This window comes from Cricetulus griseus, chromosome 7 (genome assembly GCF_003668045.3).
Source record: "Cricetulus griseus strain 17A/GY chromosome 7, alternate assembly CriGri-PICRH-1.0, whole genome shotgun sequence".
NCBI lineage: Eukaryota > Metazoa > Chordata > Mammalia > Rodentia > Cricetidae > Cricetulus > Cricetulus griseus.
Genome location: NC_048600.1, coordinates 26110978 through 26255156, shown reverse-complemented (window position 1 = coordinate 26255156; position 144179 = coordinate 26110978). Strand labels below are relative to the sequence as shown.

The 144179-nt window shown below is 41.5% G+C and overlaps 3 protein-coding genes across 6 annotated transcripts; 2 read left to right on the top strand and 1 right to left on the bottom strand.

Moving 5' to 3' along the window:
* The first annotated feature begins 25643 nt into the window (after positions 1 to 25643).
* CUNH2orf50 (chromosome unknown C2orf50 homolog) lies at positions 25644 to 29708 on the top strand. The gene is made up of 3 exons (XM_027424672.2): positions 25644 to 26163; positions 27475 to 27514; positions 27616 to 29708. The coding sequence occupies exons 1-3, from the start codon at positions 25949 to 25951 to the stop codon at positions 27805 to 27807; spliced, it is 447 nt and encodes a 148-aa protein (XP_027280473.1). The 5' UTR covers positions 25644 to 25948; the 3' UTR covers positions 27808 to 29708.
* A 2698-nt stretch (positions 29709 to 32406) lies between these two features.
* Slc66a3 (solute carrier family 66 member 3) lies at positions 32407 to 43859 on the top strand. Of its 3 annotated transcripts, none has more exons than XR_004770723.1 (8): positions 32407 to 32671; positions 34827 to 34909; positions 34992 to 35061; positions 37153 to 37210; positions 39340 to 39460; positions 40504 to 40545; positions 42199 to 42304; positions 42557 to 43859. XR_004770723.1 is itself a non-coding variant. In XM_027424670.1 (7 exons), the coding sequence occupies exons 1-7, from the start codon at positions 32529 to 32531 to the stop codon at positions 42646 to 42648; spliced, it is 609 nt and encodes a 202-aa protein (XP_027280471.1). In that variant the 5' UTR covers positions 32412 to 32528; the 3' UTR covers positions 42649 to 43859. The 3 variants fall into 3 exon arrangements, 1 of the variants encoding a protein (XP_027280471.1); XR_003486990.2 differs by having other exon boundaries at positions 42199 to 42390; XM_027424670.1 differs by lacking the exon at positions 42199 to 42304 and having other exon boundaries at positions 32412 to 32671.
* Positions 43860 to 44614: 755 nt separating this feature from the next.
* Positions 44615 to 142701, bottom strand: Rock2 (Rho associated coiled-coil containing protein kinase 2). Of its 2 annotated transcripts, XM_027424668.2 has the most exons (33): positions 142518 to 142701; positions 105189 to 105270; positions 102873 to 102973; positions 90070 to 90207; positions 87654 to 87914; positions 83844 to 83988; positions 81909 to 82047; positions 80622 to 80713; positions 79268 to 79427; positions 77879 to 77939; positions 77101 to 77112; positions 75020 to 75099; positions 74812 to 74860; positions 74029 to 74164; positions 73848 to 73939; positions 73395 to 73641; positions 72513 to 72619; positions 69721 to 69880; positions 65933 to 66093; positions 65432 to 65616; positions 64448 to 64517; positions 63017 to 63120; positions 62615 to 62801; positions 60457 to 60550; positions 60273 to 60367; positions 58790 to 58969; positions 58472 to 58640; positions 56823 to 56893; positions 56131 to 56219; positions 55737 to 55815; positions 54030 to 54291; positions 53726 to 53939; positions 44615 to 47777 (listed from the first exon to the last, which is right to left on the bottom strand). In XM_027424668.2, exons 1-33 carry the CDS (start codon positions 142656 to 142658, stop codon positions 47774 to 47776), a joined length of 4167 nt encoding a protein of 1388 aa, XP_027280469.1. In that variant the 5' UTR covers positions 142659 to 142701; the 3' UTR covers positions 44615 to 47773. The 2 variants fall into 2 exon arrangements, with proteins under 2 accessions (XP_027280469.1, XP_035303353.1); XM_035447462.1 differs by lacking the exons at positions 105189 to 105270; positions 142518 to 142701 and adding an exon at positions 104988 to 105006.
* Between the last annotated feature and the right edge of the window lie 1478 nt (positions 142702 to 144179).

The window sequence follows — 144179 nt, the reverse complement described above, 5'->3', positions numbered from 1 at the left end:
CATCATCACCACCATCACCATCATCCTCATCATCACGTCATCTTCATCACTATCATCATCATCACTATTATCATCATCATCTTCATCACTATTATCATCATCTTCATCATCACTAATATCATCAGCAGCAGCATCATGATTGTTATCATCACTATCATCATCCTCATCATTGCCATCATCCTCATCATCACTATCATCATCACCACCATCATCATCAGGCTTCCTAAACAGCTCCAGCATGCACACATGCTCTGTATCGTCAGTCTTCACCCACTTTAAAACAATCATGAGTAGGGAGTTTGTCTGCATTGTGTGTCTGGGTATCTCATGAGAGCCTGACACATACAAAGGACAGAGAAGGGAATTAGATCATTTGCATCCTCACAAAGCAGTAAGCAGTACACATTTCAAACCATGTGTATGGATGGATACACACTCATGTGTACACACACACACACACACACACACACACACACACACACACATATATATATATATATATATATATGGAAGCCAGAGGTCAATTCCAGGCATTACCCCCACTCATTCTCTATCTTATCCCTTGAAATAGGGTCTCTCACTGATTAAACAAACTGGACAGCAAACCCCCATGAGTTTCCTGTCTTTGCCCAGCTCCCAAGCACTGGTTGTCACATCCATTTTTTATATAGGTGCAGGAGACGAAATGCAGGCCTTCACACTTGCTTAGCAACTGTATTATTGATGAGCCATTTTGTTTTGTTTTGTTTTGTTTTCAAGACAGGGTTTCTCTGTACCCTGGTTGTCTTGGAACTTGCTCTGTAGACCAGGCTGGCATCAAACTCCCAAGTACTAGGATTAAAGGTGTGTGACACTATGCCTGGATAGATGGGGTCATCTTGCCAGCTCATACATCTAGTAAAAATTTTGGCCAATATTTTAATTAATAAGAAAACCGACTCAGAAGTCTGTAAAGTAATTGCCTGAGCATCTACAGCTGGTGACTGGCAATGTTTGCCTACAGACACATGGGACTGTAAAATCAAGCTGCCATCCCCTCAAAATCTCCCATCACCAGACCTTATAGTGCACATCTGCAACTCAAGAGGTTGCGATGAGAAGGTCAACCATAAATTTGAAACCAGCCTAGGCCATGTGATAAAATCCCTTCCATTCTACTTTCATTTTTGATGCTTTGATAAAATACTCTGATAAGAATCAACTTAGATAAATGGTTTATTTTCATTTAGAATTCCAGGGTACAGTTCATCCCTGCAGTGACGTCATAGCAACAGGAGCTCGAAGCGGCTGGTCACATGACATTCACAGTCAAGAACAGATGATGCTAATTCTCTTGCACAGTGCTCAGCCCAATGTCTCTACTCTTACCCAGCCCTGGAACCACTATGGGCTGGCTGGGTCTTTCCACCTCAACTAACTTATTAAACTACAGACACACCCACAGGCCAATCCAACGTGACAATTCCTTGCTAAGACTCTCTTCCCCAGTTCTTGGTTGGGTCAAACCGACAATTAAAACTGAACATCAGTAGCTGGAGAGATGGCTCAATGTTAAAGGCATGCATTGCTCTTACAAAAGACTTGAATTCAATTCCCAGTACCCATGTAAGGGGTTCTGTAACTCCAGCTCCAGAGGATCAAACACCCTCTTCTGGCCTCTATGGGTACACACACACAGAGAGACACACATGCACACACACACACAGATACACATAAGTAAAAATAAATATTAATAAATAAAAATGAAGCTGACTATCACACCTTCTCAAAAAACAAACAAAATTAACCATCATCCTTTCTGCACGGTCTCTGACCCTGTTCACATTTCAAAGGACAAATCTGAGTTTTACAGAAGTACAGAACAGCATCCAAACTAAAATACTGGACTGAATCACTCTCACTAACATTAGCAGTTCCCAGGATCCCTGAGATGCTACATTTCCTGATGGAAAAAGTAGAAGCAGCTTTGGGATTCATCACTCTTCTGCCTGACTCAAACTTTCACTTGACAAGTGGCGCTCTTGTGTACCAGCACGTACAATGCCCGCATACATACTAGTTGCTTTTCTTACTGTTGCAGCCCAGTTCTCCACATAATGCAACTAAAGGGAGGGAGGGTGGGCTTGTTTTGGCTCATAGCTCGAAGGGATTCAGTTCATCATGGTTTGGGAAGTATGAAGGCAGGAGCATGTGGTGGCTGGTCACATTGTATCTGTAGCCAGGAAGCAGAGAAAGGACAGGAAGTGGGGTTAGGCTGAGAAACCTCAAGACCCCAGCATCCCAGTGATTCACTTCCTCCAGCGAGGTCCCACTTTAAGTCACACCATTAGCTGGGGATCAAGTACACCTATGGAACACATTTTACATTCAAACCACAAGAGCATTCAAGTCTGCCTTCCTTCAGACGTGATGTGTGTGCCTGCCGCAGACATCTTTCAAAGTAGAATCAACACTTCTTTAAGAAAAATTGTGGTTCATTATATATACAGGAGTTTAGCGGAAAGACAGTAATACGTGCCCATGGGTAGGTGTGGGCTTTTTACTCTTTTAAACAGGGCCTGCATATGTAGTCATGGCTAGTCTGGAACTTACTATGTAGACCAGGTTGGTGTCCAGCTCACAGAGATCCACCTGCCTCTGCCTCCTGAACGCTGGGCCTAACGTGAGTACCACCATACCCGGCAGTGTGTAGTCTTCTTAGAAAGAGAGTCTATCATTGCTGGGATCTTGGCAAATTTCAGCAGAGGGAGGATTACCTATAAGGTGAGGCAGGGAATTCCAGGGATGAGCTGAGTTACTTATAGGTTTATCCCCTCTTCTGTCTTTACAAGGAGTCTACAGGTGTGTTGTAACTTTGCACATGTGACAGGAGAAAGCCATTCCACACACCACACAGTGTGGCCACAAGAACAGAGCAGAGGACTGGCTCTGGGAGCCCCTGTGAGACAAAGCCAGTACACCGCACCTGGCCACCTTGTGGTTTGCCGGCCTTTTTACTATGTCTGTTCCACCTCCGTTTTGCCCCTAGGAGATTCCCACCTCTTAGTGTTACAAGGCTGACGAGGGACAAAGACCAGTTTCCTGTACCTCTTTCCCACACTGGACTGCTGGCCATGCCCACAAAGAGAAAGAACTCTCTGGCCGTCTGATGGAGGAAAAGCAGAGACACTCAGGTGTCTGTGAGGTTGGGATCAGCCAGGAACCTCACGGCACCATTGTTTTAACAGGAAACTTTTGAAGCCTTAGAATTGGACGTTTACTCCTAGAGGAGAAAGAACTGCTACATGTTATACATGCTAGGGGACAGCACCAGAGAGAATGCAGCCTGAGATGAAGCCACATGTTCTGATGTGACCACAGAACCACAGAAGAGGCACCTTGGTGCCACCTACTTCAGGGACACATGCCAGAGTCTGGCATCCACTTGGTAGACCTTTATAGTTACTGTCGGCAAGAACCCAAAGATACCAACCTGGAGAGAGACAATGGCAAGCCAGTTCACAGGACAGCAGATATACATTGTGGCTGGACTGATGAATGCTCCCCATAGGCTCATGTTTGCACACTTGGACCCCAGTTAGTGGCACTGTTTGGGGAGGTTATGGAGCCCTTAGGGAGTGAAGTAGTCCTGGGGGATTTAAGGTTTTATAGCCTGATGGCCTGACCCCACCTCTCTCTCTCTCTCTCTCTCTCTCTCTCTCTCTCTCTCTCTCTCTCTCTCTCTCTCTCTCTCCTCTTTTTGTTCACAAAACATGATCAGCCAGCTTTCTGACTTCCAGGCTGAAGCCGAAGTAAAACTTTCTCCCCCTCCTAATTTCTTTTTGTCAGGGTCTTTCATTGCATCAGTGGAAAAGTAACCAATGCAGGTGTCCATTGAAATAATATATTGGCTATATGTTAAGAAGAGAGAGGTGTATTTTCAGAAGAGTAAGTGGGTCTGTGAATCCAGATTTTCTGTGGTTGGCAGTTGAGATGTCACAGGTGTGGCTGGAGACTTCTCTATTTTGTTTGCTTATGCCCAGATTTACAATGATCAATGTCAGTGGGCTCTGGATTGTCTTTGCTGAACACACACTCTCAGATGAATGCTGGAGCTTGTTCTAACCCCTAAGCATTTCTCCCCAAGGAATCCCAGCTCTGCTGAGCTACACCTAGCCTGAGAACATTGTCTAAATGTGATTTCAAACTCATTTTCTCAAGATACTCTTCAGATCTCCTAATGAAGTCACAAAAATCTTAACCTTGATTGCAGTTAGCCTGCCCCAAACCCAGAACTTTGGACAGAGAGTGCTCAGTGACTAAGAGGAAGGAAGAGAATATTAAGCGAGATTTAAGGCTACCACCCACTCTGTGCAGCTTCCATAAGGGACTGAAAGAATGGGGAGTGCTAAGTGGAAAGTGTTCTACTTTTCCCGACTGCTCTAAAGAAGTTAGAGATTCTGCCATCACCAGGGTTACATTTATTTAACTTATTTATTTACTTATGTGTGTGTTTGTTTGTACATGTGTGTGGAGGAGCAGGTGTGCCACACTGCAGGTATGGAGGTCACAGGACAACTCTATGGAGTCACTTCTCTACTTCCACATTTATGTGGATGCCGTGGGTTCAGTTCAGGCTGCCAATCTTGCGCAAGGGTCTTTGCCTGTTGAGCCATCTCACCGACCTTTTCTTAGTCTTTTGAAAGGTTCTCACACTGGTACCTAAGGCTAGCCTACAGTTTCCTTATGTAATCCAGGCTAGCCCTGAATTCATTTGTTCCCCCGTGGCCTTAGGCTGCCCAGGGCTGGGATTACAGGCATGATTCACCATGCTAGGCTCCATAATCTTAAAATCTGCACCTGTCTACATCATGTGCCCCCAAACGGGATATGTAGAAGCAGCTGTTAAGCTGATGCTACCACGGGGTCATTTTATTTTCCCCTGTGTTGTCTCTCCAGCTCTTCTCTGGATCATTAAAATTTACTGCCCTCACCCAGCACACCTCTCGTCATCACCCCAGCACAATTTCTGTTTAAACAAACTGTCCAGACAAGGAAGAAACCCTCAGACGGGTAATGAAGGAAATTAAAAACATGTATTTTTTTTTCGTAATAGACTTCCACATCTGCGGGAGAATAAGCAATCACTATAATATGTTCAACATTCCCAGGGCATCATTTCAGCCATTAGCACAAAAATGAATCCAATTTTCAAAACACTCTCTCCGGAGCTGGGCAGGAGAGGAGGGGGAGCTGCTGCCCAACCACCATAGCATCTCTGGCACAGCTGGGCAAGCTGGAGAGAGTGAGATGCTGTTTTTTTAGGGAAGCAAGATAGACTTATTCTGTGGTAACCAGCTTGAAAGTGCCGTCCTTCACTGAGGAAAAAACTGCAACCCTGTCCCTGGTGACTAAGCCACAGAGGCAGGCTCTCATCTTTACAATAGAAATCACAAGAAAGCTTTCAACATGACTCCCTTTCTATCTCTCCCCAAATAAAATTAGTCATCATCCAGCCAAATTAAAACAAAACCATTAATCCTGTAAATTCCATCCAGTTCAATATCACAAGCAAAGATTCGTCTTGCCTGGCTGGTGGAAAGCCTGCTTTTTGTCAGTCTTGTGGTGTGTGTATGTCTGTATGTTTGTATGTCTGTCTGTTTGTAGAATACCTGTGTGTGTACATGTGATTGTAAGTATACATGTACACATGAGTGTTTGTGTGTGTGCGTGCACACATGCAAGTGTGAAGGTCAGAGGTCAATGCCACAGATGCATTTCTCTATCAACCTTCCCCTTATTTTTTGAGACAGGGTCTTGCACTGACTACAGAACTCACCTATTCAGCTAGACTGGTTGGCCAGCAAACCCGGGGCATCTTCCTGTCTCTGTCTCCCCAGTACAGGGCTTATGGGCTGCATCACCACACCCAGCTTTTTATGTGGGTGTTCAGATCTTTATGTTGTCATGCTAAGCATGTTCCTGGCTGAGCCCTTGACAGTCTTTTTGAATTTTAGTTCCCTGACCACAAAGGTCTACATCATGCTAATCCATGTTACATTTATTTGTATTTCATGTGTGTCCTGGTGCATGTTTGACTCTTAAATATCTCTTAGTACATTGGGAAATTAAAATGTGAATTTTCTGCGAGGGAGAGGTTCTGCTTAGCTTGGTTCACGCAAATCAAGCTTATTAGCATGCCCATTGCCTTTTCTGGTATCAGCAATGGTCAGTCTCGATTTTCAACCTGACAGGACTTAAAATCACCTAGGAGACACACCTCTGGCTGTCTGTGAGCATGCTTCCAAAGAGGCTCAAGAGAGGAAGGATGGCCTACCCTAAATGTGGGTGCCACCATCCCACAGGCTAAGGGCCCAGATTGAATAGAACATTAAAAGGTAGAGAGGTCTGGAGAGATAGCTCAGGGGTTAAGAGCACTGGCTCCTCTTCCAGAGGACCTGGGTTTGCTTCCCAGCATCCACATGACAGCTCAGAATCGTCTGTAACAGCAGCCTCCTGAGGCAACAGGCATGCATGTGGTACACAGACATACGTGCAGGCAAAATACCCATATTCATAAAAATGAATGATTTTTTAAAATAGAAAGCCTTGGGAACACTGCCTGTCTTCATTGCTGGCTACTAGTTGATCAGTCAAGAAAGTAGCCTCCCGTTGCTATCCCTTCCCTGGTGTGACAGACTCTATCCTCTCAAGCTCCTCTCAAGTTCTGTCATGTACCACATCCCAGCCATGAGAAAAGTAACTAACATGGGACATTGGTACCAAGAAGTGGGATCGTTGCCATGGGAAACTGCCCATGTGAGTTTAAGCCTTTGGAACTAGTTTGCAAAAGGAATGTGGAAGAGTTCAGTGCTCCAGGCCAGGGAAACCCTAGACATCAGTGTAAGCAGAGCTGGACAAGTCATTCTCAAAACACCAACATTGCATCACCCCCAGGGCCAACAATTCCACCCTCCAAAATTAAACTTAGGTCCGAGAAGGGCAAGGTAGCACATGCCTGTAGTTCCAAGACTTGGGAAGAGGAAGGAGGAGGACCAGAAGTTCAAGGTTATCCTCAACTACACAATGAAGAATTCCTGCTCATGAGTTCAGGGTTTCTTCTGCTCTGAAGTTAAACCATGGTGCCAGTCCCGACTTTACAAATCTCCCACCAGCCACTGAGTCTTGCATTTCAAATTGGTGGCTCTGTGGCTATATATTATGGCTCTTTTTCCCCTAGAAGTTAGTGCCCCCATCAGCTCTGTGCCTATGTGCATAGACTGAGGATCTCCCACAGTGGAGTGTAGCCCCGGAAAATGAAGCACACGGGTGTGATGGACTTCAAGCTGCGAGCACACAAGGACTCCCATCTCTAATCCCTGTCTGGGAGAAAGGATGAAAAGCAGAGAGATGACAGCAAACCATAGCCGCCCCAGCAGGTGACAATGTGTCATAGGAGTTGCAGGTAGGGGGACAGAGCCCACAGCAACCACCCAGCAGCACCCAGGGAAACTGCCAGGCATGTCCAGAGGCCAGTAGGTACCATATACCACTCAACGAAAGATTTCCTGCCCCGCCCCCACAAAGAATCCACAGTTCAACTGCATCCTGCTTAGGATGTCTCAGAAGAGCCCACTCCTAAAAGGAACCCTGCGGTTAAAGGCCATTCCAAAATCAGTCATCCTGTGATTGGTTTTTTTCTGATGGACTGAGCCAAATCATTATCCTAGAGATTTTTAGTTCACTCACTGCTTCCTGGTTTAGTCATCCAAATCAATTAGCAGTTGGTAATTGCGTGCTGAGTGCCAGACACCGAATTTTCTCATCCATCCATTTAATATTCATCCCCCTAGGGTCTAATAAGGAGGCTTCCCACAGGCTAGGGTACACAGGAATCCCAAGCAGACAAACATAGGCCCCAAAGTATGTATGCCACTGTCTAGAACTGACCCTTCCCCTCAGGGATGATATTTAAACTTCCCTCTCTAGTCACAAATCTAGACAGAAAGGACAGGTATATTTTGTCCTTGTCATAGTCAATCTGGCCCCTGAGTGAGGAGAAGTTCTGGCCACCTCCAGAATGCATGAGTGGGTTGGATTAGATGTCAACTCAGGGGTGAATCCAATCCTCAGGGACTCCCACTGAAGACCAATTGGCCTTGCTGGAGTCTGTGGCCAAGCTTCTATGGCTTTGTGCTCTAAGATACAATTCCAAAAGGCCTCCAGATGGCACAGCTGAAGACGTGGTTCCCCAGAGCACACTCACCTTTCTTCCTAAGCAAGGCACACCCCTAGGCATGCCAGGGGACAATGCCAGTCTCGCATACAGATGGGAGAGTTCATTTGGCTCTGGGAAGTAAGCAACACCCTGGGCTATCTAGTGGCATGGCAGCTCCATCTGAACCCTACCTACACCAAGGATCTTAACTCTGCTTGTCCCTCAGGTCCTCACAGGTTAAGTCTTGAGAACCGTTCCCTAGCAGCAACTTAACGTTCAAGCAGAGTTCTAGAATTAAAATGTCTCTCGTTTTCTTTAGCCTCATGGGAACGCTAATTATAGCATTCAGCCTCCAATGCATATTTATTTTGTTCATCGCTAGCCTCAGCTTGTAATGAAGTGTTGGTGCGTCCAAGTTCTTCCAGTATGTTCTGGGGCTGTTGCTGATGAGGGCAGGTGGCTGAGGAAATGAAGGGTGTTCTCCCTTTCTATAATTATGTCATCATGTTACAGTTAATGTGCATCGCCAGGACCGGGGAAGTCACACAGAACACAGCCTGCCGGTCCAGACCCAATGGGGAAGCAGTCCTAGCCAGCTGTTGACCCCAGACAAACCACTTCACTTGTGGCTGGGTTGGGGTGGCTCCTGGTGCCTCTTTTGCAAGCTGTGGTCAGTTGCTCCAGCTTGGCGATACTTGCCAAGTGAATGAAGTGTAGACAGGGTAGACAAGTGAATGAATGACAACACCTTGGTCACCTTCTGAGTTGTTGTTCCTAACAGCCTGTGACTTACAGTGACATCCTCAGGGTGCTCCCATCCCAGGTGGAGAGGCAAAGGACTTGAATCCCCTCTCCACCTTCGTCTGAGGTCCCACTGCATGATGTGAGGAAAGTCAGCCTCTGTCTGCCTCTCTGTCAAATGCCATGTGATAACACTCACTGTGGCCACTGTGGGATTAGAGACATAACTCACAAAGACAGTATATTTGGGGTTTCTCCAACACCGTCCCCTTCTTCATCCAACCATTCTGACAAAGGGTCTTCTCAGAGCTGTGAACACCAACCACGGGTCTGTTTGGCCCTTTCTGCTACCTCAAGACACACAGAGAAGTCTGTTCACCACTGACTTAACACTGGCTTTATTTCTTCTCCATGAACATCTACTGTTCCTCAGCTAATACTTGGGTCAGGAATGGCAGGTGGCAGCTTCATCATGGCAACGCCCCATCACGACAGCCTTGTATTTAGCCTTCTTGCACCCTGTCCCTTCTCCTCACACACTCAGTGACAGCCCTCCATCACAGGGTTCTGAGAGAGAATCCAGAAAAACCTCATCTAAGGTGTAAGAGAACCTCTCTAGGCACCAGGAAATCCCAGAGCCACTCAAAATCACGTGCCTTTCCTTTGCAAGGGACAGATGTCCCCTCTGTGTAGGTTCTAAAGCCAGTGGTCCTCACAAAGCACCTTCCTGCTCTGATACGGTGCTTGGGGTGCTTGGTGTTAGTTGTTCTCTGTTGCCCCCCCTCAGGGCTCAGGGGGTTGGGACAGACCTTCCCATGTACCATTCGGGAAGCTTGAATGGCTGGAGCCTTCACCTTTCCACTTCCTCCCTCTGACTGTAATCTCACTCACCTGTAGGGTTCTTCCCAAAGAGTGCCAGTGCCTCGCCCTGCCCTGCCATCAGCATCTATAGACAAAAATGTCTATCAAAGTGAAGAAGGTTCTCAACCAACCTGAGTTTTACACCCAAATATTCTGGCTTGTCACACTCATAACAGTAACAGCATCAGGGATGTGCTCACCTGCCTTGCCATAACCGTGGCAAAATAACCAAGAGAAACATGTTAAAACAGGAAGAGTTTAGTGTGGCTGTGGCTTCAGTGATTTCAGTCAGTGGTCACTTGGCCCTGTTGCTTCTATGGAGAGGTAGACAGACGGTAGACCATCATGACAGGAATGGGGGATGGAACAAAATCTCAGAAGGCAGAGGGAGGATAGGAAGTGTCCCCAAGGACCCACTTTCTTCAACCCTGCCCCAGGTCTCTCTGTAGCCCATGCAAGATGAACTCATGAATGGATTGATGGCTGGAGTTAGAACACTCTGGATTTGATCACCTCTCAATAGTGCCACCTGCTGGGCAGGAAGCCCTCCACACAAGAGCTTTTGTTAGGGGAGACTTCATCTTTACGGTAAGAAGACTAAAGTCATTTGGAGTGTTTCTCAATATGTTTCCCAAGGCTCCCGTAGGTGCCATGTTGGTGTACACAGAATTCACTAGGAGAGGGAGGGTAAAGTGTGTTTTCATTTAAGGCTGGAAATACCAGATCACACAGACAGCCTCTGGGTTACTGGGTAACCTGAGGGTGGCTTCCATTTTCATGCCTGTGCTTCCTGGATGAACTCCCTGGTACCAAGGGTAGATGAACAGACAGCAGGTGGTGTCCTCAAGGAATTCCTGGCCTTGGGGATGCAGAAATGATGGGGGAAGATCCTAAAGTCATCACTTGTGGTAGGGCTAGGGGAAATCCAGTTTTCAAGAGTGGAAGATTAGGAGGAATAGCAGGAATAGCAGAAGAAAGACTTGAGCCTTCCAACCATATGGGAGGTGAGGAAAGGAGGGGAGAGGCAGGTAGTACATGCAGGGAGCTATGGCAACCACCTTCTTCTAAGTCCACAAAGCTTAGAAAGTTGAAAGCAGAGGCAAGAACCTGTCCTGATTCTTATTTGAGACTATTGGAAAAGGTCACCTGCCCTTCTGTCTCTGGTTCCCCCACCCCATAGCCTGGGTCTCCATTGCCACTCGGGCTATGGCATTCAGAAAACATGGTGGATCAGTGATTGCTCCTTGGAAGAAAATGATGGGCTCCTCAGAACTTGGAGGTACCCATGGATAGAGCCAGGGATGAGGGCCAGTTGGGTACCTATTACAGAAAGCTATTTTCCAAGGATGCCATCCATGGGGCCTTTTGAGCCAGGGCCCTGTCAATAAAAGAACAACCTGGACCTCAGAGCATATACATGGCAGCCAAGACACTAGCCAAAATGGATGACTGCACTCTCCAAAACAACTCCAGATACCCAAGGCAAGAAGAAACAGACCAGCCACCTCAACCACTAGCATCTAGGATCACCAGAGGTCAGGGCTGAGGGCAGCCTACACGGCAGCACCCACATGTCAGATAACCGTCTATAAATTCCAGGGGATCCTGCGCCCTCTTCTGGCCTCTGTGGGCACTGCACACATGTGGTGCACATATATACATGCAGACAAATGGTCATACACATAAAAACCAAACTAAAAGACTTGAACACATCTTTTTACAGAGATATAATTTAACCTACAACTGTCCGCCTTCCTGGGGAAGCCTGCATCCAATGACACTGTGTTAGTCTTCTCTTTACTGTGATAAAATTCTAAAGGAAATGAGGATTGGGAGGGTGAGACAGTTCTACAGGTAAAGTGCTTGCCATGAAAACCTGGTGACCTGAGTTCTACCCCCAGAACCCTCACATGTAAACGTGAAAGATAGGACTGCCTCAAACCAAATGGTGGGCAAGAAAACATTGCAAAGTCAGCGAAGGAGGACATTGGCTTCCAGAAGAGCACACAACAGTTACTCTTGGTGAGTTGCAATGGACAAGAAGTTCTGTGCAGCTGGGGCAGAGGGGAGACAGAGTGGCACATCTTTTTTCTGGGAAATGTTTAAGCAATCCAGATTTACTTAGCTGACAGTTATGGAGGTCATGAAGGTCAGGGTGGGGATGTAGTTTCTTGTCACGTCTATAATATGGTGGGAGGTGAGAGAACACACAAGAGAAGCCACAGAGGTAGATTCACTCTATGACAAGTCCACTCTCAGAATAACACTGCCAATCAATTCATGAGAACACAGGCCTGCTGACTTAACCGCCCATTATGCTCCTGCCAGTGGGCACTTTTACACTTGGGGTAGTGCTGAGACATGAAGTATGGGGGACACTTTCAAACCCAGCAGATAGAGATGCAGTTGAAAAAAAAGCCACAAGGGAGGGTACTCATTCTATGGTACAGTAGGGGAACAGTACCCTTTGAGAAGGTGGGACAGAGGACACTGCTTGCTATCCTCAATGTGGCATGGAGAGGACTCACAGCACTGTGAACCCAGAGACCAAGGAGACGTACGGCCAAAGCAGGTTCATGTGTGCCCACAGCCTCCAGGGCCACCTGCCACCCCTGCACAGCAAACAAGGTGCTGAGAGAGTTCCAGGAAGCTGCAAGAAAAACCACAATGCCTTAAAGAGACATTCCCAAACCCAGCATGGCTTCCCGGTCTCTGTACAAAGCCCACACCAAGGAGCCAGTCTTGGAAAAGTAAAGGCAATAAATAATTCCCTGCCCGACGCCAGCTACAGATTGCCAGTCATTCCACTCACACTTGGTATCAGCACCAGAGCCTCTCACAGCTGTCTGCATTCCCAACCAAAATATTAAAAGAAATATTTGTGTGTTTTGGTCTCTGTGCTGCCAGCATCTCACTGTGCATTTGTGACTATCATCTGAGCTCCCTGGCAAATGAACACTGGGGAGGAATGGGACTGGATGGGTGTGGGGAGCAGTGGGGGTGAGGGTAGCAAACTCCACAGACAGCAGTGACAAACCATGGGAGACAAGAAGGCGGTTTGGTTCAGTATGACCAAGTAGCTGGTGCTGGTTCAAACTTTAGAAGTCTGACCCCCAAGTAGTTTATTTTAGGCGTATTTAAGCACAGTACGATTGGTGAAAACTTGTTCTGGTGATAACTACCTCAATCCTGCACTCACAATAAAGCATACATAAATCTCTTCAAGGAACAAAGTAAGCTAAATAAAGATCGGACGTGACTATAGCAAAACTCTTTGTAAAGTACACGTGACACCTTCCATAAAAAAAAAATGGGTTCTGTAGATTGACAAAAATAAACTTATGACAAACGTCTGGAGCAGGGTCCAGTGTGGTCTCCAACCACACAGATACACAAAGGTTACCAGGCTATCATGCACATCCACTCCTGGCCTTCTGGGCAGGTAACAGGGGTTGTGTTCCTTTCCTTAAAGGAACAACCCTGGGTGCTAATATTCCAGGTTCCCCTAGAGCTCATCTGTGGGCACAAGGATCTCCATGCCCCCCACTAACAGGGCAGTATTTGCTGCATTAGTCAGGTCAACTGTCCCTGACCTCAGCGCTCAGTGTCATAAGTCACCATTAGGCTAAACCTGAAAAAGTGTGCATGAGCCTTAACTCTGAGACTACAGTGGGGACCACCAGGAGCCCTCTCTGACTACCTCTACAGAGACTCCACATCTGGATGAGTCAGACCTCTTGCTGACCTTGGCTCTTCATGTGTTGCCTGTTTTCATTGCAGGAATAATAAAAACTCAGAATTAGAAGCCCCCTGAGGTGCCATCTAGTCCATTCCTTCCCTTTGTTTTACAGATGACAGAATTAAGCCACATGGGACAGGTACTCTGCATGAAGCAACAAATAAGTAAATAAAATATTCGGAAAAGATGGCTGCCTGAGGCTAGGGAGATGGCTCAGTGGTTAAGGTAATGTACTGCTCTTGCAGACATCCTGAGTTCAGCTCCCAGCACCCACAGCAGGTGGCTCACGATCACCTGTAACACCAGGTCTAGAGAATCCAACGCCCTCTTCTGGACTACCAGAGCAACTGCATTCACATGTGTACATACAGAGACACATCACATAAAAATAAGCAAAAATAAACCTTTTCAGGGTCTGGAGAGATGGCTCAGCAGTTAAGAGCACTGACTGTTCTTCCAGAGGACTGGGGTTCAATTCCCAGCACCCACATGTCAGCTCACAACTGTCTGTGATTCCAGTTCCAGGGGATCTGACAACCTCACACAGACATGCATGTAGGCAAAACACCAATGCACACACAATAAAAATAAATAAATCATTTAAGGAAATAAACCTTTCTTAAAAGTATGATGCTTGCATACATGAACATCAAATGAATTATATTTAAATTCTACAAGTTACAAGACTATTTGGAGACTTCTGTCTCCTCCCTCATAGGCCATAGGACAATGTCTGATTGTTTGGGTGGCTGAGGAATTAAATTGCTTTCAGAACTCCCTACCCCCACCATGGAGACTCTGCCTGATTCTATATAACTCCACATAGAAGGCTTATTTTAGAATTAGATTATTTCTTTACCTTCAGCAGCTGAGTGGGTTGTTCTGCTGGTATCACTTCTCAGAGCTTTAAATTCTCTTGTCCAGTCTCACGTCACGGGAACTGAAATCCCCTAACAAGAAAAGGGTGAGACCTTTGGGATACTTGCTATAATTTTACTATCAGAGCCAAGCAACTCAGAGTATAAGGGAAACCAACGGGCTTGCTACAGGCCAAATGCAAGACCACTGAAGAGGGGCTGAAGAGGTGGCTCAAAGGCTAACAGCAGGAAAAAGATCAGAGTTCAATTCCCAGAATCCATTCTAGGCAGCTCACAATCCCTGTTACTCCAACACCTCTGGGCTCCGAGGGCACCTATGGTTCTGTGCGCACACCATGTGCACACAGCCGCCCCCCCCCACATAATTAAAAATAAAAATAGGTCTTTAAAAAGAGGAACACAGAAAACGTGAAGATATCAAAAAAGGCTAGTTAAATACAGAAGACAGAAAATGTTGCTCCTGTTACCAAGAGGTTGTAAAAGGTACGCTCTAGAAACACACTGCCAAGACTTGACCCATTTTTGGGAAAAATACCAGCATGGAATGTTTGTTTTTGTTGTTTTAAGTTTTTTTTTTAATGTCTATGGATATTTGCTTGCATGTGTATATCTGTGCACTGTGTGTGTGGCTGGTGCCTGAGGAGGCCAGAAGAGGGCATGAGATCACCTGAGGCTGAAGTTATAATGGGTTGTAAAGCGTCATAGTTCCAGTCCAGCCAGAGATACACAGAGAGACATTGTCTCAAAACAAAAGTAAATTTAAAAAACTTCTGTAAAGGTTAAGAGTTACACTAAATTTTCCTACCACAATAAAACCCAAACATTTTAAAAAGTAATAATAAGGAGGGTGGGGAGATGGCTCCACTGTTTCTCTGCCAGTATTTCCTGGTTTTGATTACTTCAAGAGTCAATAGTGGATTTTCCTCAGGCATGCTGGTTCTACAAACCAGTGGGGAATCTGTCAATCTGGTGGGGTCCCTAGATAGAGGCCCCTTGCTCTGAGAGCTACTCTTGCAGAGGACCCAAACTCCATTCCCAGCACACACAACAGGCAATTCACAACTGCCTGGAACTCCACTTCCAGGAGCTCCAACACCTTCTGGATTGTCAGCACCTGCAATCACATGCAATTTTTAAAAATCTTTAAAAAATAATACTAATAAATGATGCTCCAGGCTTTAACAGCTATGGTAGCATGAATGTAGAATATCCCCCATAGGTTCATGTGTTTGGACACTTGGTCCCCAGTTGGTGGCGCTGTTTGGGGAAATTTGGAGGTCTTTTAAAAGGTGGAGCCTGGGGAGGCTGTGGTGGTTTATAGCCTAGCTTGCTCCCTGTGCTTGCTGACCACACCACAAACACAAAGTGACCACTGCCTCACACTCATACCACCATGCCTTCTTCTCCATGCTGGACTACGGCCCCTCCAACTGTAAGCCCCAAATAAATCCCTTCTCCCCTAAATCACTTCTTGTCAGGTATTTGGTCACCACAACCAAAAAAAGCAACTAATACAACAGCTAAGATCTATAGAGAGTCCAGAGAGTGAGAAAGTTGCACTTAGCTGCACTGCAGGCCAATAGGCAGCAAGGTTTCGCAGGAAACATGCAGAAGACAGTGAAACAATGAAGCAAAGAATCCCCCAGAAGTAGCCACAGAAGTGACTGAGACCCTTCTTGAAGGCCCCTAGGACCTTCAGCTCTGGCCTGCAGGTCCTAGGGAGGTACTTTCTCCCAAGGAACAGTGGACCAAGTGCCCCCACTGCTAGGGGCTGCTGTGTGCCTGGGGCCATCTGCTAGGGGCTTCATTTCCACGCTTACCACAGGCTTAGCCAGTGTTAGTCCTGTGAAATGGCACACACTCTATGAAGAATATCACAGATAATCAAACATGGTTCATTTTGGCCACAAACCTTTTGGGGGTGACTGCTAGTGTCCACTTCTTCATGAGGGACTGGGACTTAGAGAAGGAACCTCTGAAGGACTGGATGGGGTTCCTACCAGATCCACTCCACAGTGAAGCTGGAGCTCCCAGGATGCCCACACTCCTAGGAAGCCAGCTACAGTTGCTTGTCCCACCTGAAAAACCACTTTCTGTGTTTTGAGTGTTAATGAGGGGAAGTCCCTCCCCAATTTGTGCCTGATTTCCCTCCTCACACACTGCTAATTCTTAGACATTGTATATTCTCTGCAGAGTCCATCACTAAGGAAATTTAAGCCCCAAAACACAGACTACAAAAAGAATATTCCCAGGAGAATTGATGAGATCACCGAATACAAACACACACTCATTCCCACTGAGCAAGTCGTGGGAGCAGGTACTGTCGTAAAGAAGCTCTTCCCTCAGCCACGCATCTGCACCCCAAGAGCAGGGCTGGTTTGTTTGTGCAGTCACAGGGGATTCCTTCCTGACTGACAGATTCCCCACCGGTTTGTAGAACCAACAAATATCTGAAGAAGTAGCAATTGATGCCTCTCACAGTGATCAAAACAAGACAAATACTGGCAATGTCATGAGCATGGCTTGTGACAGTTCCATCAGTAGATGAAGGATTTCCCCCATCCAGTTTGAGCTTGCAGCCCCCATGCTCTCTTGTATATCTGGTCATTTGTTCCCAAACCCCACCTACTTCCTCCTCAAAAATCAGTGTTTTGGTTAGAGTTACTATTGCTGTGATGAAAACCCAGAAGCAAACACTCTTATCTCTCAAGCTCCTACAGAGCAGGCCACTGAGCTCTCAACACTCAATGGATTTCTAGCCAAAGTTTCAAAGTCTTTCCACAATCCTCCCGCCCCAAATACAATATGGTCAGGCCTGTTACAGCAATACCCCATTATCCTGGTACCAACTTGTATTAGTTAGCATTACTATTTCTGTGATGAAACACCATGACCAAAAGCAAGTTGGGGAGGAAAGGGTTTATTACACCCAAAGTTCCATGTAACAGTTCATCACCAAACGCATCAAGGGCAGGAACTCAAACAGGACAAAAACCTGGAGGCCCGAGCTGCTTATTGGCATGCTCAGCCTGTTTTCTTATAGAACCCAGGACCACCAACCTAGGGATAGCTCCACCCATCATGGTCTGGGCCCTCCTGAAAATGCCCTACAGCTGGATCCTGTGGAGGAACGTTCTCAACTGAGGCTCCCTCCTTCCAGATGACTCTAGCTTCCATTAAGTCAATGTAAGGTGGCCAGCATGGCAAGCCTCCTGCCTCTGGTTAGGAAAGAGAACTCCACCTTCTGAAAGAGAGCAAAGGGTGGGAGAAGAGGTGCCCATTAGCCCTTGAACCCTGACATGGGCTTGACTCCGAGCGGCACAACTTTCTAGCCAAGGCTATAGGCGTGGTGCTTCTTTCTGCTGAGCCCCTTTTCTCCATCTATAAGTAGGGGTGCGATATCGTACACCCCACAGGTCACAGTGAAGTCCAGCTGATCTGGGGCATAGACTCAGCCTCAGCGTACAGACTGGGAAGGGCCTCAACCTGCACAGGCCTGAGACTCCAGCCTCCCTCTCCCCAGAACCTGAGACAGTGACCCTGTGTTCCCACAACTATGACAACTCTGAAAACCAAACATGCCCCTTTATTGAGTTCCTCCTTCTCCAGTTCCGGGTCATCATCCTTGAAGGTGATACTGTTCATGATGGCTCTTGGGCACTGGTTCCTCTTGCTTCTGGAAACAGGGCTTAGCAGTTCACCAGGAGATGGCAGTGGCAGAAAGACCTAGGACCTGCTAGAGGTCAGAATGTTTTCCCAGAATGGAGAATTCCATGGGCTCATGGGGGGTGGGGGGGAGGAAGGAATTGGCTCAAGTGGTCATGGAGGCTGAGAAACCCTCCCCCAAGATCCATGGCCAGCAATCTGGTCAGTGTGCAGGTCGAGTCTGTGTCATGACAAGCTCAGGGTAGACGTGAACTGCACATCACAGTGGGCCAGCCCATCTTCTTCTGTCCTGCTGGAGCACCCCTGAGTTACCCCAGCTAGCTTTCCCATCGGTTAGGCCTGGCCCAGGCTCGGGGCAAGCTGGATGGATTCATCCTGAGAACTGGATGGACAAAGGCTTAAATGGACAAAAGTAAAGACAATGGGCTCATCCTCTTCACCTGAAGCCAAAGTCACACATTTTCATAGCAATCCCATGAGCCACTGGGAGCCAGAATGTGAACTAAAGTAACCCTGCTAGCACCCAATTCAGTCATCCATGGCCCGTGCCCACAGCCCTCACCCAAGCATTTGGCCTCTAAGTAATTCAGTAAAATCTTGACACCCCTCCTTGTCTACTGACAGAACAGCTACCACCCAACCCAGCCCCTCAAGCCCTCCTCACACAGAACATAAGGCTCCCATACCCCTTCAGGATACTGGCAAATGTTTAGAATTGCCTCATTGACCCCCTGACAGAAATGGCCACAGTGGAAGGAGAGAAAACAGTAATTACTCAAGGCCCCACGAAGGCTACAAAGCCACCGGGCGCTCCCTGCTGCCCAAGAGATGCATTGCAACCACTGCCGACTCGGCAGTTCTCACAACCGCTCTGATGGGCAGAAATATAATTTGGGGGAAATTAAAGAATAAAGAAAAATGACAGTGATGCTCCAGGATTTTTTCCAATGCTTGAAATCCCCTCAGTTCTTACTAATAATCAAGGTAAAACCGTGGGTGCTCTTCCTCCTCCGAGATGGAGTCGAAGAGGTGTGGATCTTGATGACATCTTCCTTGCCTGGGATTACCGAGATAACCTGTGGTCGTCTGACCCCCAATGTCTACTCGTAGGTGCCTATGTAACCATCTGAACTTCACAAAGCAGTTAGTACACTAGTGGACACTTCTAACCCAAAATATGTTAAAACTGTTTTTGTTTTGTTTTGTTTTGTTTTGCTTTGTTTTGTTTTGTTTTGTGACGGGGATCTCTATGTAGCACTGGCTGTGCTGGAACTTGCACCACCACTGTTCTGAAACCCTGAATTTCTCATCCTCTGCCCCCACCCCTCAAGTGCTAAGCTTGCTGACTTTTGCCACCATGCCTGGTTTACACAATGGGGACAAACCGCAGGCTTCATCCATGCTAGGCTTCATCCATAGCTCTCTACCAGCTGAGCTACAGACCCAGCCTGTATCTGTTATTTTAATGTAATTGGCTGTTGGGGGATTTTTTAAAACCATCTTCCAGATGTTTAATTGGTATTAAATTGTATAATGTCCACTTGATGAAATTAATCCGGAGGGCTCCTGGGGGACATGAGGAGCAGGGGAGTATCAGTCATCTGAACCCCAACTTGCAGCCTGAATGAAGTGGAGACTTCTGAGTCAGTGCAAGTGATAGACTCTTCATGAGCCCTTCACCTGCCACCTGCACCTTGGACAACCCCATGATGGCAAATCCCCCCCTCAATATGGCAAATGCTTGGGCACTGTGGGAGGTGGTCACTAGACAGTTTTGGTTTGGTTTGGATTTGAGGTGGGCTCAATAGATAGTCCAGGCTGGCTTGGAATCCACAGTCCTTCCTCAGCCTCCTGGGGACTTGGATGAAATATGAACAAAGGCAGACTAAGAAATGGTCTGCTTCATAATATATCTCAGAAGAGTGCAAGCCAAGGAGCAGGACAGCCTGTGGTCATGGCATCTCTTCACAGCAATAGAAACCCAACCTGAGACAATCACGGTCAAGAGTACTGTTTCCAAGGTACACAAGATGGTAGAAATGACCTAAGATGGCTTTTGCAGTTTGGTTAGAAGCTTTTGTAACTTGGCTCTTTCTTCCTCGAGTGTCTGATGTCTTAGTTGTAAACTTGTCAGGACCTGAGATCACCTTTGAGTGAGAGACACCTCCGGGAATGTTTGTGAGGACATCTCCGGTTCTGGAGGGCAAGGAGGAAGACTATGTGTGTATTGAACACGGTTCCGTTTACCCAGCAGCATGTTCAGTGCAAGCCTCCTCAAGACTCCTTGACTCCCTTTAATCCCAGCACTCAGAAGGCAGAGGTAGGGGGATCTCTGTGAGTTCAAGGCCAGCCGGGTCTAGACAGTGAGTTCCAGGACAGCCAGGACTGCTACACAGAAACAAAACAAAACAAAACAAAAAATTCCATGACTCATTATTTATGAAGACATGGATGGAACCAGAAGACATTCTGCTCAGTGGGAGATGTCAGGCACATAAGACTAACATCATAGGCTTTTGGGCCTTATTTGTAGAATCTAAACTGATGAAATTCAGAGGAGGAAAGAGCAGTACGGAAGCTGCCAGGGGCTCAGGATGGGGAAAGCTAGGTGACATCAATTGAAAGAACAAAGGCTTACCAGATAAAAGAAATTATTATTGTTTGGGGGGATCTAGTACATAATGTGGGAAATAGCAAAATGTAGGCTGTACATTTCAAAATTGCAAACAGTGATTTCCAATGGTCTCACCACAAAAAAAAAAAAAAAAAAATGTGCTTGAAGCTCTACTCTGACTTCCTCATACCTACTGTGGCATTTGTGTGCCCCATACCCCCAAATAAATAAATGAATGTAAACTTAAGGAAGAACACATTTGAGATGATGGATATGTCCATGTGTCCCTCATCCATGGAGAAGGCTTCAAGCCAGCCTTGGCTGGGCCCCAGCCTGGGCTCCCAGGAAGCTGTGGGTGTTTGCTCAGAGCTAATAAGCCTGCATCTGGGAACTCTTCCAATAGACTTTAGAAACAGCTAAATTCCAAAGATGGGTTCATTCTGTGTGTCTTGGAGGAGACCCTAGTGAGCCCTCTTTACCTGGCCTTTAACTTAGTAACACGCCCATAGGATGAATTTTCCACAGCTGGAGTGTGTGTCTCAGGGTAAGTGGCCTCCCGACTCTGCAGATCTCACCATGTTCGGAGCTAATCCCAGAAGACATGGGTTCCATGGGGCCACAGTCAGCCATCAGGAAGCCAGGAACACAGAGCAATTCCATTCAAAAAGCAATCATGTTGAAAGTCAAGAAATTTGACAACGAAATAGCTGGTGTATCGCATCACCCCTCACTGTTTGCCCTGAAAACAGATGCTTGTGATCAGTTCAGAGAAGTGCATTCCTCGGCTCTAAACTTTAATCTTAAACAACCCACTTCCATGGAAATATTCAACCTCCACACTCACTAGCAACCTGGCCCATCATGAGAGCTAGTCTAAATATCAATAGCCACTTGAGTGAGTGCTATTGTGCTTCCTGTCACTAGAGAACATGACCAATGGACCAGGGCTGAAGCACCCCAGCAAATCACATGGCTTTCCCTAACTGATAAATGCCATGGCCCATGTCAGCCCGATAAGGACTTCCCTTGGCACACAGAAAGGACCTTCTTGGGGCAACATCTTCCAGTCTCTCTAAGAAAGAAAAAAAAAATCCTCTGCCTCCAAGTTGGAGGCCAGCCTGGACGACAGAATGAGTTCTAAGACAGCCAGAGCCACTCAGAGAAACCCTGTTTCAAGAGAGAAAGAGAGAGAGAAGTTCCTGGGCTGCAAGGAAGTCAGAGCTGCCCTTTTGGGACATAATGAGGATTCATTTTCACGGCACTGTCTAGGGACACAGCTGCCACCCCAGACTCAACAGCACCCATGAAAACCTGCCCAGCTATGGAGGACAAACAAATGAGAGAAGAAAGTGCCACAACTCATCACTCCATTTAGACCCATGTGTAAATGTTACAGCTCTGAGAAGAAAGGTATCCTGGCAGTCCCAAGTCAAGGAATACCACAAAGCCACACTGTGCAACAAATCTCACACAAGAGATTTACTAGAAAAAACACAGGGAGGTGGGTGGCTACCTCTGCTCAGGAGAAAAGCAGGAAAAAAGCAGAAAACTGAATGGGAGGCAGGCTTATATAGGGTTTCTTGGGGGTGGATTTTTTTCCAGGGCAGATTTTTCCAGGGTGAGAATTGGTGGGATTTCAAGTCCTGAGCTTGGGGCAAGCTCAGGGATTGGTTGGATTTTGAGCTCAGGGATTGGTGGGATTTCAAGACCTGGAATTGAGCTGGGGCTTTTAACCTACACCATACCCCCCAGAACTCCATACCCACCTCAGCCCCTTCTTCATGCCAACGCCAAAAGATGGTGTGTAAGGGCCTTCCTGAAAGGGAAAGTATCGACCAGGACTCCCAAGACCAAGTTCCCAGCACAAAGGAGATGTATTTACTCCAGAAGGACAGAGGGCAGGGGATAAGGGACAAAGACAAGAGATAGAGGATAAGGGAGGAGAGCAAGGGAACAAGGGAGAGAGAGCAGGGATATTTGTCCTGGAAGGACAAAGGGCTGCCTCTGGATAGAGAGGAGACAGGTGTGGCCCATAGGAAAATGGCCGTTTATAAAGAGAAAGGGGAATCCCCGTGTTAAGATGAGTTAGTTTGTTTTGATTGGCCATGTTAATTGGGGTAGCCAAAGGGGGCTTTTGACTGCTGGACTTCAATACTTTGTTAGCTGGACCTTCATAGTCAGCCTCAGAAGGAGAAAGTGGCCAAATAAGGGAATCAAACAGATTTTAGCAAGGCAGAGGGTATTGGAAGAAAGACAAGGCCTGTCATGTTTGTCAGGGGCCCCAGTGAGCTGGAGTCCCTTTACTTCTTGCACTGGTCCACTGGGTCTCCCCTACATTTGTCTCTGCCAGCGCCCAGTGTGGCTTCAGTGCCACCCTTCAGAGGGGTCACAGGATGACAGCCTCATCTGTCTCTTGCCCCTGTCCTGGTGGTTCCAACTCTGCATTTACCTCAGTGCTTATAACTCATCAGTACCCGCTCTGTGCAGAGTAAACTCCCAAACATCCCTATGTCAGGCTGCATCTGCACCCGGCCTCCAGCCCCAGACTGTGCCCCCTCCCCTCTCTTCTCTCTCTGGTATCTAAATTTTTCAATCCCCAGTTTTGTCATGGGCAAAATCCTTCTCATCTGTGAAGACCAAACCCCTGCTTCCTCTTTCATAATGAACTTTTCTTGGGAAACACAACACACATGTCTTAGGGTTTCTCTTGCTTTGAAGAGATGCCATGACCACTACAACTCTTTTTGTTGTTGTTTTGTTTTGTTTGTTTTGTTTTTTGAGAGTTTTTCTGTGTAGCTCTTGAACCTGTCCCGGCACTCCCTGTAGACCAGGCTGGCCTTGAACTCACATAGTTCTACCTGCCTCTGCCTCCGAAGTGCTGGGATTAAAGGCATACACCACCACCACCCAGACTGACAACTCTTACGAAGGAAAACAATTAATTGAGTGGCTTAAAGTTCCAGAGGTTTAGTCCATTGTCATCCTGGTGGGGAGGCAGACATGGTGCTGGAAAATTTGCTGAGAGTCCTACATCCTGATCCACAGGCAACAGAAAGCAGACATAGGAGACCTCAAAGTCCACCCCCACTACAACACACTTCCACCAACAAAGCCAAACCTCCTCCACCAAGACCATGTCTCCTAATAATGCCACTCCCTTTGAGTTTATGGAGACCAACTGCATTCAAACTACCACAACATGTCTATCCACCCCCTCAGATAGGGATCCCACAACAGAGACCAAAGTATGGATACCACAAAAGTCCAACTTGGTGAATCACTGGGTTTGGGGGGATTATTTAAGGGCATATGGATGAGAGGTCACTCACAGAGGTAGTGACTCAGAGACAGCTGCGTCATTAAAGCCTACCCAAGCATGGTGACAGCTCACAAAAGCTGGGAACCTAGAGCACACAACAGGCAGCTCTACATGTTGGAGAGTGTGTTTTCCAGGTGGCTCAGTTGTGGCCTCTGGTTCTTCCAGGCAGCTTGGTTTCTCTGAAAGTGGGTCCTATCAGTACTTGCTATATTGTTTACTGTTGGGAAAGGCAGAGCCTGGTGAATCTGGTCAGTTTCAGGGACTTCCTGAAGCTATTTTGAGTTGTTTACTTTTGGTCTTATGGAGCTTGCTTGCAAGAGAGAAAACTGCTTCTCAGCATGAGACCTGAAGCTAGAAGAGTCGTGTAGGTGCCACCGATTGGCCGAGCCCCAGGCACCAGAGCATCCCTCCACTTTGGGCACCTCTGTCTGCACCTGGTTATTTCTGTTCTCCCCTGGGGGTGCAGAGAAGGAGCGCCCTGCTGAGCAGGAGTTAGGCATGGAGTGTCAGGGAATGAATGAGGGGTCTATCAACAAACCCTTCCATGATGCACCACGGTGGTGAGGAAGAGGGGTAGAGTGGCTGGAACAGAAGTTATGGGAATGTCTGGGTTTGGCTAAGTTGGGGGAAAAAAAAAAAAAGCTACTGGTGCCGCTGAGGGAGCTGGACTGCTCGGGTTAGAGAAGAAACAGAAGTGGGGTCTGCATCAGTACCTTAAGTCCTCAGTATGCCTTTTTTTTTTTTTTTTTCTAGACAGGGTTTCTCTGTGTCGCTTTGGAGGCTATCCTGGCACTCTCTCTGGAGACCAGGCTGGTCTCGAACTCACAGAGATCCGCCTGCCTCTGTCTCCCAAGTGCTGGGATTAAAGGTGTGCGCCACCAACGCCCAGCCTCAGTATGCCTTTTATGACCAGCTAAACTCAAAGCCACCTGGACGGGTCACTTGCCGCTGTTGGATTCTTACCTGCAGACTAGGTTTAGGAAAGCCTTCCTTCTTGGCTGGAGTGTGACTCAGTGGTAGAGCATATGCCTACAAATGCTGCCCCCAGCTGGTCGGCAGGATCAATGGCAGGGCTCCATGGACTTTCAGAAGGAACATTGGTGTCCTGGCTAGTTTTATGTCAACTTGACACAAGTGAGAGCTATCTGAAAGGAGGGAACCTCAATTGAGAACATGCCTCCAAGATAAGATTCAGCTGTAGGGAATTTTCTTAATTACTGATTGATGGGGAAGGCCCAGCCCACCCAGGCTGGTGGTCCTGGGTTCTGTAAGAAAGCAGGCGGAGCAAGCCATGGGGAGCAAGGACCTCTCCATGGCCTCTGCATCAGCGATCTGCAGGTTTTAGCCCTGTTTGAGTTCCTATCCTGACTTCCTTCTGTGATGTGGAAGTGAAAGCCAAATAAACCCTTTCCTCCCCAAGTTACTTTAAATAGACAATTGATAGGATGACTTCACTTCCTGCCCTGGCCTCACATCTGTCAAGGCCCCGGGGCGCCTCCCCTGGGAGCCTGCGGTGTCCACCAGGGGGCAGCACAAGATCGTGCTCCTCTCACCTGCCCACGCAGCTCTCCGGAGCACCGCCTACTGGGTCTGTCCCGCCCTCCGGCCCAGGGGAGGGCTGGACAAAGCACAGACAATCTGCACCCCACAAAGGGGCTCAGATGTCTTCAGCGAGCACTCAGTGGGGTCCGCCCCTTCCCGTGTGCACCCGGGAGCCTCCTGTTCCCTGGGCGACAGTCAACACAGACTGGGCCAGCAGAACACAGCTGGGCGCAGATGCTGCCCCAGCCTGGAGAGTTTCTGTCCACATCAGTCACTCATTCTGAGCTCGGGATCCGTTGTGAAGATCTTGTGCAGGCTTTCCTGGGATAAGGAATCTCAATCAGTCTCTCTTCTCTCTTCTCTCTCCCTCTCCTATTCTCCTCAGTCCCCCATGGGCAGCCAACACGCTGGGCTCCCAAGAGCCACAACATCCGGACACGGACTGCGTCCTACCAGGCATCTTGCCTCAGTTTCCAGGGCTCGGGATGGCCCTGCAGCAAGCCGGGGTCATGCTGGTGGCTGCCAGGGTGCCACAGCCCCTGGTGTGCAGCAGGACCAGCTGTGGAGGGAGCTTGTGGAAGCCGAAGCCCGAGGCCAGCAGCGGTGGTGAGTGACCTGCCCCTGCCTCCCTCCTCCCGCAGTCCCGCGCCCCCAGCTGCTTTGGTGCTGGGGAAAGGGAGAATATATGGAAAAGAGATAAGAGGGGGAGAACTTGAAAGTAGGATGCAAGGAAGGCCTGCTCAGACCCAGACTGGATCTGAATTTGCTACAAGAGCCCAGGGCCTTGGTCCCAGCAGGTGGCTGGGAATAGAGACATAGAGAGGGCTCTGATCCCATCTCCCAACTCATAGCAACCTCCCCAGATGGACATGGCAGGTGAGATGGGAGGAAGCTGGTGGTGCATAGCTAAGGCACTGCCTGAGCAGGGATGCTAGCTAGGGGGTGGGAGTGGGTGTGGGGGCCTCCTCCATGCTTTCAGCTTGATGGTAGTCATCACGAGCATAAGAAGGGAAAAGAGTATGGTGGGTCCTCAAAAACTCTAAATAGAAAAAATACCATACCATCTAATAATCACCACCTTGGATATAGAGCTGAAGAAGACAAGACTAGAATGGCAAAGAGGCTCATGGTTCCAGAGGGTTAGCTTCTTTGACCATCATGGCAGAGAGCATGGCAACAGGCAGGCAGCCATGGCACTGGAGCAGTAGCTTAAGTCGGTATTCAAAAACCAACTGGGACTAGCATGGGCTTTTTAAGCCTCAAAGCCCTGCTCCTGTGATGCATCTCCTCCAGCAAGGCCATACCTCCTAATCCTTTCCAAACAGTTCTACCAACTAGGAACCAAGTATTCAAACACATGAGACTTATGGGGTCCATTCTCACTCAAACCACTACAAATGGTGACCACTCAAGCCTGTAACCCAAGCACTACGAAGGCAGAGAGAGAAGGATCAGAACTCCTTTAATCTGGGCACTCAGAGGCAAAGGCAGGCAGATCACTGTGAGTTCAAGTTCAAGGCCAGCCTAGTCTACAGAGTGAGTTCCAGGACAACCTCCAAAGCAGAGAAACCCTGTCTTGAAAAACCAAAACAAACAAACAAAAAAATGTCAAGGCCATCCTCAGTGAGTTCTAAGCTAACCCAGACAAATGAATAAATAAGAAAACTGTAAACTTGAAGTGTTAAACACATCTGGAGTAAGAAGAATTTGTGGAAATTACTAAAACAAGATAGAAAACTTCTCTGGTCACTCTGTGGGCTGTTCCAAAATACAGCACAGGCATTTGGCACGTATTGTGATTACGTAGCATTTTAACTTCTCCATAGAGACTTAAAGATATGGTGAAAGTCAATCTTAAGAATATTCCAGAAAAAAACAAAACAAAAAACACTCACATTCCTGTGCGTTCCTTTCCAGGGCTGAGAACTGGGGTTTCCTGAAAGACTATGACCCTTTGGTAAGGTACCACGTCCCTCAGAAAACTGCTTACAGCATGAATATTCATTCTTTCTTTATTTTCTCACGGGGCCTGTGACCTGAGATGTCTCCTCTCCTCAGGGAAATAAGAAGGAGCCTAAAGAGCTTCCTACAGACATGCCTTTCTTCTCAGACACGGTCCCCAGCTCCACGAGCCGGGAGGTGGGCAGCAGGCTGGACACGACCCTGGGGAGAGTCCTCACTCAAATGGACTTCTTCTTCATGGAAGGCACCCGGAAGAGGAAGCCAGAGAATGAGCTGCAGCCAGTGTAGAGATCTCAGGGCAGCCGGCAGCCGGTGGGTGTGGCGTGGACTAAACCCAGGCAGCCCTCAGAGCATGGGAGGAGGGTTTCAGAACACCCTGGGACACAGAACCTCAGCCCTTCCAGGACCCCAGGGATTCTTTTCTGGGAAGGGAACCCAGTGCTAAGTGTGGTAGAGCGTGTCCAATGGGTTCAGTCTGACCTTGTAGCCATGAGCTTGTTGACAGCTTCTGCCTCTGTCTGCATTGGGAGGCGGTGGGGAGAGCTGGTAGTACACCGCCTTGGGATCTGACCTGAAGGCTGCAGTCTTCTTTCTGGGAGTCTAAGGTCAAATCAGGGTGTCCTGATCATAGAGTTAGGCAAAAGTCACTGGTGAGTACACTGTGAGATACACGGTGGCAGTATATCACATGACCTTGAGTTGGATGGGTACAGAAGTAACTATTAGGGGCTCAGTACTGGTGAAGTCTGTGTTTTGGGCATGAATTTGCTTTATGTTACTCTACCCACTCCCACCTCCCAAAGAGCTATTTCTGTCTGGACCAGACTCTAGGAGCAAGAAAGAGAAGTCCAGACTGGAGCTGGAGAGATGGCTCAGCAGCTAAAAGCTCTTGCAGGGGACCTAGGTTCCATCCCCAAGCTAATAGCCACCTGTAACTCTAACTCCAAGGAATCCAGTGCCCTCGCTGGCCCCAAAGGGCACCTGAATGCACAGTGGCATATGCAGACACATGCACAGAAATAAAACTGAGAACAAAAGTCAAAGCTAACTGCAGCTGCGGGTGGCTTCATGTGTGCACACTAAAGAGACTCATCAAAACTTCTCTGTCTCCTGGGGCATAGGACCAGGGGCCCTGATCCAGTTCCCAAGCCTACAAGCACAGCCACTTACAGATAGTGCAGAATTTAAGCCAGAGTCACCTTTTTCATAGGTATTTTTGTCACCATCCAAGAGGACCAGAAACCAAAGCAAACATCTGGGGCAGCCTGGTCAATTCCCTGTGGTGCCTGACCCCTCCAGGCCACCATTTCCACAATTGGAGGATGGGTAGGAGAGGGGAGGAGACAGATCTCTGGGGCAGTTCTCCAGAGTGCACTGGCCAGCAGGGACCATACAGCCCAGCTCATGCCTCCTTTCCCATGTACAGACCTTGACTGGAACATCACATTGGGACAAGGTCTTGTAAAAATATCTTCCCGTTTTTTGGACCAACTGGCTCCCAGGGCACAGGCTTCTCTGCTAATCTCCAGAGCGCTCAGGCCAGCTGATCCAAGAGAGCACACTAAGACATGCCAGAATACCGTGTCTGACTCTTCGTGACCCTTTACCCCACTTACTCCCACACCCAGTCACATCTTCAGGCTCTTCAGGAAAGTGCCTGCTTCTGAGGCTCCTTCTCACCCACAGAATGAGGAAATGGAGATGAAGGGTCCAGCCACCTGTGTCTCCTCTCTTTGGGACCAGAAGAAAGCTGGATGAACCAGGCAGCCTCCAGGCCTAGGCGCCAAACCTCCACTGCATCACTGGAATACCCTAGGGACTTGTCTAGACAGTCAACCAGGGCAGCTCAGAGCCCATGTGCTGGGCAGCACTAGGGGTCCAGAAGGGGACCCCTGGCTGGGAAGCTAAGGACCACAGCAGAACAGGAAGGAGCCCCCTTCACTCCCGCCCCAATATTGCTTCTCTGAGCAAATCTGCCTCTCTCTGCTGTGTGGTAGTCGCTACCTCTACTTCCAGTGATAAAGAGTGACCGCCAGCCATGGAGGCATGGAGACACGGAGGCATGGAGCCGTGGAGTGACCCTTGGGCATCTTCCTGTACTAGACATTGTGGGGATATATTGTTTATGTTCTAATAAAGCTTGCCTGAAGATCGGAGATTAGGGCAGGCAAACGGTAAATCTTGGTGAAGGGGAAACTTGTCCTTTATTTAGTAAGTAGTCACATGGGAGCGGAGCAGCCCGTGTGGTGTAAAGAGTGGGGGAGGGGAGTGTCTGGGAAAGTTAGGGAATCAAAGTGTCCGGGAAAGCATGCTTCAGAAAGAGACCTAGAAGGAAAAGACAAAGATGTCCAGGCTGGCTCTGCAAGCTGCTGCCTGACCACACACTGTATGTACATTCTCATCCAGGGTCACAGAGCTCTGTCTCAGGTGAGAGGGGCTGTGAGTGGGAGGAGCTTAAGAAGCCCTGATGTAGAACACCTTTGTCTCCAGGGTCCACACTGCCAGGCTTAGCCACGTGCCATGATGTCTACAGCATACTGGCCAGTAGCTTATGTGTGGTACATAAATACAGACAGGTAAGCCACACTGGGAAGGAAATGTGAGCTACTGCTTAGCCTAGATGACCTCTCTCCAGGTTTAGGAGGTTGTTTACATGTATGGGATGTGGAGTCCTTTTGCTTTAGCATTTACCCTCAAAATGGAACAAACTGCTACTTTGTAAAAATGGAATCACTCAGGGCAAGGCCAAGCTAGGAGGCTGCTTGCTTTACCCAATATGGAGTAGCTCAGAGCAGAGCTGGCTGGATCTGGATCAGATCTCCATTCTAGGAGCAGATTTGTCTACTGACATAGCCAAAGTGTGGACACCACACACACACACACACACACACACACACACACACACACACAGATCTCTCTGGGGAGGGGGAGCAGAGCCACAGAGGTTTTCGGCTTGGGAAGAGTGAGGGCTTTGGTGAAGACTGGAGGCAAGGTGAAAGGTGCACCAGTGCATGGCTTACACCTTCTCCCAATCTCGTGCCTAATGGGCCATTATCTACGTTTCTTCTCCCTTGGGAAGATATACGAAGTAGGTACCAATTCACCCCAGGCAGGGCTCTGACAGATCACAGAATCAATCCCATCCAGGTCCACCTTGGTCACCCAGTGAGTTTACTGGGATTGCTTACAGGAATAACAGAGGTGGGCACCTGCATGTAATATGGGTAATGATTCAAGAAAATTCCATCACTCACTGAAATCAGGTTGTCCCTGCTCTCCCCCCCCCACCCCCAGGGAAAGCTGATTTTTTAAAAGATTTTATTTATTTATATGTATACAACATTCTGCTTCCATGTATATCTGCACAGCAGAAGAGGGCACCAGATCTCATAACAAATGGCTGTGAGCCACCATGTGGTTGCTGGGAATTGAATTTAGGACCTCTGGAAGAGCAGCCAGTGCTCTTAACCCCTGAGCTATCTGTCCAGCCCCGGGAAAGCTACTGTTTACAGTTTATAACCACTGGAGAGGAGGCGGGCCTTGTAACACCCCCCACCCACCCTCACCTCCCAAGGGAATGTTAATAGGCCCTGAAGTCTCCAGCAGGAATCCAATCTGGAGGAATCAGCAGCGCTTGCGCCACAACACCTACAACTCAATAGTTACCTATTAACTCTTGTGAGGACCTGAGTTAGAGCTCCAGAACACACCTAAAAAAGTTGGGCATGTGTGTTTGTATTCTCAGCGGTGGAGAGGTTGAAAAAAAGGTTCCCTGGGTCTCCTGGCCAGTTAGCCTAGCCTGTTTAAAGAGTTCCAAGCCAGTGGGGTGGCCAGTACTCTAGGAGGAATGACACTTGAGGCTGTCCATTTGGCTTGCACAAGCGCAGGCTCAAGAGTGTGCTCACGCGCGCGCCCACACACAATAGTAACAATAAAACCCTAATAATAAAAAGAGGAGGGAGAGAAGGAAAGAGCCGGCTCTCCGACAGTACGATGGAACAAGCTTGTAATCCCAGCATTTGCCAAAGGACAGAAGGAAAAATCAGAAGTTCGAAGCCAGTCCGGGTCACGTGACCCGGCCTCAACACCCGCCCCCCCAACTCCCCCCCCACACACACACAAAGTAAGTCCTAGTGCCGGGCACACAGTTACAATCCTAGCATTTGGAAAGTGGAAGCAGGAGGATCTGAAGTTCAAAGCTGGCTTAGGCTCAAGGTCTATCTGCATTTTTTTGCACGAGACCTTGTTTCGACAAAACAAAACAGGAAAACCAGCTCCGTCTTTCACCAGAAGCCTAGCTCGGTGTGGCTGGGTTCCAGGCGAGCTCTCCAGCTTCTCCAGGCCCCTAAGTCTGGGAGGATGCTGACGAGGTTGGACCAAAGGCTTTAAAAGTTTTAATTTCTAAAAGGTTTGAAGCAAAAAGGTAACTTGTAGAGAGTGGGAAAGCACACAGAATGTCCCGAGAGGTAGGTCCTGTGCCCGCCCAACCCCTGGGGAGGCTTGTCTGTCCAGGCGTTTCCACTCCGCTAGGAAGGGCACTGTGGGTGGAAGCCGGAAAGTGAATCAGCAGCTGGCAGAACCAGGCAGGGCAGGGTAGAGCCACCACCCTGGGGCACCGAGTCCTCGGAGGGAGCAGACACGGGGCAAGGTGCACCCAGAGTGGCGCAGACACCAGGCAGGAGCATCCTGAGCCGAGCAGGCTCGGGGCGGAGTACACCGGGAGTGAAGAAAACACTGGACAGGGCGCACCCGGAGTAGAGCAGACTGGTCGGGGATGTACCGGGATAGGAGCAGACTCGGGGCGGAATGCTCCCGGAGCGTAGCAAACACAGGGTGGGGCGGGGCACACCCAGAGCGGAGCAGACTCGGGGCGGGGCGCACTTAGAGAGCAGCAGCTCGGGGCGTGGTCCGGCCTGCGCGAAGGCGGAAGGACTCTTTGGACGGTGAGCTCCGGGTTCTCACCCACGAGATCCCACAGCCCTCAGGACCGGCACGCCTGGGACTGCAGCATGGAGGCCGGGCTGCTGTGGTTCTGCAACTGGAGCACGCTGGGCGTGTGCGCCGCACTCAAGCTGCCGCAGATCTACGCGCAGCTGACGGCACGCAGCGCGCGGGGCATCAGCCTCCCCAGTTTACTTTTGGAGTTGGCAGGGTAAGGCCTCGGGAGGGCAAGGGTTAATTCGGGGGGTGCGGGGCTGGGAGGCGCTTTCCCGGGCGCTCCCACACACCTCCCTTGCTTCTCCCCAAATCCCGGGAGGTACGAATTGCCTGTGCACGCCCATCTTAGAGATTCAGCGCTCCCACCCTGTCCATAGCGACAGCCTTCCCGCCGCGGGCGAAGCCATTTGCACCTGCAGTCCGTTAACGTTCCTAACCTCACCCGGCACCACCCACATTTTTTTTTTTCCAGCCTAAAGTCCTTGTCTGTAAACCAGTGGTTGGGCTGAGATCTGAGTTACAAGATTTGATGATTCCATGTGGGGAGAGGGAGGGAGATGGGTTACTTGGGTCTGAGCTTGAAAGTTGGGCTGGGGTCCAACACGCAGGATTGGGCAGTGACTGGTACCGGAGCCAAGTTCTCGGTGACATTGGCTAAGTAGTTGAGAATAAAAGGTAAAGTTGTGAAACTTTGGTTGGGAAAAACAAATGGGAAAGATCGCGTCCCTGAGTCGCACTATCTTGCACCAGGTAGAGCCCTCTAGGTTTGTCACCAGCCCCACCCCTCTGTCATCCACCCGGAGGGGCGCTTGCATCTGATGGAGTGGGCTTCAACGTGCACCTTTTCAGAGAGGCTCGGTGGGCGGGCAGGAGGGTCCCTGGTCCGTTGGCTGCATAGAACAAGAGTATATGCATTTCAGAGAGGGAGAGAGACTGGCAGGGTGAGGGGTAAAGCACTACGAGACTGAGGGATGCAGAAGTGACAGGCTGGGGCAGAGGGTGCAGGTGTTGGAAGTCAGGAGAGCTGTTTGGCCTCAGGCTTGCAAGTTCTTCGCCAGCGTGAGGCTTCAGGGAGCAGACTGAACAGAAAGCTCATGGATGCCTACAGAGCGCCGACCTGCCCTGCCTGTAGCTCCCTCTTTGCAGCCTGGCTTTAAACACGCAGACCTAATCAGGAATGGTCTCAAATCCAACAGCTGACCCCCGTTCCGGACATGGAATGTCCCCTGGGACCCGGAAGGGTCTTGCAGTCTATCTATCAGATAAAGCAGGCTCGTCCTGGAAATCTCAACGGCCTCTTTCCCTTCGGGGCAGTGTGCCGGGGCAGTGGGCGGGCAGCTACGGCAGGTTTGTCTAATTAGATTTGGCAGGTTTAAGACCAGCTTTGAGACCAGAAGGCGCAGGTATGCTCCACCGCTGAAATCCAATAGTTATTTATCCCTACGTAGGTCAGCTACAATAGTTCCAGTTCGTGAGAACTTTCCCAAGGGCCTCCTGAGTCCCTACACACATTACTTTTTTAAACCTTACCGCAGCTGTAGGTGAGAGTTGTTTACTCCTGAGGTAGGAACAATAGGAATAGGAGGACAACCCATCCTGGACCCGCTGGCTACATACTGGCCCCTCCCTTCCCCCTCTTTCTTCCTGCATGGATAGGGTGGTCACTTCAATTCTGTTTCCCTCTGGGCCTCGCCTGGTTGCCTGCCTGACCCTCACCAGTCAGATAGGCTCTGAGGCATCAGGAAGATCCTAACTTTAGACACCATCAGTGTCTAAAGTTAAAGACACCATCAGTCAGTCTGCATTCTCCAGGGGCTGGACTCCTGCCTTGGGGACATGAACCCTCCTTGGATTTCAATCTGAGAACTCAAACTCTAAAATTCTGATTTGAGGAAATTGGATCTTAGCCAGAGGCTGTTTAATGACACCAGATATTCCATGCCTGGTTGATGACTGCTACACACAGAAACCTTAAAAACAGAAAAGCATACATCATCCCCAGGGCACAGGATGTGTGGGATGTTTGGGTCCCCCTAAAAGCATAGCAGCAGGACTAGGGCAACACCTCCGGGTGACACACTCCACCTTATCCTTGAGGTCTCACATGGTCTTGTCTTCTTTGGCTCTTAACTTCCCCAAGTGATCTTTATGACGTTGAAGGCAATGTAGGTGACCCCTGAAGGTGTTCAGCAACGTGCTGATACCCGAGGCCTCTTGGACCTGCCAAATGGGTCTCTGACAACATTCCCGAAGGTCAGTGACAAGTATGGTGACGACCACATGCTCTAGTGTTGGGTAAACATGTGGGTAAATCTGGGGTCCAGCAAGTCAAAAGGAGGGCTGTGAATATCTACACATCCTGACTCCAGGTTCCTGGTCTTCTTTCGCTACCAATATTACTATGGGAACCCGCTGCTCACCTACCTGGAATACCCCATCCTCATTGCACAAGGTAACTGGCACCCACCCCACCCCACCCCCATCCCCAGCCTGCCCTCCTACTGCCCTGCCCGTCTCACAGGCTCTTCTTCCAGACATCATCCTCCTGCTCTTCGTCTTTCACTTCAATGGGAACATGAAGCAGGCCTTGCCCTACGCAGCAGTGTATCCTTCCTGCATCTGAGCTGGAGGTAGGGGTGGAGGGGCTCAGTGATGGCATGCAAGAGGCTCTGGATTCTGTCCTCAGCACCAAAGCGGGGGACTTGGTGTGTTATTTGCTAATGTTATGCATTGTGAAATAAGGTCATCTTTTTTTTTTTTTTTTTTTTTTTTTTTTTGGTTTTCCAAGACAGAGTTTCTCTGTGTAGCTTTGGAGCCTATCCTGGCACTCGCTCTGGAGACCAGGCTGGCCTCATAGACATCCACCTGCCTCTGCCTCCTGAGTGCTGGGATTAAAGGTGTGTGCCACCAACTCCCGGCTAAGGTCATTTTTTATGACTAGAAAAGAATCATAAGCCGGACGTTGGTGGCGCACGCCTTTAATCCCAGCACTCGGGAGACAGAGGGTAGGTGGATCTCTGTGAGTTCGAGACCAGCCTGGTCTACAAGAGCTAGCTCCAGGACAGCCTCCAAAACCACAGAGAAATCCTGTCTCGAAAAACCAAAAAAAAAAAAAAAAAAAAATCATAAAATGCAAGTCTTTACATGAACCTTAGGTTACTACAGTTGCTGCCTGTGGTGTCCCTGCAACACAGTGCCTTAGTACCCTCTGAGACCACAGTGGGGTACAGATTTGCTGTGTGTCCCTGCTGAACAAGAGAAGTGCACAGTCACCCTGTTAAGAGCAATACACTCCACCTGTGCTCTCAGACACTCCTTAGGTCAGTGAGCTTGTCCCCAGGGGATTAGTACAAGAGTGCCTGGCACCAAGTCCCATGCAGGATGCAGCTGGCAGGTGCCTGCCAGTAAGGCATGAGCCAGATGGGGGCAGTTTTCCAATAATCACACACCTATGTAGAACTGTAATTTAGAGCCGGAGCCTTGTCTGGGTGGCCGTGTTAGTTTGGAGGCTTTTTAACCATGAGGAATGGCCAGCCAACAGACCTGCTCCACTCCATGGCATCTTCTATGCAGAGGGTGAGATTTCATGTCTGCTTTTTTTCGTAAGGATTTGGTGTCACTTTTCTTCATACTCCTTAAAAGGTAGGCCAAGAGTATTTGCATGGCAATGGCAGTCAGCTAGTTCTGCTGGCTCCATGACAGTGAGAGGCCCCGAGGGTTTGGGTTAAGTCTTGACTACAAGCTGTCTCAGATTGCTATTAGCCCGACTCAGGCTCCCCTTTCCATAGAAACAGGGAAAGCATGGCTCCATATTCTCCAGCCTCCACCTCCCAAATGCTGGGATTACAAGCATGCACCACTACACTTTGCATAGAGAATGTTTTGGTGCAGCTGGATTCCAGCCATCGATGTGGGCCACACACTGTGTTCAGTTCTGCTGCCTACTGGCATGGGCCATCTCTAGTTTAATCCCTTCACCTACTTAATGTAGCCATTATTTTCAGCCACCTTTGGGGTTCTTCTGATAGCATGTGGGAGGTAGACAGGGCAGGGAATGAAACTGAGGCAGAGCAGTGGGGAGTGACTTGCTCCTGCCAGCCACTCCTGCCCTGACTATGGCTCCCCTCAGCCCTCACAGCTTGATCTTTTTGCTCTGGTTGGGCTCTTTTGATTCAAGATTCAAGCAGTCACTGAGTCATGAGAGTCCTACACAGTCCGGATGGAAAATGGTACCTCCTTGCCTACCATCACCCCAACTACTGTGCTTTTACAACAGAATTAGTGGGAAAGGGGTGTGGATTCAGTAAAAAGTTCACACACAGCACACCAGTTTTGCAGGACAACTCTCCTTTGCTTCTAAGTGCTTCATTTTGATGTTACATTAGAGACGCCAGCATGGTCAGGAAACCAGCATATACCTACAGCCGTATGAATATTCCCAGCCCTAGGTTACAGTCTGTGAACATGGACCTGTGCGTTTTCTTGCACAATTTGCTTCTGTTCTTTTGAACTCAGAGCAGATGTTCACATGCAACCCCTGGCATCTTTTCCAAATGGACGTCTAGCAGAATAGTCCCCCCCCCCTTCTACCTTGGCTTCTGTGTCACCCTCTGTGATTTGACTTGGTCTGCAGAGAAGGGAGGAGTGGGTGGGGCTGTCAGTGACTCACTGCTAGGTCCCTTAGCACTTGGCCAGATTTGTGTCTTCTTGGTTCATCCTCAGCCTGCAGAAGTGGATCATCGACCTGGCCATGGTGAGTGGTGCCCCTAACGGAGGGAGACTGCCCCTACATCGTATTAGAGCCGTGGTTCTCAGCCTTTATAATCCTGTGACCCTTTAACACACTTCCTCATATTGCAGTGACTTCCAACCATAGAATTATTTTCATTGCTACTTTGTAACCATCATTTTGCTATTATGAATCGTAATGTAAATAAATACCTGTGCTTTCTGGTGGTCAAGGTGACTCCTGTGAAAGGGTAGTTAGACACAAAGAGGTAGAGACCCACAGGTAGAGACCATTGCTTTTCAGCTATGCTGAAACAGATGAAAAGGCAATGCCAGCCAGATATTAAGACATTATTCTTGAAAGGTTTGGGCTTTGGGGCTCAAGGGGAACACTAAGATGGACTCCCCCATTTTTATTTGTGTATGGATGGGTGCGTGCAGAGATTTGTAAGTCATTTCCTTGCATCTTGTGGGTTTCAGGGATTGAATTTAGGTCATCAGGCCCTTCTGCAATCTTCCTCACCCATGGCTCCATCTTGCCAACCCTGACAGCATAACTTTTAAAAGATAACTTTCCCGTTTTCCTTCCATCCAGAATCCCTTTAGGCCCCCTACACGAACTTGCTGTGCACCTGCTCTCTGGGAGACTTGGGGACTGGTACTTTTCATGCCCCCATGCAGTTTATTCATGCCTCAGCTTGCCAGTCCCTTGCCTGCACTTGACCATTTTGTGGGATAACATGATGTTCCCTCCTTGAGTGTGTGTTGACACTACCAGAGTTCTCTTATGGCCTGGTCCCAGACTACCCCTTGATATCAAAGTTGGCTTTTTATTGAAAAGTAAACATGCCAGTAGCTTGTCCTTTTGGGCTAGCCTGTAACCCACTTTTGTGGTCCTCCCCATGACACTAAGCTGGCCCTGACCCCTCCTTTTCTTTATCCAGCACCCCAAGTTCTCAAGAGTTTTTTTTCCTTGCTTGGGTCCAGCCTCCCCACAGGCCATCTGTGCCCAGCTCCCACTGTAGCTTTTATCTGTTTAGGCCTAGCAATGTTTTGCTCCCTCCTCTGCCCAGACACACCCTGATATTCCATGCTCCATTATTCCCTGTGTAGCCCCACAAGGACTTCTGGAGGCCAGCCAGGTGCTCACACCGTACAGGTACTGTTGCCCCAGCAGGAAGCAGAGCCTATCAAGGGCCCTGTGACTGTCACTCATTTGAAAGCCATGCCACTCATCTCTTATCTCACTATAGATCAGGATCTCTGTACTATCCACTGGGGCCTCTTGCCTGGCTTTCAAACACACCACATTCTGTGGTCTTTTCAACTTCATCTCCCTGACTTCTTTTTAAAAAATATTTATTTTATGTAAATGGGTGCTTTGTTTTCATCCATACCATAGAGGGCACCAGATCTCATTACAGATGGTTGTGAGCCACCATGTGGTTGCTGGGAACTGAACTCAGAACCTCTGGAAGAACAACCAGTCAGTGCTCTTAGCCTCCCTCCCTGACTTGTTGTATGCTGCTCATGCCATCCTGTTCAGCCCAGGTGACTGCAGTGGTCTCCCTCTGGTCTGAGCTTAGTAGCTGCTGTGGAGATGGAGCCTGATGGGGTTGACAGCCAATGTGCAAGGCTTTCTTGGCTGAGAGCCAAGAAAGAGCACAGAGGACACAGTGCTCAAAATGAGGAATAGTTTGGAAGTTGAGCAGTTTAGTGACAGGCTGAGATACACCAACCTTTTCTGGGGAAATAGTAGAAGACATGTTGGGTCTGCAGCTAGGCCTTAGACTAGCTCTGGCCAGTTCACTCCCTACCACAGAGGTAGCTGAGGGTCATTCTTCACCAAATTGAAGTTTCAAAGCTTGGTAGGTTTGAGACTGCTAGACTTTCAAGTCTAGTTTGGCTTAAAAAGCACTGTATCTGGGCTGATACGACGACTCAGGGGTTAAAGGTGCTTGCTGCCAAGCCAGATGACCTGAGTTCAGTCCCCAGGACCACATGGTGGAAGGAAAACTAGCTTCCACAAATTGTGCCCTCTCCTGTGAGTGTGTGAGTGTGAGTGTGTGTGTGTGTGTGTATGTATGTATGTATGCACTATATCCAGTCCTATATCGTTCTAGGCTCCCGACTCTCATTTTTTTCCCACAACAGAACTTAAGCACAGTCATCAGTGTGGCCAGTAAGTTTGCCCAGCTTCAGTATCTGTGGAAGGTCCAGGACTCAGGAGCTGTGAGCGCGCTGACCTGGGGCCTCTCTTCCTACACCTGTGCAAGTAAGGCCACCACTCTCCAGGGACTGGGTTTCATTAGTACTAGGGGTTTCCTGGTGTTGAGTGTTCCAGGTCATTTGCATACAAATACCTTTGTAATTAGCTACTCAACAGAACCTGCTAAGGAAGGGTATCCCTGTACACAAGCAGCTATCATGCAGACTGTGGCTTTAACTGTCACCCAGGGTACTGTTTGTTCACTACAGGGGGGTGCTGACTGAGAAAGGAGTTAAACAAGAGAACTCGGGTTAGACAGGAAGGGTTTGTCTTCTCCAAGTCATAGTTTGCTTACCTGTGAAAAATGGGATGGAGTTCAGTGCTTAAAGAATTTTTGCCAAGTGTGGTAGTACACGCCTTTAATCCCTCTGCTCAGTAGGCAGAGGCAGGTGGGTCTCTGGAAGTTCAAGGTGACACACAGTGAGACCCTGTCTCAAAAATATATAATTTTAAAAACATTACTTTTGCTTAGTTTTATGTTTATGGGTGTTTTACCTAAATTTATGTATGTGTACCACATGCATGCCTGGTACCCTCAGAGGCCAGAAGAAAGGATCAGATTCTCTGGGACTGGGGTTATGTGCTCCTACATGGGTGCTGGGAAGTGCTCCTAAGTCCTCTGGAAGAGCAGCTAGTGCTCTTTCCTGACCACTGAGCCATCTCTCCAGCTTACCCCGCCCCAAACATATATACTTTTTAACTAGTGGGAGCCTTCAACAGAAATGACTCAATATACAAATGAGACTTAAGATTGTTCTGTTTATTTCTTGAGTGTGAGCACAGGGAAGGATGGGAGCCCTCCCTGGCAGCGATGACATAGTTAAAAATCACTTGCTTTTCTGAGCAGCTTCTTCATGACTGGGCCAGGGTCAGGGTGCATGGCTGTTCATTAGATGGTTGCTCAATACAGTATTAACAAGGGTCCCATATCAAGGTCATTTGAGAAGTAAGCATTACTATACTTTAGTAAAATGTAAAGGTATAAGCTAAATAGAAATACCAAAAGTGTGAGAAGCAAGTTATTTATTGCTACGAATTTTCCTTTACAGCAAGAATAATAACAACTTTAATGACCACCAATGATTTGACAAGTAAGCAAAACCTTTTTTGACTTCATGTTTGTGTTTTTTTGTTTGTTTTCTGTGTGACTTGGGTCTAACATGGAACCCATCACAAGGCTTAACAGATCGATTTAGTTCGATCGGGCTATGGATTCAGAGGACAAAACAATGTCTTCAACAGTGACTGTCTCTATTAAGCATCCACTCCTTGCAGTCTGTAGGGAGAAATATACCCAAGGGAGTCAATTGTCATCCTGGAGTTTCTACTTCAACAAGGAGATTGGGCAGGAGTTCCACAATTAACTGCTGAAGTATGCTGTGAAATGGGGTTTCAGAGTAGGGTGGCTGGGTGTGGTGGCATGCGCCTAACATCCCATATACTTGAGAAGCTGAGGCAAATGAGCCAGGCAGCCTGGGAGACCCAGTCTCCAAAACCAAACAGAAGCAAGCAGAGTCGGTAGCTGACGAACCCCGCCTACTCTGTGAGCAGAGAGCAATCTGCAAACTGAGGGCTTAAAGGCTGAATAAAGATCTGATCAGAGGAGCAATACACATGACCAGAGCAACACACATGATCAGGAGCAAAGAAGGTGCCAGGGCTGGCCACACTGAGGAGTGCAGAGCATAGGAGGCAGGGGCTGGGAGAGAGGGAAGGGGAGGAAGGGAAGTGAAACTGGCAGAGGCAGAGAAGCCAGAAATGTAGACATGCCTGGGAGCAGTAAGACACCCCCAGCTGTGTTTTCAAGCAATGGCTCTAGTAGCACCATTTGCTACATGCTCATAGAGGAACAGGGGTGTCCTTCCGCTGTTTTCAACTTCCAACCCAGCATCTTTGGAAAGTGACAAAACAGCTCTGACTTTAGTGATGGAATGGAAAAGGAGACAGACCTAGCTCTTCTCTGTGGGACTTGAGTTCACAGGAGGGAAAGGAATGTAATTAAACAGCAAAGAGCCTACATATAAAAAGCCTGCACTTAAAAGATTAAGACTCCCACTGCAGTCTGTACCTTATCAGTCTCCAGTGTTCTTAGTGACTAGCTTTTAAAAACAGTGTGGCCAGCCAGGTATGGTGGTGTACGCCTGTAACCCCAGCACTCGGGAGGCACAGGCAGGCAGATCTCTGTGAGTTTGAGGCCAGCCTGGTCTACAAAGCTAGTTTCAGAACAGTCAGGACTGTTTACACAGAGAAGGCCTGTGTGTAAACAAACAAACATACAAGCAAAACAGTTCCAGGACAGCCAGGGCTACATAAAGAGAACCTGTCCAAAATAGTGTGGCTAGATGCTGTACGTGTTTTATCATTCCAAGGACATCTCAGAAGTCACGTGGGGCTGTAGTTCATTTGGGGAGGTGGCTTACCATACATGTGGGGAGCCCTGACTTCAATCTTCAACACTTCCTAAAACTGTAATTGCAGCACCTGGGAGGCAGAAGCAGGAGAACTGGGAGTTTAAAGTCACCCTCAGCTACACAGAGAGTCAGCGAGACCCTGTCATGACACAAACACAAGCCTTCATGTGTTAGGGCAAGTTAGGACACTGTTCTCCTGGTCTATCGACCACATTTTTTCGTGGTCACTTCATTATACAACATATACCGACACAGGCCTGACTTGTCAGAAATACTCTCATGTGATGTGGAGGAGTTTTTGCTGTGCCTCCCAAGGTTGGCTTCTCTCTTCAGCCTCAAGCAGTCGGTCCTGTTGCCTCAGCTTCCCTCATGGGTCCACACTTTACTAGATTGGTCTTCGTAGAATGCAGCATTCTGAGACACCCCATGTTCTTAAGATGTAAGTAAAGGGGTCTTAGTTGCACGTCTTAGCCAGAGCCACAGCACTTCAATGAAGCACCGAGGATGCATGGCCAAGCGCCTAAGGTGAGCATTTCTACAGCAAGTCCTTTCCCAGGGAAATGTCTGAAGCTAATGCTGTGTGTCTCATGATCTTGTCGTTTTGTTTGAGATTGGGATATAACCTTATGTAGGCTTCTGAGAGCAGTATAATGTCCGGTTTTTTAATGTTGGAACTTTTTATTTATTTCAGTTCTCATCCGTTTTGTGGTCATGTTGGCTTTAAACATATGGGTAACAATAACAGTATTGCGCTATCGGAAGCCTGTCACCAAAGCCGAATGATGGATACATTCTTTCCACACAATGGACTTCAAGTAACTGAACCAGGGATGCAACGTTGCTTTCCACTGCTACATTTAAAGTCTTTTACTAGTCAATCATTTCAGAAATTTTAAATCAGGTTTGTTAGAGTTGAAAAGCCTCTTATCTGGATATGGAGGTGCAAACCTACAATCCTAGCACTTGGGAGTTCAAGGTAGCCTGGGCTATACAGCAGACTCAGAAGGAAAAAGGTAGAAGGAAAGAACTACTTGTTTTAAAATGCCAACTTCCTTCCCCCAACTCCCATAGGTTGTGGTAGGGCTTAGACACTGGGGTTGTTTGGTTGGTGGGTGTGTGTGTGTGTGTGTGTGTGTGTGTGTGTGTGTGTGTGTGTGTGTGTGTGTGTGTGTGTGTGTGTGTGTGTGAGATAAAGTCTCACTACATAGCCCAAGCTATCCTTCAACTGTGATCCTTTCTCAGCCTCTGAGCACTGGGAGTGCTGGAATACAGAGGGGACCACCACACCTGGCTTGACATCTGCCATGATGGAAGCTGCCCAAGAAACCATTTTAACCCTTAAAGTCAGGACTAAGTTCTCTCTGGAGAGCCAGTTACATCTATACTTCGGCTTTCAGAATCTATAATAGTCTTCCCACAAGGAGTGCAGTCTGCTCAGTCACGCCTGACAGTTTAACCCTTCCATGACCAAGGGCTTGGCCTTGCATGTCACAATGCAGAGTGACATCTGCTCAAGGCAAGCGAGGCTATCACAGTGCACACAGATGTTGCTGGGTCTATAACTAAGTATGCTCCAACGCTTCACAGTGTGCCTTACACCATTTCTAACAGATCCCTGATCTCTGTTTAGAGGAGGAAATCCTAACAGCCTTCCTGATTTGAGCACAATGTAGCCTTTTTTAAAAAGGGGGTCATACCTCATAGTTACACTGCTGGAACTTAGTATTGGTTTTAGCTACTGGAAGGTATGCAGTAAAGAGTATTGCTAAGCCCTACCCAATTCTCGGGGATTTTATTCTTACTAATGTAACATATCCTAAGCATTGTTCACAGTGTTTCCGCTGATGTTTTATAAACCTAACATTTAAAAGTGCACTTTCTTCTTCTATATGCATGTCATTATTCGGGCATATTGTAAGTAAGTAAATGATGTTTACTGGAAAATGTTTAGTTTCCTATATAAAATAAACTTTCGCTTATTGAATTCCACTGAATCTTAACTGTCATGAATTTTCAGTTATGTAGGTGTAGCTCCTTAGCAAGCTAACTGATCTTGTTAAGATGATTGCCCTGGACCCAGATTAGAGAAATGCTGTATCTGAACAAACCATTCTATGGTTATTTCAACCAGTGTCAGAAAACAAAACCCAAGTTGGTCTTTCCTCACATACACAGACAATCAGACCATTAATGTAAATTATGGCCCTCACCCAAAGTGTTTTAGATATATTCAATCAGGACTTTTATTTGACCACTGCTGACAGCACTTCTTTTAAATAAAAACGTCCCCTTTTGTAGCCCAAGCTGGCCTCCTCCTCTTCAGCAAATCCTCCCAGCATGCATCACCACACCCGGAGGGAACATCTGGGCTACTGCAGCCATCTCACATGCACTACCGCATTTCAAAACAACAGTTCCTGCAAGGCAGACACAGTTTCCACTTTACAGATGAATGCATTCAGAGAATACCCGACCCAAAACCAGGGGACGGCCACTGCTTATCAGGAAAGCGCCTCTGCAGAGATGCCCACCACACTATTTTCAGACAGAAACACATCCTGTGTCCTCTACCCTCCCCACCTGGAACCAGATGTGTAAGTCTGCAAGCCCAGAATGATTCAGAGGCAGACTCCAAAACTCATGGCAGAAAGAAGGGTTTTTCTATGATGGCATCACCCCACCTATCCACACCCTTTAGGGACAGGTTAAGAAGCTGCAGCATTGCACACTACTTCACAGAAAAAGATGCTTACATCTTAGGTTCTTTTTATTTATTTTTCTTAAACAAAAAGCAGGCATAAAAATACAATTACATTACTACAAAGATGAAACAAAACAAAAAATCAAGAGGGTATGATTTTTTAATGTTCAGGGGGACAGGTGATCTAGGATGACTCTTTAAATCATGCCGTTTATAACTTATTATAGTTCCAAATAAAAATCACCACAGGGAAGGGAACAGGGCGAGGCCACAGGGCAAACACTCAGCACTGTCACACAGTGCCTGTCAAAGTGCTTTAAGCTGGCGTGGCACCTCCACGAGCCAGGGGAGCTGATGCCACCTTCAGGCAGGCAAGGAGAGTCAGTAGCAGTCAGAGGGCCTGAGAGCGAACTCGGAAGCTTTGTTTTACGTGGGGTTCAGCCGCTCAGAGCATCCCTATGAGGTTGGTTAGTGTCTGAGTTTCTCCACGGCACCCTGGGAATCCTAACAGACTGAGGGCAGCAGCAGCATGAACCTAACCTCGAGCACTTCTCACCACATCTACACATGATGATGCAAAGCCTCTGCTGGGCCCATGGCCTCTCAAAGGCAGGCCAGGTATGTGCACCAGCCTTTCCTTGGGATTACTAGCTCACTATACTTTAGCTAGCTGGGCATTTGAAACTTTTCAACTGCATTTTTTTTTTTAATCTTGCTTTTCTAAAAGCAACGCTTAAAAATTAATTGTACATCAATTTTTGTCAGTAATACCCTAACTTAGTTCTTTTACTTCTGTCTTTTTATTTCCACAAAGCAAAAGTATCCAACTAAGGAAACCTGGCATTCCCTTTCTTTTAGGTCCCAACTGGAGGTATGTATGGCTCTGGGACAAACTGAATAAAGGAAGTAACATTTCCTCTGAAAATCATTAACTTGAAGATTTGGGGGCCTCAAGAAAAAGTGAAACTGGAACAAAATTAGGTCGCTATTGTAATGACTGTTGGGTTGGAGAAAAAATGGCAGGTATGTGCACCTGCGTACATGTAAATGACAATGGGAAAAGCAAGTACTTCTCTAAGGTCACAGTTTTTTGCTTTTTGTTTCTTTTTTTTACTCAAAATTCTGTTAGTTGGACAAATGACCTAATAAATCCCTATGTTAAACCATATGTGAAGAAGCTCCATGGATTTTTTTCACCCCTCAGAATGTTTTATTCCCCTGAATCCTTCACATTAAGTGTCATGGACAGTTGCTGAATCACACCATGATTCTCCAAATTCTAATACATATATACACGCACAGCATCCAAATTTTAACTTTTGCCTTTTTTACTCAAATACTTCAATTATTCATGTGTAAACTTGACATTTCACCTTAATAAAGTTTATTAAAAATATATATATATATATACTCTCCAATTCAGAATAGGATAGAACCTCCCATAATGTAACAAAATCTTTATATAAAATATTAATTCAGTCTCCTTTTAAACAACTCTAATGAATGGAAATAGTTCTTCTATATAAATTTTATATATTTTCATTTTTAAATCAGGAAGGAAGGAAGGAAGGAAGGAAGGAAGGAAGGAAGGAAGGAAGGAAGGAAGCTGTGTTCTGAATTAGAGCTACAAAGCACAGCTGCTTCCAGGGAAATGGCATGCACATCTAGTCTTAACAGATGGAATGAAAGATGCAACTGGGCCATCTGAAGGTCACAGAATTGGGATTTAGTATACCAGTAGGCCAAAGGCCACTATTTCCACAATAGAATCTATAAAGAGAATCAAACTTTTTACAACATCTCTACACTGACCCCGGAGGGAAGCAATGACAAATGTCTAGGCAAATATTTCAGTATCATATTGAACTTTACCAATGTACAGAGCCTGATGCTGTCACTGCAGCACTACAGGATAGGTCCCGCCTGTTCTCTAACCTCAGCAGCATTGAGCAACAAGAATCAAAGTAAGCGCTTCTGAGGCTGCCTCTTCCCAGATATCAAAGCTGATATACTACTATACAGCTGTTTGTTTCAGGATCACATTTAAATATTAAAATATATCTACAGTACATGTGTTAAGTATTTTTTTATATTTGAATCTTGAATGAAAATGTGAAAAATTGCCTTTACTATAAATAAAAACACATCTAGGGTAACCAGCAAGTTCAAAGAAAAGGAAATATTTTGTAGTCACAGATGAGCTGAAGTCTATAAAAAGGGATGAAAAAAACAACAGATGTACATCACACACATTAGTTTCAATATAATCCGCTATTGCTTCTATGACCAAATACATTAAAAACTCTCATAGACAAAACAGGATGATGCTGAGCAACTACTGCATGTGAAAGAGTGTACTGCTTTCCCCACGAAGCGAGCTGCATCCTAAGAGCTGGTAAACACTTGTCCTTTCTTTTCTTAAATATAGAAAAGGGTTGAGATGGGGGGGAGGGGAGAAAATTAAATTAAGGCATTCAAAATGGGTAAAGTTGCCTACAACAAGCATTAGGAAACTGGGATAATTAACTTCAAACATCCTGTTACAGTTACTGTTTACACAAACATGCATCAGGTACATGAATGAAGGATATAAATTCCAACATTATGGCTTTATACAAGTGCATAGTTGCAACTGAAGTAATGATATCTGATTAATGTGTATAAAAAATAAAATGGTAAGTTAAAAATACCTTCTTGCAGTATTACAGTACAATGTGTTTTTTTTAATGTGTGGTGTGTGTGTATATATATGAGGCTCAACTCATATGTACATACATACATACATAAACACAACATCATGGTCACTTCTTAAAGATGCAGACAGCATCACTGTAGTGAGATCCACTCGCAAATTCTTCTGGCTAATGTACAGATGAAAACCCTCTGTTGAAGCCAAAGTGTGATCTCTTTGAACTCTTCTCAGTCCTCCTGTGCAATGTAACAGGACTGCCAAGAGCTCTAGGAAGCAAGTCTTGAAGAGTTGCACGACACCTTTACTCACCAATCACTGTTGTTCAATGTGTTTCAAAGCAGCCCATAAAACGTCTCCATGATTTAAAATTATTTCAGGGGAAAGGAAACATATGTATGTGGGTGTGTCAGTCTCTCAGTAGAACATAGCTTTCTAGTTAAGTTTTGAGACATCGTATTTCAGTCTTGCAGCTAGAAGAATGCAATCACCTGAATAACTGCTTTCATAGAAGGCAGTTAGCTAGAAAGGAAGGAAAATAATGTTAGCTGATACACTCAAATAAGAGACTGTTAAATTCCCTGAAAATCCATTTTACTTTTATCATTAAACTATTATTTCCCCTGTATTTCTAACACTCAATTCATGCATTAACATACTCAATTGTATTACTTTTCTTATTTTTAGGTACATGCAGTGACATTCTAAATACAACAATAAGTCCCATACTGGCCATAAACATTTAATGCAGTTAATCAACTATATTAGGGTTAAATGATGCACTACAGTAATGGGTCTCTTACTGTGGGTCATAACCCCTTTGGCAAGCATCTATCTCTAAAATTATTTACGATTCCTAACAGTAGCAAGATTACAGTTATGAAGTAGCTATGAAAATAATTTATGGTTGGGGGACAGTACAGCATAAGGAACTGTAAAGGGCCGCAGCCTTAGAAAGGTGTAGAACCCCTGTACTATAGGTTTCAGCACTGAACTGCTAGCTGCCTTATGTAGCCGAAAAAGCACAATTTCTGGTCAGGTTTTACATAGCTAGACTCTAGCCATTTAAAGTATAGCTTGGGGGTAAAATACTTGTCTAGCAAGTCCAAGATTCTGGGTTCCAGCCTCCCCTACCACAAAACAAAGACACTAAAAGAAGAATAAACACATAGTACACCTATGTAGACAGTCACAAGCCTGTACATAGAGGTCACAGTATCACATGATGTTAAGTACATGCCCTCATGACATGCTCCATTAAGACAGACTACTTGTTAAGAGTCTATTCTACATGAAGATTTAAAATCATGAAGCTTCACTTTCAATCAATTTGGTTATTAAGCAAATCATTTTACACTCTCCTTTTCTGTCTGAGGCAGGGTTTTACTAGCCAGCCTGCACTGGTATGGACTTCACAAGCCTTGTCTCAGCCTCTTGAGTGGGAACTGCAGCCTTGCATGTTGCAGTGACAGGGTCTCACGTAGCCTAGACTAGCCTCAAATTCACTACAAGGCTGGAAGATACCCTTGACCTCTCCATTTCTCTGCCTCTATCTCCCAAGTGCTGGGATTACAAGTGTGCCACAATGCCTGGCTTTACATTTTTTAAAAGCACAGAATTGTTCACAGCACGTCTTGCAAACATTTCACTGCACCACAAAGACAAATCAGAAAGATAGTTCACAGAACCTAACAGATTTATAAAGTTTTTATGGCTGTAATTCTTACAAGTTAGAAGAAAGGAGAAAAAAAAAACAAAATAACAAATCCATGCTATGTTCACAAACTAGTCTGAGACTGAAAACACTGTTAAGTTTTAGTTCTCTGTATACAGCTTCTCTGGAATGAATCAAAGGCAGAGTTTTTTCCTTTTCTTATTTCTACATGCTTAATTTTTAAGATAAAATATTTTAATTTTAACATTACTGAAAATTTATAGCAACAAAGAATTTGAACATAGCATTTCACCTTTACATTTGCCATGGAAATTCTAGTTAGAAATATTTCTGAAAACTACTCTTTAAACATATCCTATTGAAAACCGTTTATGTCAAAACTAGTCCAAAAAAAGAGAAAAGAAAGTCCAAGTGCAAACCACATGCACTACATGGAAGCACTAAAAACTCATTCATTTTCTGATTTACCCATTTATTTCTTCAGAAATCAAAAACATCGTCATCATCATCACCATCAACATCATCAAATGACCAATCCCAGTCTTTAAATGCCAAATCAAGCAATCTGTAACAGGAGGTTGGCAAGTTTATATGTATAACGTAGAGAGCACTATGGCTAGAACATGCTAAGTGCTATAAGTTTCCTTTCTGTGGCACAAGCCTTTAATCCCAGCAGAGGCAGAGGCAGGCAGATCTCTGTGAGTTCGAGGCCAGCCTGGTCTCCAGCATGAGTTCAGGACAGCCAGTGCTACACAGGCAAACCCTGTCTTGAACACATCGTGCGTGCGTGGGGAGGGAGGGAGGGAGGGAGAGAGAGCGCAGTGTTTCCCTTCAGGAGCACCATGGCAACAGTTCCAATAGAAGCACCCAGGAAAGCTTCTCCACTGGTATGTGCAGTTGTGATCATGTCGACTGGGCACAATGCAGAAGGGCTCTCTGGAGGAACCCAAAACTATCTGAGCTAACAACATAATTTGCTCTTCACACTCATTCCTACTGCCCAGATAAAGATGTAGCTACCCTGATTTTCAGTTTGAGAAGTATAAAAAGAACTACATTATCAGTTGACAGTTGCTTTTTGTTGTTGTTGTTTAATACCACTATAAAATATAAACTTTGAAAGGGAGCAACAGGAAGAACACAGATCTCTCAGTTCTTAAAGGCCCTTACCTGCTGAGTGGTCAACAACAGCTATGTTCTAATATGGAAACTAGGACAAGAGAAAGCATGGAAGAGGCACTGTCAATTTAACCTGGCTAAACAAATTGAACACAAAACTGGAGGATGAATCAAGTTTTTTAATTAAAAATTTTAATATACTGGTTTCTTCAGATTTTATAATCCTTCTGCTTTTTTAAAATTACACTCATTTATTGTGTGCAAACATACACACATGCCATGGAAGTTGCCTGAAGGTCAGAATGTCCGAGGGATGGTGCCTTTAGCCACTAAGCTATCTCACCACCCCGATCTGTTCTTTCCTATTAAACAATCTATGCTGTGACACTGCAGTCACCTTTAGATGGGGAGGGAGCCTTTCATTATTCACAACTGTGAAGTCATGGATTTCTGGTCCCCAAGGTTACACCTGTGAATACCATGTCAGTAGTTATGACCTTTAATATGTATGATTTACCTCTCAGACTTCACTCTAAGATCTGGATATGACTGGCAGAAGTAGGAAGGTCCCATTATTTGCATGTTTAAATAACCTGAATCATTTTTATTCTGTTTTGCAGACAGTCTTATATAGCCTAGGCTGACCTCAAAGTTACTGTGTAGACCAGGTTTAACCTTGAACTCCTGATCCTCCTGCCTCTGCCTCACAAGTCCTAGGATTACAGGCATGCACTATCATACCCAGGTTTTACTTGATACCCATGCTTGCACAAGTCACTTCCCTAGTCCCCCAGTGTTTAAAACTATATGCAGACACTTGGTTATTCATGCAAATATATGACATCTCCTTCATTCTCTTCCACTCAGTCATCTAATTCAGTTTTGTTTTTGTTTTTTTTTGTTTTTTGTTTTTTTTTTGTTTTTTCGAGACAGGGTTTCTTCTGTGTAGCTTTGGAGCCTATCCTGGCACTCGCTCTAGAGACCAGGCTGGCCTCGAACTCACAGAGATCTGCCTGCCTCTGCCTCCCGAGTTCTGGGATTAAAGGCGTACACCACCAATGCCCAGCTAATTCAGTTTTTTCTTATCCACATATTTTTCACTGTCAGTACTTGGTTTCCATGTTGGTAAATCATTGAGAAACTTATATCAAAACAATTAAGTCAAAGTTCCTTACAAAATCTACCTATCCTTTTTGGTTGGAGTCAGGCTTTCTCTCAGGCATCACATTACTACTGTCTACCAGCTTTCTCTTCCTGCTCTGCCCCAGTCTCAACAAAACAGAACATTACACATACAGAATACAGCTTTAACTTACCTTTAATCAAACTCAGTAAGGCTGAGTCTGTCTGTCTCTCTAAAGACAGGGTCTCTCTATGTAGCCCTTGAACTCAGAGATCTGCCTGCCTCTGCCTCCCAAGTGCTGGGATTAAAGACTTGCACCAAAAGCCAGGCGTTGGTGGCCCATGTCTTTAATCCCATTACTTGGGAGGCAGAGGCAGGTGGATCTCTGTGAGTCTGAGACCAGCCTGGTCTACAGAGCCAGCTCCAGGACAGGCTCCAAAGCAATACAGAGAAACCCTGTCTCGAAAAACAAAATAACAACAACAACAACAACAAAAAAAAATGGAAAAAAAGACTTGCACACTGACCAAGATAACACCAAAAGTACATTTCGAAATCCATCTTTAAGCTGTCAGCTTCTGCTTTCATCATTGTCAAACAGTGGAATTGACAGCTAAGAGTGCAGACTTTGAAACTATATTATTTGGACTTGAAACACCTGGTCCTTGGGCACATAATCTTTCTTAGGAGCAGAAACAGACAGATCTCTGTCTGGATATGACCCCTAGATCTATTTGTTGGAAATAGATCCCTAGGTGGCAGTGCTGAGGAGCAGACCCTTAGGAGGTAATTTCAGTCATTTCAGAGGTGAGTGAGTTCCTTGGCAGTAGTTCTGTTATACAATCAATCTTTCTTGGGCAAGACTGCTGTGCACACAAAGCCCTCTGCCGCATCATGGTGCAAGAAGCATTCTCTGGATGCTAATGCCATGCTGTTTAGAAGCCCTAGCCTCCAGACCCATCAACTAAATAAACTTACACTTTTTAGTTTTACCCAATCTGAGGTATTGAATATGAGCCACAGAAGACAGAAATAAAGTATTGAAACAGCATTTTTGCATTAACAGTTATACAATATTGATAACAGAAATTTGAATTTTCAGACATTTTATAAAAGGAACACACAAAATGCCTTCAGTGTATGTCTCTCAATTCTTTTAAGATTTAAAAATCTTAAAATAAAGATTTATCTTTTATTTTTAAATATGTATATATGTATGTGTATCTCTGTGTATCTATGTGCATGTGAGTGCTATTATGAATGTCCATTCATAAGAGGGTGTTGGATACCCTGAGCCTGGAGTTACATGCAGTTGTGAGCCACCTAAAGCCAGTGCTAGACAGTGCTAGACAGTAGTAGCTGGCTGTAACTGCTGAGCAACTCTCTATCCTCCTTTAGAGATGGGTCTGGCCTCTTAATTGTTGTGACCTACCCGCCCTCCTCTGTGCACGTATTAATATTCCTAAATCTAACTTGTTCAGTATGTACCTTATCATGTACCCACTATTGTACATTAATTTTATCATATTTCTTTTGTTTTAAGACAAGATTTTAATATGTAGCTCTGGCTGTCCTGGAACTTGCTCTGTAGACCAGGCTGGCCTCAAACTCAAAGATCTACCTGTCTCTGCCTCCTAAGTGCTGGGATTAAAGGTATGCATCACCAAGTCCAGCTAATTTTATTTTGCACATTTAAAAGATCCAACCATTCTGCTACCAAAACACCAAGTCTACCTTTGCCATTCTAAATTATTTCCTTGAGACATTTCTTTCAGAAAGTTTCATATGAGAAATTTGTTGTATCACTCATATACTGAAGGTCCTGTGTTAGGCAACAAAACAGCTGAAAACAACTCCCTGACCTAGGTCAACACTTGGTCCATTGGCTAACCAAACCTTCACATTTAATGAGGAACGATATTTATAAATGTCTAGTACCTAAATAAGCCAAGAAATGGCTCTTTTGGATCCAAATATGTAATGAAATGAAGTCAGTGAAGCCGTATTAAATAGCTTCAGCATTTCTCTAACCAAGATCACCTGACACGTCAGTTCCAAGCACTGCCCACGTCAGTCAGCATGTGCACTTCAAGCTGACTGTATTGCTCTTTAAATCAGAAACATTGTTTTGAATTTATCTATGAAAATTAAAACTGAAGCCACTTTCAGTTCTGCATCTCAGATCACCTAACTAAAGGAAGTTGGCAATGTGTGTGTGCAGTTGACATATGAACATCTGTGTAATCTTAATGCCATCTTCCAAATCACTAATTAGTCCATGTGCTTATTAAAGATGAAAATAGTATGATTATATACAAAATTATAAAATATCACTTTTAAATTTTGGCTGAATATGTGTAACTTCTAAAATATATTTTTTAGCCACATCAGAGAATAAGATATATATACTCCAAGTTTAAAATATTTGGTTCCCAATGACTCATTTAAATATCAAGAAAAGGAAAATCATAATGATCCAAGATTTTAGTCTGAACATAAAAAGCAATTTTTAAGAAAGCAGCTTCAATTTTGTCACCCTATTTTATTTATTACCTTGGTTTGTTTGGAGCAAGCTGTCGACTGGGCCGCCGGATGGACTGGTTCTGTTGTATTTTCATTGAGGCCCTAGGAGATGATCGGGCAAAAGGGTCCGGAGCTGGAGGCTTCTTCGGTATCTTTTTCACCAACCTGCTAACCCATTTCTGCTGTTCTTCTGTTGAATTTGCTAATAACAATAGATTCTTTGCCGTTGATATATCATAATAAACTACAAAAAGAATGATTTGAAGTGAGTTAATTAATGTGCTTAAGCCAACCCAAGCCCAAGCAACAGCACAGCAAACACTTCCCTACTCACCTTTGCAGGGTGCTATGATCTCTTCCTTCTTGTCCATGTGATCTTTATGACATTTAATGTGGCACCGACGGCATTCCAGAGCAGGAGGGGGCTTAAACATGTGCCACAATGGCTTCATACATGCCTCACAGTTAGTTGGGAAGTGATAAAGTGTAGGGATAAACTCATGTCCTTTGTGGCAAATATAATTAGATTTTTCTCCCACTGGCTCCACTGGAAATTCTGGTTCCTTCTTACTTTCTCCTTCATTGGCATACAGAATCTATAAACACCAAGAGGACAGGAGTGACTGCTGTACTTTTAAAATATTTACTGATTTTATTAATATTTTGCCTACATGTATGTATGTGTACCACATGATGCCTGGTGCCTTCAGGGGTCAGAAAGGGGCATCAAATCCCCTTGACCTGGAATACAGATGATTGTGAGCTACCTTGTGGGTGCTGGAAACCAAACCGTTATTCTTAACTTTTGAGTCATTTCTCCAGGCTTCACATTGCTATTCTTATATAGAAACATTTCTGATAAATTACTCAATGAGAGCAAAATGTCTTTGAAGTTCAAACCTAAGTAGGTTTACCTGACCATGGGTTTATGTAAGCTAGAACATGGCTCAATAGTAGCATGCCTGACAGCATGCCTAAACTACCTCACAGGAAGACAAGAGCTCACCTGAGAAAGAACTGATCTGTATCAACGCAACCTCCTTATCTTTGCAAACCTATCAGAATAGGCCAATAAAAGGCAAATTTCCACTTCACTGGGTGGGAGAGACACTTAGGACTAGAAGTATAGCTCAGTGGAAGGTCAAAGCTCTGGGTTCAATCTCTAGTCCCTCTCCCTATCCAAACAATAAAAGCCCAATATGACAACTAAGGTCATTGTTTACATCTCTTAATAATAGAAAAGTGGGTGAACTATGTGCACATTTTTATTTTAAAAGATATTTAGAGAGTTGAGGGATAAAAGGAAAGGAGAAGATATGTTAAAAAAAAAATGTCCAAATAAAACAGCATAAGCACTCAGAAAAAAAGACAATTCCCCAAAGTGGATCAGGCACTGTGGTTTTTATAGAGAGCTTTAATATTTTACATGTACACACACACACACACACACACACACACACACACACACACACACGTGTGCACACACACATGTGCCCATGAAGGTTAGAAGGGAGGATTGAATCTTATGGAGCTGGAGTAACAGGTGGTCTGTGAGCTATCTGGTGTGAACCCTGGTGCTCTGACGAGCAGCAGTAAGAGCTCTTAACCACCAAGCCATCTCTCCAAGCCTTATGGTTTGAAAGTTTTTAAAATGGAAGCCATAAAAGTAAAAGCTTGCCTTCACTTTAAGTAAAACATTTAAGTGCTATAGCTTTCAACTTGATAGTGATTTTTTTTTTAATTTCCAGAGTTGAGAAGAATAAAACCGAAACAGGAGCAAGTTCATGCTCAATGAAACAACTATCACCACACCAATCTTGTAAAAGGGCCAACAAAGCCCAGAAGCATAACATAAACCACAAACACAACCACCAGAACCAGAGCTGTCCTCAACCAAAAGCGGCACACTGTAAAGAACCAACCATCTCAACTGGGGCTGAGACAAAGGGAGAGCAGGAAGCAGTCCTAGGCCAGTAAAAAAAGGGATGTAAAACATCGTGTCACGTAAGAACCTCTAAGGGTGAAAAACCAGCAAGTTTACCTGGAATATCCTGGGAATTTCTTTAGCATCTGCTCTGTATACATCTGTCTGCGTAACAGGTCGGACATGAAACAGCTTGCTATAGAAGATTTTAAAATAAAGGAATAAATAAAACATTACCCAAGGATTATATTACATTGGTCATCTTATACCAGGAGTTAAAAATCAGCTATTTTATTGACTCATGTTAGAAGCTCAAAGACTAGCTTGGTTTTTGTTGTTGTTGCTGTTATTTTGAGACAGCAGATGTCATGAAACGCAGATGTATTCCACACTGCACACTGCCCACTTTCTTTCTACAAAGAAGAACTGCTACACTAGTGGAGTGAGCGCTGCACTGTGGCTGCTGTGACGGACAAGCTATTACTCTCAGACTTCAACATGAGACACTTACTCTATATCCAGAACCATGTAAGGATTAGACTGCTCTTTATCTTGTTCACTGTCATAGAAGAGAATCTTCTTACTGCTTACAATCACATACTGTTAAAAACAAGAAAGGAAGAAACTGATCAAATCACTATGCATGGTATTTTCTTCACAAGAAATTCTGTACTTATAATCATATGCTATAAAAGTAAATAAAAGGCAGTATTGCAGCTTTAGGGAGGTTTTCTTTATAGTAACAATTCATTTCCTTATAGATTTGTATTTATTTTTCTGTTGGAAGATATTTTAAATTAGTAAATGAGGGGAAGAGGCAAATGAAACTGAAACCAGATCTATTTTAAGCTTTGGGATTTATACACAAAATGAACAGTCATGGTAACCCAAACATCAAGGGTCTTCCTAGCATAGCTAGAGCAATTTCCCATAGGACACAAACACAGCTGAGGAACAGGCTTCTATTTAATGACCCCAGAAGCTGTTTAAGTATCGACCTGAACAGTAAAAGTCTTCCACACAGATAACAAGTTACATCAGTCCACACCAGAAAGCATAAGCAAGTTTTATGTGTCCAAATGTGCAGGCATGTCCACGATACAACTCCAGAAGGAAAATGGCTATGGTTAAACCAGAGGCTTAAAAAAACAAACAAACAAACAAACAAACAAACAAAAAAACACATTTAAAAGGACTTATTACCTTTTTAACCCATCCAAACTTCTTAGTGTTGTTTCGCACAGGCAACGACAACCATCCTTCTAATCTTGACTCTGTAAGTAAGCAAAATATATTACGATAAAATATAATGATGCTCCCCTGACAACAAAGAATTTAATGAACCATTAATGTGGAAGTCACAAGCCAATCAAAACTGCCCTTTAGAATTTAGATTATATAGCACCCAGGCTACTATAATAATGCATAATCAGTAGAAGCACATTACACAACACAAATCAAAATCAAGGACACATCACATCATAAATAAATGCTCCCAATTATAACATCAAATACTCCATTGGTTAAATTCATGCACTGGCAAACTTCAGGAGAAAGCAACACAAGAGCCACTGAGCTCTTTATACTGAATGTCTACACAAGCCCTTCATTCTTCCTGTGGAGAATGCACTGACTAGAGGTACAACGCGCACCGCTGAGTAGAAAGCACTTTAAATGAGTGTGTGTTCAGAAAACGGAATTTCAGAACAGCAATTCTAACTATATACAGCACAGATCAAACCCATTCAGCAAGCAACGAAGTATTTTAAGTCTTTGGACTCTGTGCTAACAAATTTGGTCAGGATGGCATCCTAAGAGAATATCTTAATACTACAAGTCGTTACAAATTGATGTCCTCACAGCTCCACACAGCAGAATTCTATCCCTCATGAGATGAGGAAACTGGAGTCGAGAGATCAGTGAAAACCTCTGTAAGACTAAAAGATGCACTTGGGAATTCTTCATCATTTTACCTGTGAAGCTTTTGGGGGAAAGAACAAGGCCAAATTATTTCCTGTGCTCTTTTAAGATTCAGCACACTATGAACATTCTCTGAAACAGGTCACTTGATTTTGTTCTTTTTCTGTACTGTCCCTCTCTATACAAAAAACAGATAAAACCATCCATGCACTTCCAAGAATGTACAACATACTGTTTTGCATCTGGAAAGTTGGCAAAAATCAATCTAGCAAATACAATCAGAAGCTATTTGAAAAATGTCTTAAATTTGATTTACAGTTCATGCAATGGTTTATTTTTTTTTACTGCATCTGCACAGCATGTTGGAGTGAGTGGGTGTTAGTTGATGTTTTAATTTTTGTTTTCAAAAAGACAAAATTAAGTAGCTGAGAAAACTCCAAAGATGGAAAGATTTCCAGGATGTCACCTGCACCATTAGGTTCCGATGAAATAGGTAAGTAAGGCAAAGAATCGTCTTCAGAGTCAGAATCAAGAAGCGTGTGAGAACTGGAGGGCTTAGTGGCAATATTGAGAGAAGTAGAGGAACGCTGGTAGGTGAAGGACATAGACTCCATAGTGTGTGACTGAGTGAAATGGACTAAATGCCCATAAGTAAGAAGCCAGGCAGGGAGGAGAGAAGAAAACAATGAAAGCTTAAAATACAGACAGAACCACATAACATGAGTTAAATACCTAAACATTTAGAATTTCATTTACATGTTTGTTTTAATGAAACAAGTCCAAAACGTCATGTAAATCCCCACTGCAAGAAGTAGGTTTTTCCTTAAAGAAATGACCAGTATTTTTCTCAAGAGCAAAGTCAGTCATGGAACTTAAAGCAATCAGCTGACTTAAATTTCAGGCAAATACAAGGGCTGACCAAGAAAATGTACCTGGAAATCCATCATCAGGCTCAACATCCCCTGGTCCACTGCCTATACTGGAACTGTCCATACCAATATGCAAGGCCTGGAGCTGTGACCGCAGCTGTTCAATGTCACTGTCTTTACTGTCCAGGGTCATCTGGAGTTCAATTCTAATCTGGCTCTCTTCAGCTATTTGCTGTAAGAAAATATATTAACAGATGAGATGTATACTGTAACTGTGGGTCATAGTTCAGTAATAATTACTAATAGAAATGTCCTGCAATCACACAAACAAGGAAATGATTCTATTTTTAAGAATTGTTTTCATTGTAAGAGTATTCTTACAGCCTGCATTTCATTCAGTTCTTTCTGGTATTTGATCATCTGTTGAGTCAATTTTTCACGTTCAGACTTAAGCTCCATATGTAATTTTCTGTTCTCTTTCTCTTTTCTCCGAACATCTGTGTCACTACCACGCTTGACAGGTTCTTTTCGATTCATGATCTCTGCCAACTTATTCACAGCCTTAAAAAAAAAAAAAGAAAGAAAGAAAAGCATATAATTAATTATGTAGATGTTCTCTCAGAAACTCATCAATTACAAGCTATATGATCACCAGTAATTCCTTTCCTATGCACAGAGCTATAAAGAAACTTTTGAGCTTGGGAGATGGCTCAGTCAGTAAAGTGTCTACTATACAAGCAGGAGGACCAGAGTTCAGATCCCCTCGCACCCATGTAAAAAGCCAGACATGGTGGTGCATGCCTCTAACCTCAGTCCTGGGGAGATAAAGACAGAGGACCCCTCAAGCTCACTGGGTCAGCTAGTCTTGCCCAATCTGTGAGCTTTAGATTTGGTGACAGACTTTGTCTCAAAAAAGAAGGTGGGAAGGGGCTGGAGAGATGGTTCAATGGTTAAAACTGCTTCTAGTTTCAAAAGGGACTGAGTTCAGTTCCCAGTACCCATGTCAGGTACTTATAACCACGTGTAACTCCAGCTACAGTGGATCCAACACTCTGTTCTGACTTCCCTGGGCACAAGCTCATAAACAAATGATGGCAAGTTGTGGGTTTTTTTTTTTCCTTTTCCTTTTCCTCCTCCTCCTCTTTTTTTTTGGGGGGGGCAGATTGTAATACAGGAAGACACTAGAAGCAGTATATGGTCTCCACATGTATGCACACATGTACTCACTTCACACACACATATATATATACACAAAACACTTTTTATTCTAAATAATGCATGCACTTCTTTTACTGTTATCTACCCTGTATTCTAAATAGTTTTTATTCTCATGTTTTTTGAGAATGATGATTTAAAGTGTTTCAAGGGCTGTGAGTGTAGCTTGGATAGAATGCTTGCCTAGCATATGCCAGGCCCTAGATGTGTTTCCCCACTAAATTACGTGTTTGATCTGATGTCATTTTCTACTAATTCAACTTTTATTAGAAGAGATTTTAATATGCAAACATCCCTCCTATTCTGGAGTAAGTGAATTTTGCCTAGGCACTAAAATGTACTTTCTCCAGCAATAGAGAGAATAGTAGTAGCATACACATGGTTTCCTACAAATACAACCGTGGGAGCTGGCAGAGGGGTGTCAATAATCAGACCCCCTGACTCTTTCCAGGCTATTAGCAAATAACAAAAAACTGGAAGAGAATGTAGGGCATCTGAAGTTCCTTCTAACTCAACAAAAATAAACCAGGAAATTGTTGAAAATGATGATACTGTGATAAGCAGAGCTTCTACCCTGTAGAGTTAGAAGTGACAGGTGACAGGAATGAAAAAGTTAAAACCCACACTTGCATTCTGCTGAGGTACGTACTTGAGTCTTGAGTGTCCTCTCGGTCAACAGCTGCTTCTCAAACTGAGCTTTAATAGCTGCTGCACTAATCTCTTCATCTTTCAACTTTAAGAGTTCTGAAAAGACAGATAATAAAATTGCACCAATAGCTACAGCTCCTGGGAACGTATGTTCACAGTAAGCTCTTCTTCCTGCTAATACATACGCTCTTGAGTGTCTTTCAGCTTGTTGTTTAGTTCTTCTTTCTCGTTTGCAAGATTCGCAACATCACTAGTTAGTGTTCTATTTGTTTCCTCGAGCTAAGAAACAGAAGTGGGGAAAAAAACCCACATATCAATTTATGAACTTTTAGTTGTCAAACAGTAATTCAAACTGAGACCCCCGATGTAACATTTCTCACCTCTTTTCTTGCCCTTGTATTACCACACCAGACACACCCTTGATAAAACTGTTGCTCCCTTAAAACTTAAGTATTCCAGAAAACTAACAATCTGCGCTTCTTTCACAAATTCTTAGTAGTTTTTTTTTTTTAATTAGAAAACCACTTAATAAATAAAAAAGAAGACTTGTGTTCTGATCATGAAGAGTAAGTTTAAAAACTGTAGTATTTCTTTCAGAATGTTACTATAAAATGAAAAATGAATTTTTAACTGAAGAAGCTGACATCCTTTTTCTATATTCCTTTCAGATTATATTCCTATCCTTTCTTCCTGAAGTTTCATTATGATTTCCATGCTCAACTTTCCAACCAATACTGCAAATTTCCATTATAAACACATGAAATAATACATGTGATTTTTAAAATTATGACTCAATACATTAAAGAATTAAATTTGCCATGATAAGGTACAACTTTAACCCTAGTAGTCAATACACAAATGCAGATGGATATCTATGAATTCAAGGCCAGTCTGGTAAAAGAGTGAGGCTCAGGCAGCCAGGGGTAGTGAGAATTAAGATGCTAAGTGGGAATGGCAGATAATATTTCTAATCCCAGCACATGGGAGGGTGAGGCAGGAAGAAGTTTGTGAACTATGGGCCATCCTGAGATCAAAATAACGAACAATAAACTATGTTACCCTGATGATATAAAGATATAAATCATTGAGCTCCAACTTCTGTTTACTTTCACTTTCTACCACACTTAATGTACCTATTCCAGTTTTGTTTGCTGAGACAGGGTTTCATGTATTCTACGCTGGCCTCCACCTTGCTGTGTAACCGAGGGTGTTCTTCAACTTTTGGCCTTCACCTCCCAAATGTTGGGATTACAGCCATATACTACACCACATCTGTTATTTTAAATTTTAATTAAATGTATACAAATAAGTATTTTGCCTGAATGTCTGTCTCTGTAGCATGTGTGTGTAGTGCCCTCAGAGGCCAGAAAGGGGTCAAACACCCTGAAACTACGGAGTTTTTATAAGACAACTATGAGCTGCCGTGTGGGTGATGGGAATCAAATTCAGGTCCTCTGGAAGAGTAGCCAGTGCTCTTAAGCACTGAGTTGTCTCACCAGCCCCCAAAATCTGTTTACTAATAGAGGCATGAGGGCTTGCTGTTATAAGCATTTATGTGGCTATAAGCACTGTGCTAGTTACTTTAGTGTGGACTGTCTTTGGGTGGTATCATACACTTAAAATTTACCAGAGACTGTTATATACTATATTGAAGTTACTCTCCATTTATGGTAAAGGAAACACGGTTTTCCAGACACTTGAAGTTGTCAGCTTCTATTTGCAGCCATGTGAAGGGCATGCAATGGTATTCCAAAGCGGTGGCGTTCATCTGGCCCTTTGCTGGAGAACAGCTGTCCCTTTGAGCCAATTTTCTTCTACATTGTTTCATTTAGTTTACTGATTTATAGGAGCTATGTATGTATCCTAAATAGTAATCCTGCTTAATATATACAAGTATCTTTTCTTTGATATTTAGGCTGTCTTCTGTCATATAGATGTCCTATAGCTTAAAATTTTATTTTTCACATTTGGTCCTTAAAGCTAGGTACAATTTACATAGTTAGTAAGGATCTAACTTTATTCCTTTCACATAAAAATTCCATTATTCCAAATGACTTACTGAGTCCTTTCGCACTGGCTTTATTACTGTCTGCACAAACACCTAGGTCTTTTGTGTGTACCTCCTTCTGGTGGACCATTCACTCCCCTTACTGTGACACACAAGATGAACTACTTTATGTTTCAGTTTTCTCTGAAATGTTTCTTTAGTTAGCCTGTTAGAATTTGCTAGCACATACAGACAATTTTTAATTTACACCTGACACAGTGACTAGATAGATGTTTCTGGGATTTTATAATACAACAATTTAATTATAAACCCAAAGCACCAAGAATTTTACTTACAGATGCAATTGTGGCATCCTTTTCAGTAAGTTCTTGTTTATGTCTGGCCATCATCTCTTTTATCTCTAGCTCTTTCATGATCTTCTCTTTTTCCAAATCAGAGTATTGTTCCTCAGCAATGGAACGAGCCAGCTGCTCAGAATCTGCTTTGGTCAGGGTAATCTCCAGCTGGGCAGCCAAAGAGTCTCTGATTTCAAAGATATATCATAAAAAAAATGTAGCATATGGTAATGGGACTGAACTCAAGGGCTCGTGTATTCTAAGCACAGTCACCTAAGCTAAGTCCCAAATCCCTTGGAGATGGTATTCTCTACTTGATTCTTCATCAAACTGTTTACTTGGTAGAAAGGAGGCTGAGAATCGGGCGCGCAACCCCCAGCAAGGGACAGGCCCCGCTCTTACCTTTCATCCTGTAAGTCCTGCTTCTTCTGCTGCAACTCTTTACAAAGCTTGGTCTTCTCTTCACTTTCTTCCTTGAGTTCTCTAACTTGTGTCTTATAGAGGGTCTAAGCAGCAAAACAGAAATGTGTCCATTATCACCAAGAACATGACTTACATTCAAGACCTAGCAGGCAAAAGGCTCAATATATATATACAAATATTTTCTTAATGTTGAGTAATTTGGGGCTCCCGAGAAATCAAGTTTTGTGGGTTTTCTCATTTTCTAGTCACCAATTAATAAACAATTATTTGGCTAGCAGCCAAAGTACACTGTAGACTGCATATCCTTCATCTAATTCCTAGCATACTTAACCCCTAAAAAGGACAGTTAATAATATATATAATATGACTTTCAACTGAATATTACAGCAATAATTCCAATTAAATGAAAAGGTGATGAAAAACACTGCTGGTTTGTTTTGTTTAAGTTGACAGATCATTGGAACTATCCATGAAAATACTTCATATTGCTGGGTGGTAGTAGCATACACCTTTAATTCTGGCATTCAAGAGGCAGGTAGATCTCTGAGATTGAGGCCACCCTTGTTACAGAATGAGTTCCAGGAAAACCAGCACTACACTAAAAAACCCTACCTGGAAAAATGGCAGGGGAGGGGGGGAGAGATATGTTATATTTTTAAAGTGGTTTCAAAAAAAACCCTAAAATCAAAATGACAATTTTATTCCTTTCATTACAAAAGCACAATTTCTAAAAGGTGATGCTTTTAACAAGCTTCACAGGTTCGTAATAGTTTATGCCTAGGATTAAGTTCTAGCAACAATAGCTGATTTGTTGTTTTGACACAGTGTTTCCCCTTCTGTTGCCCAGACTGGCCTCAATGTTGTGGGTTCAAGTGATCTTTCCACCTCATCCTGCCTGTTAGTTGCAATTATAGGCACACACCACCAAGCCAGTCTGATAAGGGATTCCTGTTAAACAATTAGATTCTTTTGCCAGCACGTTTGTTTTTTTTTCTTTTTTGTGGTGCTGGGTATTAAACTCAGGACCTCCTCCATGCTAGGCAAGTATTTTACCACTGAGCTACATTCCCAATCCTGTCTGCTTTTTATGGGTCCTGTAAGACTCCACCCAAATTTCTGTCTGGTGTGATTGTAAACTATTATAATCCCAGCACTTAGGAGGTAGAAAGTTTGCAACCTGGAGGCCAGCCTGGGACATACAGCAGGACTGTTTAAAAAGTCTATAAGCTAAGCAAGCAAGAGCAAATAAACAAAAGCTGTGCATCTTACCCTCTTCTGACCTCCTAGGGTACCAGGCATGAACATGTACACAGAGATGCCTACACCCAAACTACGAATACACATAAAGTGAAATAAATATTTGTTTCAATTAAAAGACAACCATTCTCTGGCTCTGCAGAAGTGCCTTACAGAGAAATACTGCTCGGCTTCAAGCTGGTCTTGTAGCTCCTTCATTTGCCCGTCTGCATCCTGCCGCTCTCTGTGAACACATAGGGTCCAAGTCTTTAGTAAGGTATACACATTTAAACCCAGTCAAAGAACCCCTGCAATCAGGTCGCGTTCATGCTAGCACTAACTTCACCACTGATTTACAAACTCTCGTCCCTGCAAGCCTGGTGACAGAGACTGTAATCCCAGCAGCTGGGAAGTTGAGGCAGGAGGAATAGTGAGTTCAAAGCCAGCCTAGAGAATTTCATGAGACCATGTATTAAAAAAACAAACAAACAAAAAAAATCCAAACAATTGGAAGCCAGGTGTGTTGACTTGTACATGTAATCTTAGCACCCTGGAGGTTGAGGAAAGGCTGGGAGGTTATGGCCAGCTAGGGAAAAAAAAACCACTGAGCTACAAAACAAAACACTGTGTGTGTGTGTGTGTGTGTGTGTGTGTGTGTGTGTGTGTGTGTGTGTGTGTGTGTGTGTGTGTGTGTGTGTGTGTGTGTGTGTGTGTGTGTGTGTGTGTGTGTGTGTGTGTGTGTGTGACAAATTTCTCCAGCACTGTACCTAGGCTTTTCCTGAGGCTAAAAAAAACAGTTACAACAACAAAACACTGTGTGTGTGTGTGTGTGTGTGTGTGTGTGTGTGTGTGTGTGTGTGTGTGTGTGTGTGACAAATTTCTCCAGCACTGTACCTAGGCTTTTCCTGAGGCTATATGTCACATCATGATGTCATGAATCCAATGGCTAATGCAGTGTGTGCCTGTATTTTCAGTTTTACTTTGCTTTCATGCTGCTATATAAGTTGGCTCTGGAATCCCAATCTGTTTTACACTCCCAAGTGTTGAGATTATAGGAATTATCACCACACCTGGCTTTCATTTTAAATAAATACTATTATAAATAAAACACACAAAACCTCTCAGAAGCTGTCCAACTGTTGGAACCAGTTAACTTACTTCCGAAGTTCAGCATTTTGCTTTTCCAAGTTCGTTTTCATTTCCATGAGATGATTGTTTTCTTGCTTTATCTGCTTTTCTGACATTTTTAGGGTGTTAACTTGCTGGGTCTGCATCTTCAGGTCATTTTGCATAAGGCAACGTTTCTGCGTTTCCTGCTCTATCTTTAATGTCAAATTTCTAACCTAAAAAAGTAAATTGTATACTTGGTATTTATGTAAATTATTCTGATTTTTCTCAAGAATAATGCTTGTCTTAATCATGTCACATTAAAATATGGATAGCATTTCTAATCTTTTTAAATAAAATATAAGGTATAAGTAACTTTAAATTATTCAACTATGACTGATTTATTCTATCAACAAAATCCATTAAAGCCAACAGAGTCTATAGAATATTACAAGAAAAAGAAATTAAATAATGCAGTCACCATTAGGCATCCTCAATAAAACTTGTTTCTTATTGGCTCATTAATTTTTACTTGGTATAATCCATACTTACATCCTCACTCAGCACATCTTTCTGCTTCAGTAACTCGTTTAGTTTTTGCTGGGACTGTTTAAGGTCACAGTCCAATATAGAGCATCTTTTCTCAGCCTCCAGGAGCAGGTTCTCCACTCTCTGCTTTAAAGACCTTTCTTCTAACAGCTTCTTCTCCATCTCTATTACAATGAAAGTGGACACAACTATGAGTTTGAAATTAAGTATTTTAATTGAGAGCATACTGTCCAATATTGTTATTTGTTTCTAAATAAACATTTTTATCACTTCAAATATGTTTGAAATATTATGAATTTTAGGCTAGAAAATTGGGACTTTCATTTGTGCAGGATAAAATGTATCATACTACGTGTGATACTACATCTATTCTAATGGAAAAAAGATAATCCTGTCTTTGTGATTATTTTTGCCTGAAAGCATTCCAAGCAGATTCCACGACTTCTCTTTCCATATTAATTATTACATAGTATTGGAAATTATGTTTGGGGAGATAGACAGACTCAGGAAACAACTTTCTGAGCTTTAAGTCTTGGCTCTGCTGCTTACTAATTGTTTGAGTAGGTAAATTAACTTCTTTAGACTAAATTCCCCTCCATCTAGGAGGGTAATGGTATTTAACCTCTAGTAGATGGCAACAAAGTTTTGAAGTGACTACAAATATGGGACTGACCAGTGCCAGGGATATGGCAGGCACTAGTAAGTGCTCATTAATACTTAGGTGTTTTTGTTTGTTTTAAAGAATTAATAAAATAGTAGGGGAAAATGGAGTAAATCTATGAAGAATTAGCTTACTTAGTAGGATCGTAGGTAATCCTTGCTTTTTAAGTTATACTTTCCTTCATTTTTCTAAATGATTTGCAATAAAAACTTATTGATCAGAAAAGCAATCCTTTAAAATCATTTTTTTCTCAATTAAGGTGATCAACAAAGTACACCCCTAACTAAGAAAGTTCAATTTTAAAGGTAAGCTTTAGTTAACCTTTTGATTAGTATTTCAGTTGATATCCAAGTCAGATTCCTCTGCCCTCTCACACCTAATGTTTAACATCCAGCTATCATTTACAAAATTTCATTAGATAAGGATGAAATCTGTTAATTTTTAGGTCTTTTTTTTTTTTTTAAGTGTACAGGTGTTCACATGTGTATTGAAGCTTAGAGCTGATGTTGAGTATTTCCTTGTTTGCTCTCCACGCTCTATAATGTGGCAGGGTTTCTGTGGGGGTGAACGTGGAACCCACTAATTCTGGCTTGCCTCAGGGACTCCCGCTCTCTATTTCCTGAGTGCCTGCCTAGATTTTACAAGGGCTCATCCATGCACAGCAAGCACTTTATCCATCAAGCCATCTCCTTGGCTAGAACTGAAAATATTTATTTAATGAAGGGTCTTTAAAAGTGTGTACAGATAAACGAAACATTCTTTACATGCTACTAAGTAGATGGTATTTCTAATTATTTTATATGTATAGTCACACTTGATTTTCACAACCTAACAATACCATCATTATCCCTTTACAGAGAACTAGACAAGGTCATACTGGCAATAATTACTTCTTCAAGCAATGTTCTTAATCTATGGAGGTGACAACATGTAGTAGAAAGAGCAAGATCCAGGCTTGAATAACATCTATCATATTTAAATGTTGCGTGTAAATATGTGTAAAATATAAGGAAGTCACTACATATCTACATGTATTAGTGTTCCAAGTAACTACTAGAAACAATTAAAAGTTATATTGAATTGTTTCATTTTTGTCAGTTTGGAAAATAATCAAAAAATAAATGCATTAGTGGAACACAACTTTAATCCCAGCACTCAGGAGGGGAAGGCAGGCAGATCTCTGTGAATTCGAGGCCACCCTGGTTACAAGGGTGAGTTCCAGGACAGCCAGGGCTACACAGAGAGCCACCATCACTCAGCTATACAAAATGATCTTGAGAGGCAAAGCTGGAGGGATGGATGATGGTCTCACAGGTGGTAGGCCTGGGAAAGGCTGTATGAGTTTTTCAGCTGACAAAACAGATCTATATTCCAATTGTGGAGTGTTACAAAAATCTACACCGCATGTCAAAACTCACAGAACTGGGTAAGCACAAAAGTTCAATGTCACCACATGCTAATTTTAAAAATAAAGACAATTAAAAGCAAAAAAAGAAATGCATCCATTTACACAATAAATAAATCTATATATTCATTTTAAAAAACACATTATTGGCGTAGAGAATAGAAAGAAGCACAAGAAAACTTACTGAGGTGGTAGACCTATTCTACATCTTGCCTTGGTGGCAGCTATGAGTAACACCATATGATGTAACACCAACATCAAAACTGTTTATACTTTATCGCATATAAATTGCACCTCAAAAACAACTTAATTCTCTTCTAGGCCATAAACAAGGAAATATATATACACTCCATTAACTTAATCTCTTCAGATCAGACCTTTCTAAATAATGGGCCTGTTTCATTTCTCTTTTGTTTTTTTGAGACAGGATCTCACTGTGTAGCCTCAGCTGAGACCCAACTGCTTCTGCCTCCTGAATGCACCACTGTTCATGACTTCTTTCATTTATCACCCTGAATTAGTGCTTTAAACTAAGTTGGTTGTAATAAGAAAATCTAAATGTTAATTATATTTAAAGAATGAAAGACTACTTCTTATAAGCTGTTTATAATATTCTGCCTCAGTAAGAAGTGAAATTTCTGATCCAGAGTTTTAAGACTTGAATAAAAATATTTTCAAGCACTGATTACTTATGGAATTTAAAGTCTATTTTAATAGTAAATAGTTAGGAAACAAATTTATCCCAAGATAGCTCTAATGTAAAGACTGGTCTGTGAAGCTAACTCTGGGATCTATTAGTATGACATGGCTTTAATAAAATCTGACTGGCATCTTTAGCATGTCAGAGTCCAAAAAACTCAGTGACCTAAATAGTCTATCTAGCTCAGTGGTTCTCAATCTCTGGGTTGTGACCCCTTAGGATCAAATAACCCTTTCACGGGGATAACCTAAGACATCGGAAAACACAGATATTTAATTATGATTCATCATAGTAGCAAAATTACAGTTATGAAGTAGCAACAAAAATAATTTTATAGTTGGAGGTCACTAAACATGAGGAACTGTATTAAAGGGTTGAAGCATTAGGAAGATTGAGAAGCACTGCTCTAGCTGGACCAGCTATTATGTATAAGTTTTGGTCTTTCATAACTATTAATACTTTTGTAACATACCTGAGGAAATGTCAAACTACAGTAAATACCATGTCAAAGGACCTATCTCTCAAACATCAGTATAGAACATCAAATTATATACCTTATGCCATCAATGTCACTAAAACATCACTTTCTTTCAGACCTAAAAATATGGTAGAATGATTTTGTATTTGGGCTTTAAGTTTCTTAAAAATTGTTATAAAGATATAAAGGAAAAAAAAAAAAAAAAGGAAGCGCCGGGCGTTGGTGGCGCATGCCTTTAATCCCAGCACTCAGGAGGCAGAGGCAGGTGGATCTCTGTGAATTTGAGACCAGCCTGGTCTACAAAAGCTAGTTCCAGGACAGCCTCCAAAGCCACAGAGAAACCCTGTCTTGAAAAACAAAACAAAACAAACAAACAAACAAAAAAGCATATTTAGTTTCCCTGATAATTTTCTTCCTTTCAGTTCCCAATACTTGGCAATATTATATTTTATATTTATATTTATTATATTGTATTTTGTAAAAGTGAAGATTGACTCTAGAATCAACTCGTGGAAAATGTTCTGGGAACACACCTCACAGTGCATACCTTTCATGGCTTCTGACTTAGCTTCTTCAATGGATTCATAGATCTTGTTTTTGTCTGCTAGCCGTGCTTTTGTGGTCTTGTGTTCCGCTTCTTCTTGCTCTAAACTCTGCTGTATCACCTTCAGTTGGTATGTCATATCTATTTCCATGTTGCTCTTTTCCTATGTAACATTGTCAATAGTGATTATTAACAGAATTTCAAAAAATCTTAAAATTGCTTTTAAACAATGTTCAGTATCTTCCTTCCTTTCTACACCTGAATTTCTTATAACATACATACATACCCACCGGCTTTTCTGCCATCCATCCACTTTGTTCTGAGACCTGAACTGAGCCTGTTTCATTTCAGTGAAGTGACTAGAGTGCTATTCTCACCATACAAAACTTCTCAGGCTCTCTCATTCTGTGTTTTTATCTGCAGACATGCTCCACTGATGCTATTGACAATGTATCCCCTCACTCTCCCTAACTAGCTCTCACCTTCCTACCACTCTGAAGGCTCCCCAGCTACCTCTCAGAAGCTAGTTTTACTCTTTTTTCAACTATCACTTTATTTTAAATGTGTTTGTATGTTGCTTCTGTATATGTATGTATACACACATGTGTGCCTGATGCCCATGTGTCAGAAGAGGGTGACAGATCCCCTAGAACTGGAATTACAGATGGTTATGAGCCACCTTGTGAAGGCTGGACCAAACCTGGGTCCTCTGCAAGCAGAACAGGTACTCTCAAATGCTGGACCATCTCCCCAGCTACAGGCCTCTGGTGTTCTTTAGCTATAAGGTCTCTCTTCCTCAAACATGATGTTTCAAACTTTAAAAACTATCTAGTAGCCATGCGTGATGGCCAGACCTTTAAACCCAGCACTCAGGAGACAAGGTCAGGGAAATATCTGGAAGTTTGAAGCTAGCCTGGTCCACAAAAAGACAAACAAGCAATGTTTGTTCACTGGCAGTGGTGGCGCACATCTTTAATCCCTGCATTCAGTAGAGAGAAGCAGGTGGATCTCTGTGAGTTCAAAACCAGCCTGATCTACAAAGTGAGTTCCAGGACAGTCAGGGCTACACAGAGAAACTGTCTCAGAAAAACAAAAACAAAGTCAAACAAACAAATAAGAAGTAATGTTTGCAATCTAACTATATGAAACAATAACAAACCTCAAGGTGTTCTACCACCCAAATAGTTGGTATTTTTCTGTGATGCTGGGGAGTGAACTCAGGGTCTTGGACATGCTAACCAAGTACTTGACCACTGAGCTACATGCCCAACCAGACATGTTCTAAGTTTGAAAATCTTGGATAACAGAAGTCAATCTATTTTCTACATATGCCCTAGGATTTGCAACAAAACCTGAAGTATTCTTTACCTTACCCCTAAAGGATTAGTTTGATGACTCAGATACCATACTCTAGAAATACTGACTGAACAAACAAATCATGCTGTTACTGTTCCTGCTCCTCCAGCTAAAGTCTGCTTCTTCTCCTGCCCTGCTCTCTCACATACCCTGTCCGGTTCATTTTCTACAAATAGCTAGCATTTTGTTTGCATACAACACATTAGAATTACCTAGGGCAGTGGTTCTTAACCTTTCTAATGCTGTGACCCTTTAATACAGTTCCTCATGTTGTGGTGACCCCCCAATCATAAAATTATTTCCATTGCTACTTTATAACTGTAATTTGCTACTGCTATAAATTATAATGTAAATATTTGTGTTTCTGATGGTATTAGGCATGTGAAAGTGTTGTTCAACATCCCAAATGAATCTTGAACCATAGATTGAAAACCACTGACCTAGGGGCTTTAATATTACACTATTTTTTTGAGCCTGGCACTCACCAGGTAGCCCCCAACTAGTGTTGAACTCACAGAGATCCACCTGCCTGTCTCCCTATTGCTGGGATCAAAGGTTTGTATCACCATAACCAGCTTATTGTCACTTTTAAAATTATCTATCAGACTGTGATATTATTGAAAGCATCATGGTATCCTAATATTTCTACTATAGAAAACATTAAATATTCAGATCAATGAATAAACAAATGAAAATAAAATATTAACTAGAAATAATCTCTGGCCCCTGAGTATTCAAAAAGAAAAAAGAAAACTAACCTAACAATGTCACAAGTCATACATTCCCCCTGAGGTTTTCCAAACTTGCTTTGTAGACCAGGCTGGCCTTGAACTCACAGAAATCTGTCTGCCTCTGCCTCCCAAGTCCACCACAGTCCAGTACAAGTCATTATTTTAATTTTGTGTTATATTAATTTTTAAGTTATCCAGTCAAAATGTGGATTTTCCTACACAGTATAAAATTCTCAAAGAATAAAATTTATCTTAAAATGTCTGAATTTCTGGGGCTGGAGAGATGGCTCAGGGGTTAAGAGCACTGGCTGCTCTTCCAGGGGTCCTGAGTTCAATTCCCAGCAACCACGTGGTAGCTCACAGCCAAATAGGATATAAGGCCCTCTTCTGGCAGATAGAATTATATGCATAGCATTCAAATGCAAAATATAAAAAAGTAAAATTTGAAAAAGTCTGAATTTCCCCTGGGTGTCTAAAATAGCATCATTATATACACCAAGTCCCTTCCTTCATGTAATCTAGCATACCAAAGGCTGCCTAAATGGTATTAAAGTAGTCGTCCCTATTTATATAGTCAAGTCCAAACAGAAAAGTCCATGTATCTGTGAAAATATTCTACCTAGTGAATGAATTTTTAATTATTCCCTTTTCTCATCTAAAATCGCACTGTCCTCTTCTTACACACAAAGTACAGTGTGCCATGCTTACCTTCTCTAGGTCAGTGAGCTTCTCCTGCAGCTGTCTCTTCTCCAGCTCTACTTTTGTTAGCAAGGCTTTGCCAGTCTTCAAATCTTCTTCCAGCCCAGATATTCTACCTAAAAATTCAAACATTGCTTAAAACAACATACTCAACATGCATTCAGTTAAAAATTATCTACCTCATATTTTGAAGTTGTTATTTGTGAGCAAGAATTTTTTAACCTGTCAGAACAGTACTTTAAAAATTAATTTAGCTAGAACTCAATTGACCATTTAAATCTAATAAATACTATTTGAAAGTGTATCTTTTGTTCATAAATTTTTTAGCAATATACTTGCAATGTCCTAATATTATTTTGTAATTTTTATTTTACTTATGTCTATGTGTTTGTGTCTGAGGATGGGTTTGTACATATGAGTGCAGTGTTCAAGGAAGCCAGAAGAGAGCCTTGGAAATCACTGAAGCTGGAATTGCAGGCAGACTGTGAGCCTCCTGGTAAAAGTGCTAAGAACTAAACTTCTTAGCAATATGTGCTCTTAAACAACTAAGCTGTCTCTAGCCCAAGGCTCTAACTTTACTAACAAATACTTCATAAAAAGCAAACAAATAAACACACACACAACACACACACACACACACACACACACACACACACACAGAAGCTGGGAGTGTTGGCACACGACTTTAATCCCAGGTAGTCAGGCAGATCTCTGCATTTGAGGCCAGCCTGATTCCAGGACATCTAGGTCTATACAGAGAAACCCTGTCTTGAAAAACAAAAAGCAACGTGACAAACAAAAAACCCCAGGTTATTTATTATTCATCTAAAGTTATTTCAAAATCATGAATTATCAAAAATCATATCAAATACAACTACTGCTTTTTTATACCTTGTAAATCATGAATTATTTCTGATCCATGGGTCCGGTCCCTCCTTTCAGATTCTAGAGCTGATTGAAGATTGATAAATTCCTTTTCAAGCTTTAACTTGGCAGTCTCAAGCAGGCAGTTTTTATCTTGTAGATCTCTATTGTTAGATTCCAGCTGCTGAATCTGTTTGGAACTTTCTGCCTGGGTTTTTCTTAACCTTGCTGCAGTGTCAGACTCTGATCGCAGCAAAGCATTAGCTTCATCCAGCTGTTATCCAATTCAAAAGCAAGCAGATAAGCACAGATGTAACACAGTGAATAACATAGTACATCAATTTATTATCTTGTTACAGACTACTTAAATGAAGACTCCACGTATCATCCCCTTAAATATTAGAGCTAAGAGCTTGGCAACATTGCAGTCAGCATTAACAGTTGTGGACAGACTCAGTACTCCACACACAGACCACCTACTTGTTTCTGGAGCTGATTGACCTTCTCAGTGGATATCTGAGAGCTCTGGTTTCTTTTCTTCAAATCTTCAAGTTGATCTTTTAAGCTGTTAACTATGAAACAAAGCATTTTAGTAGCAAGCCTCAATACAACATAGACATTCAATATTTTTCTTAAACATTTATTATTTTATATCACAAACCATCATTTTCTAAATTCCGTTTCTTGTCAGCTTCATGATCAGCTTTCCGCTGATATTCTGCATTTTTGTGCTGAAGAAGGGCCTTTTCTCTTTCCAACTGTCTCAGTGCCGACTCCACGTTTTTCCTAAAGGTAATCTGAAATAACGATTAACATTATCATCAAAAGGAAATGGGCAAAGACATCAGATCAAAACCCATCAGTAATCTCAAACACATAGAGACCTAAAATTGTTTTGTTAAAATTAAAAAATAATTATGTTCCCCATGTTTGCAAAGTAGCATACTACAATGAGATAATCAAAATTAAAATAAATATTCAATCTATTATACCATTAATAATCAAGCTTTCTGAAACTTTCTATCACTATGAACTATCACTATTTGATCCCATGGACCTAAAATGTTATTAATATCAGTAATTCTTAAAAATGAATTATTTCCTGTTTTTAAAGTATACCAGCCATCCTAATAATCATATAAAAGCAAATTTTTAAAATTAATTTTTAAGTTAGTATACAAAGTAATAGTTTCATTATGACATTTACAGACATATATACCATCATACAAAAAAAAAAAAAAACCTTGAAATAGCTACACTAAATTATCAAATTGCCAAAGTAAGCCTAAGTAAGAGAAGTCACCCTGCAGTGATTTCCATCTTGTTTATTTATGACTCAGGTAGGTTTTAATGCTATGTACTGCATGCTACTCTGGGAACTCTGTAGCTAAGTGGATATCAAACAAACTAACAAAAATGCTAATACAGTATAGGAAATTTTTACCTCCTCTTCTAGCTCCTTTGCTGTTTTCTCTAGGCGAGTATTAATAGATCTAAAGAATTTCAGAAAGAAGCAATAAATAAAATAATTGTAGTTTACGATAAAAGCACAGTCTATTAGTTGAGACAGCACTTATATAATTTATTTGCGCTTTTTCACTTTCAGTACTGTGTTTAAGCTTCAATTTTAAATGCACTGCTTGGCAGCATACTTGCACTTCTGTTCCAGCTCCTCCTTGGCTTGCAATTCACTGCTAAGGTTTTCTTCTAGTGCATATAATTTTTTCTGAATCTGTCAAAAAATTATAAGAAATTATAAGTTTTGATAACAAAGATGAGAGGCTTCAAGTAAGCAATGTTCCCTATTTACCTTTGTACTTATAGACCTCTGTAAGAATACACACAGGATTGGTGCCTGCTAGTGTGACTCTGACTCAGAGGGAAAGGGCCCTTAACTCCCGCTCTTTCCTTCACAGTACACATATGTGTATGAATACATTTACAGTAATAAGCTCTTTTGTGATTTCCTACACAGTGATAAGAACATTACTATGAAAGATTTAATGAATCTTGTGTAAATGATAGCTAATCCTATTTCAAATCCTTACCTTTTATTAGCTGTTTTAAGCAAGTTAAAATGCTAAAAACTACTAAGTAACACATTTGAAATACTCTTTAAAAAAAAATTACTATCTTTTTACATGCATGTGTATACCTGCATGATTTTAAAGTGCACCACATCTGTACAGGAGCTCTTGGAGGCCAGAAGAGGGCATCAGATCCCTTCCAACTGAAGCCACCACATGGGTGCTGGGAATTGAACACAGGTTCTCTACTAGAGCAATAACCACTCTTAATCACTGAGCTATCTTCCAGCACCACAGTTTTTTCCTTGTTTGGAGACAGGATCTCACTATGTAGCTCTGGGTAGTCTGGAACTGCTATGTAGCCAGCTGGCCTTCGCCTGACAGATCCACCTGCCTCTGCTTCTGAGTGATAGAATCAAAGGTATGTCCACCAGCACCTTCCCTTTTGTTTTTGTTTTTGCTTTGTTTTAAGGATTTAACTTTTTGAGATCCTATGGTGCCTTGGATGCAATATCAGGTACTTTACAAGTGTTGTCCCATTAACAGGAACAAAATACATAAGACAGTATCTCCTAGGTGTGGTGACACATGCCTTTACACCTCCCAGGAGGCAGAGGAAGGAGCACTTCTGGGAGTTCAAGGCCAGCCTATTGTACATACTGAGTTCCAGGCCTCAAAATAAGAACAACAATGGTAGTTGTGCTATATCCACTTGGTTAAATGAAATTCAACAAGGTGAATACTCAGGCCAAGGCAGGTACACCAAAGCCAAGGTTCTAATGAGTATGTTCCCTGGGGTGTCTTAAATATTCCATTCATCTTAAAATCAACAAACAATCAAACAACTCCTCTATTGTCTAACACAAGTATAGGCTAAGAGCTGAGGAGATGGCTCAGCCAGTGAGCTGCTTACTGCATAAGCACAGAGATCTGAGTCTGGATCCCTACCACAGATGGCAAAGTGGAGGCATGTTAGTCCCCAACACTGGAGAGGCTGAGGCAGGGAGAGGCCAACTGGATCTAGAGGATGAGCTCTAGGTCGGCTAAGGCTACAAACTGAGACTGGTCTCCAAAACAAAACACCAACCAACCAAATAAAACAACAAAATCAAGTCACAGAGGCTCCAGTCTCTAACTCCAGTACTGAGGGAAGGGGTGTTTGGGGGAAGTGTGACAGAAACAAGCAGATCTCTGGGGCTTGCTGGCCAGCCAGTCTGGCTTAATCTCTGAGCTCCAGGTATACTGAAACACTCCCCCATCCCCCCACCCCACCCCCGTATGGAGGAAGATACTGACTACTGGCCTCCATACAAGTAAATTCATATAAACATTCAATCATGCTCAAAATATACTAAACATGTGAGTCAACTAACATTATCCTCTTCAATACATATACACCAAACCACTTTCCAAACAATAGTATTTTTTGTTTTAAAGAAAATACAGGCTAATGAGTGAGTCAAGATAAGTACTTTTGGCTACTGTAATACTCAGAACATACTATTACATGTCCCTCGTTAAAAAAAAAAAAAAAATTACATAACTCATTTTAAACAATAGATTCGTAAGAAAAAATAATAAAAGGGTACTTGGCAGAAAAAAGGATGGGAAGTCTCTTGGGCAGACGCAGTACTCCAAATGGGAAGCAGACTATGACTAGCTTAAAACATGTGTTTGTCTCCTTTTCAGTATATTTGACAACGTACCTCTTGACTTTCCTATTCAGGAAAAAAAAGAAAAGACAGAGAACATTTAGTGCTTGTTATATTTTTATAAAAGTCCTATACTGTTCCAAAATTATCCAACAGGCTTTTCTACCTTTAAGTTTGAAGAAAAATTAGCATTGTAACTTACACTTTTATGTGAATGATTTAGCTTTGTATGCAGTCACAAGATATTTTAACACTCTGATTGACAGTTCTTTATATAAATACATTAGTAAACAGGAACTCAGAAGCTGAATCACTCCCTGACTTCTACACCACACTTTTTAGTATGTGTACTCTTTTACAGCACTAAGATCATAACATCTTCTAACTGGTATCAGAGCTATTTATAAATCTATCACTCTTGCTACTGAATGAAGCTGAAAGCACATATTGACATAAATGAATTACTTAAAAGTTGTGCTGCACAAGACTTTACACTTAAAAGAATAGTAGCTCATGGTTCACAAAGAATTATCAAGTGAACTTTAAAAAACCAGTGGTATGACGGGGCTGGAGAGATGGTCCACCAGCTAAGGGCACTGGCTGCTCCTCAGAGGATCTGGGTTCAGTTCCCAGAATCCGCTTGTTAGAACTATCTGTAACTCCAGTGTCAGGGGCTCCAACCCTCTTCTGGTCTCCACTAACATTATATGCACACAGTAAACAGACAGAAATACAGGCAAAACACTCATACCCAGAAAATAGAAGTAAACAGTTTTTTTTAGTGTATTTGAACATGTAACTAAAGAAAGTAACAGTAAAAATGTATACATACTTCACTTTTCCTTGTTTGTATTGCATCATTTTCTCTACAAGATGGAGAGTCACTTAATAATCTGGAAAGACAGAAGGAAAGATTTTTCACATTTCACCTTATTTCAACTCTTACTTAAACATTCTAGGTGCAACACTTAATTCTGCTGCTGGGCAGTCACAACTCTCTGCCTCTGCATAGGAGGCGCCCAGGCTCAACTCTGTTAGGACTAGTGCTACTACATGGACCTCTTCATCCTACTTGCGTTTCCATAATGATTATATTCTGTTTCTTTTAGAAAGGAACATCTCTTCTTTTTGGCAAAGATAACATAAGAGCTCGATGTTGTAATTTTAGATCAACTTTTAAAAACCTTAACAATTTATTACACTCATTTATTGTTGTGTGCTCATGTACACTAATGACAGGAGATTGGTACAGAGGTCAGAGGTCAATTTGTGGGAGTTGGTTCTCTTTCCACCACGTAGGTCTTCAGGCTCAGCAACAAGTGCCTTCTCTACTAAGCCATCTTGTCAGCCCCTAAGTCATCATTTTGATATTACTATCCATTTCTCCTTCAGGTGTGTCCTTCCCACCATCTATAAACACGCATAAGTTTCTTTTATCCTGATACTCTTTTTTAAAAACATATATTCTTTAATTTTGTGTGTACAGGTGTTTCATCTGAATGTTTGTCTGTGCACCAAGAGGCCAGAGGAGGGCACTGGATCCCTGGAACAGGAATTATAGATGGTGCTGAGCTACTATATGGGTTCTCAGAATCAAACCTGGACCCTCTGGAAGAGCAGTCAATCCTCTTAACTACTGAGTCATCCCCCCAGTCCAATACCCTTCTTTTGCTCAGAACTTTAAAAAGTCTTAGAGCGTTATTATTAGGAAGATGACCAACCCATCTTCATTTGCCTGAGCTTTTCCTGGTTTTGTTATCTCATCCTAGGAAGCACCTCAAACCTGAACAACTGTTAACAGCTGTCATTCTCATCATTACATGTGGGTGTACCAAGAAGTTTCTCACATTTTTAATATTTGATTCCAGTATTTAACAGTTTTCAGTGGCTCCTCCTTGCTTACTAGCCAAAATTCCCTTAGCAGAACATCCACTGGGATAATCTTTTTAATGGTAAATGTCACCTCCTACATTTCTTTATAATTCTGCAATTCTCTTATATCCTGCATGAGATAATAAACTCCATCAAAATCAAGCATCTGTTCTTACTGCCTATCTTCAAAAGAATATGACAGTGCCTTTTGATCATTTATAGATGAATAAAATCTAACATTCAAACATCAAATGATGAAATAATGTTAAAAGTAGTTTAGACAGTCCATAGGCAAAAACCTTACAGCTAGGCTCTGATAATAAAAATTTTTAATAAATAAATCACATACAAATTCTCTCTAAAGTAGGTAAATCCTATAAAAGGCAGCTGATTTCCCACAAAAGCTTTTGGAATTGGGAAGGTCTCTACATCTCCTTTGTCGTCCTCAATGTCATCAAAGTTGCTGCTGTCTATGTCACTGCTGAGCTCAGGCACCACTGGAGCTGCCGCTGGGAGGAAAAAAAGTATTACTTCACTCATAGACAAAACAAGATCAACTAACCTTCATTTTATACAAAAATCTAGCAACATATCTTCCATCTGTCATTTCATAGAAATAGCCCATTGTAAGTAATTTATTACTCTATTATATCAGCTTTAAATACAGGCAAATACATCAAACAAGGAAGGTTTATTCTATTATTCTAGGAGCTAAAAATTACAAGTAGCAGTAATAGACATGTATTGTAGAGGATCCTCAGTTTTATACATTTTGGGGTTTGTATGTTTTTTTGAGACAGGGTTTCTCTGGCTGTCTTGAAACTAACTCTGTAGACCAGGCTGACCTCGAACTCACAGAGATCCACCTGAGTCTGCCTCCCAAGTGCTGGGATTAAAGGTGTACATCACCACTGCCTGGCTTAGTTTTCTACACTTTTAAAGCAGAAATATTTCTTACTCTTAAAACAAATCAACATTATACACATGAAAGTAAATATGTTTTGTCAGAATATGGTCTTAAAAAGTAACTAATTTTTCAACTTAAGTACTCAAGTTAAAAGGAAAACATTTCAGCTGAGCGGTGGTGGTGCACACCTTTAACCCCAGTAGTTGGGAGGCAGAGGCAGGGATCTCTGAATTCGAGGCCAGCCTGGTATACAGAAGGAGTTTCAGGACAGGCTCCAAAGCTACACAGAGAAACCCTGTCTCGAAAAGCCACAAAAAAAAAAAAAAAAAGGGCACGGTGGTTAAGAAAACTGGCTGTTCTTCCAGAGAACGTGGGTTCAATTCCCAGCACCCACAATGCAGCTCACACCTGTCTGTAACTCCTGTTCCAGGGGATCCAATGCCCTCAGACAGATATACATGCAGGGAAAATACCAATGTACATAAAATAAAAATCAGTAAATTTTTTTTTAAAAAAAGGACTACATTTCATGATTGAGATCCACAGAACTGCCAAATTAAGAAATGTATGATCTTTATTACAAAAATAATTGGGAAATGTTGCTTAAAAAAATGCACACTAGTTTACTAGAAGAGAGATGAACTATTTAGTTACATTTTGCCACAGGAAAAGCTGATCTCTCAATTTAAAACTGAGTTATCACACATTCTATCAAACATGTGCTATTTCAGAAGATGAAATCAATTTATAATATTCAAACTGTGATAAGATGGAACGCTTGGATTGACTGACTTACTCTCTCTTATGTTTTCCCAATTCCACTGGTCATTCTTAAAGAAAGGATGCTGTTTGATTTCTTCTACCCCATTTCTTCCAAGTCGTACCTCCCTAAACAATGCAGTTAAAGATTGTATTATGAAAAATAAGAATATTAATTTTACATTTTCACCAAAGGATCATACATTGAAATACTTTTATTTAAAGTTTCAGTTTAAATGTCTCTCAAAAATAAGCTATGTGTCTGACCTCTATACATATTAAAGAGGTATAATGATGTGTAGTGCAGAGTAAACTATATGGTAAATAAACTCCACTTCCATTGGTATTCTGCTGTCAATCAAACATAAATACAACAGGTAAAAGATTCCCTCTGCACATGCCAAATTGCATGGCCTACTGACCTCAGCTCAGGACAACTTTAGGCAAAGCATTACTTCAGGCTGCTCTCATAGAAGCACCAGTTAAAAATCTTTTTCCTCTTAAAAAGAACTACCGATATTTACTACTAGAAGCACTCTCTCCATTTATATTAAAATCATCATTCTGAATAAATGAAAAAAAAAAAAAAGGTTATTAAGAATTTCTTTAACTCCCCCAGAGCATTCCTGAAAACTGGATGGAAATACAAATCATCAAATGCGTGTTTCTGGTGAATTTGCAGTTTGCACCCCATGTTATAATGAAATCCTTACCAACTCTAGCAAACATTCCTCAGGTTATATTTTATCAATGTTGGCTTGTCATCAATCATATAACTAACAAAACTTAAAGTTCTCTTCAGCAAATGAATAGAGAAACCAAGGAAAAATCAAATAGCTTCCTCACTCTTTCTAAGGCAGCTTTCACACTTTTGTTCATCTTTTTTTAAAAATCAGTGCTGGGATTAAAGGCATGTGCCACCTCCCCAACCTTTAAACAAATAGTTCTTAAAATTATAAACTACCAAGCTGTCCTCTCAAAGTTATACAATCAAGAGTAATATGAATTACTTCATAAGAGGGTAAAATGTGAGACATAAATTTTATCTTTCAAATATATTCATTTATTAAATCATTTATGCATCTTTATAGACATAAAGATGAAGATATAAATTAGATGATAATTAGGTCAGTATTCACAAAATGATGAAGGTAACCCCACACCAGGCTTAAGTTGTATGTGTGTGGGGGGGCTAAACCAGAATTAAATGCAACTAGGATAACAACAGAGGTTGATTTCCTATGTTTATAAAGCAAACATACTTTTACTTCTGCAAATTACTAATGTAAAAGGGTTCCATCACAAAGAAACTGTATATATTTACCTGTCTGTTAAGAAGGCACAGATGAGATTCTTAGCATGTTTAGAAATTTCTGTATCTTCAGGGAAACACAGTGAATTTTTATGATCCATAATTTTGCTGTAGGTTCCTACAAGTGAATCCGCATAAAATGGAGTATCCCCTAAATTTTAAAGACAGACAGCAATGAGTGGAATAAAAGTTAAATACTTTTCATATAACATTTAAGTATCTTAAGTTTAAATCCATCTTCTTGCATGAAAGAATAAATGGCCTATATGCCAAGAATCACAGTGGAAATAACAGAATACATATAAAATGTAAACATACCAATGACCTTCCACCTTTGAAAAAATAAATTTGCCTCTAAGTTTCCTCTAATTGAAATACTGTATCTTGGGATCAGGTGTAGTGGTGCACATCTTTATTCCTGGAACTCGGGGGACAGAAGCAGGTAGATCTCTGTGAGTTCAGACCAGCCTGATCTACACAATGAGTTCCAGGACAGCCAGAGCTACATAGAAAGATCCCATCTCAAAACAAACAAACAAACAAAACGAAAACCAAACCAAACAAAAAAGAAAAATTATATATTAAAAACCTAACTGAAAATAATTTTGTAATTCATCTCACTGTGATGAACTAATTATAAAGTGATTGCGCACACCTTAATCCCAGCGCTCCAGTTGGATCTGTTATGAATTCCAGGCCAGCCTGGTCTACCTGAGAGTGTGTCTGAAAAAAAGAAAGGAGGAGAAGGAAGAGAAGAAAAAAGAGAAGGAGGAGGAGGAAGAAGAGGAGGAACATAAAGAATATGTATTTGTTTATGTGCTGAGTTCCAGGGCAGCCAAGGGTACATAGAGAAATCATGTCTCTAACTAATAAAAGCCTGAAAACATATACAAATAGTAAATAAAACACAGTTTATAATTCAATGACATAGATTACATGAACTAAAGAATGCTTTTAGTTCCTTGTAACTATTGGAACAAATACTAACATTTACTTAAATATTTACTGAACCATTTAAAATATTTATAAGAAAAAGATTATTAAGATACCTTGGGGCTAGTGAGATAGCTTAAGTGGCTAAGAGCATGCAAAATCTCAGTTCCCAGCACCCGTGTCAGGTGTTCAAAACCAACTGGTCTTCAGCTGCAGGGGCATCAATGCCTTTTTGTCCTCTTTAACCATTTGACACACACACACACACACACACACACACAACACACACACACACACACACACACACACACACACGAAGTAAATAAATCTTTAAAAAGAACCACCTTGTAAACTATTGGGGCTGGAACGATGGCTCAGCAGTTAAGAGCATTTGCTTCTAACTCTTCTTCCAGAGTTTGGTTCCTAGCACCCATGCCACAGCTGCCTGGAACCCCAGCTCCAAGGGATTAAGAGATTAGTGGAGGCCTACAAAAGCTGTAAATTTGTTCTTGTTCTAATACTGCTTTAATTTAAAAAAAGATCTAGTGATGAGTAGTGGCACATCTGCAATCTCAGCATGAAAGAGGCTGAGGTAACAGATTTTGAGTTTGAGGTCAGCACCAGCTATAGAAAAATATTTAAAAAATAAAAAAGGATCTACTAAGAGAAAACTTCCTACCAACATACAGCATAATTTCTTTCCACGGTGGACTTTTCAGTCACTGCACTTCTTCTATCAGGTTCTACTTCCTTTACTTATATATTGGCATGTGCATGTGTGAGCATGTGCACACATGCATAGGTCACATTCACAGGTGAAAATCAGAGAACAATTAGCAGGTAATGATTCTCTTCCATCTGCACCTGAGTCCTAGAGATCAAACCCAGATCATCAGGCTGGGCAACCAGTGCTTTTACCCCTTAAATCATCTCGCCAGCTCTACATCCGGTTGTAAACCACAATTCCTTTACATTCTCCAATTCTTGACTGAACTATAAGGTGTTGTGACTTACCCACTAGCATCTCAAAAAGGAAAACACCTACAGACCACCAATCACATTCTCGCCCATAGTAACCATCGCCACCTTGGGATTTCAGAACCTCAGGTGATATGTAATCAGGAGTTCCAACTGCTGTATCGCAATGCACCATGCCTGTCTGGGTAAACAGCAGAATTAAAAAACAAAGCTGAACAACCAGACAAAGGTGAATACACACAGAGACGACTGATTTGTTATCAGACAGTGACACATCACTGCTAACCTGGCTTTAGGACTCAGGAGATACACACTCCGCCAAATGCATAGAAAAGTCTGGGTCAGGGGGACCAGAGTAAGTTTTCATACAAGGAAAAAGGAAAAGGCAGTGGGCTGCCAAGACTATGAAAACCAACAACTTTTGTGGTTTATTTATTACATAATAAAGAGGGGTACAAAATGTGATCTTAATGACACAACATGGGGAAAACAAAAGACTCATTAGGAAAAAAGCAACTTTGCTATTTTGAAAAGAAGCAGAAGCCCTTACAATGAGGTTAAGAAGTGGTTTAGAGTTTATCAAGACAGACTGAAGAAACTTAGTAAACATTTAAACTAAAAGACCATCAAGGTTTGATGCTTCTTAACTTTATGTATTTCTAATCACGTAATTGTGTCATCAACATATTTGGCAAAGTGATTCAACACCTTTACCTGTGTTTGGTTTTGTTGGGTAAGATACTTTCTGTGAGTGTCTTCTTTTAAGCCTGTGTATGTGTAAAACGTGTACATGCTCATGTTTGTGTGCTTCTGTGTGTATAAGCCAGAGGACAATGCTGGTCACTGGCTAGACTAGCACCAGGCACAGCCCAGGGATCCTTCTGCCTCTGGGTCTCCAGCATAGGTACGGGCCTCCATACTTGGCCTTATGTGGGAACTGGGAGTCTGAACTCATATCCTCATGCTTGACAGGTGAGTGTCTTATCCATTGAGCCATTCCCGTAGTTCCTCAGATATGTTTTGACAAAGATAAGAATCATAAGAGAACTGAGTTTGAGTCTCAGTGACTCCTTATAAAATAAACACTTTTGTGGCACTATGATGAATAGCATTCTCCCTTTAAAAATCATTGCTCTTATCCACAATTTTTGGCTGATACACTGTTTTCTTTCAAATAAACATTTGGAAAGAAGTACTTAATATTTTTATACTGTCTGACAGAGAAGTATTCAATTAAGTGGATACAGAACCAACATTTATGACAAGTCTCTGGCCTTATTTAAAGAACTACTAAAAGGTAAACTAGAAACCAAAATAATTGACTCACTTACCTTTAGGGAGAAATGGGAAGAGGGTGGTGGGAACAGGAAGCAAGCTACCCTGCCTTGATCATATACTTTGCATAGACAGAGCTCTTAAAATCAGAGGAAGTTTCACATACAAAAAAGTGAAAAGTTACCCACCCACCCCCAATAACTACAGTGAAGGTAGGGGGAAAAAATGAATTAATCCAAGGAGGTGTAGAAAGCTGCAGGACATCTTCAAGCCAAAGAACATTGTTAGCAAATCTATTCATCTCAGTAGTGGGGTCTAGCAATTATGAAACAATTTTAAATGTATGCTAGGGTTACACAAACAAACAAAAAGCCTATACCTAGCTAACAAGAGCCAGAGTTTTACAAGGAAAGAGGAAGACTAGTCTGGGCTCTGTGATGTTAGACTTCAAGCAGAGATATCAATGTGGCATTTGACATACTATCTATAGTGACACAGACTCAACTGTAAACATGTGACTTAATACTGGGAGCATATGACCCATGCTCCCCAGCACTACCCTAACTGAGCCTGACACTTAACATTGGGTATGCATGACCCATGCCTCCAGCTCTACCCTGAGCTAAAAGCCATCCTGAGCCCATTTAGCATGGTATGGTTCTCTAATAAAAGGAATTAGAGCTTCCTGCAGTGGCTCTAGGGCTAAGGAAAACACGCACGCACGCACGCACCAAACAAATAAACCAAATTTTAGTATTCTGTAGTGTCAAAACCAAAGCAAATAAACTAAAGGGGACTGCTGAAAGGATACAGGGCCAACCTAAGGAGCCTTCATAAAGTAACAATCTTTGAGCCAAGTTCCCACACATAAATAGAAAATGGCCTGGGTCCAGAATATATAGACTACGTGAATCATTAAATAACATGAAAAATCACAACTATGGAGCTCCAAAGTATTGTCAGGGGACAGCAAGAGGAGCTGTATCTCAAGAGGCTTCTATCACAGGCTAAGGAGCCTGAATTATAGTCAATCTGTTGTATCTACTGTAGACGTCTGAGCTGGAGAACAAAGTAACTAGGCATCAATTTTCAAAGGGTTACTCAAAATTACTTTGACTGGGGGCTGGGGAGGTGGGTAAAAGTGACTGGTGTACATGAGTGAGGACTTGATTTTGGATTCCTAGCAACCAAGTAAAAAGCCAGGCATGACAGTACACGCTTGAAATTCCAGGCTGAAAGAGGGAAGTACAGTGGTGGAGACAGGAAGACCCTAGGGATATACTGAACAGCCAGTCTTGCCAAAAACAGTGAGCTCTAGGTACAGTGAGAGAGACCCTGTTCAACATGGAAGGCTGGGTAGATGACTCCATGAGTAGGAGTAGAGTACTTGTTAAGCAAGCATAATGATGAGGGAGGGAGGGAAGGAGGGAAGGAGGGAAAGACGGAGGAGGAGGAGGAGGAGGAGGAGGAGGAGGAGGAGGAGGAGGAGGAGCCAGGCATGGCAGAATATGCTTACACTCTCAGCATTCAGGATGGTGGGTGGGGAGTGGGGAGGCAGATCCTGGGAGCTCACTGGCAGGCCAGCCTAGGTGAAATGGTGAACTTCAATTCAGTGAGAGACTGTCTCAAGGTAATAAACTAGCAAGTGATAGAAAACACCTGACCTCCACCACTGGGCTCCTAATGGAAGTACACAGGTACAGGTACAGGTACAGGTACAGGTACAGGTACACACACACACACACACACACACACACACACACACACAATTAAATGGTGGGGAGAGATAGAGGAAGATACCTGACAACCACTTGCAGCTTCCACACATGCCTTCATTGGCAAGCATACCTGCACACATGTGCATATACCACACATGCACCCAAAAGTTACTTTAAATGTATTAAATGTTTTCTAAATATATTTGATGTTTTGTCATTTACAAAATACAGGTCAAGAGAGTTTATTCAAAACTTAAAATTGATCAATCAGAAGTCTGGGGGTTGGAAAGTATCTCCCATAAAGGTAGAAAAGAAAAATATTAACAAAATTTCTCCAATTTTAAAAGTATAAAAAGGCCCTAAACTGACTTAAATAGACACCAGGTCTTCCAGTCCCTTTTGAGAATGAGAACTGAGCACTGTGTCCTACAAGGGAGCCTCTTCCTGAGGCTCTTGGTCAGCATAGCACAGGTGTTATCCATCCTTGTGTTAAAACTAAACAGTCCAGGTGTTCAGACACACACTTCATCTGCCCCTAACTGCACAAACCTGCCTGGCTAGATTCCTTGAGTTATTCCCTTGGGTACTAATTATTTCATTATAGTTACATAATTTCTCTCTTTCTCTGTCACCTTTATTACTGACTGGCAGGTAGAGGTGCTTGCTGCACAAGCCAGATGACCTGAGTTCATATTCAGAAACCATGTTAATAGTGGAAGGAGAAAACTGACTCCACAGAATTGTCTTCTGACCTCCACATGTACACCCTGGCATGTGTATGTACATTCTCTCTTTCATATATGCAAACAAAATAAATATGAATAAATCTAATTTTGTTTACTGGCTTACTTACTTCATCCATTTTCATACATGTGCCAAAATCTGCTAGTTTTAGATGTCCATGTTTATCCAAGAGCATGTTATCAGGCTTCACATCTCTGTGTATTAAACCCATGGAGTGTATTGCATCCAGTGCAAGCACTACTTCAGCAGTATAAAACTTGGCCCATTTTTCAGGCACATCATAATTACTCATAAGGTTCACAAGGTCTCCACCTGGCATGTACTCCATCACCATGTACAGGTACCTGTCATCTTGGAAGGCACAAAAGAGCTGGAAAAGGAGAAGGAATAGAATTATATTTTAAAAAAAAAAAAGAAAAAAAGAAAAAAACAACCCACAATTATTATTACCAGTGAAAAATGGACTACTTTATAACTAAAACAGAGTTAAAATTTATGACATCTCTGACCACTGGGTCAGGCCCATTTAGTGAGAAAACAATAGCAGGCCAATTTTACATGGGTACTTTTCTAGGCTTACTATAAAATATTCATAAATGAATGTTTTCCTCTCATGGAGAACACAATGTAGGAAACTAAAAACATTTTTAAAAAGACATAATAGGAACAAAGAAAACATTAGCTTTCTGAAAACTAAACAAGCTATTGCTCATACCTTACACCAAAGAGTGCTTAGAAACATCTAACAGATACCAATTAAATAGAAGGCCCATTTCAATTTAAAAATGAGTAACAACACTTGGAATAGAACTAACTCCTCTTTTCTATTCTCCATCCTTTTATTCATAAGCAGCAAGCTGCACTGTGACTTGCTCCCGGGCTACAGTGTGTTGCTACCAAACCCCAAAAAAAAAGAATAACCACAAATACCAAGAAAGAGTATCTGTACAGCGTGCCCCCAGAAGCAAGCAAATAAAAAAAGCAGCACCCAGAGATAACTTCAAAAATCAAGAGAACCTTTCTTTCTCAGTAAGAATCTACTCGGCAAAATAAAGACGGAATGGTTAACTAGAAAATGCCAATGAACACACTAATATGGAAGCAATTTAGATTTAAATGAAAAGTGGGACACTTTAGTGCTCTCCTCTTTTTCCTTCTTTTTGAGACAAGATTTTCTTGTGTAGATCAAATAGAACTCAAACAGAAAAAGTGCCCTTGTGCAGCCTCCCAAGTGCTGGGATAGCAGCTTCGTCCACCACACCAGTATTACTAGCATTCTTTACTCAAGCAAATTATCAAGGCTCACAATATGCCACACACACAAAAAAATTAGTTTGAACTGGACACATCAGAATTCCAATTAGCCAAATAAAAACAAAAGAATGTTTAAGATTCAATCTCATTTTTAATTTTATTTTATGTATTTGGGTGTTCTGCTGGCATGTATGTAAGTGCACTACATGAGTGTTCCCAGTGTCTGCAAAGGCCAGAGAAGTGTTGGATCCACTGGAACTGAAGTTACAGACATTTTTGAGGAGCTATGTAGATGCTGGTCAAACATGGGTCCTCTGGAAGAGCAGCCTAGCTCTTAACTGATGAGCTATTTCTACATCCCCCCTCAACATCATTTCTAAAGAGAAGCACTAATGACCAGGTCATCTATATGATCAAAAAGAAAAAGAAAAAAATCTCTGCCAGGTGGTGGAGCACACACGTTTCAATACCCAGCACTCGGGAGGCAGAGGCAGGCGGATCTCTGTGAGTTCCAAGGTCAGCCTGGTCTACAAATCAAGTTCCAGGACAGCCAAAGTTGTTACACAGAGAAACCTTACCTTGAAAACAAACAAACAAAAAAATCTCCACACTGCCTCTGAGGTATGAAACTCCAGTTCATTTAAGCTCTTCAGAGCACACACTGGCATGTGGGTACTCTTACTCATCACCCTTGTAGATTTGGATGCTGGAGTTAAGCATAACAAAAAAGGAAGCAAATATCAAGTCAATTCTCTAATCCATGAGTTATGAGGTGGAACCAGGAGCACTAATAACATCATATATTACGGAGAAATAGATAAAGTGCTGTTGGATGTTTAAGTTGTTTACTGTAAAAAACTTTTCTCTATGTTAAGATAGGCTGAGAATGTCACATGGGGTCTAACTAACCTCAGTGTGTTCCACCCAATGACAGGATGAATTCACTATGTTCCTATTGCGTGAATGTCAAGGAAAGGGTGGTAGAGAATGCTATACTGGCTAATCACACCAAATCTTCATATAAAGCAATTACGAAAGAAATAGTTTCCAGTAATAGCTTTTATAACCAGCTTAAGTAATCACTGCATGCCACAACTCTACAGATATACCATTGAGGACCATTAAACAAGCATGCTCAATCATATCTAATAAAAAATTATTGCATTTTTATTATGTGAACAAAAGCATAGGAGCGTTTACACACAAAACATTCTTCTAAATAGACACACAAAAAAAACCCCACAGACTTATATAAAAGTTAGCATGCTTACCTGAACCACCCAGGGACTGTTCGCAAAGGCCATAATATCTCTTTCTTCCCAGAAAAAAGCAGAGTCTGATCTTTTTATCATTTCAAACTTACTAAGAAGCTTCATTGCATAAACCTTCTGAGATGCCTTATGACGAACCTGTCGATTTTTTAAAAACCAAAAATGAGTAATATTTTAACTGATAAGAATGTTGCTGCCGAAATATTGTTAACAACTAGCTGCAGAACAAACTGACCCTTAGCCAAATAAATGCAGGTAAAACCCTGTCTCAAAAGCCAGCCTCCAAAGTAGAAGTATAACACTTACAAGGAAGAACATTTATAAGAGCCAAATATTTCAGCAAATACTCCTTTTAAATACAATCAAATAAGCAACTATCTCATTTCAGCTAAATAAAGCTTAATTCATAAAGCTCCATTCCCTCAGATTAATTAAGCTAACTATTTTTTTTAAAAATAAGATACTATTTAACAGACACTTACCAAGAAATGTTTACTGAGGGCACAAACACTTCTTTTAGTCTGAAATATCAGTGTGGTGTGTGTGTGTGTGTGTGTGTGTGTGTGTGTGTGTGTGTGTGTGTGTGTGTGTGTGTGTGTGTGTGTGTGTGTGTGTGTGTATCACTCATCTGAAATTAAGAATCTATAGATTAGTTTGCAACCTGATTTTATGAACTCATTCTCATTTTTTCTAAGTATTCTAGATAAAAGATTAATTTCCAAGAAAATGCAACCAACAATAGTTATTTGATCAATTCCTATTTTGCTTAATAAATTTCTTCAGAGTAAGAATGACATCTATTTATAACCACTACTGATTCCCAGAACATAGCAAAGTATCACAAAGCTATGAAATATGTAGTCTAAGATGTAACAGCTAACAAATACTAGACAATAATAAATAATAACTGGTAACATGTATACAAAGCAGAAATGTCCAAGGTTTATTCTTGTATCTCTTTCCTACAGTAGTTCTCAAGTTGGTGAATGACTGTTCCATTATTCAAGCTGCTCAGGCTAAAAATTCCTTTGTCAGAAAATCCTACAGTGCTACCTTTAACTTGTCTCTACACCCAGCCATGTCTACTTACTCCCATTAATGCCAACTGAGTCCAACATCTTTTACTCCAATTGCCAGCAAAACGTCAAGAGTGTTCCTCTTTTACATCTACTCAATCTAACGAGCCACATAAACAAATCAATTCTTGTCACTCTTCAGTTTGTCTCTTTTGTATGCACTGCTCTTCGTGGAAATTCCTTCAGAACTGAAGTTCAAATACTGCCTTCTCAGTAACACCTACTTGTTTTATCAAGGTTCTTTAACTCACTGTCCCTAATTCATTCTCTCTTCCTTGCTTTTGTTCCATTTCACTTCCTAATCTTACGTCTTTTAAAAAACATAACTTGCCAGGAGGTGGTGGCGTACACCTTTAGACCCAGTACTTGGGAGGCAGAGGCAGGCAGTCTGATATATTGGGCTAGTTCCAGTACAGTCAGGGCCCCACAGAGAGACCCTATTTCGAAGAAGAAGAAGAGGAGGAGGAGGAGGAGGAGGAGGAGGAGGAGGAGGAGGAGGAGGAGGGGGGGAAGAAGAAGAAGAAGAAGAAGAAGAAGAAGAAGAAGAAGAAGAAGAAGAAGAAGAAGAAGAAGAAGAAGAAGAAGGAACAACCAAACATTTATTTGTCTTCTCTTAGCACAGAATTTAATCCAAAGAAGATAAAGATACTACTACAGAGTGCCAGTGGGCCATCCCTTCTACATGTCAGAACAGCAAATATAAGGCAAAGGATTCAACCTGCCTGAAGACCGAATGAAATGGACTCTGCATCCATCCAGAGTCTACCATTTTCATACCTGTAAACCTGAAGTTAGCATAACCTGCGTCAAACAGTTCTTTCCCTGAGAAGCTCACCAGTATTTGGTCTTAGGGCTGAAGAAAGAAGCTAAGAAGAGATGAAGCTCTTGACCACAGTGCTGACCAGCCTAGGGCCACCTTCACAATTTAAATCTTGTACTTTTGTTCTTGTTCATACTTAAACATAATTATCTTTCTTTAGCCCCTCTAATAGAAGAACGAACCTTTCTTCTTTACATATTTTTTATGAGAAAACCCATCATAGTCCCAGACTCCACCTCTCACCCAAAGACACTAGCTTCTTTTCCACTAAGCCAAAATATGAAAATCCTTTCTCTGATTACCCAGTCAAATGTAGAACCTCGATGAAGGCCAGCAGTAAGTGTTCTCTTAGAAACTGTAAAGGATCGAGGTACTCCCTCACAACTCCATTTGCTTTCTTCCTACAATCTGTGGTTTCCTGCATGTTTGTTAGTTATCGACGGCTCCCCAAACAGTGTAAACTCAGTAAAGGTAGAGATTCTTCATGCCTGCTTGGTCCCCTTCTAATCCCTAGCGACAAATTCAATGCCAGTGCTGGTAATAATAAAACATACTCAGAAGATACCTGATGAATGTATAAATAAATCTTTAACTTTATAACTGGCTGACTGACTGACTATGAATTTTCTGGATTTTTTGAGATAAGATCTCACTATGTGGGCTGGAGAGATGGCTCAGAGGTTAAGAGCACTGACTGCTATTCCAGAGGTCCTGAGTTCAATTCCCAGCAACCACATGGTGGCTCACAACCATCCCCTATGAGATCTGGTGTCCTCTTCTGGTGCACAGATATACATGGAAACAGAATGTTATATACATAATAAATAAATAAAATCTTTAAAAAAAAAAAAAAAAGATCTCACTATCTAAGCCCTGGTTGGCCTGGTACTTGTTATGCAGATCACACTAATCTTGAACTTGGAGATCTGCCTAACTCTGCCTCGTAGAGTGCCATCACACTTGTCAGCTGAATTTCTAGTTTTAAGGAAGATTCAAGAATAATATTCTAGTTAACTCGTGCCAAATATTATCTACACCTACAATCATACTCTTATTGACTAAAAATAAAGTAAATCAAAAGAATGCTCATATCTTTCCCAGAGAAAACTGGGAAGAAAACAGCATAATTTGCAAGTCAAATACTATATAAATATAATAAAATTTCAGAAATCATAAAAATGTTCTGTTTAATAGAGAAACTTTTTCTCCTAACAAAACCAAGTAATTTCATTTGAGTGGACTTTTAACAAATCTCTTATAGAAAACAGACAATTAGGACCGGAAAGATGGCTCATTGGTTAAGAACACTGGCTACCCTTCCAGCAGTCCTGAGATCAATTCCCAGCAAGCACATGGTGGCTCACAACCATCTATAATGAGATCTGATGCTTTCCTCTTCTGGCATGTAGGCTCTATGTGTAGATATATAAAATACATAAATATTTTTTTAAAAAAGAAAACAGGTAATTCCTAGCACAATGAATATAAATATTCATAAGTTAGAATCATACCCTTCTGGTTATGATAGTACAACAGGAACCAGCTAACCCTCCCACTACAAATCACATAAATCCTATAAAGCAACAGTTTCTACCAAAGCTTTGTAAAATGAGCACTCCATAATGGCCTAGAAACTGTTTTAAAACATCTCAAGTGGTGTACAGCAAGAGTTTCCTAAGCAGGGCACAATGATACTACTGAGCTGGGGGGAAGGGAGGACTGGTGAACCAAGATTAGAATTCAAAAGAAATGAAGTGCTGGGTTCTGCTGGGTAAACTACAGAAGTCACCTGAGAAAAAATATTTCAGGTCTACTACAGCAACTATGACAGGTTTGATAACAGGACAGAAACACTGAAGCAGACTGAAGCATACCTTGCAAATGTCCTGGGCATTCAGCTGATACACCTTAAAGGGCAGCTATACTCTAACACAGTGGTTCTCAACCTTCCTAATGCTGTGACCCCCTAACCATAACATTATTTTTGTTACTACTTCATTAGTATAATTTCTGCTATTATGAATCGTAATATAAATGTCTGGTATGTGACACTTGTGAAAGGGTTGTCCAACCCACAAAGGGTGGTAACCCACGGGTTGAGGACCACTGGTCTAAAGTAAGGCCTGCTCTACTACTACTTAACAAAAACTAACAGCAAATCAAAAGGGAGCAGTTTAGCTAGAGGCTGAGCCCAACTAAGGTAAAAGTACTTAATAGCAGTACTTGCTCTTTCCACACACCTACTCTGACAAAGTGTAAAACAGCCTGCACAAATTAAATTAAGGATGACCAACCAGTGTCACCAACCAGACCACTGGAATGAAAGCCAACACTCTTCAAAGAGATTAACAAACCTCAAAAACTCTACCCCTTATCTGTAAGATCTAGCCAATAATTTAAAACTTACTGAAGAGGTAAAAGGAAAGCATAACTTATCATTAAGAAAAAAGCAGTCAAAAGAAATGACTCCCAAAGGTGTTGGGTTTAGCTTTTTTTCTTATAAATAAAAAGAAACCAATTAAGTAAAAGTGACTCTTAGAAATATGCTTAAATAAAAGAACACATGTAATTGAAATAATAAAAATCAACTAGAATTCTATAACTAAAAAATAAATACAGCAAGAAAAGAAAACTCAGAAGGGTTTAACAGAACATTGATTTAAAAATGAGAAATTCAAGCCCAGGTGATGATGGCACACACCTTTAATCCCAACATTTGAGAAGCAGAGACAGGCAAATCTCTGTGAGTTCAAAGCCAGCTTGGACTACAGAGACAGTTCCAGGACAGACAGGGCTTCACAAAGAAACCATGGGGGGGGGGGGGAATTCTGTGTTTCTGAACACAAATTTTTAAAAATAAAGACAAAATAAATAAATGAAAGATATCAGACTCAGTGGCCTCCAAGACAATTTTAAGCTATCTAAAATATGTGTGAATGTGAAGGACTAAAAATACCCACTAATTAATTATCCAACAATTAAAAAAACAAATTTATGCAGTTTAGATATAAACCAGATAGACCAAAGAATAAAGGAAACACAAACATATTTGCCCTGGAAACCAACAAGGATAATTTTATAATAGGAATGTAAATAATAAAGCAGACTTAACAGCAAAGACAATCTATTAAGAGAATCTTTGTGAATTACAGGCCAGCCTGCACTACAAAAATACTGAGTCCCACACTACTTGGGGAGGGGGCATAATTCTAAATGAACTTGAAAACTCATGAAGCAAAAACTAACAGAGGTAGAGAAAGAAAACTACAAATCTCTATTTTCAGTCAAAAAATTTAACACTCCATGTAGGTAATTTGATAGAATATATAAAACATTATTATATCATTTCTCCTTTTAAAATATTTTGAAATCTGAAGTATTTTGAAATCCTGTAATATTACATAAAAAATGGTAACTTCAGAGAGCCAAGCATGTGATATTAAGAACTGTAACTTATATTCATCTTCTGTTACTAGGCTGTAATATTAATTCCTTACTAGATCTGCATAATGCTATAAAATTTATAGAACACTGAAATAAATGCACTAGAAAGAAATATGAAAACACGGGGCAAAAGTCAGGCATTAAAGAATGACAGTTGTAAAGCTTAAAAACTCTAACACAGCAGACATAGCTCTTTAATTGGTGTGTGTTCAATAACCAGATTATCTAAAGGAAATAACCATAAAAAACTATGAACAAATTTTTAGAAGTTACTAAGGCATTCTCTTCTATGCATATTTATATCATTCTTCCAGCCTTCACTTACTCGAAAAACAAACTGAATTCCAGATATTCTCTAACTTCATTAGAGAAAGCAACACACAGAGCATTAAGTCAATTAATTTGCTATTATTTTTATTATTTATACTTAAGACCATGACATACACAATTCTGAGAATTTTGCTGTATAGTGGAGCTAAGAATGGAAGCTAAGAGGTATCTATTAACTGGTGGAAAGCCGATTATCATTCATCTGAATAAAAAGTATATATGCTGTAGGCCTAAGATAACTTCTGAATGGAAAATGTTTACTGACTTGGTCTTTGGCAGTGCAGTTACTCTCCAATCTACAGTTCCATGTGCTCTGATAGTGTCACACATGTGATGCTTGCCTCTTTCAATAGAATTGTGATCTCACTGTGAACTGCCCAGTGCTAAACTTTCCAATTCAACAAATTCAACACATTGCTGTCTCAACCCATGCACTATCTATAAGACCTTGAATGAACACAATGAGAATATTTTGGCCATCAGGCTGAATTTCATTTAAATTCTTCACTAGGACAATTGCTGGCTCACAGCACAAGATGAGAACCACTAGCTTCTCATCTCTGATATAACTCACAGACATTAGTCTTATTCATGCCGAATGTCTACACCATACCTTTAAAATTCATTAGCAGTGATGTGACAAAGTAGCACAATAAAGTGCTGCTACTTTAGGAAAGCTGGTTTCCACTCATCTTCCTCTGAGGATGTCTCTGAGTTATTCTATCATAATCTCCCTCAGCATCTTTGTAGATTCCCCTTTATTCTCCAGCTCCTTCTCCTCTATTCAATATAGATGGACAGATACACGAACAGTCAGACATAGTAACTTTGTTATCACACTGAACAGAATAATGTTTAAAAACATGGATTCATATTAAACAAATCTGGGCAGAGGCAGAGATATTTATGAATTAGATGTCCAATTTACTCAATTTCTCTAAATTTCAAAGCAAAGACAAAATGAGAGATAATGACTCTAAATTTAAAATACAGAATACAATAAAAATATTAGTTAACTCTACCACAGACAAACAAAATAAGGCTCATTCTACAATGAAGTGACACATGTGTCCCATTACTAGTCTTAGTATTTAAAGGACAAAAATCACTTCTAACAGTTCTATTTGTTACAGAAAAAACTGTCAAATTTGTCATTTTTAATTTTGATAGATACATGAGTACAAAACACCATCCAACTGAGTGTAGATGTATGCAGAAGGAACAAAGACACACACACCAAAAAAAACCAAAACAAAACAAAAGGGAGGGAGAGGCAAAACACTAACCATAGTTATACCACAGCTAATAGAATTTAGGAAACCCCTCTTACCTCCCCCCTTACACTTTCTATAGTTAAGATGCATTGCTTTTTAAATAAGGGGTTAGAAGGGAGGGAGGGAGGAAGAAAGGAAGGAAAGCTGACTTAAACAGATGAGACATTCCTAAACAAAGCTCGAGAAGATGCTTAGGATATTCTTGGAAACCTGTGGATAACTTTGAAAATCATTCTACCTAGAACATGTATGTCATTTGAAGCTTTCAAATTTATTTTTTACTAATAAAATCATACTTTATAAGAAAACCAATGTGTATTAGACTAACCTGGAGTAATGTCTGCTTTAATGAAGCCACCACTAAGATGCAAGTTAACAATGTCCTCATGCTTTCTGTTACGGAGGCCAAGACTAAATAGCAGATACCAGAATTATGAAAACATCAGAGTGAGAGAGATAATGTTTTGCAGCTCCGAAATAACCTTATAAAGAGTAAAGATCCAAGTTTACATTAAAGAAAATAAAGAATCTGAGTCTATGGGCTGGAGAGGTTAAGAGCACTGACTGCTCTACCAGAGGTCCTGAGTTCGATTCCCAGCAACCACATGGAGGCTCACAACCATTTGTAAAAAGATCTGGTGCCCTCTTCTGGCCTGCATACATACAGACAGAACACTGTATACATAATAAATAAATCTTAAAAAAAAAAACCAATTTGAGTTACATGAATATATTAAAAAACCATGCACATACAAATAGTATTAAAAAACCACACACACACACAATGCAAGAATAAACTGACAATAGCTATATGGGAAGGGTCGCTCTTTTCTTTCTGCTTCTCTACAAATATTTTTCCTAGGCTGTGTATTTTACTAAATAAGATAATATCCCCAGGAGTAGATGAATCTTTTCAGATGAAGAGCTATCAATTACTGCCAAGAAGGTCAAAATACTTGAAAGACGTAGTTCTTTAAAAAAAAGAAAAAGATATAGTATAAGGAATCAAAATACCAACATATCAACTATAACCTAAGACATAATATGATAAATAAAGCAACATTAATTAAAGACACAGGAGAAATTTCACCGACAGAAGGTTAAAGCAAGAGAAAAGGTAACTACCTATGTTTTCTTTTAAAGTAATCACTGAGACACAGAATCAAACTACAGGGCTAAAAAACATACAGGAAACAAAGCATGCTCTGGGCAGCTGGCCTAGAATGAACAGCTAAGAAAGGGGCATTTAAAGGAGCTTCTTTTTAATTATCGCTGTGTATGAAGAGAGGTGGAAATGACTGCAGTGCTTCCAGAAGCCAGAAGAGAGCATCAGATCCCCTGGAGCTGGAGTGACAGCAGGTACTTGTGAGTCAAGGGGCATCCTCAACTTCACATACTCCATACTCTTTATCTGCTAAGCCATCTCTCCAACCCCATGAATGCAGATACTTCAAGAGATTTCAGCAGGCCGGGATAAAGGAGTCATACTAATTTAGTGAACTAAGCAGAGAGGGGTCCATTTAGAATCATCTGTTATTAGTTACATCAGATCTAGAATTGTCTTTCCTTAACCCAGAGAGAGGCAGAAAAAATGAAAACCAGCTTGTAAGATACAAAAGCCCCTAAGCCTACTTAATGTGCCACACCAGGATTAGGAATAGACGTGTTACCTGAGAATATAAGGATATAAGCACATGAAGAAATGTCTGCCAGATAGTAAGTAGTAACACCAACAGTCCAGCTGAATGTGCACAGAAGGAGTACACAGAACATTTAGTACACATGGTCTTGATATTCTCTCCATGGGTACTTCACAACTTGAGACCACTACTTCAGTAAACACTGAGCAGTTTACTTCACAACTTGAGACCACTACTTCAGTAAACACTGAGCAGAAGAGGGAACTAAAAGCAGGTATTCATATATGACTGAGTAATGGAAAAGTAGCTTTGATGAAAGTAAAGGCAATGAATACTGAAAAAAGAAAAGTGGAGACTAAAGTAACAGGAAGGCTTTGAAACTACAATTTTCAGGGAAAAAAAAAAAACATAAAAGATGAAGGAAAAGAGACCATTATACGACTCTGTATGTCTTGAGAAACTTGGGACAAAGAGAAACACATGCCCCTTTAACTGCTGAGCCACCTCTCCAGTTACTATTTAGTTTTGATTATCATTACTCTGTGTATATGTGTATGAGCAAGCACCCACGTACACACGATGTGTATGGTGGTACCAAGGCACACATGCAGAGACAAGACAGTAACTTTATGAAAGCCTCTCTGCTTCCACCTTTATGCAAGCTCAAAGGACTAAATTAGGCTACTAGCTTTACTTACTAGCCATCTTGGTTTTTATTTTGCCTTGTTTTGTTTTTCCAAGACAGGGTTTCTCTGCATAGGCCTGGCTGTCCTGAAACTTGCTTTGTAGACCAGGTTGGCCTTGAACTCAAGAGATCGCCTGCCTCTGTCTCCCAAGAGCTGAAATTAAAGGTGTGCGTCGCTGCCACTGCCGCCGCCGCCACTGCCTCCACCACCACCACTGCCACCGCCACCAACACCACCACCAGGCTGCCAGGGAAGTTTTTGTTTTTTTAAGATTTTATTTATTAAGCCGGGCGTTGGTGGCACATGCCTTTAATCCCAGCACTCGGGAGGCAGAGGCAGGCAGATCTCTGTGAGTTCGAGACCAGCCTGGTCTACAAGAGCTAGTTCCAGGACAGCCTCCAAAAGCCACAGAGAAACCCTGTCTTGAAAAACAAAACAAAACAAAAAAAGATTTTATTTATTATATATACAATGTTCTGCCTGCATGTATCCCTGAAGGCCAGAAGAGGGCACCAGATCTCATTATAGATGGTTGTGAGCCACTATGTGGTTGCTGGGAATTGAACTCAGGATCTCTGGAAGAACAGTCAGTGCTTTTAACTTCTGAGCATTTCTCCAACCCCCCCCCCCCGGAAGATTTTTAACTGACACTTTTGCAATAGTCTCAAATGTTTTTATTCATCCAAATAAAAAGGATGCCAATAAGCTGGTTCCCAGGCTTCACAAGAACTGGTATGAAAAGAAATTTCTGTTGTTTTTCATGAAGTCTGGTATTGCCATGGTGACTCCACACAAGTAATATACCTATGCACATCTAAAATCAGATCAAGACCTGATTATTCAAAAGTAAAAACCACTTAAATACCTGACAAGAGACCTGGAGGTAACCATCTCACTAGTCAGAACCGAGAAGCACACTAGAGACATGTATGTGCAATCCAATTCAGTACTCACAAAAATGTTCTGAGGTTAAGTAGCTACTAATGCTACTCCAAGATGAGAGAGCTTAGCCTGGGTGACAGGAAACCAATGTCCTGTAGGCTACAAACAGAAGCAGTCAACACTGATTCTTTTTCCATAGTACCAGCTATTACATACAAAAATGTATATTGAAGTTTTACTGCTGAGATCAAAGACCCTAGTAGGGAAGCTACTACTTTTTGATGTTGTTTTCTTTTTTAATTATACTTTTTAAATTTTTATGTGTATGGGTGTTTTGCCTGCATGTTTGTCTATGCACCATATGCATGTAGTGCCCAGAGAGGCCAGAAGAGACTGTGTCAGATCCCCAGGAACTAGAGTTATGGACAGTGTGAGCCACCAGTTAAGTGTCCTATGGAAGAGGCAGTAATACTCTTAACCACTTTAGCTATTTCTCCAGCCTCTCCTCCCTAATCCCCAATGTTTTTTTTAAGAATTTACTTATTTTACGTATATGAGTGTTTTGGCTGTGTGTATGTAGGTGAACCCTGTGTATGCAATTCTTGTGGTGAAGGCAGAAGAGGGCACTGGATCCCACGGCACCAAAGTTAAGGACAGTAGTGAGACCCCATGCAATGCTGAAACTGAACCTGAGTCCTCTGAAGAGCAGCAAGTGATCACATGGCTGGAGCCATGTCTCCAGCCCCATACTGCTGCTTACTCCAGAACCAATGCTCTCATATATTATGGCACATGAGTGACATACCAAAGTTACCCTTAGAATGAAACTTTATTTGTAGAAATTGGTTAACATTGTCCTTTGCGGTAACCTAACCTTTTCTTTCAACCTAACTAGAAAAAAATTTCATATGGAAAGAGTAATTTGGGCTATTATGAAACTTCCTTCAATTAACTTGGAAAAACAAAACATATCATAAAGATGTGCTAAATTGGAATAATCTCTCCCTATACCTATTATACTAATTTACTACATACAAATCAATCTTTAAAATAGATGGAAGAAACACATGGATGTTTCCTTTACAATTTTACTCCTTTTAAAGAATCCCTGCCTAAGGTAACAGAGGCAAAAGCAAAACACAAGCTCTTGCATCAGGCACCAGATTCATAAAATGTTAAGATATTTTTCATTTTTAAAAACACAAGATTTTGGCTAACAGCAACAACAAAAATAAAATTTTATACCTACATATTTTTCTTTCATTTCTTTGACATACTTCACAATAATGACCACATTAGCATTGACCAGTAACTACTCTGACATTAAAACATGGAAAGCTGAGTCAAGGTGTGGTGGTGCATGCCTTTAATCCCAGTACTTCAGGAGTCAGAGGCAGGAAGATCTCTGTCAGTTGGGAGGCCAGCCTGATCTACAGTGAGACCCTGTCTCAAAACAAAACAAAGCACGACCAGTTTGACTGGGATGTTGCTCAATTGGTAAGTGTGCTTGCCTAGCATATGAGAAGCCCTGTGCTAGGTCCCCAACACCCTGTAAAACAGAGCATGATGGGTATGCCTGTAGTTCTAGCACTCGGGAAGTAGAAGAGGATCAGAAGTTCAAGGTCATTTTCAACACAATGAATTCCTAGCTAGTCTAAAATGTAGATCCTGTCAAAAAAACAAAGCCAAAAAGCAAACAACTAAAAGAAAAGCAAGGATAAGTAAAGATCTGGCACGCATCTGTTCAAAATCCAACCACAAATTCTAGTATCTCTTCCATAATCACAACAAATCATTAAGTACCCAGAAAACAATATATTTGTATGAAATATATTTTGGCTCTATATATTAAATAAGCAATGAAAATAATAAAACAGTTAACACTCAGGGAGTACTCTAAGCATTTCTTATCTTATTAATTCACTTAATCATCATCCTCCCCAGTGGCCTTCACAAAATAGGTACTTTGTCTATTCTTCAGGTCAGAACTTAGAGAATTTACACTTAAAGTGATCACTGTTTCTCCTTGCCATCAAGAGGATAAAACACTGTTAGGTCCCAAGAACAGAACTGAACTCTAGGAACAATTATTGAAGCCTCATGCTCAGGTATTAACAATAAGATCACCAGTATACTGCCTCATTTAATATAAACACTAGTGCTAACTGTGTGTGTCTCTCTCTCTCTGTGTGTGTGTGTGTGTGTGTGTGTGTGTGTGTGTGTGTGTGTGTGTGTGTGTGTTAACTTCACTGTATGGCTGGGCTGGCCTTGAAATCAGAGATTAGTCTATCCCAACATTCTGAATGCTGGGATTAAAGACATTCACCATCATGCTCAATTTCAGTCTGATCTTTCTTAATGAAAACACAGCTCTCATTCAGTATAGTGCCAGAGTATAATATAGTGTAGTGTTAACTTTTAGGCAGATCACATGTGAAATCAAACTGGCATTATTCCAAATCACTGTATTAAAGCTGGAATGCTATTAGTGACAGGCTGCCCTTTTTTTGAAAGATGGGAACACTGAGGCTCTCAGTATCAAAGACATAAAACCAATTACTCAAATGGCTGAACAGAATTTAGAACTATCCAGCTGCTATAAAGGGGGGGGAAAAAAAAGGGTAGTAAGAACCAAACAAATCCTTTCTTACCAACTGAACTTCACCAAAAGCACCTCTTCCAATAACTTTTACAACATCATAGTCTTCTGCTTTCATCTGTAAACCTCTGATTTTTTTCACAATTTTCTCATCTATAAAAAAAAATCACCATACTTTTAATAGCAATCATATATTAGAAACATTCAAAAATAGTCACCCTATTTGTAAACATGTTTTATTTCTAGATATTAGAATTAACTTTTAACTGATTCTGTTAGTCTTTAGGATCCTATTTTAACACTGCAAAGTGTGGGAATGTGTGTGGTACAGTGACAAACTGCTTGCTTACCATGTGAGGTCCTAGGCTTCACCCCAGCACTGAAATAAACAAACACTTTAAGAAGTATGCTATCTTTGCATCAAGGGATCAAAGCTCTGTGATTTGTTGGCACACGTTCACAAGCCACACTGCCAAAAAGCAGTACTAAAGGTGCTCCACTTCTCGCTCCACTGTGTACAAGTAACATCAACAACCCAGGCAATCCTAATGCTTTATCAATCATGGCAGAAAGCAGCACAAAGCCAGGCATGCCACCCAGGACCAGGAGGCTAAACACAAGGACTACATTTCAGGCTGGCCTAGGCCATACTGCTAGAAGTTATCTCAAAAGAGAAGAGGAAGGAGTGAAATTACTCATTATTCCAAATTTAGCAATGACGCTTAACCTATTTCTCTAAAAGGCAGTAATCACATATTTCAAATATATCAACTACTATAGTAACAAAAAAAAAAAACCCTAACACTGACAATTCCCAAATAAAGGATTAACTGTGTGGATAAGGAGATGCATTACTCTTCCTTTCCCCTTTTTATTAGACATTTTTAGAATTTTAAGTTTTCTGCATTATGTGTTTGTAGGAGATCTCCATCTCTGTCTCACTGGACCAGTTATTCTCCACCTACCAGGTCCCACAGCCTCTTAATGAAATAACCACTCGAGACTTATTATCAGTTACAATCGTTTAGCCAATGGCTCCAGCTTCTTTATTGACTAGCTCTCTCTTAATTATTAACCTGTTTCTATTAACCTGTGTATCTCCACGTGGCCTTGCCTTACCAGGTTGATGCCGAGGCCTCTTGACTCTCCAGCCGTTACATGGCGCTTTCCCTGCCTCTTTCTTTAGAATTCCCACCTAGCTAAATTCTGCCTGTCCATTGGCCAAAACAGCTTTATTCATCAACCAATAAGAGAAATATATATTCACAGCATACAGAAGGACATCCCCCATCATGTGTTTAAAGAGTGTGGGTTTGTATGAGTGTGGTGCCCTCAGAAACCAGATGAGGGCATCAGATTCCCCAGGAATTATTAGCAGGTAGTTATGAGCTACCTGACTTGGGTGCTGGGAACTGAACTTAGGTCCTCTGCAAGAACAGTATGTGTTCTTAACAGCTGAGCCACCTCCAGGCCCCTGGGATTAACTTTTCCCTTTTTTTGGAGATTGTCTTGCTTTAGAGCCCAAACTAGCCTTAAAACTGTACTAGTCCTCCTGTCTCAACCTCCTGGATTGCTACATACAAGCACTATCCACCATGCCCAACTCACTTTGAGGATATATTTTCAGAATCCACTTATTCCAACATAATGCTGATAAACTTTAAGGATAATCATATACACGGTACTAATTGCTATCAGGTCATTTTTCCTTAATGAGACTTAATATACATAAATTGTTAAAACAAAGCTTATTAAAGTCTTCTGGATAAGTAAAAGCAAAGTCATAGAGTTACATATTAACTTAAAATTTTGCTTATATCAGCCATAACAAAGAGTTATATTTATATGGTCTTAACAACTCATATAAATTTTACCTTTCAAATTTTATCTACTTTACATATTGTAACTTAGTTCAGCAAAGTTACTTTGAAAAGAGAAAATATTATTTTTAAATGAAACAAATAGCATACTTAATTAAAGCAAGTTTAGTAAATTAATAGGTTGTGGTAGTTTGAATAAGAATGACCCCAGAGGTTCATATATTCGAATGCTTAGTCACCAGGGAGTGGTATTATTTGAAAGGATTAAAAGGATTAGGAGGTGTAGCCTTATTGGAGGAAGTGTGTCACTGAAAGTGGGCTTTGGGTTTCAAAAGCCCATGCCAAACCTAGTGTCCCTCTTTTGGCCTGCGGATCAGGATGTAATCAAGAGTTCTCTTGGTAATGATGTCTCTCTTCACAGCAATAGAACAGTGGCTAGGTCACAGGTTAACAAAATTAATAGATTTAAGTACCACAAATTTAACCAAACACATTTAAAGCACAGCTATATATGTTCAAACATGAATAGTAAAAATAAACATACTTACATCTATTTAAGAAATTATCTATATTTTTATTTTTCCTCAAAGCAGGAAAATCCAAGTCAAGGACCAAGGAATTTAGGCCATCCTGTTAAAAAATAAAGAGTAAAAAGCAAGTTTGTATAATTCTCAAGCATTCAAAAGTCTTTAAATCTCATACACGCTGCTCCCACTGAGTAAATATGAACCCACATTAATATACTGTGGGTTCAACATGCCCAATAGCTTGGACAAGTTTTCTAACCTGAGAATGTTAGCTGGGAGTGTACACAAGGCCGGAGTTTGATACCCAGCAAAGATAAATGCAGCTTATAAGTTTCACCTAAAAACATTAATTTTGTGTCTATTGCATATGGAAAAAAGGCAGGGAGGGACCACAGATAAGTAAGATGGCATCCTTCTCCAGGAAAATGGATGGAACTAGAAAGGATCATAATAAGTAAGGTAACCCAAACCCAGGGTGACAAACTCTGCATATTCTCTCATCAGAGGCTCCTAGCCCCAAAGCTTCAGGTGTGAGCACATATCCTAAAACAAATGCAGGTGATTTAAAAGGCCAGCCTAGGCTTATACTGTCTCACAAAAATGTGTGCTTTCTATTTCACCCAGAAAAATCTGAATCATATTAATTGACCTGCTGTCGTTTATCACTAAGAGCTAAACACAGGCTATTTATAATGCTGGATTGTTTTGTAGGTATTAGAAGATTTCAAAGCCCAATTATGTAAAGACCAACTTTATCCCATCTTCAACAAGAGTTTATTACCTAGTAAAAGAGATATTTGCCTGAAGAAGACAAGATTTACCAAGGAATACAAGAAATAAGCATGAACTAAAAGGTAAAGGGGCTGCTGGAATGGCTCAGCAGGTAAAGCACTGCACCAGCCTAATGACCTGAACTTGACCCCAGAATCAATGGTAAAAAGCCTGATATATCTGTATCCTAGCTCTTTTACCAAGAGGTGAGAGCCAGAGACAGGAGAAAGTTCCTGTAATCTAAGTACTCAGAACAGCAGAAACAAGAAATCTTTGCCTCAACAAGGTGGAAGGGGAGAACCAACTCCTGAAAGTTGCTATCTGACCTCTACACAAACACCATGGTACACATATATCTGCATTCACACACATGCATCACATAAACCTATAATAATGATAGATAAATTAAATAAAAAAATTTAACGGGAAAATGAACTATATATTTTGCCACATGAAACTTGATTATAAAAGTTGAAGTTACTGGCTTAACAGACCATAAAAACAGTCTTCCTATTTCCTCTTATGAAATTCTTACCTACAACTACAGAAAAACCATCTCTTAAGACCCCTGAAGATGCCTTTAATCCCAACACTCAGCAGGTAGAGAAGGTGGATTTTTATGAGTTCATCCTGGTTTACGTTGTGAGTTCGAGAACAGTCAGAGCTGTGCAGAGAGACCCTGCATTGAAACAATAAAGAGGGAGGGAGGGAGGGGAGGAAGGGAGGGAGGGAGGGAGGGAGGGAGAGAGAGAAGGAGGGAAGGAGGGAAGGAGGGAAGGAAGGTTGGTTCCCTGATGCCTAAAAATATAGGGAATACACTGATGAAATAATAGGTACCATTCATACTTAGGATGCTGAAAGAGTAACCAAACGTATGAACTCTGAACTGCAGGGTGGCATAGGCTCCTGCAGTGAAGCACACACACCCAGCTGGTCTCTAGCCTTCCAAGCACTGTGCCCTGCATTCTCTCTTCTCTGGAAGCAAGAACTCTCCCTCTTATCTGTCTGGATATTACTCATTTTCCACATGCACTTTGGAGAGCTTTCTCACTTTTCCCCACCTTGGATTTAAGTCTCTTTTCTGAAGTATCTCAGAAAATTATATTCATTTTGTATTAAAATATTCACTAAGGACATAGTAGCCATAAAAAAATTAATTTTCCCCACACACAGGTTTTCTCTGTGTAGTCCTGTCCTGGAACTTGCTCTGTAGACAAGACTGACCTTGAACTCAGAAATCTACCTGCTTCTGCCTTCTGAGTGCTGGGATTAAAGGTAAGCACAACCATTCCTGGATTCTGTAGAGTTTCATATCCATTTTTAATATTATATTAAAAATACTTTAATTGCTGTGGAGTTTGGGTACCTTCATAAATTTTGTGCCCATTACAAGTGCCCTCACTGGTTCTACCTCAGCTATGGTCCTTAGAGATTGACTACTATAAAATGATATTAACTGCATAACAATGAGTTGTGATAGCAAGTCATCAACTACAGCAAATTTTAGATGCAAGAAAATATGTAAGAACTTATTACTGACCCAATCAAAGAGCTAGATTTAAATGTCAGGTTGGCGTGGCTTTAATACTACTGCAGTGCTAACAGCAAGAATTTGCCCAGGGCCTGGTATCAAAACTGACAGATACTTACATGTGACACCACCTTGTTTAATTTTCCTAGCAGACTGTGCAAGAAGGTAGTTATCCTTTTTTTCTGAGTTGTGAAGAATAAGCTTAGAGAAGTTAAAACAACTTTTCAGATCTGCCCAGGGAAAAAGCCAAATAACTGGTTTGGGCTTAATACAACTTCAAGTAATTATTAGTACTCTTAATATTTTAATTAGATTCTAGGTTTTTGCCATAAAATATTAAGTCAGTGAAAGATATGGGCCAAAATATTCACAATGTAGTTCAGAAATTTTGGAATAAAATTAGTCAAATTGTATTACTAGATCTTTAGTTCATAATGAGTAATTAATTATCTTTTCCTCTATAAACAAAAAATATTCTTACTCAAGATTCAAAGAATATATACTATATTACCCAAAATTCCCCATAGAACAAAACAAATTAGTCATTTAAGCACTTCCCCCATGATAAACTATCAGAAAAAGTAACACAGCATCTGTCTGAATGCCGCCATCTAGGGGAGCTTTACAGCCGCCAGGCACACAGTTAAGCAGTGAGGGAATGGACAGCTCCCATGCTGGGAAACCTGAGGTGAAATTAAAGAATCATTCTAGTTGGATTATTTCTAAAACAACAGCATTCATTTTCTGCTGTACATGATGATCCACGCCTTTAATCCCAGAACCCAGGAGACAGAGGCAAGCAGATCTCAGTGAGTTCAAGGCCAGCCTGGTCTATGTAGTAAATTCTGGACCAGCCGGGGCTAACCATCAAGGCCTTTATTTTTCCTTTATTTTTTTTTTTAAATCTTACATAAAAAGTTACTGAAGGAGGCTGGAGAGAGGGCTGAGGAAACACATTGAGGAGAAAATAAATGAAGTATCAACCTTACCTTTTTTTTAGTATGTGTGAGTTTGTACATGTGAGTACAGTACCCTCGGTGTGTCAGATCTCCTGAACCTAGAGCTACATACATTATGGATGACCTGATAAGGGTGCTGGAAACAAACCTGGGTCCTGTACCATACCAATATGTGATCTTAAGCACGGGGCCATCTCTCCAGCTCCAAGTCACTTTTTAATTTAATTTTTATTTTTAAAAAAAAGAAACAAGCCACACCACACTGGGAAAGGAATACATGAAACAAGCAGCTTTCTCTTTTGTCCATACAACAGTCTCAAGGAATCCTCATCGAGTGGAGAGTAGGTGGCACCGCTGTTCTAAAACATGTGCTCTTTTGTGCTTTCTCCTTCTAACTTTGTATGTAAATAGGCAGCTACAACAGCCTACCTCATTTTAATGAAAAAGTAAAAGCAGCCTTTCTTTTTAAAGATTTACTTTCCATTATGTTAAATTATGTGTATGTGTATGTGTATGTGTATGTGCAGGTGTCCCCAGGTGCTGGAGAAGAATAGCAGATTCCCTGGAGCTAGAGAGAGCTAAAGTGGCTTGAGCCATTCTATGTAGGTGCTGGGAACTGAACTCAGGCCCTCTGGAAGAGCAGCAGACTTTTCTAAAACTCTCTTGACCACTTAAGTACAGCTAGTAACCATCACCACGTAGAACTCCTGTTTACTGTTCCTTCATTTCTGGCACTTCCTTGAGCAGGACTAAGGATTTCTTGTCTACCAAGTACATATAAGCAACTCATTGAACAAAACAAAACTATTTATGCCCAGTGGTAGTGGTACAGGCCTTTAATCCCAGAGCTCAGGAGGCAGAGGCAGGCAAGGCCATCCTGGTCTATAGAGTGTCCAAGACAGCCAGGACTACAGAGAAACCCTGTCATGAAAAACTGAAACCAAACCAAAACAAAAATGTTGAACCTGAATTTTTGTTTAATTGTAACCCACAAATAGCCACAATCTTTCTTTCATTTAAAAGAGAAAAGCAACAAAATATATATGTGAATGAACTTTGTCTCCGTACCACCTTTTAGGCTTGAAAAACTATTTCTCAAAGTCATGTTGTAGCCCAGATTTATTTTCAGGCATCCACCAGATGGCCAAAAAACCTGAAAGTCTCCTAAACTGTAAATGTGTACCCCACAGGGTGTACAAAAAACGATCTGCTGAGACACAGGAATGACAGGGTTGAATGTTACAATATGACTGTTGTAGCTCTAGGGATCATGCCTAGAGCCACTGCCAGCTCAGGTAAGTGGTCCACCTCGGAGCTACAACCACACAGGTAAAATTTAATACAGCAGATTTCAGTAACATTTCACTCTTGGCAACAACATTAAACTAACTGTGATATAATGTAAAATACATGTATCTTATACATGACTACTCTTGCATATTGCCTACTAATATTTAAACTCTTTACCTAATCTCAGATTAAAATTGTGCCATTTTAAAGCACAGACATGTCAAAACACAGCAAACTACAAAATTTAAATATAGTGTCCACTACACTGAAATTATTTAAAACTTGAAGTATACATCACAGGTGTAAATTAAAACAAAATGAAAGTAGTAACAGCAATAAAAAGTTGGCCCTTCACCTTTTCCATATATTAAGCTCTTATAACCAAAAATGAGGCAAAAAAGAATGAGGCTGAAGTAACATGGACCCTCAATAATGCGCACATTCATCCAGAGCCTATCTGAACTGGGGACTAAGTTCACAGTTTCTAACCATGAGACCTTCAATAAAAGAAGGAATGAACAATTAAGTGAACATAATTTCCTCTAGCATGTTGATGTTTTTAAATGATGATGAGCAAGTTTTCTCAAATTAAAGAGAAAGCTTTATCAATATAAGCTTTTATCAGTAAGGAAAATGTCAGAAGTCAGGAAGAAATGCCTTCCTAAAGCACAGAGCCTCCTAAGCAACTGCTCCTATTCAAAACATATAATATACACTGTCTCAAAGAAAAAAACCTCAAGCCTCGGGGACTGAACTAAGGCTACAGGTGCACACATGTTTGTGATGTTGGGCACAACTGCCAAGAGACTTACTGTGATCACAACTTTATTTTAATCACTACAAATTTTCTTACTCTTTTGGTTAAAAGCCTGATACTATTCTAATTTCTCCAATATTCCTCTGCATGGCTTTTTAAGAACACATATTTTAGAGCTGGCAGGATGGTGAGATGGGTAAAGTCATCTACGGCCAAGCCTGACAACTTGGTTCAATCTCTAAGCCCCACATGGTAGGAGAGAGAATTCCCAAGTTGTTCTCTGACTTCCTCTTGTACACACACACACAAACACCCACACATTAAAAACAAATCATCATCCAACAAGCCATTTAAGACCTAGACAATGATGTTACTGTCCTGAATTGAATCAAGCACTGAACTAATTTTCATTAAATGAAATGATAATGATTTGGAAAATCTCTTTAGCTTTTCTGTTTTGTTCCATTTCTTTAATATCAAAGAATTATTACTCTAAATCTACTCTAAAAATCCAGACACTACCAGGAAACATTAATTCTCCCTGTATTTTGCTTTGTTTTGACTGACATATCCCAGAAACAAACAGCTGGAAAGTACAGCTTTCTTGACAACATATGCCTTGGAAGGCACTGAAGAACAAATCAAAGAGTAAGGAAATTGTGCAGTGAGAACTTACTAGACAACTGGGAAGAAGCACTCATATGCTTTAACCTAGCTGTTAAATACATGGTGGACACTGCTGTAGCAGAAATAACAAAGAAGACAAATGCACCCTCAGTATCCATTACTTCTTTAACACTAATGTTAAAGAAAGCTTTTCTAACAGAGGTAGTACTTTGGCTGAAACACAAAACTCTTGAACTCCACATCCTCCAGGAGAGAACATAGAAACTTACAGACAGGGCTACACATGTTCAGAGAGCAAGCTTTTATAGCCCAGGGCATAGACACTGTAATACATCATCTCACCAACACAAAAATTGGAAACGATAAGAGTGTGAAGTGTGAACGGATTCTCAATCCTTTGTGGTGAGATGAAAAGCTACCATGAAAGTTTCTAGTTTTATACAAAACTTTTCTGGGTAATCATTCACAACATATGTTTTAAAAAACTTACAGATGAATTATATATTCTTCTATAAAAAGTTAAATTGCTATAAACTTACTGATTTTGCCTCACTATAGCAAGTTATTAACAACAGTATCCTGGTGGATACTTTTAAAGAAAAGTCTAAGTAAGGACAACAGTAAATGACAAAACAAAACAAACAAAACAAAAAACAAAAAACAAAAACACAAACTATTTTTAATGTTTTGAAAGAAATGACTGCTATAGAGAAAATACTTTGAAAAGGGCTGTCTGGAAATGTCACCATGCACATATGAGTACTACTGAGTAACATGCTTTGCACCTTGGGATGAATGAACTATGTTAACTTACATGCTTAAAACATTTAAACTGAGCCAGGTGTTGGTGGCTCAAGCCTTTAATCCCAGCACTCAGGAGGCAGAGGCAGGAGGATCTCTATGAGTTCGAGGTTAGCCTGGTCTACAGAGCGAGTGCCAGGACAGCCTCCAAAGCTACACAGAGAAACCCAGCCTCAAAAAAAAAAAAAAAAAAAAAAAAAATGATACTCTGGGGCTGGAGAGATGGCTCAACAGTTGAGAGCACTAACTGTTCTTCCAAAGAACCCAGTTCAATTCCCAGCACCCACATGGCAGCTCACAACTGTCTGTAGCTCCTGTTCCAAGATGTGATGCCCTCATACACAAACATGCAGGCAAAATACCAATGCATATAAAATAAAAATAAAAATTTTTAAAAACTTTAAGCTATATGCTAAACCAACTAAAACTAAAAGTAGTTGCATGTATTTTTGCCATTGTACTTCACCACATCACTGCTGCTGCTTACTACTAAACCACTTTAGAGAACTAAGTTCCACCTTTATGTAGTAATGTCCCACTTTATCTCTGATGGAAGTGCTCTTCTGTGCACTGTGCCTAATGCAAATGAAGTCTTTTATAGAACATACATGTGCACAAAGACACCTTGTCTTGAGGCCAAGGGCACTAACTAGCTCCCTGTGGTGACAGAGCCAGTGAAACTGAGTGGATTCAAACACAAAATTTTATTATTAAAATACAAAAATGCAGCTAACCTGGTTCATTTTTAAGATCTACCCTCCACCACCTGAGAAAGCAAAAGCTTACAAAGTCTCAATAACCACAAAGTTATTATTTGAACAGAATCAACAAATTTAGTAACTGGTGTGTTGTGCACCCTTCTGCTGTGGAATATTATTTTAACTGTGTAAAGGTATATTACATTTGTTTCTGTTGCTTTTGTTAACAATGCAATGACATGTTACATTTGTTTGATTAAATAAAATTAACCTGGGGTCAGGAGACTGAGTCAGTAACTAACTGATAGGACGTGGTAGGGAGGAACTAAGTATAGAAAGTCCTTCAGTGGGGGCTGAGCAAAAGGATGGCCCCTTTTTCCGGAGATAGGAACAAGGAGAGAAGGTTAGCTACTTGCTACTCAGCATCTCTGAGCTAGCAGAATTTCACCTCAACCTTTGAATCCCGAGTTCTATAGAAGGATAGAGATTTAGATAAAGTTCCCTTTAGTGACCAGATGTCTCTGTTGTTGGGTAATACTACATTCTTGGCATTAAAGACTAAATGAAATTATAGTTTTCCTTAGTTATGATAGAAAGTAGGTATAAAACTTTGGAATCACTAAAATAAGTATTTTCTGAATTTGCTAAATACAAATGGACTACATACTTGTAAATGTAATTCTTACTTGATAACTGTTTTGTTGTATATAGTTTTACTATGTTAAAGTTAAAGCCTTTTATTTTTTATTTAGACAAAAAGGGGGAAATGTGGAATATTAGTTTAAGATGTGTTACATTCATTTATACTATAGAATATTTGTTTAATGATGCAAAGATGTGTTGCATTCCTTTGTGTTGCACTTGTTTAACTCTGTAAAACTGTGTTACTTTGCCTGTCTAAAACATCTAACTGATCTAATAAAGAGCTGAACAGCCAATAGCAGAGAGAGAGAGAGAGAGAGAGAGAGAGAGAGAGAGAGAGAGAGAGAGAGGAGAGGGAGAGGGAGAGGCAGGGAGGCAGGCAGGGCTGTCAGGCAGAAAGGATAAATAGGAGAAATCTAGAGTATGAAGGGGGAGGATGGAAAAAAGGAGGAGAGGAGGATGCCAAGGGCCAGCCATCCTGCCACTCAGCCAGCCAGGGAATAAGAAGGAAAAGAAAGATATATAGACTAAAGAAAAGTAAAAGTTCCAGAGGTAAAACATAGTTAAAAAGAAATGGTATAATTTAAGCTAGAAAAGCTGGCTAGAAACAAACCAAGCTAAGGCCAGGCTTTCATAAGGATAAGTCTCTTTATTTATTTGGGAGCTCGGTGGTAGGATCCCAAAGAACAAAGAATTTAAAAACAAACAACAACAACAAAAAACCTATACCCTTCATTTTTATCTTTATTTTAAAAAATAAAAATAAATAAAACAGAAACAACAAAAAACTGTAACAGTCCTCAGAAGGCAGGAACAAAGTATATTCAAGAACTGATCTTCTGGCCTGGCAGTGGTGGCGCACACCTTTAATCCCAGCACTTGGGAGGCAGAGGCAGGCGGATCTCTGTGAGTTCGAGGCCAGCCTGGTCTACAAAGCTACACAGAGAAACCCTGTCTCGATAAAACTCAAAAAGAACCTGATTTTCAAAATCACTGCACTGACATTAAGCAAATTTTATAAAAACAGTAAAGTTTATTTCATTTAGTGGAAAAGACTGATACATTAGTAAAATCAAGTAATATTTTAAACATTTATTTATACATTTACCTTTCATTAACAAAACATCTTTTGTAAATATTTTCAAATTTTTTTTTCTAACATGGTCACAAGATTAGAAATTTAACAACCACAAATTTCCTAAAGGCAAAAAATGTTTCATTATCTTCAATTCAGTAAAAACTTTATTTTCTATGTTCTAAACACACACAGAGACATACATGTAGAGTATGTATGTGTATAGACACACAAAGTCAAACTATTGAGTAAATAAGTGCTTACTCAACACGATGGTGTCAACACAGCAAAGGTGAATGAGTTACTGTGCATGAAGCTAACTGCTTGGTTGAACCCCAGAAGTGCCATGCCATCACAACCAGACTTAAAAAGCCTTTCCTCTGCCATAGGGACACTTCCTCCATTCTCCCATGTTTCTCAGGTTCTCCTTACCTCTTCCCTTTCTGCTCCATCTACCCCTGTTCTTATGCTGAGTAATACATAATCAATCTTGATTTTGGTCCCTCACCAATATTATTCAATAGCTTCCAGACAAAGTCTAGACAAGGAAACACTGAGCTGACAAGTAACCTTCTGACCTGACACTTACTACAGTTATACTGCCCTTCATTCACACTTGGTGTAGATTCCTACTGTCCAGTATAGGAGTCAGAAGTCCTGTGAAACTATTAGCACTTGAATCATGGCTAGCCTGAATTGAGAAGCATTCTAAATATAAGATATACATCAGATTTCAAAGATTTAGGACCAAAACAAGAGTGTAAACCATGCCATTAATATTTTAAAATATCAATCACATGCTGAAATGATCACATTTTGATTATGAGGTTAAATGAAATTACTATTTAAATTTATTCTATTCATTTATTTCTACTTAAAAAATATGTGTAAAGATCTTTTCCCTGCATATATCTGTGCCTGGTCATGGAGACCAAAGGAGTGCATCAGATCCTCTGGAATGGAGTTACAAACAGATGGCTGTGAGCCAACATGAGGGTGCCAAAAATCAAACACGGGTACCCAAGGGTCCTCTTAATTTCTGAGTCCCCTATTTGTACTTTTTAAAACAAAGATTGCTAGAAAAATGTCAACTACACGTGTCTCCCACATTACCTACTGCACAGAACTGCTAGACAATAGTCTTTCACAGTGATCTCTGTACTCTAACTTTTCAAACTAGTCTTTGAGTGATTCATCAATCAACACCCTTCTGTGGGAAGCCATGTTCCATGAGTGTAAGAAAGTGTTCTTTAGTCTGCTCTACTTGCCCACATCTTTCTTACTCTCTTCAAAACAAAGCTCAAAGGAGACATTCCCATGACATCTTCCTTCATGAGCAGGGAGGCCTCATGAGCCTGTCTTACTGTAAGCTTCTATACATTACATGTTCTTCAAGGAGGATGTCACTCTATATTTACAACAGTTATTATTGCACATAGTTTTATCAAGTCTATTAGCCATAAGTTCAAGTACAAAATCCTTCAAATTCAATTTGTCTCCTCTATTGCTTCTGTCCTAATATCTTAGTCTTCCTTCAAATATTAACAAGAGGATCAGCAACACAATCATTAAAGATTAAATGTTACATTTAGCATATTAAATATTTTTATACAGATTCATAATTCATTTACCCCTGAACCTTTAAAATGACCTCTCTTTCACACTCATGCTCTAGTGGGAACCCTGATCTCCCCTGATGGCATGGCGTACCTTATTCTACAACTGTTCTGTAGGATGGACTCTATACGTTCCTTGTCCCCAGGAACTCCATAACTAACTATCCTTCCTCCTCCCTTTCTGAGAACTTAGCTTGCCATCAGATGACCTGTGACTCACTACCACTTAGTAAGTCACCTGCTACCCTTTAGGCTCACTAATCTCAGTCTCTATAATGTCTTGACTTCTTGTGCAATGCTACAGTCTCCAAGATTATTCTTCTCATAAACATCCATTCCCATGGTAACATCACCAATAAATGCAACACCTCCATAATTTCAATTTTAAATACTCTGTACTTTAAGCACCATCTTATCTTTCCAGCATACTCTAACACAGTGGTTATCAACACGTGGGTTGAGACCCCCCCCCTTGAGGGTTGAATGACACTTCACAAGGGTCATACATCTAACAGATATTTACAATAGGATTCACAACAGTAGCAAAATTACAGTGATGAAGTAGCAACAAAAAAAAATTATAGTCTGGGGTCACCACAACATGAAGAACTGTATTAAAGGGTCACAGCATTAGAAAGGTAAGAACAACTGCTCTAATGCCTGTCTAAGTTAGGGTTTCTATTGCTGTAAAGAAATACCATGACCATGGCAACTCTTAACAAGAAAACATTGGGATGGCTTGCTTACAGTTTCAGAGGTTCAGTACATTATCATCAGGGGAGGGAGCATGGTCGCATGTAGGCAGACATGGAGATGGTTACATCTTGATCAGGCCACAGGAAATGACTGTGACACTGAGGGAAGCTTAAGTAAAAGAGACCACAAAGCCTGCACCCACAATGACACACACTTCCTTCAACAAGGCCACAATTCCAGTATTCCTTTGATCCAACAATAACCTTCAATCCAGATTCTATCTTTTCCCACTCTGCTTCCTCCCCATACTCCTCACCTAACTCAAACTCCACAGCCAATCATCACACTCACACCCTTATACTTTGTCCCAGATGGTCTCTCAAGCCTACTGTTCTGACTGACAACCTTGATAGCCCAATTCTTTCTCTACTCAATTCTCATTCACATTCATTCATATATTTATTATCTCTTTTGCCCTCTCTTTATTATATAAAATACATTATTCCTTTTACAGTAGGAAAACAAAGGCTCTTGAACCACTTTACACACAGCCATCATCCCCTTTATCTTTACAAGAAAATTCTTCGAAAGAAGTATTACAGTAGTTGTCTTTAGCTTTGGTGCTCCCATTAACCTCAGACTTCAATCCAATGTGTTTACCACCACCTACTACAATAACAAAATAGCTCAAGCTCATCAATGACCTCACATCATCAGTGACTAATTTGCTCACATCTGTGAATAGTCTCTGTGCACTTCTTGAGAATCTTCCTTCAGTTGGCTTTGGTGAATATAAATGGTTTCTCAGTGTCTTTCTGATTGTCCCATCTGTCTCCTTCACTAGCTTTTTCCTGTGTTGGCCTCTTGCATTTTAAACCCACTTGCTCTATGGCATTCATCCTGTTTCATGTCTGTAAATGCCATCTCTGTACTGATGGGTTCTAAATTCATTATGTATTTTCCACAAAAAAAAAAAAAAACAAGAAAAACCTCAGATCCAAGACAAGTCTTTAAACAACATCTAAAGCTGTGCCCTATCACGTCTCACTACAACCACACCTACTTCAGTCTTCCACATCTCAGTTAATAGCAATCCCACCCTTCCCAATACTCAGACCAATCATTTGGGTAGGAAGCTGGACCTCTTCTCTCTGAGCTCAAATTCAACCAACACCAATCCTATTTGCATGGCTTTCAAAGTGAATCCGAAGTTCCTCCCTCCAGTTTCACCATCCCTACAAGTCACCATCACTTTGCAAGCTTGAATTTTTGTAAATGCCCACTACTAAATTTTCTTGTTTTCGGTCTTGACATCCCCCTCCTCTAAGATTACTTAACAGAATGCCAAGGATGCTTCTGTGACTCCACTACTCAGAATATCCAATAGCTAGGAAGCACAAGCTAACTTGATCTCCTATTACTTTCACACATTCTGCCACAGCCATACTGACCTTTTTAAAGTTTTAAAGTCACCAAAGGAGCATCATACATGGTTTGAGTAAAAGTGGGATATGGATAGATGGATGGATGGACAGATGGACAGACGGACGAACAAAGACGTATCGACAGTAGCCAGGGCCTTAACAAGAAGGAACATCACAGCAGCACCCACAGTCCTGTGGGATTAAAAGACTGGCTCCATATGGAGAAACCAGACAAATTAGTTAACTTTTCATAAAACAACAGGAGTCTACTTCACATCATCAACAGAAGTGCAAACCCAGAAGAAGAGTTTGGAATAAATAACAGTGCTGGAGTGAAACAGGACATCAATATAAATTTGTGAATCTCAAGATCTAAAGACAGTCATGATAAAGGTTTTGGAGAAATCAGGGATAACAGGAACATACCTCAACATAATAAAAGCAATATAAAGGAAGCAGGCACCCAACATCAAATTAAATGCAATTAATTGAGAGAAACTCAATGCAATTCCTCTAAAATCAGGGACAAGACAAAGCCGTCCACTCTCTCCATACCTCTTCAATATTGTACTTGAAGTTCTAGCTAGAGCAATAAGACAACAAAAGGAGATCAAGGGAATACAAATCAGAAAGGAAGAAGTCAAACTCTCACTATTTGCAGATGATAGTCTACATAAGTGACCCGAAAAAATCTACCAGGGAACTCCTACCGCTGATAAACACCTTCAGCAAAGTGGCAGGATACAAGATTAACTCAAAAAAATCTGTAGCCCTACTGTATACCAATGACACATTGGTGGAGAAAGAAATCAGAGAAACATCACCCTTTACAATTGCCACAAACAACATAAAATACCTTGGGGTAACACTAACCAAAAAAGTGAAAGACCTGTACCATAAGAATTTTGAGTCTCTAAAGAAAGAAATTAAAGAAGATACCAGCAAATGGAAATATCTCCCATGCTCTTGGATAGGTAGGATCAACGTAATAAAAACGGCAATCTTGCAAAAGCAATCTACAGATTCAATGCAATCCCCATCAAAATCCCAACACAATTCTTCACAGACCTTGAAAGAATAATTCTCAACTTTATATGGAGAAACAAAAGACACAGGATAGCCAAAAACAACCCTGTACAATAGAGGAACTTCTGGAGGCATCACTATCCCTGACTTGAAGCTCTATTACATAGCTATAGTCCTGAAAACAGCTTGGTATTGGCACAAAAAGAGACAGGTAGACCAATGGAATAGAGTTGAAAACCCTGATATTAACCCACACACCTACGAAAACCTGATTTTTGACAAACAATCCAAATGTATACAATGGAACAAAGAGAACATCTTCAACAAATGGTGCTGGCATAACTGGACGTGGATATGTAGAAGAATACAGATAGACCCAAGCCTTTTGCCCTGCACAAAACTTAAGTTGAAATGGATCAAAGACCTCAACATAAACCCAGCCATCCTGAACCTATTAGAAGATAAAGTGGGAAATACCCTTGAATTAATTGGTACAGGAGACTGCTTCCTGAACATAACACCAGTAGCACAGACACTGAGATCAACAATTGGTAAATGGGACCTCCTGAAACTGAGAAGCTTCTGTAAGGCAAAGGACACAGTCAGCAAGACAAAACGGCAGCCCACAGACTGGGAAAAGATAGTCACCAACCCCACATCTGACAGAGGACTGATCTCCAAAATATACAAAGAACTCAATAAGATAGTCTCCAAAATAACAAACAATCCAATTAAAAAGTGGGGTACAGAACTAAATAGACAATTCTCAATAGAGGAATCTAAAAGGCTGAAAGACACATAGAAAGTGTTCAACCTCCTTAGCCATCAGGGAAATGCAAATCAAAACAACTCTGAGATACCATCTTACTCTTGTGTCAGAATGGCTAAAATCAAAAACACCAATGACAGTTTATGCTGGAGAGGATGTGGAGAAAGGGGAACACTTCTTCCACTGCTGGTTGGAGTGCCAACTTGTATAGAAAATCAGTAAGGCGACACCTCAAGAAAATAGGAATCAGTCTACCACAAGATCCAGCAATTCCACTCTTAGGCATATACCCAAAAGAAGCACATTCATACAAGGACATCTGTTCAACGATGTTCATAGCAGCACTATTTGTAATAACCAGAAACTGGAAGCATCCTAGATGCCCCTCTACTGAAGAATGGATAGGGAAAATGTGGTACATTTACACAATGGAGTACTACTTAGCAGAAAAAAACAACAGAATTTGAAATTTTCAGGAAAATGGATGGAACTTGAAGAAACCATTCTGAGTGAGGTAACCAATCACAAAAAGACAAACAAACATGATATGTACTCACTCATATGTGGATTTTAGACATAGAGTAAAGGATTACCAGCCTACAATCCACACTGCCAGAGAATCTAGTAAACAAGGAAGACCCCCTAAAAGAGACAAACATTGTCCCCTGGAGAAGGGGAAAGGGTCACGATCCTGAGCAAATTGAGGGCATGCGAAGAGGGGGGAGGGAGCTACGAGAGTAAGAAGGGAGGAAGAGGAAGGATGCAGAGGTCATGAGGGAGCAGAAATGTTGAGTCAGGTGAAGAATAGAAGAAAGGATATGTGATAGGTAGGGTTTTACTTGTGGGAGGTGGTAGGAGAGGACGGGAGGGAGAAGGGAACTGGGATTGTCATGTAAATCAATCTTGTTTCTAATTCAAATAAAAAATGATTTTAAAAAAGGCTATTTAAAATAAATGTCTTCATGATTTAAAAAAAAAAAAAAAAACTAAAGATAGACATGGAAATGTGAACCCCAGTTGTTTGTGTAGGCCTGCCTCTCCTCTCCCTCATCCTGGATTTATACACAGATCTTTTCCCTGGATTTGGCTTTTGAAGTAGAGGTTCTCAATCTGTGGGGGTGCAGCCTCTTTGGGGGATGAACAGCCCTTTCACAGTGGTCACCTAAACACCATTCAGCATATCATATATTTACAATGTGATTCATAATAGTGTCAAAACTAAAGTTATGAAGTAGCAACAAAAAATTTTACGGCTGGGGATCACCACAAGAACTGTATTAAATATTGCAGTGTTAGGAAGGTTGACAATCATTGGTTTAAAGGGTCCAGGTACAGACATACTCTAAAAGCCATGAGCCCACTTAGCACTCATCCTGGCTTTGAAATACTACTCCCAACAAGAAAAAGGAGAAAGTCCTTAGGGAAATGGCTGACTCCAAGGCTGAAGCAAGAAAATGATGATCCCATGGTATCTTTTACCCCCTCCCAAAAAAAAGTATAGGCCATAAGATGGCATTATCTACTCACATACATTGTATCATAGTCCTGCTTTTAAAATCCAATAGTTATATAAAATTAAGGGAATTTAAGTAAAGAACAGATAAGACTATTCCTTACTATTTTTGCAAGCTGTCTGAGGCTTTAAAATTATTTAAAGCTTGCTTGCTTGCTTTCTTTCTTTCTTTCTTCCAGAGTTTCTGTGTTGTAACAGCCGTAGCTGTCCTGGAATTCATGCTGGAGACCAGGCTGGTCATAAACTCACAGAGATCCATCTGCCTCTGCCTCCCAAATCCTGGGACTGGGATTAAAGGCGTGTGCCACAACCACCCAGCTTACTTTTAAAAAATAAGTTTTTAATAGAATAAAATGACATCCCTTTCCTCTCTCCAGTCTCTGCAGTTACCCCCTCAAACCCTTCCCATGCCCCCCACACACTTATAACCTCTTTTCACCATCATTGTTATTATTATTGTGTGTATGTATGTATACAAATACAACTTGCTGAGTATTTTTGTTGTATGTTTGTATATGGTTTCAGGGCTGACCACTTTGCACTGAAAAACAAAAGGGCACTCACTCATGCCTGGGAGAAACTAACTGTCCTCCCAGAGATTATTAGTTGCCTGGAGTTGTCTAGGGTGGGACCCATAGCATTTTCTCCCTTCCATGTTAGCATGCCCACTGCTGTCACTGTTCCAGTCTTGTTTATGCAGCCATTTCTAGGAGACACTGTTTCACAGCAGTGTCTGGTACTCTGGCTCCTAACAATCTTTCTGCTCCCTCTTCAATGCATAAGGACTGATGGTGACATTTCAAAGGGGGCATGAAAGCTAGCATGGAATAGCCTTCTGGTGACAAATCTGGAACCTAACCAGACTTGGTCAGTAAGTAAGCAGTGGCAGGTGTTCTAGTCTTACAGAAGCCAGGGGATTATGGTAGTGATGGTGGGTATGCCTCTTCCAGAATAAAATCTTACAGAAGAACATTGTATAGGAATAAATGGATTAGAAAACCACCATCTGATAACAGCAAGTTAAAAATTAACTAGGAAAATTTCAATAGATTCTAAAACTAGTGGATAAAAGTAAAATAGAAACATAGTTTTTACATACTCCAAATAACTCCTCACAAAATACTCAGGGGTTGTAAAGATGGCTTGGTAACCAAGAGCATGTGCAGTTCTTGCAGAAGATGAAGGTTCTGTTCCCAACACCCACATGGCAGCTCACAACATGACTAATCACAAGAAAGGAAAGCAACTGAGAAACAACAGCAGAGATTCTCTTTAAACAAGTGGCCAGTGCTAACATAACCAATGATCACATCAAATACATACCCACCAAAAAGATTTGAGAACATAGCATCATATCTGTGATACTAGCCACAAATACCAGCAGGTTCTAACCAACAGGAAACACTGGACAAACCCAAAGTCAGAGATAATGACTTGTAATCTTCAAAACTCTGGAAAGCAGGAAGCTCAAAAGAAAGGCTTTTTGGAGCTGTTCCAGATGGAAGGAGACAGGGGGACACGAAAATTAGAAGAAATGCATGATCCTAGATCACCATCACTTTCAATCAAGATTACTTCAACAATATTTGCATGGGGTCTCTATGTGATGTGTATACAAAAGTTGTTTCCAACTGTTTCAAAATAAAAGCCCTTTAAAGTGATTGTGCCAGGCATGTTCTCAGCTCAGAATTTAGACAAGCTAGTTCCCTGCAGAGGGCTCACATTGTATTATATTAGCAAGGTTAGCTCTCCCAGCCAAATCTCTACTTTTCGAGATTTTACTCTCTAAACTTTAAACAGTTTCTTGTCCTTTTTTCTTCTTTCCCCTTACCTTATAATATTAACTACTATCATATGGCTCTCATTAAAATGTAAACTAGCAGGAAGGGAATGTTGATGTTTTGGTCACAGCTACAACTCTAAGATCCAATTCTATAGCTAAGCTGGGGTTAGGAGGAATGAATAGGAACTCATATTCTTGGGATATAAAATTAACACAATCACAAAACAGGTTCCCTTTCTCAATAAACACAATGAAATATGAAACAGGTCAACCAAACCCACTGAAGCTCTGGTATATCTTTTCAACAGAGATCTACAGCAGGAATGAATGGTCTAATATTCTTGCTCCAAGGAGCTTAATGAGCAAACCTACTTCCATCTGAAAGCTAGTACTGAAGCCAGCTAACACAGCAAGAGAATACCAGCATCACAGGAACATTCAGTATTAAAAACACCATATATGGCCATGCATAGTAGTGCATTCCAGCTACTAGGAGGTTTCAGGGAAAATTAATGAGTTCTTGAATCAAAATAAAGTTTAAAAAAGGCAACAGGGTATGGTGACACACCAGTAATACTGAAGTAGAGGCAAGGGGACTCAAGGCCACCCTAGCTACATAGGGAGTTTCAAGGCTAGATGAAAACCTATCTAAAAACAAACAAATGAGTAGTGCCGGAAACACAGTTTTTTGGATTGGCTGGCATGTATGAATCCCTGGGTTCAATTCCCAGCACTAAAAAAATAAAATAAATAAGAATTAATTACATCAGACTTGATTAGAAAATACAAGTACATGCAGGTAGAAATTCCTTGACAGAAAACAGGATGACATAAAATTTGCTATGGAATGAAAGTGGTGTGAACCAAGAAATTATTATTATAAGGTTTTTATATTTCATTATAACATTGCCTGGAAAACTACCAAGGTGATAATTAAAATAATCACAATGGTTTCAATTAGTTCTTTTAATTTACGTTTTTAAGTTTTACTTATTTTTTCCCAAGATTTATTTTTAAGTGCACTGGTATTTTGCCTAAATATATGTCTATGTGAGGGTACCAAATCCCCTGGAACTGGAGTTACATACAGACAGTTGTGGGCTGGCATCTGCGTGCTGGGGATTGAACCCAGGTCCTCTAGAAGAGCAGCCAGTGTTCTTAATCACTGAGCCATCTCCCCAACTAGTTTTAGTATTGTAACTAAATCACCTGTATTTAAGGGAGGGAACCCAAAAATCTGAAAATGCTATGGCTTCTATACACAAAGTATTGAAGTCAGTAGTATTTCATTTCACAAATGCTCATTTCTCATGATCTTCCAGGTAATAATGCTGGCTTTCATTTGCATAACTGTCAGAATCACAATTAAAAAAAAAATCATAAACCAGGTAAGGGATACACACCTGTAGACCTAGTTACCCAAGAATCTGAGACAGGAGAATCCATTTAGCACATGAGTTCAAGGCCAGCTTGAGTGGCAGCACAATAACATGGGGATGGGGTGGTAACAACACTAAAGCAAAAAAACTTTTTAAAATATAAAAGCTGTATTTTTAAAAGTATAAGAATTTAAAAACAAAAATAACAAGTCTAGAGAAGCCAGTAAAATAAAAGAAAAAGGGATGTATAATAAGCAAGACTGTGAAAAGGGGATAAAATAATAAATAAATAATCCCAAGCACAATAAGGAGAGAAACGAACACACACAAAGAACTTTCAAAAAGTAAATTCTAAAATTGTATGGTAAAACCCCAATAATTACATTTGTTATGAATAGAAAAAGTAACCACTTAAAACTAAGAGCAAACATCAAACACAGCAGACTTAAAGGAAATGGATAAAAGAAAATGTCACAATACAATGACTCTACATTTGAAGATGCTAAATACAGCTCCTAAATACACACAAGCAGAACTGGTAGAAGTAAAGAGAAGGGCGGGGGTGGTGTAAGAAACCTAACAAATGACAGACAAATGTAATGAATCTTTCCTGGCCCAAGAAAAGTAGACCAAAGGAGCAAATGTAAGTAAGACAAGTAAAAATCATCAACAAACTTGATCTGACGGTGGAGTCCAGATTTTCAAAAGCTGTTAAACATATTTCAAGTCAGAGGACAGTACCTAGAAAAATACTCCACTGCTCTATATACCTCACTATAAGCCAGACAAAGAAGTCACCCACTTTTGAGGTCAGAGGCCAGCATTCCAGTGAACTCTAGCATCCCATACTTCACCAAGATCCATGAAGAGAACCTACCTACATCTGAGATAAACAAACAAAGAGAGTAATGCAAATGGATGACTCGAAAGAAAGTAGACACAAAGGCAAATACTGGTTCCATGTGAACTATTTGCAGAGAAGTATAGCAAAGGTTGCAGTGAAGATAGGGAGCTGTTACCCAATAGGTATTTCTATTTTAGGTAATAAAGTTTTAAAAATACATTATGCTGATGGTTGCATAATACTACAAATGTGTGGTATACCACTGAATTGCACGTTTAATGTGACAGAAATGGAAAAGTCTATGCCATGTGTATCTGACCACAATACATGTTTTTAAAGTTCAAAAAACACTTAAAATGTCTAATACAAACTTGTAATACAGGGTACAGGTCAAAATTTTAGAGATACAAAATACCATGTGTGAGACACACAGTACACTAGATGTGACTAAAAGAGATTTAGAGAGGAAAAAAAACAAGATGTGTAGAAACTGGAGGAGACAAGGGAACCTAACACAGCAGCAAACAGAATGAAACACAGTGGAAGCACCATCTTTCAGTAACGTACCAATGTGATCCCCACAAGGGAAGAGGAGAGTGACACCTGCTGCTTGTTCTCCACACTTTTTAGGAAAGGTGTTTTCTTTTGGTGCACTCATGCAAAGCTACCAAAAAAGGGGGAGGGGCACTGGAGACCCAAGAATGGGCACTGTTCAAAAAAAAAAAAGAATGCTCCGGTCATGCGGTGGTGGCACACGCCTTTAATCCCAGCACTTGGGAGGCAGAAGGAGGAGGACAACCTGGTCTATAAATTGAGTTTCAGGCCAGCTAGGACTGTTACACAGCGCAAAAAATGTTATGGCAAAACCAGTAATTACCTGCATGCTTGTGGAATACCCTGTTCAAGAAAAGTAATGAAAAGTAATGTTCACATTGAGCATAGTAAGCCCTTCAAGAGCTGACAGCTAAGTATGAAGGGAATGAACAGAAAAGGAAAGAAGCAAGGTAAAGGAACCAAGTCAGGCAGTGGTGGCCCATGCCTCTAATCCCAGCATTCAAGAGGCAGGAGGATCTCTGTGAGTTTGAGGCCAGACTAGTCAACAGAGGGAGTTCCAGGACAGCCAGAACTACACAGAGAAACTCTGTCTCAAAGCAAACAAACAAAAAATTACAAGAACCTGGGTCTAATTGAAGTACCGGCCTGGTCTGTCCAGAGAAACACACTTAACTTTCCTTAAATAAATGGGATGGAATTCACTGGGTAAATATTTTAAGGAGTAAATTAAGACTTGCACTTCAGAATAAGTACTTTATCTAGTGAACAAAAAACTGTAGGACTACAAAAATTGGAGCAAACAATGCTGGAGAAGAAAATGCTGCACTGATACAGAAATGACAAGATGGCCACTGGAGTAGAAGAGGAGCAAGCAGGGCAACAGGAGAGACTATGCTTAGGAGGTGGACTAGCAGGACTGAATTTCTGGCTTTGCCCAGGAGAAATGATAGAGAAAATAATCACTGAGTCTGAGACCAAAGCGAAACAAATTTGCAAGTGGAGAAGGATTACAACTGTGATCTAGTCATATAATCTCTGAGAGACTAGAGTGAACCAAGGAGAGATGCCAGAGATCAATGCATCTCTTTGTGCTAGTGGACAAAACAGAAGTCATCGACACACCAAGCTCCTGGAGATACTCAGATCTAAGAGACAAGCTATAGCAGTAACTGAGTTTTCTTTCTAAGGGCATGTGGTTACTTATTTTGTTTGCCAGACATTTGAATATCATCAGCAAAGCTAGAAATAAGAATTAAGGAAAATTAAAAATGAGTTTACAGGGTATAAAGAGAGATTCAAAGCACAGCTGAGAAATCTTCCTGACAATAGCAGAGCACTGCTCAAAACAGAAGGAAAGGAAGAACAAATGGTACGAAGATGAACGTGTGTCAAGAGACAGAAAATTTTAGGGCTCTCCTTTAGATGACTCCTATTTTCCAGGAAACAGGAACACCATCTGTGGAGGAAACTTTGCTTCTAAGTTGAAAGAAATGAAAGTCCTAAAGAGAAGGAAAGAATTACCCTAGGGCCTTGACAGTCTCAGGGACTGAAGTCCGGGAGTCTCAGTGTTGCTAATCCAGTTAGTTGTCTGCCTGCACTCAGCCATTACTCACCTATTGTGTAGATCCAGATGCATATGGTAGAGTCAATGGTGCAAGAGGTCTGAATCGATGGACACTGCCTCTTGCCTTCTAGTGAAGGAAGCATTAGGGGTATTCTGCACCTCACATCTCACAAGTCTGAACGAACAGTTAGCAAAAGAATAAAGATGCCTAGAGCATGACCGGGAGTGTGATCCAAACAGCAAGGTGGATTTCAGGTAATGGTGAGATCCAGAACAGTTCATGGGATTCAGTAAAGAGAAAGACAGTGAAGGGAGATGGACCCTAAGCGCCCACGAAGGAGTAGTGCCAAACTCTTGTGGAAAGCCTGTGAGCCAGATGCCTATACCTTCAACAAATAAAATACGAACAAGAAAGTCACCAACAAGTGATAGCCATGAGGAGAGGTACCAAATGTATGATGCAGGTCCATCAGACCAAACAGGAATTCTGAGAGAAAGCCATCATGGAAGCTGCAATGAAACATGGAGAACAGGACCCTATATACACACTGAGAACAGAAGCTGCAAGTTCTGCAAAAGCATTCGTTAGGAAAGACAATATGTGGGAAAGAATGTGAAGATGCAACAAAGTACATCAACCCCTGAACAAAGGATAAAAAACTCTGTTGCTAAAGGAAGAACAACAAGGGAAAAGACTGACCACAGAAGTCAGGAGGAGGCAGCTATGAAATGAAGTTGGTGGTTCAGACAACAGGTCCCAAGAGCTCTTTGTAAGAGAAACACCAGGCATCTCAGCAATCAGCCAGTGTCTGGAATAATTGCAATTAGGAGAGGGTCTGTCTGTTTCTAGTGTGAAAAGAAAGAAATTCAGGCCTCTCAGTAAGGAGCCAAATTAAATTTAGATGAATTCCATTGGCTAATGAATATGTGTTGGTGGGGAAGGAGAGATGGCTCCATGGGTACAGCACTGGTGGGCTCCAGCCAACAAGGGTTAGATTTCCAGAACCCACACAGTGGCTCACAACCATCTGTAACTCCAGTACCATAGGACCCAATGCTTTCTCCTGGCCTTCATGAGCACCAGGAAGCACAAGGTTCACACATACATAAAAGCAAAACACCTATACAAATAAAATAAAAATAAACAGAGGCCACCAAGTGCAGAGTCAATTCCCATACCTCCTTCTTATCCAGAGTGCCCCAGGCTTTAACTGTGTAGATTAGTGTTTCAAATATTAATAAAGTTACACAATAAACAGGAGATTAAAAGACTTCTAAGGCTGGTGGGATGGCTCAGAAGGTAAAGGTCTTTGCCACACAAAGCCTGATGACCTTAGTTCATCACAGGGTGAAAAGAAAAAGTTGACTGTCACAAGTTGTTCTCTGGTCTCCAAACACATGCTATGGCTCATGTGCATCTTCATGCATACACACACACAGAGAGTTAATAAATGTTCTTTTTTAAAAACTACATAAAGGGCTGGAGAGATGGCTCAGAGGTTAAGAGCACTGGCTGCTCTTCCAAAGGTCATGAGTTCAATTCCCAGCAACCACATGATGGCTCACAACCATCTATAATGAAATCTGGTGCCCTATTCCCTCTCCTGACATGCAGGCAAATGTGCAAGTAGAACATCATATACATAATAAATAAAATATTTTTAAAAGCCTACATAAAATAACTACATAAAAATACTCTCTTAAACTACTGAGACTATCTGGGAAAGCAGTTATGATTTTATATGCATTAAGTCAAAAGGAAAATAATGCCTTATGCTATTAAATGAAAACAGCAAGAGGGATAAGCTGGCTGTTGCCTCAATAACACAGGCCACAGAAAAATATATTGTGATTTATCACAATATATTACATCTCTTATGACTTTTAAAACTGGACTTTCGGTAGTTTGAATGTAATTGGCCCCCATAATTCCAAAGGCAGTGGCACTATTAGGAGGTGTGGCCTTGAGGAGTAGGTATGGTCTTGTTGGAAGAAGTGTAGAGGTGGGCTTTGAGGTCTCATGTGCTCAAGATACCGCCCAGTGTTACAGACCACTTCTTGTTGCCTTCTCATCAAGATGTAGCCAGCACCATGACTGCCTGCACACCACCATGATGATAATGGACAGAACCTCTGAAACTGTAAGCCTTCACCTCAATTAAATGTTTTCCTTTATAAGGGTTGCTTTGGTCATGGTGTCTCTTCACAGCAATAGAAACCCTAAGACAGGCATGTATTACTTTTGTAATTTTGTTTTTGTTTTTCGAGACAGGGTTTCTCTGTGCAGCTTTGGAGCCTATCCTGGCACTCGATCTGTACACCAAGCTGGCCTTGAACTCAAGAGATCTGCCTGCCTCTGCCTCCCGAGTGCTAGGATTAAAGGCGTGCACCACCAACGCCTGCCTGATAAGTTTTTAATGTTATTTATTTTGCTTTTGAGGTTTTACTGAATCAAACTGAATAAGCCTGTCCCTAAGAGCATGAGAACACTATGCCAAGAGGCTGGCATTCTCACAGCATCTTCAGACACAAAACTTTCAACAACTCTCTCTTTCCCTCAAAAACAAGGGGGCAATTTCTTAAAATTATAATATTCTATAACTTTTCTCAGAAAAACTATGATAAATCAATTTTGAAGTGGTTTCTTTTTCTTAGCTCTAAATTTAGCTTTATTTTTATCATCTGTTCTCCTATTATGGAAATGTCTTAAATATGGAAAACAGCTTACTTTCCAGAAGTCTCCAAACTTCACAGCTTTACAGTCTTTTTTTTTAAATCATTATTTTTCTTTATTCTATTTTATTGATTTATTTTTGAGACCGGTCTTACTATGTAGGCCCTAGCTAACCTGAAACTCTCTATGTAGACTAGGCTATAAAAAATAGCTAAATATTTTATTATTTGTTTGTTTTGTCTTTTGAGATAGCATCTTATACAGCCCAGCTGACCTCAAACTTGCTAAAGAGCCAAGAATGACTTTGAACTTCTCATCTTCCTACCACTACTGAGGTTCAGTACCCTCTGCTGATTTTATGTGGTGCTGGGTTTAAGCCCAGGGTATGCTAGGCAAACACTCTACCAACTCAACACATCCTCTGCACCAGCCATTAGGACTCTAAAGGTACTTTTACTATGCCACCTCAGCACTTCAAAGTAATATTTTAAAACTTTTTTGTTTTCGTTGTTTGTGTTTTGTTGTTGTTGTTGTTTTTGTTTTGAGACAGATCTTCTTTGGCTGTCCTGGAACTTGCTCTATAGAACAGGCTAGCCTGAACTCAGAGAGATCCACCTTACCTCTGCACCACCACAAAAGAATGTCTGAATGCTTCTGTTTTTTAAACACAGGCATAATCACAGGATAGACACAGAACACCCTGTTTTAGGAGTTATAATCTGAAGGAACACACATTCAACTTTAAATTTCTGGTAAAGTTTTTCCTCATGAATTAAGCTGACTCCGTAACTATGACTACCACTATTTTTCACTTTCCTATTCATTAAATGTGAAAAGTCAAAATTACGTATTTTGGGCTGAGGCTATGTCCAGTTAGTAGAATACTTGCTTCACACACACAAAGCCCTGGTTCAATCTCTAGCACGGCATATATGGAGCATGATGGCACAGGCCTGAAGTCCCAAGGCCTGGGGAGGTAGAGGTGGGAAAAACAAAAATTCAAGGTCAGCCTTTGCTACACTGTAAATTTACGCCAGCCTGGGATACATGAGATTTTGTTTCAAAAGGAAAGAACTGAATTAAAAACAAATCAAAACAGAAGTTCAAGGTCATTCTCTGTCACACAGCCAAATTACACATTTGAGGCCAGTGACATAGATGGCTTATCCAATGAAGGCACAGACCACCAACCTATAGAACTTAGTTCCATCCCCGGGACCCACACAGTGGAAAGAAGACAACCAACTCCGAAAAGTTGTCCTCTGACTTCCACTGCACTGTGGCATGTATGGATCTGTACATGCACACACTAATTTACAATAAATAAATTTAATAATAATAATTTACAATAAATAAATTTATAATAATAACTTATTATAAGTAAGTTTTTATACACACTATTTTTAACCTAGGGCAAAATATAATGTTCATTTTTTATGTACACTTTATCACAATATATTTCTTTTTCTTTTTACACATATGCTCCCTTTAGGAAAACCTAGCAAATTAAGGGAGGGAAGGAGAAATAGAAGGCAGATAACTTGAATTAATCCAATTTGTATGGAGTCCTACAAGATAAAATGTGATGGCCCTGGCATCTTTTGATATGCCAACCTTTTCTACATACACAATTCTGTCATCTGGAGAGATCTAAAGCATCTGTGTCTGACTTTTTTTCACTTAGTACAAGAAGAAATATATCCACAGTGCCTCTCATCTTCTTCCTGAAGACTACTTGCATCACTATTCAAGAAATGCTCCTTAAGCCGGGCGGTGGTGGCGCATGCCTTTAATCCCAGCACTCAGGAGGCAGAGGCATGCTTTAGGGCCAGCCTGGGCTACAACACAAAACCCTGTCTCTGAATAAATAAATAAATAAATAAATAAATAAATAACAGAGAAAAAAGTGAATAGGAATGAGCCCAACTAGTTGAGCTACTGCCTATACCAGAGTTTACACAGTTCAATAAGACTTACTCAATACTCAGAAGTAAAAGGTTCCATAATGAAGTTTATTAAAAACAAGAAACTTTCATTACTTGATTAGTATCTCCTTCCATACAAACAACTTAAATATATTAATTCAAACTAGATCACATTCATGGTACACTAGTAAAATTCAAAAGAAAAAGTGAGCAAGACACTGGAGAACATGTCCATTGTCCTGGCTATACCAGGGGCTGATGCCAGTGGATAACTTGAACCCAGGAGTTCAAAGTCAACCTAGGCAACATAGGAAGAAACTTTTTTTTTAAAGAAAGAACACAAGTGAAACTCGCTTGTTACTAATAAAGTGTACTACAAGTACTATCATTCACTGATGGAAAGAATGTGAAACTGTACAGCCATCTGAGAAAATATTGGCACTTTCTCAAAATTAAGCATAAGCTACCACATGACTCCACACTCACACTTCTTGGAATAAAAATATGTCCCCACATATTATAAATTCATAAACAAAATGGGATATATAATTCATGCAATAACATTCAGCAATAATAAAGAACAAAATACTAGCACATGCTGCAATACAGATGAACCTCAAAACATTATGCTGGGGAAAGAAGCCAGATGCAATGACAACATACTGTGTGTGATGGTTTAAAAGAGAAATGTCCCTCACAAGTGAGGATATTTGAACAACCCAGGTGGTGGTGCTAATTGGGGAAGCTGTAAAACCTTTAGGAGGAGATGCAGCCTTGCTGGACGAAATATGTTACTGGTAGTAGGCTTTGAGATTAAAAAGTGTCCCTCACTTCCAGTTTGTTCTGTTACTACCTGCTTGTGGTTTGAGGATGTGAGCTCTCTCACTTTACTGTTCCTGCTTCCATGCCTGCTACTAACTGCTACACCTCCTTGCCATGATGGACTCTCATCCCTTAGGACTGTATGCCAAAATAAACTTTCTTCTACAAGTTGCTTTGGCCATAGTATTTTACCACAGAGACAGAAAAGTAATTAATATACTGTATGATACCACTTACAAAAAAGACAAAAAGCAGATCTGGAGACGGGACTGGAGTCAGGATTCACTGTGAATCTACACAATAGAATTTTAGGGGTAATGAGAACATGTGGTGACAGTTCAATTAAATTACCAACTTAAAATGGATTAATTTATAGACTATGAAATATACCTCAATGAAGCTGGCAAGCCAGGCATAGTAATACACTCTTTTATTCCCAGCACTCAGGAGACACAGGCAGGTGGTTTGAGTTGAAGACCAGCCTAGTCTACACAGCAGGTGCCAGGACAGCCAGAGATACATAACAGAAGTTTTGTCCCAAACATAACAAAAAAAACTCTGATGAAAATAAAATAAAAAGCTAGTAAACAATCAGCCAGGGTTTGATTTCAGACCTGATTCTAAGAACAATATAAGATAAAAGCATGAACAATGTCTATACCTGCAGATTATATTTATATATCCAACCAGCTATTAGGGAGGATTTACAAGTGAATACAGTATTATATATATTGCTCCCTTTCTCTAACTACACACCACCAGTAGAAACATAGTAACTCTAACTCAAAATTCAATTCTGTAACTATTTTAAATATAGCATAAGCATTTACATTTATTAGAAAAAGAAACATTATAAACATTAGTTAAGAGCCAATTAAAAACGTTAGTAATCATGGAATTCGAAAAATGGCTCAGTATGTAAAAGTATGGCTGCTATGTCTGATAACCTGAGTTTAATCCCTTAGTAAAAGGAGAGACTCCCAAAAATTGTCCTCTGACTTTCTCATGCATGTACATGTCCACAAGCACACACAATATAACAAATAATAAAAGTTGTTCTAAAATAGTAGCAAACAGAATGCTTATTGTCTGAAAGTTTTCTTTGTAAAGATAGCTGGATTATTTTCCCCCGGTTTCTTCAAGTCAAGGTTTTTCTGTGTATCCCTGGCTACAGAGATCTGTCTGTCTCTGTCTCCCAAGTGCTAGGAGACATCAGGATTCTTGATCAAAATCTCTCATGCCCTTTGAGACTTTGTTTTCAATTTTGTTAATAAGCAAATATTGCTTTATTACTAACAGCCAATACATTCTTTTAAGGGTTAACCTGAAAGACAACACCAGCATTTCACCTGTTCTTAAACATGAACCACTGACTTCACCCAGGGATCACCTGACTCCACAAGGAATTAGATGTGATTAACCAGAAGCCAGGGCAGGGGAACAGATGACACACAAATGACTAAAGGTTGTTTAGTCCACATGGCGTCTTCACGTAAAATACAGAATAGAATTAGCTTATATCTTTCTCAAGACATTTCAGTACAACCTAGAAAATGCCTACATAACAATTTACTTTTCCTATAAGACCAACTGTTCTAACTTACCAAACCTATCCTCTGGGCATACAGATGTTTGCCTATCTTCCTTCTTATGGATAGAACCAGATGACAGAACATACCAAAATGTTTACTTGGGCTCACTTCTAGAGGGACAAAAAGATATTGCTTCTATTACTTAAAATGAATTACTTTTTCACTCAACAAATAGCTAAAGAACATAACAGGAAGACAAAAACATCTACACCCTAATAGTTTAGGTTCTATACATTAAACTCACAACCCACTGGGTGGTGGTGGCTCAAGTCTTTAATACCAGCACTCGGTAGGCAGAGGCAGGTGGATCTCTGTGAGTTCGAGACCAGCCTGCTCTACAAGAGCTAGTTCCAGGACAACCTCCAAAGCCACAGAGAAACCCTGCCTCAAAAAACAAATCAAAACAAAAACTAGGGCATTAAATACAGAATAATCAACTGTAAAGCACTTTTGATACCTGGAAAACAAGCCATAAAGTTTCCCTTAACTTAGAAATATTCAACAGTTAACACCAATGAACCAAAAAGCAACCCTAATATCCCAGAGAAAGAAAAAGAATAAATGAATATGAGGAGGGGGCATCAGAATACTTTCCAAAAAGGTAAATGATGGTCATTTTATAATAAGCACCACCATGCCCAACTTATAATGTCTATTAAATTTATTTAGAATATTTATAATGTATAAAATTATATCACAATATTATTGAATTTAAAATCTGTTTTAATATTATATTGACTGTGTATTACAATTATATTAATAAATTTTAATGTTACATACTTATAAATGTAAAATTATAATATTATGTGTGTACATATATATTTATAACATTTATTAAAAACCAAACCAGAAGTAGATATGGTAGAACATACCTATAACCCTAGCACTCAGGCAGCTGAGACAAGAGAATCACAAATTTGAAGCCTACCTAGGTTGCTAATTAGCTAGAGCCTTTCTCAAAAAACTAACAGCCCTATGTTAGTTAACAGAAAATAGCTGAACGATTGTGATTTACATATACAACAAAATATAATCTAGCAATGAAGAAATATCCACCTAGTACACAAAATACCATGCATTAATCTCAAAACATCTGCTAAGATAAACAAGCCAGACACACACAGGAAAGCATGTACTATATAATCACTTGTATCAAGTGCCAGAAGAGATAAAGTAACATTTAGTTCAAAAACAAAAAAACACCACATAAACAAAGGGGAGAAAAAAATGTGACTTTAAAAACAAAAATAAAAAACATGGAATGTGAAGTTGATTGAAAAGATACATGTGTTGGTAATAATTCACTGTGGTTTTAGATCTGAATTACAGGTACACTTTTTTAATAAATCATCTATGTATATTTAAGATTTGTGCATTTCACTTTGTACAAATTTATTCTTTTTTTTTCTCCTTATTTTGGTTTTGTAGGTAGCTCAGGCTGATCCTTCTCACCATATAGCTGTTGTTAGCATTGAACTCACAGCAGTCCTCCTGCTTCATCCTTTGGAGCTGGATTATAGTCATGCACCATCTAAATTCTGATCTAATGAAATATGTAAGTACCTACATTAATCCTCTAACTTAAAGTGGATCAAAACCAAGAGCTGTAGTGATAAATGGGTAGAGATGATTGAGATTTGGTAAAGGAGGAATTGTGAAGATTCAGTAAAGTGGTACGTGGGGTCCACTATTAATTTTTACAATTCCACTCCCAATACAAGTCTGTGGAAATTCTTCGAATGGGTTCCAGGAACCCATAACAGCAAAACATACAGAACCACCTAAATATCCTTCAAATAGGGTGGTGCTGTAAAAAGTTTTGTATACTATAAATATGTATTACTCTCATTGGCTAAAAGAGAGCTAACTGGCCTATAGCTGGGCAAAAAGAGATCAGACAGGAGAGCCAGACTAGAACACGCTGGGAAGAGGAAGAATAAGCAGGAGATGTTCATGCTGAATTGAGATAAGGTACTGAGCCATGTGGTAGAACACAAATAAAAAATATGTTGTAAGATCTAGTTAGTAACAAACCTAAGCTATTGGCCGAACATTTATAATTAATAGTAAGTCTTTGTGAGATTATTTAGGAATGGCTGACAGGATGGAGCTGACCTAACAAAAAAACTCCACCTACAGGGTGGAGCTACACTTAACTAAGGCATGAAAATGAATAAACCTAAGAGGAGGCAACTCTCAGAATCACACAATGAAAAACCCAAGTCAGAATGAGAACACATAGGCTGAGGATAGCTCAGGGGTAGAGAACTTTTCCAGCATGTGTGATGTCCTAGCTTCAACCCCCAGTACCCACCATAAGCAACCATGAAAATACAGAAATGATAACGTTTTATAAAGGTTAAAAGACAAGCAAAACTAAGCAATATTATTTAGAGATACACATAGAGTGGTAATCTAAAAGATGGAACAGGGAACAATCAAGCTCAAGAGCTGGGGAAAGGAGAAAACAAGGGCTTAATCCAGCAACAACACTGCTGGAGGTGACTATGATGGAACAGGTTTCAAAATTCACATTTTCCTGCTCTATCTTTTAATACTGACAAATTCAATAGGAAAAGCAAGATTCAGATTCTGATCAACATTCATCAAAAATAAAATACTCAGGCTTTAACACTGATTGTTCTTTTGTATTTGTTTGTGACAGGGTCACAGCATGTAGACCCAGGAGTCCTGGCGCTTATATAACCCAGTCATATAACCCAGGCTGGCCTCCAACTCACTACAATCTTCCTGCCTCAGCCACCAGAATGCTGGGATTTCAAGTGCACACCATCACATTCAGCTTTTCACTATTATTTGGAACTATCCAAGAGCATATACATACACAATCATGTTTCCTTACTTGGTGTGCACTATCACTTACTCTGGGGCCAAAATTCTTCACAGAATTTTTTTTTTTTCTCGTTTTTCAAGACAAGGCTTTTCTGTGTCTGTCCTGGAACTTGTTCTGCAGACCAGGCTGGCATTGAACTCACAGAGATTCACCTGTCTCTGCCTCCTGAGTGCTGGCATTAAAGGTGTAAGCCACTACCACCCAGCTCAGAATACTTTTTAATCTAAATGTTAATATAGTACACATGCTATAAATTCCCTAGAACCTTCTTCAGGATATGACAGCACCCTGAAACCAAGATACTAATATTTCACCATCGAAAGCTATTATTATTTAAAGCAAGATCAATGCACAAACTACAAACACTCTAACAGCATTGGGTCAGAAGTTGTCATTTATTAATTAAATAAATTTTATTAAGAATTTATTTTCAAAGCTCTTTATGTACCAAAATTATAGATAAAGGATTATGGATCTAAACCTTCAAAGAAGATCAGCTTGGTCTAAACAGTAAATTTCACACACCACTAAAAGCCAGTTCATTTTCAGTATAGTTGCAAGTTTTAGGGACAGTGAAATGGCACAACAAGCAGGAAAAAGCACAGCGCCTAGCCTAACAAAGAGTTAGATCTCAAAACCAACATAGTAGGAGAGAATCAACTTCTCAAAGTTTTCTTCAGCTCTCCACATACATACTCACCAAAAAATGAAATATTAAAGACAACAAAAAATTGTTGTTTTAAAGTAACTAAGCTGTGTATGCTGAATGTCTACCTCTACTTCACAAATGAACACGTACAAAATAAATTTTTACCTTTTATTCTATTTAATTTGTATCGAATCTTCAAAACAGCCTCAGTCATTACTTGTAGGGATGGGTGATGTAACTGTATTTTAATTGAGTTGAAGAGCCAGCATTAATAGAAAGATCATAAGCACTGTGATAAATATTTTCATGGAGCTGGAGCCATAGCCCAGAGGCAGACACTCACCTAGCATGTGTAAGGCCTTGAGGTCAATACTCAGAAACTACCAAAGTAAAATTTCATATTGTTGGCAGGTACCAGTCTTAATAGGTATTTTGGGGCCAGCCAGATGGCTCAGCAGTTACAGGCACTTGCTGCCAAGCCTGACAGCTTTAGTTTGATTACTGGAATCCACATGGTGCAAGGGGAGAACTGACTCCTACAAACTGTCCTCTGATCTCCATACCAGTGCCATGACACACAACACCCCACCCCAAAAAAAATCATACAAATCAATAAATAAAATGTACATTTAAAAAGTTTTAATAGGTATTGTTTTTAAATCCACTGAAATTGTAAATAAATGTTTGATCACCTTTATCCATTACCAAAAACCTACGTACTATACATTACTATGACTTCATACTCTGAAAGAATAAAATAAAATCCCAAAGCACAAACCTTAAGACCTTTCTCCAGCACATGTGTTGGTTAACTAAAACACAGCAGGCAAGCAATGTGAGGATCTCCAGCAACACAACACAAATTATTTACCTAAAGGTTTCAAACACTACAGAATAGTACCACTTAAGGGCCTCCTTTAAAAATATTTCAACACTAACCTTCGAAATAGGGTCAGTGGAGCCGGGCATTGGTGGCAAATGCCTTTAATCCCAGCACTTGGGAGGCAGAGATAGGCGGATCTTTGTGAGTTCGAGACCAGCCTGGTCTACAGAGTGAGTTCCAGGATAGACTCCAAAACAATACAGAGAAACCCTGTCTCAGAAAAAAAAAAAACAAAAAAAAAAAAAAAAACAAGGGTCAGTGAATAAAGGTATTTCCCATCAAGTCTGACAACCCCATGGCCTAAATTTGGACCCTAGAACCTACCTACATGACAGGTAGTTCTCTCAAGTGACTCCCACAAGTTGTCCTCTGACCTCCATGCAGGTGCCATGGCAGGGCACACCCCTCAAATACACACAAAATAAATGGTTTGTTTTGTTCTTTAAATTATAGAAGCAAATCTCCCTGAAAACTATTTTTATATAAAACCAAGCAGCTCACAATCTGCAACTTCAAAAGAGCTAATTATTTTAGAGTGAAATAAAGCAAGTAGGCTCTGCAAAGAAACAAGATAATTTAGTCTGTACACTGATAGCATTCTGAAATCCAGCCTTATACATGCAAAGCAACCATTAATATTTATGATATTAAACTCAAAATGATGATGGCATGCATCTAAAAATGTGTGACAAGAAATATCTAACAAAAATTATTCCCTGTTTCAAAGAAAACATAAAGCTAGCAAAAATGTGCCAAATGCACACAGAAGTGAAATGAGTGCAAAAACATCATGACATGCTATCATATGCAACTTCTTTTCCTACCACTGAAGACATTTTACAGAAAATTCTGGTGTATTTCATCATCTCTTGCCATTTTTAGAAGTAGAAAACTTCCAATGGTGCTTTCTAAGCTTCTGAATACAGTAACCAAATTCCATGCTGTATTTGTATCAGACTATTAAAGATATTTTTTCTAGGCTGGATGGTGGCGGCGCATGCCTTTAGCTCCAGCACTTGGGAGGTGGAGTCAGGCTTATTTCTGTGAGTTCAAAGCCAGGCCTTTTCTACTGAGCAAGTTTCAGAACACCAAAGCTATACAGAGAAACCCTGTCTCAAAAAAACAAACAAACAAAAAAGGACATATTTTCTAGAATAAAACCAAAAGAAATGCAATGTTAAGTAAAGCAATGATTAATTGTGAAATTTAGTTCATAGTACTATTTAAAATATTTAAATTATTAATAGCTAGTATTTCATGAGCATTTTAAAAAACAACTTTTTTATAATATTGGTTTAAACACTAATTTACAGGGTTATAATTTGGAGAGATGAAAAGGTTGGGAGGGTGAATGCAATGATGGTTGGCACAATGTGAATGTAGGTAACATCATTCAACAACAAATTTTATGTATACTACTACCGCAATAAAAATGTTACTTTGTCTTAGGCAGGGTTACCATTGCTGTGATGAAACATCACGACGACAGCAACTTGGGAAGGAAAGGGTTTATTTAGCTTACAGTTCCATACCACTATTCATCGTCAAAGGAAGTCAGGGCAGGAACTCAAGTAGGGCAGGTACCTAGAGGCAGGAGCTGATGCAGAGGCCATGGAGGAGTGCTGCTTACTGGCTTGATACCCATGGCTTGTTCAGGTTACTATCTTATAAAACACAGGACCATCAGCCCAGGATAGCACCACTCACCCCCATCAATCACTAATTAAGAAAATGCCTTATAGCTGGATCTTATAGTGGCATTTTTCTCAGTTGAAGTTCCCTTGTGCCAAGCTGACATAAAACTAGACAGCACATAATCCATTCTAATATCTCATGATAAAATATACATGATAGATATAGTCATTTATCAGTGTACAACAGAGGCACCAGGAACCTCACTCCAAAGGTATAAAGGGCACATGTTGACTTAACATTTGCTGCACTCTAGAATCACACTTGCACTGATTCTTGACGACATGTAATCAACTATATGCAGCAGTAAGCTTGCTGTCAAATCAGCATCTGGTGTCAACCCTCAACAGTAATAAGTCACCTTAACAAATACGGGTCTCGACTTTATTAAGCACTCAAGGAAGGAACTAAACTGTTCCTGACCACGTGTAACAATTTAGGTAATATTTTAATAAAACAAAATGGTCGTGCCACAGGTATAAACAGCTTTGTTCCAAGCTCAGAACAGCCCTAATAACGATGAGTAACATCACTATCAAGAGATAAATGTGAAACATTTCTATCTGGGATAAAACCTGGCCAATACTTGAGATTTACAGGCACTATTTTTAACTGAACTTTCTGGCCTAGGATCAAAGTTTTGCTAGCAAAACACCAAAGTGAAAATGCTGGCAGTGACGCCCGAGAAGCTTCGCTTTATCTACAGAAAGGCTATGCCCTCCATGCAACCAATCCTACTCCGAACTAACGAATTCCAAAACTGACCCACAAGAACACACGAACCCACTACCAAGCAAAAACCAAAAATATCACCACCCCACCCCACCCCCGCAGTCAAAATCTCTACATTCTACACATCCGATAGAAAGATACCCACTCTCGAGTCAGTTCCTGCACTGTGGCCAAACACGACTGAGTCACTCACTGCAAACGATTCCAGAAACCTCAAAGGACAACCAACGGCCTCAGAAGAAAAGTTAAGTCAGTGGAAAGGGAGGAGGCAGCTCTTCTCATCACAGAGTCACTAGGCTTCTCCTGGCAGGGCCCAGAACTGACATGCTTTTTGGCACAGAACGCCTGCACCCACCCTGCGTCTAGCCCTCCAGAGCTAAGAGCCAGAGTACCTTTTTCCGACTTCTCCTCAGGATCCATGTTCACCCCCCCCCAATAAATGCATCTCTAGCTGCACACTAATCTGTTTGCCAAACATAATTGCTTCCCCCAAGTCCAGAAGTATGCCAGCACTCTACGCGGCGTTTATTGTAAAACGTGTTCTTTTCTTAATCAAGCTCCAGCTATAGCAGCTTTCCCAAGGCTCTTAATTTGGATTTTGAATGCTATGGGAAAAGACAAAATGAAGGGGAGAGATTTATTCCACTCTACAATTGAGACTCATTTCTTGGCTTCGGAGCAACAATCTCCGGAAATTTAATTTACATAAATTCAAATGCACTAAACAGCTACTATGGAATGTCCAAGAGCAACTGAAAACAGCAAACTTGAGCTGTGCGTTCCCAGATTCCTGACGAAGACGACGGAGTAAGGGCAGCTCTTTGTCATGTACCCCAGGTGGTACTCCCAACAGGCAGAGAGCGAGCATCGGGTTTCTTTCTCCCTCGATTTCACCCGAGCTCCCACGCCGCGTGACACTTTCAAATTGGCTAGTCTGGGGTAGGAAGCACAGCCAATTCTCCACCTTTCCGCCCCAAACCGACTGGGTAGGCGGGAAGGAGCCCAGGGGTGTTTCCTCCCAGCGCGCTCCAAGAAAGGGGGCCGCGGAGATGACACCCTCTCCGGTGGGAGGTGAACCGGAGGAATCCCAGGTGGGGTCTCCACTCCGGAACCCGAGTCTCCAGCCCCCCGGGTAGCCGGAAGCTGGGTGGGTGAGCCAAGGGGGGACCAGGCAAGACCCGGAGCACCCTCCCAAGCCGGCACCTACCAGCAAGCTCTCCACGTTGATGGGCGAGCGAGGATCTCGGATGAGCGCCTCCAGCTTCCTCTGGCGGCTCGCGCCCGCCCCGTCCCCCGGCGCGGCCTCAGGGGCGCCGGGCATTTTCCCCGTCGGCGGGGGCCGGCTCATGCCGCTTCGCCGGGCCTAGCGCCGCCCGCGGAACCTCCCCGCCCGGGGCACGCCGGCTCCCCGAGCCTCACGCGCGCCGCCGGCCCGTAGCGAGCTCTCCAGGACCCGGGGGGCGGGAGCGGGAAGGGGCCCGCGCGCGCCGCCCGCCTCGGGTCGGGCGCTAGGGTCGCCGCCCCGCCGCGCATGTCGCGCGGCCGCCTCGCGCGCGCCACAAGCGCCGCTACCACACAGCCGCGCGCGGCTCTCCCCCGCGCGCGCCGCTACGCCCCGCCCGCGGCCGGCCGCGCGCGGCCGCCCCGCCCGCCCCCCGGCGCGTCCCGAGGCTCGCCCCGCCCCCTGGTCTCTGGCCGCCCTCCGCGAGCTTTCGGGGCAGAGTTCTTTTCCGCTCCCCCCAGCCCGCCCGCCCCGGACGGTCTCGCTTCCTCGTCGGGCCCGTTCCCCGGACAGTGATGCGGACGGGTCGCGGCGCCGTTCGCCGTACTCCCCGCGGCGTATCCCCGCGTCGCCGGCCGGACCCCGCGGCCTAGCTGACGTGCTCGCCCCCCGCCCGCCGGGTCCCACTGACTCAGCGCGTAGCTATGCAAGCCGCGCCGAACTCCAGCGCCCCTGGGTCAGCGCCCTTCCCGGGCCTGCGCGCCCGGGGCCGTGGCCTGGGGCTTAAAGGGGCGGGGAGGCCGCGCCCCTAGCTTGCGCTCAGTGTCTGGGACTCGCTCGAATCTGAGTCCCGGGGCGGAGAGGCCTGGAGGAGGAGTTGCTCCCGCCTCCGGGGCACGAATCCTGGGTTCTCCGAAACCTTTGTGCCCTTCCCTGATCTCGGTGCCTGCCTGGCGTTAGCCAGCCCTTAGACCCTGGCCAGGCGGCGTGAACGAGAGGGTAGTAAGAAAGCGCTTCTGTGCATTCACGGGGGCCTTGCTTTGGGAGTGGAAGAGGGGTTGCTTCTCCGCATTCCTGCCCTCTCGCTGCCCCCGAGCCATTGGTCAGATCCTCTCCGGGCGCAATCTGAAAACTATGTGCCAAGAGCTATAAAACTGTTCACAGAGCCCCTTTGACCCAGTAAGCCCATTTAAGGAAGTCCAAGTGTAAGGAAATGATCCAAAGAGGGGAGGACTTTGCATGGAGATGTTTACAGCTGGGCTATTCAGAATGTTCGTAACGACCAAAGCCCTGGGAGTGGACTCAATCGTCCTGCAACTGAACAATTTAAACAATCTCTGCCACAGTCAGGGAAGAATCCTGACGGGATTACAGGCCGGTTAAAGAATGAGGGAAAGTGTACCGGAAGTGAAAAATTCGGAGGGGATTGTGAACACTGAAATGAGCGGCTAAACAATTGAAAATACACTTGTTCCTAAGTGAGCGGGATTTTCCCCTCTTCTAAAGATGCTTTAGAGGACGGTGGTGGTGCACGCCTTCAATCCCAGCACTCGGAGGCAGAGGCGGGCAGATCTCTGAGTTCTAGGCCAGCCTGGTCTACAGAACTAATTCCAGAACAACCAGAACTACACAGAGAAGCCCTGTCTC

Bases quoted from the DNA above. Each gene is read 5' to 3' on its own strand.
- CUNH2orf50 (XM_027424672.2), top strand. From the start codon at position 25,949: ATGGGCAGCCAACACGCTGGGCTCCCAAGAGCCACAACATCCGGACAC. The intron at 26,164-27,474 runs GTGAGTGACCTG...GTTCCTTTCCAG, and splicing joins GCCCGAGGCCAGCAGCGGTG to GGCTGAGAACTGGGGTTTCC. The intron at 27,515-27,615 runs GTAAGGTACCAC...TCCTCTCCTCAG, and splicing joins TGAAAGACTATGACCCTTTG to GGAAATAAGAAGGAGCCTAA.
- Slc66a3 (XM_027424670.1), top strand. From the start codon at position 32,529: ATGGAGGCCGGGCTGCTGTGGTTCTGCAACTGGAGCACGCTGGGCGTG. The intron at 34,910-34,991 runs GTAACTGGCACC...CTCTTCTTCCAG, and splicing joins CCCCATCCTCATTGCACAAG to ACATCATCCTCCTGCTCTTC. The intron at 40,546-42,556 runs GTAAGCAAAACC...TATTTATTTCAG, and splicing joins GACCACCAATGATTTGACAA to TTCTCATCCGTTTTGTGGTC.
- Rock2 (XM_027424668.2), bottom strand. From the start codon at position 142,658: ATGAGCCGGCCCCCGCCGACGGGGAAAATGCCCGGCGCCCCTGAGGCC. The intron at 79,428-80,621 runs GTAAGTCAGTCA...TTTTCCTCCCAG, and splicing joins TTGGGAAAACATAAGAGAGA to CGGCAGCTCCAGTGGTGCCT. The intron at 72,620-73,394 runs GTATAAAAAAGC...TTGAATTTTTAG, and splicing joins AATAATTCATGATTTACAAG to GTAGAATATCTGGGCTGGAA.